General features: G+C 48.8%; 9 protein-coding genes, 1 long non-coding RNA gene and 2 pseudogenes across 20 annotated transcripts; 8 read left to right on the forward strand and 4 right to left on the reverse strand.

The window, feature by feature from the left end:
• The first annotated feature begins 2,555 nt into the window (after positions 1–2,555).
• On the forward strand, positions 2,556–6,847 carry LOC129543498 (BOLA class I histocompatibility antigen, alpha chain BL3-7-like). Its single transcript, XM_055406628.2, has 8 exons — positions 2,556–2,692; positions 2,924–3,268; positions 3,537–3,812; positions 4,941–5,216; positions 5,333–5,437; positions 6,172–6,204; positions 6,352–6,399; positions 6,547–6,847. The coding sequence occupies exons 1-7, from the start codon at positions 2,620–2,622 to the stop codon at positions 6,366–6,368; spliced, it is 1,125 nt and encodes a 374-aa protein (XP_055262603.2). The 5' UTR covers positions 2,556–2,619; the 3' UTR covers positions 6,369–6,399; positions 6,547–6,847.
• A 1,954-nt stretch (positions 6,848–8,801) lies between these two features.
• LOC129543337 (tetraspanin-3 pseudogene) lies at positions 8,802–10,736 on the reverse strand (annotated as a pseudogene).
• Positions 10,737–21,119: 10,383 nt separating this feature from the next.
• LOC129543176 (interferon-induced transmembrane protein 1 pseudogene) lies at positions 21,120–28,061 on the forward strand (annotated as a pseudogene). Of its 2 annotated transcripts, XR_016036007.1 has the most exons (3): positions 21,120–22,597; positions 23,257–23,354; positions 27,413–28,061. The product of XR_016036007.1 is annotated as an interferon-induced transmembrane protein 1 pseudogene, transcript variant X2 (transcript). The 2 variants fall into 2 exon arrangements; XR_016036006.1 differs by lacking the exons at positions 21,120–22,597; positions 23,257–23,354 and adding an exon at positions 24,540–25,997.
• A 378-nt stretch (positions 28,062–28,439) lies between these two features.
• Positions 28,440–32,556, forward strand: LOC129543175 (BOLA class I histocompatibility antigen, alpha chain BL3-7-like). 3 transcript variants are annotated; one of them, XM_088831421.1, is made up of 8 exons: positions 28,440–28,596; positions 28,896–29,165; positions 29,363–29,638; positions 30,928–31,203; positions 31,322–31,426; positions 31,861–31,900; positions 32,032–32,082; positions 32,246–32,556. In XM_088831421.1, the coding sequence occupies exons 1-7, from the start codon at positions 28,524–28,526 to the stop codon at positions 32,039–32,041; spliced, it is 1,050 nt and encodes a 349-aa protein (XP_088687547.1). In that variant the 5' UTR covers positions 28,440–28,523; the 3' UTR covers positions 32,042–32,082; positions 32,246–32,556. The 3 variants fall into 3 exon arrangements, with proteins under 3 accessions (XP_088687547.1, XP_055262111.2, XP_055262110.2); XM_055406136.2 differs by having other exon boundaries at positions 28,509–28,596; positions 31,861–31,893; positions 32,035–32,082; XM_055406135.2 differs by lacking the exon at positions 32,246–32,556 and having other exon boundaries at positions 28,509–28,596; positions 31,861–31,893; positions 32,035–32,171.
• A 7,528-nt stretch (positions 32,557–40,084) lies between these two features.
• Positions 40,085–56,826, reverse strand: LOC129543173 (MHC class I polypeptide-related sequence B-like). Its single transcript, XM_055406133.2, has 8 exons — positions 56,806–56,826; positions 52,943–53,052; positions 52,470–52,510; positions 44,988–45,248; positions 44,453–44,740; positions 43,595–43,873; positions 43,347–43,475; positions 40,085–41,136 (listed from the first exon to the last, which is right to left on the reverse strand). Exons 1-8 carry the CDS (start codon positions 56,824–56,826, stop codon positions 41,120–41,122), a joined length of 1,146 nt encoding a protein of 381 aa, XP_055262108.2. The 3' UTR covers positions 40,085–41,119.
• Positions 56,827–75,470: 18,644 nt separating this feature from the next.
• Positions 75,471–81,513, forward strand: POU5F1 (POU class 5 homeobox 1). 2 transcript variants are annotated; one of them, XM_088831094.1, is made up of 6 exons: positions 75,471–75,875; positions 78,605–78,725; positions 79,032–79,162; positions 79,487–79,645; positions 79,742–79,949; positions 81,238–81,513. In XM_088831094.1, the coding sequence occupies exons 1-6, from the start codon at positions 75,471–75,473 to the stop codon at positions 81,360–81,362; spliced, it is 1,149 nt and encodes a 382-aa protein (XP_088687220.1). In that variant the 3' UTR covers positions 81,363–81,513. The 2 variants fall into 2 exon arrangements, with proteins under 2 accessions (XP_088687220.1, XP_055262810.1); XM_055406835.2 differs by lacking the exon at positions 81,238–81,513 and having other exon boundaries at positions 79,742–80,039.
• On the reverse strand, positions 81,372–85,143 carry TCF19 (transcription factor 19). The gene is made up of 4 exons (XM_055406772.2): positions 84,919–85,143; positions 83,920–84,483; positions 82,343–82,898; positions 81,372–82,102 (listed from the first exon to the last, which is right to left on the reverse strand). Exons 2-4 carry the CDS (start codon positions 84,155–84,157, stop codon positions 81,862–81,864), a joined length of 1,035 nt encoding a protein of 344 aa, XP_055262747.2. The 5' UTR covers positions 84,158–84,483; positions 84,919–85,143; the 3' UTR covers positions 81,372–81,861.
• A 224-nt stretch (positions 85,144–85,367) lies between these two features.
• Positions 85,368–97,058, forward strand: CCHCR1 (coiled-coil alpha-helical rod protein 1). Of its 6 annotated transcripts, none has more exons than XM_055406770.2 (18): positions 85,368–85,489; positions 86,536–86,602; positions 86,681–86,894; positions 88,497–88,800; positions 91,093–91,256; positions 91,372–91,507; positions 91,693–91,803; positions 92,006–92,155; positions 92,628–92,738; positions 92,823–92,929; positions 94,209–94,321; positions 94,487–94,532; positions 94,692–94,828; positions 94,961–95,149; positions 95,246–95,347; positions 96,183–96,334; positions 96,444–96,615; positions 96,819–97,058. In XM_055406770.2, the coding sequence occupies exons 2-18, from the start codon at positions 86,587–86,589 to the stop codon at positions 96,926–96,928; spliced, it is 2,334 nt and encodes a 777-aa protein (XP_055262745.1). In that variant the 5' UTR covers positions 85,368–85,489; positions 86,536–86,586; the 3' UTR covers positions 96,929–97,058. The 6 variants fall into 6 exon arrangements, with proteins under 6 accessions (XP_055262745.1, XP_055262746.1, XP_055262744.1 ...); XM_055406771.2 differs by having other exon boundaries at positions 85,370–85,489; positions 86,470–86,602; positions 96,486–96,615; XM_055406769.2 differs by having other exon boundaries at positions 85,371–85,489; positions 86,470–86,602.
• On the reverse strand, positions 87,365–88,622 carry LOC148774147 (uncharacterized). The gene is made up of 2 exons (XR_016036016.1): positions 88,485–88,622; positions 87,365–87,784 (listed from the first exon to the last, which is right to left on the reverse strand). It is a non-coding gene; the product is annotated as an uncharacterized LOC148774147 (long non-coding RNA).
• A 1,971-nt stretch (positions 97,059–99,029) lies between the features above and the next one.
• PSORS1C2 (psoriasis susceptibility 1 candidate 2) lies at positions 99,030–100,549 on the forward strand. The gene is made up of 2 exons (XM_055407123.2): positions 99,030–99,166; positions 99,816–100,549. The coding sequence occupies exons 1-2, from the start codon at positions 99,115–99,117 to the stop codon at positions 100,169–100,171; spliced, it is 408 nt and encodes a 135-aa protein (XP_055263098.2). The 5' UTR covers positions 99,030–99,114; the 3' UTR covers positions 100,172–100,549.
• Positions 100,550–114,173: 13,624 nt separating this feature from the next.
• Positions 114,174–118,740, forward strand: CDSN (corneodesmosin). Its single transcript, XM_055407121.2, has 2 exons — positions 114,174–114,309; positions 116,335–118,740. Exons 1-2 carry the CDS (start codon positions 114,225–114,227, stop codon positions 117,975–117,977), a joined length of 1,728 nt encoding a protein of 575 aa, XP_055263096.2. The 5' UTR covers positions 114,174–114,224; the 3' UTR covers positions 117,978–118,740.
• A 3,157-nt stretch (positions 118,741–121,897) lies between these two features.
• Positions 121,898–123,215, forward strand: C23H6orf15 (chromosome 23 C6orf15 homolog). The gene is made up of 2 exons (XM_055406738.2): positions 121,898–121,979; positions 122,214–123,215. The coding sequence occupies exons 1-2, from the start codon at positions 121,901–121,903 to the stop codon at positions 123,032–123,034; spliced, it is 900 nt and encodes a 299-aa protein (XP_055262713.2). The 5' UTR covers positions 121,898–121,900; the 3' UTR covers positions 123,035–123,215.
• The last annotated feature ends 14,947 nt before the right edge of the window (positions 123,216–138,162 follow it).

The raw sequence follows: 138,162 nt of genomic DNA on the forward strand, positions 1-138,162 counted from the left end.
GGCTCAGTTGTGCAACACACAAAACATTTTCTCCACTGGAATGAATTTATGAACTCTCACATATACTAGTTGAACAACATAAAATCTTTCCTAATTTTTCTACCTTTTAAAATTTTCTAATCTGTATATGATGCCATCAGATTTTAATACAATCAGGTGTGTTTAGTTCATTTGTTCAACAATGATTAATTTAGAAGCCCAATTTAGTGCTCTGCTGCTGCTGCTGCTAAGTCACTTCAGTCGTGTCCGACTCTGTGTGACCCCATAGACGGAAGCCCACAAGGCTCTCCCGTCCCTGAGATTCTCCAGGCAAAAATACTGGAGTGGGTTGCCATTTCCTTCTCTAATGTGTGAAAGTGAAAAGTGAAAGTGAAGTCGCTCAGTCGCATCCGACCCTTAGCGACCCCATGGACTTCAGCCCACCAGGCTCCTCCATCCATGGGATTTTCTAGGCAAGAGTACTGGAGTGGCTTGCCATTGCCTTCTCCGAATTTAGTGCTCACTATGTACCAAACATAGCTTTATATGCTGGGGGTACAGCTTTAACCAAAACAACTTTAACACAAAGCCCCTGTGCTCATGTGACTTACATTCTAGAAGGTTTCCAAGAGTGAGATGGAGCCACTGGAATATTAAAAAATGTCTGAAATGACACTCCTGACCACTGTGGGGAGAATAGTCCATGGGTAGCAGGTGAGGTGGTGGCTCTTGGGCCATGATTCAGGGATGAGAAGTTGGTGGAGACTAAGGGGGATGAGGGATATGAGAAACAGAGAGAAGGGCTAGAGAAGGAAGAGGTGTGGAAAAGAAGCAGATGTAAAGAATTCTAAAGCAGTGACACTCTCAGATTTAAATACGTTGTTACATTGATTTGATTAACAGGTATTCTTTGCATCTTGTATTTGCTCTGTTCTGTGAGGCTGCCTAAAAACCAAATGTCTCCTTATGTCAATCAGGTTAAAGAAAATAATACCAAGTGGCCAATGAAATGTGCACATCGCTTAGGTGTGGATCACATAGACGATGCAGGAGCGTTCATGAAGGGCACTTTGATTGCACGGAACACTTGCAGCTTTGAGGGGATTAAAGTTTGTACACTCTGGTTGAAATATAATATGTTAATAATATTTCTTATTTTCTGTATTCTTGATGCTCTGCCATTTGTGGTCTGGATAACTGGGGAAAGACTTGTGCTATAGAGCTGACCAATTCTCAGAGACAGCAAAGGGCTTTCCCAGGAGCAGCCTTTGTAAACTAGACAATCCAGAGTCCATATCTGGAACCACCTCTACTATAGCAGAGCCTGGCGGGCTACAGTCTATGGGGTCGCAAAGAGTTGGACGTGACTGAGTGCGAACACACACACATGCACACTTCTATCAGGTCTTACAGTCCAGGAAGCAATATTCCTCTGCTCTCATTAACCAGGGCCAGGTACCAGGCACCTAGAGATAGGCGCTGTTTCCCAGAACCTGCCAATGACCTTATTCAAACCAGCCAATCAATCCTAAGATGTTTCTCCAGCCCTCCTTTGCTTTCCCTCAGCCCTGAGGAAAATGCCATGAAAGTTCTGAGCCATGCTTTCTCCTTCTCCTTGACCTTCTGGCCAACCTTGGTGCTTCCCCCTGCAGCCCTGTGTGGTGTGCCATGCCCCCTTCTCTCTAAAAGTGTAATTAGTAAAAAATCTTCTTTCAATGGTTAAGCCTCTCCTGTCATCACCTAGTCACTGTAGTAAATTACTGCCTAGGCACAGGTCTTATGCAGGAAGAAACTGTGCTTCCATGTGCTTTTCTGTAGTAACCATGTACTGAGACTCCTACAGGAAAACTCGGGGCTATGGAACAGGTAATTTTAAAGTATAAAAGCCTGGAGCCACAGTTTGGGAAAGTGAAGTTACAAACTTTGGTTATTGCAGAGGTGTTTAGACACATTCACACGGGAAGGGTAAAATCATTACTTTTACAGATTAGATGCTCAATCATTCAGGGGACGTTGGGATTATGGTTAACAAGCAAACAGGAAACTGATCTCTATAGGAATCTCTACATATACAACTGCTCCTAGTTTAATGAGCATACCATTGTTTCTTCACCAGCTTTCCCAAGACCAAGTTGCTCTCTGGCACCCTATTCCTTGGAAGTTTGTTTTTCCTAGGAGAGTGCCTGAGGGATGAGTGAATAGGGACGCAAGTCAGGGAGAGGGAACTGGGGAAGGGAAGACGAAGGGGCTGAGCCCAGCCTGGGGGTTTCTCCTTGGTTTTCTCAAACAGTCCCAAAGCCAGGGAGACTGTTTGACAAAGGGCTCTGGGTGCAGCCTCGAGGAGAAGGGCGGGGCACAAAGTCCCAGGTGCCCTGGGTGTGGCGCTCAAGGTCTCAGGTTCTAGGGGCGGGGGTTGGCGTCTGGGACACTGACGCTAAGCCCTGAGGATTCCCCATCTCCCTTCCCACAGTTTCACTTCTCTCTCTCGCAACCCGTGTCAGGTCCTTCTTCCTGGACAACTATGACGCTGCTCCAGGTCTCAGTCTATTGGTTTCTAGAGAAGCCAATCAGCGCCACCGCGGTTCCCTGTTATGAAGTTCTCAGACTAGTCCGAACTCACATTCGCCCCAAATCCCAAGAATGCGGGTCACCGAGCCGCGAACCCTTCTCCTTCTGCTCTCGGGGTCCCTGGCCCTGACCGATACCTGGGCGGGTGAGTGCGGGGTCGAGACGAAATAGCCTCTGCAGGAGAAGCCAGGGGATCGCCTGTCTGGGGCGAAGGACAGCCGGGGAAAACGCGTTTCTATGGCCCCGAGACCAGACCCACTACCTCGCCCCCGTCCCGTCCTGACCCTCCCTGTCCCTTCCGAGCCTCCAGCCCTCTCCTCTCACCACTCGAGTCACCCACCGGCCCTCTTCCGTCTCGCCCCCTCGTCCCCTACAGGTCACATTCACCTCGGACATGGGGACCCGCGCCCGAAGGAGCGTCGGGCCGCGTGGCAGCCCCTCCCGGCCCCAGGGGTCCACTCCTTGAGGTACTTCCATATTTTGGTATCGCGTCCTGGCCTCGCGAGCGACCTTTATCAATCTGTCGGTTACTTGGACGACACGCAGTTCGTAAGATACAACAGCGACACCGCGAATCCGAGGGTGGAGCCGCGGGCGCCGTGGATGGAGCAGGAGGGGCCGGAGTACTGGGACTGGCAAACCGACATAGCCAAAGAACATTCGCAGGCTTCGCGGTCGAACCTGCAAGTCATCGTTGGCAACCACAACCACAGCGAGTTGGGTGAGTCTCAAGCCCTGCATTTCGCTGCGATGAGCCGGGGTCCCCCTGAATTCCCGGGTCCGAGGTTTCGCCCCGAGGTCAGGAGATCCTCCGACCTCTCTTCGGTCTGGGAAGAGTCCACTAGGAACTAGGATTGACAGGGATTGCGTTTTCAATTTAGGAGAAAAACGGGCTCTGAGCAATCACCGCGCGTGAGTCTGGAGCCGGAGGGCCAGGAGGAGCGCTGGGCGGGGCTAAGTGGGCGGCGCTAACCGCGGGGGCGGGGCAGAATCGCACAGCTTCCTCTGGATGTCTGGCTGCGATGTCGGGTCGGACGGCAGCATCATCCGAGGGTACGAGCACTTCGCCTACGACGGCGAGGATTACATCACGCTGAACGAGGACTTGCGCTCCTGGTCCGCGGCGGGCACGGTGGCTCAGATCATCCGGCGCAAGTGGGAGGTTGAGGGAGCAGCGGAAAAGTACCGGGCATACCTGGAGACCGAGTGCGTGAACTGGCTCAGCAAATACCTGGAGAAGGGGAAGGAGACGCTGCTGCGCGCAGGTACCAGGGGCCCCGGGCTCTCCCAGATCTCACCTCAGGTTGGGGCTGTACCTCCAACTAGCCCAACCTAAAGGGGAGAAGCATAGGCTTGACACTAGAATTCTTCCCCCTCTCCCCCACCACTTGGATCCTTAGAGTAAGGCTTACAGATTCTTACTCAGTGTCTGAAATGACACTCCTGACCACTGTGGAGAGAATAGTCTATGGGTGGCAGGTGAGGTGGTGGTTCTTGTGCCACGATTCAGGGATGAGAAGTTGGTGGAGACTAAGGTGGATGAGGGATGTGAGAGACAGAGAGAAGGGCTAGAGAAGCAAGGGGTGTGGAAAAGAAGCAGAGGTAAAGAAGTCTAAGCAGTGACACTCTCAGATTTAAATACGGTGTTACATTGATTTGCTTAACAGGTATTCTTTGTATCTTGTTTTTGCTGTGTTCTGTGAGGCTGCCTGAAAACCAAATGTCCTCAGGACAATTAAAGGATTCTGTCTCTCTGGATGTGAAGGTCTCTGAAATAATTTATTAGCAGATTTCTTTGACTTTGGCCTAAGTCTAGACTTCCCTGGTGGCTCAGATGGTAAAGCGTCTGGCTACAATGTGGGAGACCGGGTTCGATCCCTGTGTGGGGAAGATCTCCTGGAGAAGGAAATGGCAACCCACTCCAGTATTCTTGCCCGGAATATCCCATGGACAGAGGAGCCTGGAGGGCTACAATCCGTGGAGTCGCAAAGAGTCTCTGAAATAATTTATTAGCAGATTTCTTTGACTTTGGCCTAAGTCTTAGTGCTTTACTCTCTCACCTTTTTCTCTGCCCCATGCCTTCTTCACTGGCCACCTGACTCCAGATTTTTTGAGTCAACTCGGTCTTCACCTAGGTCAGGACCAGAAGTCTGTATTGTCTCACTCAGAGACCTGGAGCCTCCTACCCTGGGCTGTCTTATCCTGTTTCTAGAACTTCTCAAAGCATAAGAAGTTCTCCCATATCCTGGGGTCCAGGCTCACGTCTGGCTTTTGCACTCTCACCTCTCACACCATTTATTCCCTCCATTCTCAGAATGGTCACAGAAATGCCCCCTCATGTGGTCTGTTAGAGTTAATACAAAGTTCCTAAATTTTCTCACTTTTCTCCTCAGTTCCTCCGAAGACCCATGTGACCCGACACCCCATCTCTGACCGTGAGGTCACCCTGAGGTGCTGGGCCCTGGGCTTCTACCGGGCGGAGATCTCACTGACCTGGCAGCGTGATGGGGAGGACCAGACCCAAGACATGGAGCTTGTGGAGACCAGGCCTTCAGGGGATGGAACCTTCCAGAAGTGGGCAGCCCTGGTGGTGCCTTCTGGAGAGGAGCAGAGATACACATGTCATGTACAGCACGAAGGGCTTCTGGAGCCCCTCACCCTCAGATGGGGTAAGGAGCAGGGTGGGGTGGAGCTTCCTCTCAGATAAAGCAGGAGCCCTTCAGTACTCAGTTCAGCAAGGTTAGGGCTCAAGCCTGAGGTCAGGGCTCTTCCCTTTCCTCCACAGAACCTCCTCAGCCCTCCTTCCTCACCATGGGCATGATTGTTGGCCTGGTTCTCCTCGTGTTGGCAGTGGTGGCTGGAGCTGTGATCTGGAGGAAGAAACCCTCAGGTAGGGAGGGAGAGGAGTGAAATCTGAGTTTTCTTGTGCCCCCAGGGGGTTTCAAGACAGAAAATGTCCAGTCTCTTGCCTCAGTGCTGGGAGGCACCATCTACATGCACGTACTTACCCAGTCTGAGGTCCTGTTTCTAACACTCTTTTTAAAAAATACTTCATTTATTTATGGCTGTGTTGGGTCTTTGTTACTGCGCAGGCTTTTCTTTAGTTGCAGTGAGTCGTTGTCTGTGGGCTTCTCGTTGCGATGGCTTTTTTTGTTGTGGAGCACTGGCTCTAGGGCGTGTGGGCTCAGTAGTTGCAGCTCCTGCGTTCCAGAGCACAGGCTCAAGAGTTGTGGCTCAGGGACTCGGTTGCTTCACAGCATATGGGATCTTCCTGGACCAGGGATCAAATCTGTGTCTCCCGCATTGGCAGGCGAATTCTTTATCACTGAGCCACCAGGGAAGCCCTCTAACACTCTTTTGAAAAGCATGTGTGTAAAAGAGGATTACATTCTCACTTTGATGATTTCCCTAATGGGGATCTGATTTCCAGCAGCTAAGTATAGACATCCAGAAGGGGATTGGTACACTTCCCATAAACCCTCTTTCCTTATGTTTCCCAATCCTGCCCTGGATCTGCATTCACAGTTCTGGAAACTTCCCTGGGATTCAGGACTAAGGGATTCCTATAGAACCTCATGACTCTGCCTCCCCCCAGGCCTCTCACATGATGTCTTTTACCCACAGATGGAGATGTAAGGAGCTATACTCAGACTGCAAGTAAGTATGGACAGGTGTGTGTGGGGGTGAACTCTGAGACCCTTGAGATAGTGTAAATGGGAACCCCCTGGGGAGGTTCACCCACCCTGTGTTGTCTCCTTTAGTCTTAACTCCTGTGGGCTCTGACCAAGTTCTGTTCTATCCCAGGAGAAGACAGTATCTGAGGCCCTACTGTATCTCTCATGGCTCCTAAAGGTGAGACTCAGGAGGGCCTGAAGTGGGACAGGAGTTGGGTTATGGGGATGCTCTGGATTTGAACATTTTGAGTAGTGCAAGTTTGTTTAGAGTGTCCCTACGTATGATGACTGACCTGAATTTATTCTTGATTATTTTCTTCTATAGTGTGAGACTGATGGCTTGCGTGGAACTGAGTGAAGAAAGCTGTGTTCACGCTCCCACTCTCTGACTTCAGGACCCAGACTTCTCTTTTCGTGGAGGTGTCTGACTGTGTCTGTGTTCCTGTACTCTAATGTGAGAAAGGGGGGGGCTGACCCACCCCTGCCCACAGTGGCCTCCATTTCTTCCCCCGCCGTTGTGTGATGGTATCGTAGGTGTCCGTATATCATCGAATTATTTATTTACATATGTGCAGTTCTTTGTTGTATATCAGTGCTGCCTCAATAAACCTGTGTAAAAAATATCATTTTGAAAAACATATTTTTGAAAGTGGCTGAGTGGTTCCTAATTTAGCCATTGCCTTTTGAGATCATATGTTAGATTGACAAAGTCCTTGTAATTTTTATGTATTTTATTTTTAAAGTAAATGATTCACTCTACTCTGATCAGATATAATGTTAATTTTGAACTTCCTTGTGGTCCAGTGGTTAAGACTCTGTGCTTCCACTGCAGGGGGCATGGGTTCCATCCCTGGTCCGGGAAGTTCCACCTGCTGCAGTGTGCCCCCACCCGCAAAAAAAAAAAAAAAAGATATAATGTTAACTTGAAATCTTAGTTTGAGTAGTTGAACTTTCAGCTAATTATGGGCAATTCTATCTGATAGAAGCTGTGTGTGTACAGTGAAGCTTAGAGAATATCAACAAAAAATGAATGACGATCTTCAGTTCTTAAATTACAAACAAAAAGGAAAGTCTATAAATCACAATTCTTTCTTTTATGCTAAATCAGCTCAAGATAGAAAAATTGACACCTGGGTGTGGTTTCCGTGTGTGTGTGGTTTTACCTCCTCTTTATAAATAGAAGGAAGCACAATTAATGGATTGTATAAGCATATGTTTAGTTTTGTAAGAAACCGCCAAACTCTCTTCCAAAGTGACTATCATTTTGCATTCCCATCAGCAATGAATGAGATTTCTTTATTCTCCGTATTTTATTGGCACTTGGTGTTTCAGCATCTGCTTTTTGGCTGTCCAAATAGGTATGTTGTAGTACTCTTTTGTTGTTTTAATTTGCACTTTTCTGATGACATATGGTGTGGAGCATCTCTTCATGTACTGTTCTGCCATCTGTGTCTTCTTTCATAAGGTATCAGTTAAGGTCATGGCCCATTTTTTCACCACATTTTTTCTTATTGTTGCACTTCAAGTTCTTTGTATATTTTGGATAACAGTGCTTTGTCAGTTATGTATTTTGTAGGTATTTTCTCCTAGTCTGTGGCTTGTCTTTTCATTCTCTTAAGCATTGCTAGATTTAGTATTTATATGTATAATTTAAAAATACAGTAGTACAGCAAAACTATTTATAAAATACCTCTTCAATAGAAAACTGTACATAGAAAGTTTTCTCACTTTATATCAAATCTGTAATTGGAAAAGTACTTTTATTTCATGTATGAATACAAATTTGATACTATTTTTCTATACTCATAGAGAACAGTGATAAATGTGTTCTTCATATAATTCAGATATTTGATTAGTTTCCCAGTATAAGAAAATGTTACCCCTGAAGTAAGTTTCAATAACAATATTTTTGTTGAAATAGGGTTTGTTCCAAAGGTAGTAATAACCACAAAGCTGAGAATTCCCTGGCTGTCCAGTGGTTAGCTATTTGAGCTCTCACTGCTGAGGGCCTGGGTTCAATCCCTGGTTGGGGAATTAAAATCCAACAAGCCACCTAGGGTGGCCGAATAACAACAACAAAAAAGCTTTTTTTTTTTTTTTTGAGGGTAATACAGAGTTTATTGAATTAGATTTTTCTAGTTACAACTGAGATCACATTTACATACTATTTTGCTAGTCTACATGGGTACATTATTTCTAACTCACAAAAATTGTTTTTAAACAGTAATGCATACATTATACTCCTTGGGCTTCCCAGGTGGCTCAGTAGTAAATAATGCACCTGCCAATCCAAGAAACACAGGAGACAGTTCAATGCCTGGGTCGGGAAGATCTCCTGGAGGAGGAAATGGCAACCCACTGCTCACTGGGAAAATCCCAAGGACAGAGAAGCCTGGTGGGCTACAGTCCATGGGATCACAAAGAATTGGACAAACTTAGTGACTGAGCAGACACACACATAAAGCCAGCTTTGCTTAAAAACTGCTAGTTTCAAAGAGCAGTCTGATTTTGAAGATGAACCAACACACACAACATATGATTCTAAAATCTATTTTAGCCATTTTGTAAGATAGCCATTGAGCTAGTTACTGGCCTGTAGTATATATTTTTTAAAAGGACACTGATGAGGGGCACCATCTGGTATAATAATAACTTTTACCAAACAGCTGATTGCCTGTCAAAAACCTCTGGCCAAGAGTGCTCCCCTGTGAAGACTGAAGGACCCGGTGATACTTCGGCAGCAGGTCCCTTACAGCTTGATGGTGACAAAAGCAGGTCCATGTCTGCCTTTAATTCTACCACACTAAGCAACTCGCAAACAGTTCTGAGATTAGAACATTTACCGGCGTACTTACACACTCACTGACATGGAGAGTCCGCTAGAGCAGAGGAAAAGTCATAGGTGGGTAGGTAGGAAGGTGGACACAGGAAGAGCCAAGCTGCTCTGTCCAGCACCTGTGTGTGTGCCTATGCTTTAAGTAAATGAACTCAGGAGGCCAATAGCAATGGATTTGCTCAATTCACCTTCCAAATCAGAACATGACTAAAAAGCTCAGGTGAGTTTTCTATGTGCATAGGTTCTGCCGGTGATGAGGAGCTTGTAAGCAGGCTTTCTACTCCTTCTGCACAACAGGATGCAGGCACAGAGCCCGCCCAGTAGCTGGAGACCTGCAGATGTAACTGCCCATAGATAACATGCCTCATGATTTCCGGTGGCTTCTTCACAACTTCCGGTAGCCTTACACCCCTAGGCATAGAGGTCAAAGGGGTGGGCCAGACTGCCATGACAGCTGCTGGCGGTCTCCCTGCACTAGCTAAGAGGGACACTCTGATTTTTGGTTTCTTTGAATCAGTCTGTATTTTCCCAGTGAGAAGAGTTGTGAATGCGACAATAGGACAGCTGTCTCGGAACATAATAGCCCAGCTAGCAGCACAGGATTGGTTCCACCGTAGGTCTATATTTTCCAAATGCTGCGATCAACCTCATTTTCCACCTTCGCTCTGTAAACATATCCCCAAACCACTACAACAACTTCTGTGACAAAAACCTAAGAGTAGGATGATGACAAATGTGGCAGGTCTACAGCAGCTTTTCTGGATGGTGGCATAGGAGCCAATCAGCCCGGTAATGCAGAGCCGGGCTCCTACAGCTACGATCAGCAGAGCATGGAGGAGAGGGTAGACATCTTCAAAGAAGTGGCCATACTGGTTGTAAGGGATGAAGACATATGCTCCCACACCAGAAGATGAGGTTGAGAAACACCAATGTGGTCTTGGAGTAGGTGATGCCACATTGGCCTTTCTCACTGATGGGACACGCTCACTGACCCAGGTTGCTCTGGTGTCAGTGCCTCCCTGCTGGGAACTGCCCAGCCTGCATGGGAAGGCGGGGCCCTCCTCCACCCAATCTTCCTCCTAATCTCTCACTCCAAGCCCCAGCCAAAGGTCTGTTAACAATGATGGCTGGACTGAATTTTTAAAAAGCAATAGCAGACCCTTTGTTTCATTTTTCTAATGCTGCCCTGTCCACATGAAACTGTTTATATTTAAATCTATTAAAATTAAATAAAATTTAGAATTCAGTTCCTCCATCAAACTGGCCATATTTCAAATGCTCGAAAGTCCCATGTGGTCAGTAGCTACCATAATCAAAGTGTAGATCTAGAACATTTCTATCATTACAGAAGGAATTTCTGGACAGCAGCAGACCAGTGGTTTCTTCTTTCATAGGCAGAATCTTGAGCATAGTTACAGGATGATGACAATGCGGAGTTCCAATTCCTGTTCATGGACTCTTTTCTGATGAGTGAGTGTCCATCTCCTGTTTGAGTACAGGTTAATTATTCCAACTAGACAGAAATAGTTAATATTACTTTTAACAGTTTTGCATTGTAAATTGCAACCAAAAGAGAGTTATGTAAAATATATTTGGATTTACTTTAAGTGAAAAAAAATTTTGAGTTTTTTTTACATATCATATTTATTTATATACATCTATTTCCAGGTGTACCACATGGTGATCCAAAATTTTTATAATGTATAATCCATTTTGGAGAAGGAAATGGCAACCCAATCCTGTATTCTTGCCTGAGAAATCCCATGGGCAGAGGAGCCTGATGGACTGCAGGCCAAGGGGTCACAGAAGAGTGTGACATGACATAGCAAATAAACAACAACATGCATCATTTAAAGTTGTTACCAAGTATTTGTTAAATTTTCTTTGTGGCACAATACACCCTTGTTGCTTATTTAGTACTTCTTATTCCCCTACTCCCATCTTACCCCTTCCCATTTCTCTCTCCAAATTACTAGTTTGTTTCTGTATCTGGGAGTCTGTTTCTGTTTTGTTATATTCATTTGTTCATTTTGTTTTTTAGATTTTATGTGTAAGTGATAACATATAGTATTTGTCTTTCTCTGACTTATTGCACTAAGCATAATACCCTCCAGGTCCATCCATGTTGTTGTAAATGCAAAATATCATCCTTTTTAATGGCAGAATAGAATTCCACTCCTCTTTGCAGAATATGCTTCCACATATTAGGAACTTAGATTGCTTCCGTATCTTAGCAATTGTAAACAGTGATGCTATGAACATTGGGGTGCATGCATCTTTTTGAGTTAGTGCTTTCATTTTCTTTGATACATACCCAGGTGTGGAATTGCTGGGTCATATGGTAATTCTATTTTTAGTTTCTTGAGGAAATTCCACCACTGTTTTTCATAGTGGCTGTACTAATTTACATTCCCATCAACAGCGTACAAGGGTTCCTTTTTCTCCACATCCTCACCAACATTTGTTATTTGTAGATGTTTAAAAAATACACCCATTTTATATTTATTTATTTGTTCATGCTATGTGGCATGCAGTATCCTAGTTCCCCAACCAGGGATAGAGCCCATGTCCTGCCCCCCTCACACACTGGGAGGGCAGAGTCTTGACCACTGGACAGCCAGGGAAGTCCATAGCTGTAGACTTTTTGGAGATAGTTATTTTGACAGATACGCAGTGATAGCTCATTGTGTTTTGATTTGCATTTCTCTGATGACTAGCGATGTTGAGCATGTGCTGTTGGCCATCTGTAAGTCTCCTTTGGAAAAATATTTATGTTGGTTTTCTGACCATTTTTTAAGTGGATTGTTTGTTTCTTTGATATTGAATTGTATGAGCTATTTATATATTTTGTATATTAACCCTTTATCAGTCATATCATTTGTAAATATTTTCTCCCATTCAGTAGGTTGTCTTTTTATTTTGTCGACAGTTTCATTTGCTCTGCAAAAATTTATGAGTTTTGGGAGTTCCCTGGTTGTCCAGTGGTTAGGACTCAGTGCTTTCACTGTGTGGTCCCAGGTTTGATCCCTGGTCAGGGAACTAAGAGCCCACAAGCCACACAGCATGACTAAAAAAAAAAAAAAAAAGCTTTTGAGAGTTTAATTAAGTCCCACTTGGTTATTTTTGTTTTTGTTTCCTTTACCTTAGGAGACAGATCCATGAAAATATTTCTATGATTTATGTCAGAACATGTTCTGCCTATGTTCTCTCCTAGGAGTTTTATGGTTTCAGGTTTTACATCATTTCAGTTCAGTTCAGTTGCTCAGTTGTGTCCGACTCTTTGCAACTCCATGGACTGCAGCACGCCAGGCTTCCCTGTCCTTCACTGTTGCCTGAAGTTTGCTCAAACTCATGTCCATTGAGTCGGTGATACCATCCAACTATTTAATCCTCTGTCATCCCCTTTTCCTCCTGCCTTCAATCTTTCCCAGCATCAGGGTCTTTTCCAAGGAGTCAGTTATTCGCATCAGGTGACCAAATTATTGGAGTTTCAGCTTCAGCATCAGTCCTTCCAATGAATATTTAGGCTGATGTCCTCTTGGATTGACTGGTTGGATCTCATTGCAGTCCAAGGGACTCTCAAGAGTCTTCTCCAACACCACAGTTCAAAAGCATCAACACTTCGGCGCTCAACTTTCTTTATAGTCCAACTCTCACATCCGTACATGACTACTGGAAGAACCATAGCTTTGACTAGAGGAACCTCTGTTTGCAAAGTAATGTCTCTGCTTTTTAATATGCTGTTTAGGTTGGTCATAGTTTTTCTTCCAAGGAGCAAGTGTCTTTTAATTTCATGGCTTCAGTCACCATCTGTTGTGATTTTGGAGCCCAAGAAAATAAAGTCTGTCACTGTTTCCATTGTTTCCCCATCTATTTGCCATGAAGAGATGGGACCAGATGCCATGATCTTAGTTTTCTGCATGTTGAGTTTTAAGCCAGCTTCTTCACTCTCCTCTTTCACGTTCATTAAGAGGCTCTTTAGTTCTTCTTCCCTTTCTGCTATAAGGGTGGTATCATCTGTATATGTGAGGTTATTGATATTTCTCCCGGCAATCTTGATTCCACCTTGTGCTTGATCCAGCCTGGCACTTCGCATGATGTACTCTGCATATTAGTTAAATAAGCAGGATGACAATATACAGCCTTGACGTACTCCTTTCCCAATTTGGAACCAGTCCATTGTTCCATGTCCGGTTCTAACTGTTGCTTCTTGGCCTGCATACAGATTTCTCACGAGGCAGGTAAAGTGGTCTGGTATTCCCATCTCTTGAAGAATTTTCAACAGTTTGTTGTTATCTACACAGTCAAAGGCTTTGGTGTAATCAATAAAGCAGAAATAGATGTTTTTCTGGAATTCTCTTGCTTTTTCTCTGATCCAACGGATGTTGGCAATTTGATCTCTGGTTCCTCTGCCTTTCCTAAATTCAGTTTGAACATCTGGAAGTTCATGGTTCACTTACTATTGAAGCCTGATTTGGAGAATTTTGAGCATTACTTTCCTAGCATGTGAGATGAGTGCAATTTTGCTGTAGTTTGAAAATTCTTTGGCATTGCCCTTCTTTGGATTGGAATGAAATCTGACGTTTTCCAGTCCTGTGGCCACTGCTGAGTTTTCCAAATTTTCTGACATATTGAGTGCAGCACTTTCACAGCATCATCTTCTAGGATTTGAAATAACTCAACTGGAATTCCATCACCTCTACTAACTTTGTTTATAGTGATGCTTCCTAAGGCCCACTTGACTTCACATTCCAGGATGTCTGGCTCTAGGTGAGTGATCACACCATCGTGGTTATCTGGGTCATGAAGATCTTTTTTGTATAGTTCTTCTGTGTATTCTTGCCACCTCTTCCTAATATCTTTGGTCCATATAATTTCTGTCTTTTATTGTGCCCATCTTTGCATGAAATATTCCTTTAGTATCTCTAATTTTCTTGAAGAGATCTCTAGTCTTTCCCATTCTATTATTTTCCTCTATTTCTTTGCATTGATTACTGAGAAAAGCTTCCTTATCGCTCCATGGTATTATCTGGAACTCTGCATTCAAATAGGTATATCTTTCCTTTTTTCCTTTGCCTTTAGCTTTTTTTCTTTTCTCAGCTATTTGTAGGCCTCCTCAGACAACCATTTTGCCATTTTGCATTTCTTTTTCTTGGGGATGGTCTTAATCACTGCCTCCTGTACAAAGTCATGAACCTCAGTCCATAGTTCTTCAGGCACTCTATCTGATCTAATTCCTTGAATCTATTTGTCACTTGCACTGTATAATCATAAGGGATTTAATTTAGGTCATACCCGAATGGTCTAGTGCTTTTCCCTACTTTCTTCAATTTAAGTCTGAATTTGGCAATAAGGAGTTCATTATCTGAGCCACAGTCAGCTCCCAGTCTTGTTTTTGCTGACTGTATAGAGCTTCTTCATCTTTGGCTGCAAAGAATATAATCAATCTGATCTCGGTATTGACCATCTGGTGATGTCCATGTGTAGTGTCTTCTTTTGTGTTGTTGGAAAAGGGTGTTTGCTATGACCAGTGCATTCTCTTGGCAAAACTCTATTAGCCTTTGCCCTGGTTCATTCTGTACTCCAAGGCCAAATTTGTCTGTTACTCCAGATATCTCTTGACTTCCTACTTTTACATTCCAGTCCACTGTGATGAAAAGGACATCTTTTTTGGATGTTAGTTCTAGAAGGTCTTACAGGTCTTCATAGAACCGTTCAGCTTCTTCAGCATTACTGGTCGGGGCATAGACTTGGATTACTGTGATATTGAATGGTTTGCCTTGGAAACGAACAGAGATCATTCTATCTTTTTTGAGATTGCACCCATGTACTGCATTTCAGACTCTTTTGTTGACTATGAGGGCTACTCCATTTCGTCTAAGGGATTCTTGTCCACAGTAGTAGATATAATAGTCATCTGAATTAAATTTGCCCATTCCAGTCCATTTTAGTTCACTGTTTCCTAAAATGTCGATGTTCACTCTTGCCATCTCTTGTTTGACCAGTTCTAATTCATGGAGCTAACATTCCAGGTTCCTATGCAGTATTGCTCTTTACAACATCAGACTTTACTTCCATCACCAGATGCATCCACAGTTGGGCGTTGTTTTCACTTTGGCTCCATCTCTTTATTCTTTCTGGAGTTATTTCTCCACTCTTCTCCAGTAGCATTTTGGGCACCTACCGACCTGGGGATTTCATCTCTCAGTGTCATATCTTTTTGCCTTTTCATACTGTTCATGGGGTTCTCAAGGCAAGAATACTGAAGTGGTTTGCCATTCACTTTCTCCAGTGGACCACATTTTGTCAGAACTCTCCACCACAATCCGTCCTTCTTGGGTGGCCCTACACAGCATGGCTTATAGTTTCATTGAGTTAGACAAAGCTGTGGTCCATGTGATCAGTTTGGACTGATCAGTTTGACATCATTTAGGTCTTTATTTTGAGATTATTTTTGTGTATGATATGAGGAAATTTTTTATCTCATTCTTTTACATGTAGCTGTCAGTTTTCCCATCACCACTTATTGAAGAGACCATCTATTTTCCATTGTATATTCTTGCTCCCTTCGTTGTAGATTAACTGACTAGATGGCACAAAAACAGACATACAGAGCAGCGCAACAGAAGACAGGGCCAGAAACAAACACACACCTCTAGTCCCAGAACTGCTGTTGTACTGTTGCTGGTGAATGCGGCTGGTTCCTGCTGATTGGTTTGTGAGGCTGGTCGTGAGGCTGGTGTCAGCTGGCTAGTGGGTGGTGCTGGGCCCAGAGTATCCTGGGGCTGGTGCCTGCCCACTGAGGAGTGGAGCTTGGTCCAGGGGTCTCTGGCTGCAGGGCCCTGGGAGTCTTGGGTCGAGTGCCTGTGCCAGTCTGTGGGGTGCATCCTGGGCCCTTTGGTGGAGGGCCATGTTCAAGGGAGGTTGTGGGCTCAGGGAGTTTTAAGGCAGCCTGCCTGGGAACTCACATCCCCTCATTCTCACCAACCCTCCCCCCGCCCCATAATGATCCATATGAGGTCTGTGAGCGTTGCACTGCCCTGGCCCAGCTCCTGGTGGAGCAAAACTTCCCAGTCATTTCCATCCACTGGGGGATGCCCCAGGAGGAGAGGTGCGTCAGAGACGGGCAAGATGTTTTGTGTCCTTGGGAGGAAGAGGTCAAAAAGAGGCCTTTCAACGTTTTTCTACTTTCCTTCCTCACAAAAGCATTCTCAGTATCAACAGTTAAAGATTTTAAGCAATGAATTCTTGTGGCTACCAACCTTTCCTCTGTGAGCAGAGGGGAATTGAAAAACAGAGGAAATTCCCTGATGGTCCAGTGGTTAGGACTCCATGTTTTTACTTCAGGGGTCAGAGGTTTGAGCCCTGGCTAGGGAAATAAGATCCCACAAATTTCGCTTAGCATACCAAAAAAAAAAAAAAAATGCAGGGGGAGGGTGGTGGGAAAAGAGAGAGAGAGAAAGCTATCCCTGGTGCCTCTTTTTTTTTTTGATAAAGATACCAGACCTATCCAGGAGTTGGTGATAGATAGGGAAGCCTGGCGTGCTGCAATCCATGGGGTCACAAAGAGTCGGACACAACTGAGCAACTGAACTGAATGGAACTGGATCTATCATAATGCCCCAGATCTATCATTTTGGGGCAATCTTTACCATCTTATTTAGCCTCAATTACCTCCTTAAGATTGCAGCCATGAAATTAAAAGACGCTTACTCCTTGGAAGGAAAGTTATGACCAACCTTGATAGTATATTAAAAAGCAGAGACATTACTTTGCCAACAAAGGTCCGTCTAGTCAAGGCTATGGTTTTTCCCGTGGTCATGTATGGATGTGAGAGTTGGACTGTGAAGAAAGCTGATCGCCAAAGAATTGATGCTTTTGAACTGTGGTGTTGGAGAATACTCTTGAGAGTCCCTTGCACTTCAAGGAGATCCAACCAGTCCATTCTAAAGGAGATCGATCCTGGGTGTTCATTGGAAGGACTGATGCTAAAGCTGAAACTGCAATACTTTGGCCACCTCATGCGACGAGTTGACTCACTGGAAAAGAATCTGATGCTAGGAAAGGTTGGGGGCGGGAGGAGAAGGGGACGACAAAGAATGAGATGGCTGGATGGCATCACCAACTCGATGGACATGAGTTTGAGTGAACTCCGGGAGTTGGTGATGGACAGGGAGGCCTGGTGTGCTATGATTCATGGGGTCACGGAGAGTCGGACACGACTGAGAGACTGAACTGAACTGAACTGAACTGAACCTCCTTAAGGGTCCCATCTTCAAATTCAGTCTCATTGGTCTTAAGTATTCAGCATGAGAATTTGGTTGGGAGGGATGTAATTAAGTCCAGCAACAGAAGTGTTGATTTGATTTCCAGAGGCCCAGACTCATTAGGTGTGAAGATGTGGGTCACACTCCTAGGTAAGGTACAAGGGCTGGGGCTTCTGTGCTCTGAAATCCACGGCAGCATTTGTGCAGAGGCTCAGCTTCCCTGGTGGCTCAGATGGTAAAGAATCCGCCTGCCATGCAGGAGATGTGGGTTTGATCCCTGGGTTGGGAAGATCCCCTGGAGAAGAGAATGGCAACCCACTCTAGTGTTCTTGCCTGGAGAACTCCACAGACGGAGGAGCCTGGTGGGCTACAGTCCATGGGATCACAAAGAGTCAGACATGACTGAGCGGCTAACACTTTCATTTCACTTCACCTGCTCCCCATGGGTTGTTCTCAGATAGTAATTGGTCTCAGCAGGAACACCAGTAGGGGCTCATTCCTGGGAGACATGGGGCTCCTCAGATGACCAGCTGTGACTTGAGGACTCCCTCTGGCCTTGTTTAACTCTGGTCAGATTGTATGATGGTCTTGGAGAGTCCAGTAAACCTCTCCTTCTGTCCGTCACTTGGGATCAGAGTTGCATCTTGGTCTGCGAGCTCTCATCTTTACTGATGCCCTCTCCATATTCTCTGACAAGGGTTTAATAAAATTCTGCTGATCTTAATCCCATTTTGGCAATTGTTTCTTCTCCTTTTTAAAAATATTTATTTGACTTCTTTGGGTCTTAGCTGCAGCACTCAGGATCTTTTGCTGCAGTGTGCAGACTCTCTAGTTGCGGTGTGCAGGCTTAGTTGCTCCACTGCATGCGGGATCTTAGTTCCCTGACCAGGGATCCAACCTCGTTTCCTGCATTGCAAGGTGGATTCTTAACCACTGGACCATCAGGGAAGTCCCAGCACTTGTTTCCTGGAGGTCTGGGACTAACAAAATAATTCCCACCTGTATACCAATACCAATATACTTATTCCATTTTGTAAAATCCTTCTTTTTTTCCAACTTCTCCTATCAGTGTTTGCACCATTTTTCTTGTTTTGTGTTATCTCTTTGAAGTAATAAATGATTTTTTCGAAAAAATTGAAGTATAGTTAATTTACAATGTTGTGTTACTTTCAAGTATACAGCAAAGTGATTCAGTAAATACATATATATATATATATTCTTTTTCAGAGTCTTCTCTATTGTGGGTTATCACAAGATATTGAATATAGTTCCTTGTGCTATAAACTAGATCCTTGTTTTTTGCTTATTTTATACATAGTAGTTTTTAACCTGTTTTATATGTAGTAGTGAGTATATTTTCATCCCAAACTCTTAATTTATATCTCCCCTCATCTTTCTCCTTTGGTAACCTGAAGTTCCTTTTCTATGTCTATGAGTCTATTTCTGTTTTGTAAATAAACTCATTTATCTCATTTTTTCTAAGATTCCACATATAAGTGATATTGTATGATATTTGTCTTTCTCTAACTGTAGATATTTATTGTTTCAAGCTACTAAGTTTTAGAAGTAATTTGATACACAGTAGTTTGATAACTAACAAAGCTCTAGTAAGTCTCTATTATTCTGTAGGTATTGCCTAAATTTGTTTTATTTCCTTGCAATTTGAAAATGTTATTTATACGCATTTCAAATTTCTCTCTTCTTCTTTCATTTTTTATTTTCTTTTTTCTGCTTACTCCCTTCCTTTCTTCCTTCCCTCCTCTCCTCCTTCCTTTATTCTTGCTTTTGGATATTTCAAACATATAAAAAATACTATGTAGGTATACTAAAAGGAAGCACTATTTGTATATACTAAAAATATAATGCCAAGATATATGGACTAAAAGCAAAATAAAAGAAGTAGCTAGTTGTCTGAAAAGAACCTAGTTGATTGTGCAAACAAGGAAGTAACTAACTCTTACTTCCTTCCCTTAAGCTGAGTTTGTTTGATTTTCAGAACAAACACATCAGCTACATGAACACTTACACATTTCTAATAAAAGCTTAAGTTGGTACTAGCACTTTTTTGGTTGTTGTTTCATTTTGTTTAATTGTAATATAGTTGATTTATAATGATGTGTTCGGTAGTAGCACTTTGGAAATCAAAATAGCACTATTTAGTATGGTTAAAGTGTATATACAATCTACTCTAGTATTTGACTTTAAAAATCCTGGAAAAATATTTAATTTTAATTTTGGTTTTAGCACATACATGAAAGCTTTGATGTCCCTCCCTTCCAAAGATGAAGCTTAATTTTTTTTCTTCTGAGTGTGGGCTACACTTAATGGCTCACTTCTACCTGAGAGAGTAAGACTGATGCAGTGGTGTGTGACTTTGAGTCTAGGACATAAAACTCACTTCAGCTCCCATCTTTGTTGCTCTCGCTCACTCAGATCACTTGTTCTGGAGAAAGTCAACTGATATGTTATAAGCACGCTGGTGGGGCTAGTGGTACAGAATCTGCCTGCCAATGCAGGAGATGCAAGAGACACGAGTTCGATCCCTGGGTCAGAAAGATCCTCTGGAGTAGGAAATGGCAACCCACTCCAGTATCCTTGGCTGGAAAATTCCACAGGCAGAGGAGGGTGGCGGGCTACAGTCCATGTAGCCGTGGGGCCACAGAGTTGGACACGACTGAGTACTAAGCACAAACACAGGGAACATGTTATAAGCAGCCCTATGGAAAGGTCCATGTGGCTAGAAACTGAGGCCCTATTCCAACAGCCTGCAGGCCCAGCCAAGCCATCAGATGATGCAACCCTGGCTGACTGTTCCCTTTCAAGAGACCCAGAACCAGGGATCTTCTGGGAGATGGTATATGTTTGTTGTTTTGAGTAGCTGGTTTTTTAATAATTTATTATGCAGCAATAGGCAACTGATACAGTGTCTCAGGAGGAAAACAAATTATTGTACTTTAATTTTTGTTTGCTCTAAATTTCTCTAAATGTCTACTCAGGTCCAAGATGTATTGAAAGAGCATTGGATGGGAACTTGCAGACTTGGATTTTGCTTGAACTATGTTAACTGGGCAAGTTAACATAGTCAGCTCCACAGTTCTCTGCTTGTTTCCTGTAAATGGTGGGTTAGATTATGACCCTGCAGGTCTCTTCTGTACCAGCTGTCTCAGATTCTGAGCACATGTTCCTGAGCAGAGTCACAAGGCACAGCATTCATGTAAGAGGACACCCCGCTCAGTACACTCATCCTTCAGGTGCTGAGATGCAAACAGCTCAACACCAACAAACACCAAATTTGTGCTGAGAAAATTCTTGAATGGATTTCAGAAATAAATACAAGTAATTCTGGGGTTCCTTTCTTGGTGACTCAGCAGTAAATAATCCGCCTACCAAGGCAGGAGACTCAGGTTTGATCTCTGGGTCCCTGGAGATGGGAATGGTAATCCTCTCCCTCTCTCTCCTCTTGTATCCCTCTAGCCACCACAGCAGACAAGGCTTGAGCATCAGGTATGTACCAGACACCGTTCTGAGCACTTCATATATCAACTCAGCCAACCCTCACCACACCCCTAAAATGTCACCGTTCCATTCCATTCAGTCGCTCAGTCGTGTCCGACTCTTTGCAACCCCGTGGACTGTAGCCTACCAGGCTTCTCCGTCCATGGGATTCTCCAGGCAAGAATACTGGAGTGGTTTACCATTTCCTTCTCCAGGGGATCTTCCCGACCCAGGGATCGAACCCGGGTCTCCCACATTGGGGGCAGATGCTTTAACCTCTGAGCTACCAGGGAAGTCACACATTATATTAAGTCCCAATCATGTCTCCTCAGGCTCCTCTGGCTGTGACAGTCCCTCTCATTTCTCTTGTGTTCGATGACCTTGATCCTTTTGAGAACTCCTCAGGGATATTGTAGAATATCTCTCTCTTTGAGTTGGGCTTTTGGGAAGAAGACCACAGAGGTGAGTGACATTCTCCACACATCAAGGGTGTATACTTGTCCACTCAACTATCACTAATACGTTCACCTCATCACCTGGCTAAGGTACAATTCCCAGGTTTCTCTTTGTGAACTTTTTATTTTTGGTTCCCCACTTTCCATACTGTAACCTTTAGAAGGAAGTCACCATGTGCAGCCCACACTGAAGGGGGGATCTGCTGTAAACACTGATGTGCAAGGGTTTGTCTAAATATAAGTTTTCAAATGAGTTGGGGAAACACTAGATGAACTAGTAGACTGGATGGAGAGCCACTGTGTATGTCATTACTCTCTTGTGTGCAGGGAAACGATACTTTTGAAAAACGACCTGAAAACTCCTTGTACTTGTAAAACCCTTGACTGATCATCTTCAGATTACATGTTAGGATACGCATTCTCTGCTCCAGGACCCATCGTATTTTGACTGAGTTGTTCTGCCATAGAATGCGCTGGATTCTGCCCACTGCAAATAGCTGAAGTGAAGTGAAGTCGCTCAGTCGTGTCTGACTCTTTGCGATCCCATGGACTGTAGTCTACCAGGCTTCTCTGTCCATGGGATTTTCCAGGCAAGAGTACTGGAGTGGGTTGCCATTTCCTTCTCCAGGGGATCTTCCTGACCCAGGGATCGAACCCAGGTCTCCTGCATTGCAGGCAGATGCTTTACCCTCTGAGCCACCAGGGAAGCCTTGCCATGTAATACACAAAGACCATATTAAAAGCATCAAAGAGGTGATGATGTTCTAATAAATGATGACACCCTAAAAAGAAGGGAAAGAACCTGCTTGGCCTCCACAGAGAATTCAGTCCTGAGAAGAGAAGATAAGGCTGTGTGAGTTTACTCCCCAGAGCCCAAGAATGGAGCCCAGCAGGTTCAGCTCTGTGTCCCCAGCTCTTCACTTTTCTACCTACCTGCCTTCCTTCTTAAAAATTTAGAGAAACCTTTATAATTCTGATTATGATGTATATGTGTAATGTATGATATATGATTTAATGTATATTCATGGTAAAACAAGTAATAAAGTGTTGAAAGTGATAAATGACAAAGTAAAAAGAACTGTAATCCTCATGTTGGAAATATTTTGTTCCATTGTGTTTGCTTTTTTGTTTCTTATGATTCCTCCTGCTGTTGGAAGTAGAGGAAGTGTTGTGAGAGGTTGTGATGGGCCAGATCTGAAAGGACACACACCAGGTCCTCTCCTGCTCCATTGGCAGTGACATGGTCCTGTGACTACAAAGGAGGCTGGGAAGTCTTCCGCATGTGTCCCCAAGAGGGCAGAACAATTAAAGTTGTCAGCAACAGTGAGTATTCGTTTCAATTTATTTAGGTTACAAATGTTTAGGGACTGTTTACCACACACCAAGCTCTGTGCAAAGAAAGGCCTGAGAACGGATTGAGCAGCATCTTGGTCGGAGAGAAGCTCTGAATCCACAGAAGGAGAAAAGACATGGTGGGAAGTGCCTGCCATCCCAGGAGAAAAGGATAATGAGAACATCTTCTGGAAGTTCATACAGTGATTCTAGACTGGAAGGTGCCTGGAGACGATAGGATTTGGACTCTATTTTCAAAGAACAGGATACTGGTCGGAGAAGCTGGAACAGGAGCTTGGAAGCAGGGCCTTTAAGTACAGGGTGTCATAAGAAATAGTACAATATTGAATTCATTAAATCTGTACACTCTAAAGTTATGAATGGTCGGAACAACTACTCATACTAAATGAAAAAGAGTCGAGTAAGATAAGGTAATCCAGGTAATCCAATTTTTTTGAAAGCTATATAAATCCAGTTGAAATCATAGATATGATGAGTGATAGTCTTCATTTTCTAAAGTATTTTCTTGTTAATATAAACAGAAATGTGCCATAAACTGTTTTGCTTGGATAGACTAACTTCTCTCCAGCAGACCACAGAGCTGGGATATAGATAAGTGAACTCAGCACGTTTCCACCCTCTCTCTGCAGTTCCCCTGAGGCAGAGACCTCCTGTCTAGTCTCCCCTGTGGAACCAGTGCTTGACCCAGTGGCTCAATCAACCAACACTCCCCCAAACACTACACTTGGTAAGTGGCCTCTCGTGTCCTAGTCAAGACAGTAACTTCCTCTAGAAGGTACCTCCAAAACACTGAAACTTACAGAATTTGGTTTGCTCTAACAGCAGGACTGTGATGGTGGCAAGTGGAATATGGGCTTCTTTTGCTAATTTGTCAAGGAGCACTGCAGCACTCATACCATTCCTCACATCGCCCCCTAGAGGACAGTGTATTGCTGCTTATGACGAACACACTGCCCCATTCCCTAGCTGTCCTCTCCAATTAGCCTTAATCAGAGTTTTGTAAACGTGGAGGATTTCTTTAAGGTACATCAATTTGCCTTTCTTCTTCTATTTTTTTTTTTTATCCTTCAATTAAAAAAAAACATTTTTTTTATTTTCAGAAGGATATATGCAAAAAAAGAAAAACAACAACTTAATGTGTGAGGGAACTGAGTTTTAGACAAAGTGAACCCAGACCTTCCTTTATGAATAATTTGTTTCAGATCTCAAATTTATTTATTTATTTATTTTTTTTAGTCTTAGAAGATTAACTTTAATCATAGATTCAGAAAGCAGTGAAAATGCCTGCAGTTCAGTTCATTCCCTCAGTCATGTCCGACTCTTTGCGACCCCATGAACCACAGCATGCCAGGCCTCCCTGTTCATCACCAACTGCCAGAGTTTACCCAAACTCATGTCCATTGAGTCGGTGATGCCATCCAACCATCTCATCCTCTGTCTTCCCCTTTTCCTCCTGCCTTCAATCTTCCCCAGCATCAGGGTCTTTTCCAATGAGTCAGCTTTTAGCATCAGGTGGCCAAAGTATTGGAGTTTCAGCTTCAACATCAGTCCTTCCAATGAACACCCAGGACTGATCTCCTTTAGGTTGGATCTCCTTGCAGTCCAAGGGACTCTCAAGAGTCTTCTCCAGCACCACAGTTCAAAAGCATCAATTCTTCGGCGATCAGCTTTCTTCACACATCCATACATGACCACGGGAAAAACCATAGCCTTAACTAGACGGACCTTTGTTGACAAAGTAATGTCTCTGTTTTTTATTTATTTATTTTTTTTGGATTTTTTTTTGGTAATTAATTTATTTTTTATTGGAGGCAAATTATTTTACAATATTATATTGGTTGGTTTTGCCATACACTGACATGAATTCGCCCCGGGTTTACATAAGTTCCCCCTCCTGAAACCCCCTCCCACCTCCCTCCTCCCTTTATCCTCCCTCTGGGTCATCCCCGCATGCCAGCCCCAAGCATCCTATAACATGCATTGACCCTGAACTAGTGATTCGTTTCACATATGACAACATACGTGTTTCAATGCCATTCTCCCAAATCATCCCACCCTCACCCTCTCCCATAGAGTCCCAAAGACTGTTCTATACATCTGTGTCTCTTTTGCTGTCTCGTATACTGCCTTTCTTCTTTAATCTCTCTTGGAAACTGTTGAAAGTCCACTACAGGTAACAAATATAAGGTATGTCCCTGACATAAGTTGTCTCTGTGACACACAGACATGTAAAATTATGTGTCCAGTCCCTCATTGTGTCCACCTCCGTCCTGTCTCTCTATCCATCTGTAAACAGCTATTTGTGTAAAACAGCTCTTGACAGCCTATGTAATAGACTAGAGATGTTTTTCAATCATGTTTCCCCTGCTTTGTGATATGAATCTTTGGGTGCCAAGTGATCTGTTCAGAAGACAATGGGAATGTCCCTGACACCTTAGGAGACCACGTGAAGGTGGGCAGTAGATCTCAGTGGAGTCAGGCAAAGGGGGAGATCTGCTGAGCAGAGCCAAGGTCCATACTGTCTCCTGTCCCCAAAGCACAAAGTCTGCCTTCCTGGGGGAACTTTGCTAAAATCCTGTATATTCTAAGAAACATCAGGGTGAGAATAATGAGCAATGATTGTAATAATTGTGAGAGAGAGATGAGGTGATGATTTTAATTACCTGGTTTGTTCTCTGCCAACAACAGCATACACCGTATTCCATTATAACCAGTGCTCAGCCATGTGAGAGCATTGATGTTCAGTGTATGACAGGCCCCCAGACCAGCACTGGGCAAAGTAGTCACGCCAATACAGCTGAATGAACACATTTAGGATCAGGACCTGACAGATTTGAAATCAGGACTCTCCTGGAGCTGTCCTGACAGGAGGACATCATAAATCAGCTGCCACCTCTCCTGCCAGGCCCAGGACACCGGAGAGTCTTCCCATAGCATCCCTCAGTCAGGTCCCGCCTGGTTTCAGGTATTCCCCAGATTAAATCTCTCCACCTGCTCTAACTTCTCATGCTCACTTTGGTCTCCTTGATTGTCCTACTGTGTGTTCTCCACTCTAGGGATATGGGGGCATCTCTAATTCCCTTGGGGAACTAATAAATACCAGATCCAATGGAGCTAAAGCTTAAATATGGGCTTTAATTGCCTGCCAATAATTACAAGGACAAGTAAAGTTCTACATGGCTCTGTCTTAATGATGCTGCTTTTCTTGAACAATGAATGGTAAACCTGATGGCGTAAAATAGGTATGTGCTTTCTTTGAAGTGAGCATGCTTGGTGAATGTCACACTTTCTCTGATGATGCTCTGAAAGACCTGATCCACTGCAAGAGAACAGAAGCAAAGCATGCCATGTTATAATGCGATACAGAATGGTACGATAATTCTAAAACCTGCTTTTATTCACTTGTGCTAGAGTAATTTAAAAAAAGTGTGAATAGTGGTCTGTCAAACTTCTCATGCTTAGATGGAATTCAGAAGATGGTGTTCTAATATTAACATGTATCTTGCACAAATATTGTTATGTTGCATTTCTTATTGCAAAAACGAGCTGCTTCCCTAAGGAAAATCAACTTTACGGTCACATCTCAAAATGCTAATAAATAGTTATTTTTCTCAAAAAACTAAAGTATCTTCTATGATGACATGGGAAGTATATATTAACAGCTTCTGCTACATTCCAAAGTCCTGTGACTCAAGGAAAATAATCTGTATGAGCTGAACTACCCTCTCTTGCGTGGAATACAGTCTTCACTTGAAAGAGTGAATGACACTGGAAGATTTATGTAACTTAGCGAAACAATGTATTACTTACAAAAAATCTTATATTAGTATAAGAGATTCAATATGAAAAAAAGCCTTAGGGATTTTGATGTAACAGAACAGTAAATAGTCAGTGATAATTTCAGGTCCACTTTGAAAATAACCTTTAAGAACCTACCAGTTCTGTAGTTTTAGATTTGTATCAAAGATGAACTTACATAATTACCTGAAAAGGTTATTAAAAATACTACTCCTACATATGTGTGGTGGTGGTGGTGTAGTCGCTAGGTCATGTCCGACTCTTGCGACCCCATGGACTGTAACCTGCCAGGCTTCTCTGACCATGGGATTCTCCAGGCAAGAATACTGGAGTGTGTTGCCATTTCCTTCTCCAACATATGTGTGGGCCTTTTTATTATCATAGATTTCAATCAAAACAACGGATTCAATGTAGAAGCAAACGTGAAAATCCAGTGGTTTTCTAATGAGATGGCAAGAAAGGGAATTGCAAAAATATAAAAATGTAAAAAAATGTAGACAGCATATTAAAAAGCAGAGACATCACTTTGCCAACAAAGGTCCATCTAGTCAAGGCTATGGTTTTTCCAGTAGTCATGTATGGATGTGAGAGCTGGACTATAAAAAATGCTGAATGCCAAAGAATTGATGCTTTTGAACTGTGGTGTTGGAGAAGACTCTTAAGTCCCAAAATAAATCAGTCCTTAATATTCATTGGAAGGACTGTTACTGAAACTGAAACTCCAATACTTTGGCCACCTGATGCAAAGAACTGACTCATTGGGAAAGACCCTGATGCTGGGAAAGATTGAAGGCAGGAGAAGGCGATGACAGAGGATGAGATGGTAGGAGGGCATCACCGACTGGATGGACATGAGTTTGAGCAAGGTCCGGAAGTTGGTGATGGACAGGGAAGCCTGGAGTGCTGTAGTCCACGGGGTCACAAAGAGTCGGACACTACTGAGTGACCGAACTGAACTGAACTGAAAAAGCTTCTGTTGCCCAAAAGCCAGGAAACAGAAATTCAGAGAAATCGAAACTCCTGAGTAAAGAAAGAGGCCCCTGAATGTGTGCTGGCATCTGGACTGCAGTTGCTCCATCCCCACCATGAACCACACATCCCAGCCCTTATGCACTGGGGCATGGTGCAGTGCCCCCAGCCTATGAGATGCTCAAGGAGGAGCATGAGGTGGCCGTGCTGGGGGGTCCCCAGAGCCAGGCCCCCGTGACAACCACAGTGATCAACGTCTGCAGTGAGACCTCTGTGCCCGACCACATCGTCTGGTCCCTGTTCAACACCATCTTCATGAACTGGTGCTGCCTGGGCTTCGTGGCATTCACCTACTCTGTGAAGTCTAGGGACCAAAAGATGATTGGTGACATCACTGAGGCCCGGAGCTATGCCTCCACCGCCAAGTGCCTGAACATCTCCGCCCTGGTCCTGGGCCTCCTCCTGATTACTGTTCTCATCATCATTGTGTCCACCGGCTCCCTGATGATTGTTTTAGTAGTTTTGGAGCTCATACAGAACTATGGAGGCCACTAGTCCCTGCCCACAGCCCGAGGCAGTCACCCCTTTTTCCTGCAGCCTATACAGGCATCTGTCCACCATGAAATAAAATGAAGCATTTGTAAAAAAAAAACAAACAAAACCTTCACTGTTCTCACTACCATGTTTGTTTTGGGAAATAACTTATTTTTCATATTAAATGCATGGGTTATTAATATTATTCTAAACAAATTAATTAAAGAATTCAAACTTTATTATTTCTACCATGGAAAATGTCGATTGGACTCAGGCAGACAGTGTGACAAGGAGCTATCGGTGTAGGAGGGGAGGGATCAGGGCAAAGCCCCCGGAGGGCGAGGCTCTCAGGGTCTCAGGGTCAAGGGCGGTGTCTGGGACGGGGACGCTACCTCTTGGGGATTCCCGTCTTGCCTTTCTTTCACTTTCTCTCTCACCACCTGTTTCGGGCCCTCCTGCCCGGACACTCGTGACGCGGCCCCAGTTCTCACTCCCATTGGGTGTTCGGTTTCTAGTTGCCAATAGTCGTCCCCGCGGTTCCAGGTTACGAAGTCTCTGTCCACCCGCCGGACTCTTTTCTTCCCGGACCCCCGGGATGCGGGTCCTGGGGCCGTGGACCCTCCTCCTGCTGCTGCCGGGTGCGCTATTCCTGACCGAGACCTGGGCGGGTGAGTGCGGGGTCGGGAGGGAACGGCCTCTGTGGGGAGGGGCGAGGGGACAGCCCGGGGGTCGGGGGTTCGGGACCCCCAGGGAAGGGGCGACCCGACCAGACCCGCCCCCTCCGCCAGGTCCCGGCCTGTCCCTCCCTTGCTTCCCGCCCCCTGCTTTCGCCCCCCAAGGCCTGGTCCTTCTCCGACCATTTCCGTATCACGAGCTCCTCTCCCCTCCCCCGCTCCCTGCCCGGTCACCTCGGACCCGGGACCCGCGCCGGCAGGAGGGTCCAGATCTCACCCCTCCGCGCCCCCAGGCTCCCACTCCCTGAGGTACTTCTACACCGCCATGTCCCGGCCCGGCCTCGGGGAGCCCCGCTTCATCTCCGTCGGCTACGTGGACGACACGCAGTTCGTGCGGTTCGACAGCGACGCCCCGGATCCGAGGATAGAACCGCGGGCGCCGTGGATGGAGCAGGAGGGGCGGGAGTATTGGGAAGAGGAGACGCAGAGAACCAAGGACACCGCACAATTTTTCCGAGTGAGCCTGAACACCCTGCGCGGCTACTACAACCAGAGCGAGGCCGGTGAGCGACGCGGGCCCGGGTCCAGGTCACGACCCCCATCCCCAGGGCCCGGCGGGGTCGCCCCGACACTGCGGGTCCGAGGGTCACCCCGACACTGCGGGACACTCTCGGCCCCCGCCCGGGAGGAGCCGGCGGGGCTTGACGCGGTTTCATTTTCAGTTTGGGTTTAATCACCGCGTGTGGTCCGGGCGGGTCAGGGTCTCACACAGTCCAGGAGATGTACGGCTGCGACGTGGGGCCGGACGGGCGCCTCCTCCGCGGGTATGACCAGTTCGGCTACGACGGCAGAGACTACCTCGCCCTGAATGAGGACCTGCGCTCCTGGACCGCGGCCGACACGGCGGCTCGGATCACCAAGCACCATGCTGAGGGGGCAGGTGATGCGGCGCGTGTGAGGAACTACCTGGAGGGCCGGTGCGTGGACTGGCTCCGCAGATACCTGGAGGCCGGGAAGGACACGCTGCTGCGCGCAGGTACGAGGGGCGCGGGGCCGCCCTGATCTCCCGTCGGGCTGGAGCTGGCTTCCCACGAGGAGCGGAAAATGGGATCCCTGTGGGAACAGCGCCGCAACTACCTGTCAGGAGAGGGAGGAATTCGCCCAGGTTTTCATATTCTGTACAAGACGGTGACTCGCCAGTGGCCCCACTTGTTATTTAGTCACTCAGTCGTGTCCGACTCTTTGCGACCCCATAGACTGCAGCACGCCAGGCTTTCCTGTCCATCACCAACTCCGGGAGCTAAGCTCAAACCCATGTCCATTGTGTCTGGTGATGCCATCCAAAAATTTCACCCTCTGTCATTCCCTTTTCCTCCTACCTTCAATCTTTCCCAGCCTCAGGGTCTTTTCAAATGAGTCAGCTCTTTGCATCAGGTGGCCAAAGTATTGGAGTCTCAGCTTCAGCATCAGTCTTTCCAATGAATATTCAGGGTTGATTTCCTTTAGAATTGACTAGTTTGAACTCCTTGCTGTCCAAGGGACTCTCAAGAGTATTCTCCAACACCACAGATCAAAAGCATCAATTCTTCAGCACTCAGCCTTCTTTATGGTACAACTCTCACATCCATACATGTCTACTAGAAAATACATAGCTTTGACAATATGAACCTTTGTCACCAAAGTGACGTCTCTGCTTTTTGATATGCTGTCTAGGTTTGTCATAACTTTTCTTCAAGGAGCAAATGTCTTTTAATTTCGTGGCTACAGTCACTGTCCACAGTGATCTTGGAATCCAAGAAAATAGAGTCTGTCACTGTTTACATTGTTTCCCTGTCTATTTGCCATGAAGTGATGGGGCTGGATGCCATGATCTTAGTTCTCTGAAGGACAATTAAGGAATCCAGTGTCTTTGACTAAGAAGCAGTAAACCATCCCTGAAAAAGTTGGTCAGTGCTGCCCTTTGACCCTGGCCACCATCTTATGAACCATGACTTTGTCTCTCAAGTCTTGTTCTCACCCTGAGAACATCTTAGGAGCCCTGACTCCAGCTTTTCTAAGTCATTCAGCCTCTTCCCACATCAGGACCATTACTCTGTATTCTGCCTCTTACACGGAGCCTCCTCCCTTAGCTGTCAGCCTGACTCCAGAACTTTCCAAGGATTCGGAGCTGTTCCCAGACCCTGGAGTCCAGGCAGATGTCTGGTGTTTGTGCTTCTTCTTTTCAAACCCACTCTCCTGCTTATTCTCAGGATGGTCACCTGATGCTGCTTCCAGTGGCCCATGGAGGTGACACAAAATGTGAGTTTTCTGATTCTTCTTCCTCAGTCGCTCCAAAGACACATGTGGCCCATCACCCCATCTCTGACCGTGAGGTCATCTTGAGATGCTGGGCCCTGGGCTTCTATCCAAATGAGATCTCACTGACCTGGCAGCGTGACGGGGAGGACCAGACCCAGGACATGGAGCTTGTGGAGACCAGGCCTTCAGGGGATGGAACCTTCCAGAAGTGGGCAGCCCTGGTGGTGCCTTCTGGAGAGGCGCAGAGATACACATGCCATGTGCAGCACGAGGGGCTTCAGGAGCCCCTCACCCTGAGATGGGGTAAGGAGGGAGATGGGGCTGGAGCTTCCTCTCAGATAAAGTGGGAGCTCTTCAGGACTCAGTTCAGCAAGGGCAGGACTCAAGCCTGAGGTCAGGGCCCCTTCACTTTCCTCCATAGAACCTCCTCAGCCCTCCTTCCTCACCATGGGCATCATTGTTGGCCTGGTTCTCCTCGTGGTGGCTGTGGTGGCTGGAGCTGTGATTTGGAGGAAGAAGCGCTCAGGTAGGGAAGGGAGGGAGGGACCTGAGTTTTCTTGTCTCACTGGGCGAGTTTCTAGCCCAGGTGGAAGTTTGCCTGCCTCGTTACTGTAAACTACCCTCCACATACTTGTGGAATCTGAGCTGATGCTAAGACTAACTAACCCTTTTGTGAAGTACATGTGAAAATGAAAGACAAATTTTTCATCTTCATAATTCCAGTTGGGGGCCTGTTTCTCAGCATTTGAAGGTGAGAAGGGAATGTGCCTGCTGAGGACAGACCTCCAGGAGGGCAGTGGTCCAGCCCCCCGTGTCTCCTTCTTTCAGGTTCCTGAGCCTGTCCTGGATTTTTGGTCGCAGTTCTGAAACGTTCTTTGTCGTCCAGGACTAGGGAGCTCCTCTAGGGTCTCATGACTCAGTCTTCTCCATGGTCTCTCACATGATATTTTCTTCTCACAGGTGAAAAAGGAGGGGGCTGGACCCAGACTGCAAGTAAGTACAGAGTGGGTATGATTCCTGAGACCCTTGTGAGGGTGCAGACAGGAGGCCATGGGGGACTCACCCTCCTCAAAGTGCCTTCTCTAGTTTCTCTCCTGTGGGTTCTGACCACATCCTGGTCTTGTTCTCCCCCAGGCAGTGACAGTGACCAGGGCTCTGATGTGCCTCTCACGGATCCTAAAGGTGAGACCCTAGGGCATCTAGATTGGGAGAGGAGTTGGGGCAGAGGGGACACACTGGGTGGTGGGGATCTTTGAGTGGGACATATGAGCATGTGGGGGGCTGTGGAGAATGTGAGCCCTTACATGACCGACCTGAACTTGTTCCTGATTCTTTTCTCTCACAGTGTGAGACCCCTGCCTTGTGGGGACTGTGTGATGCTCGGTCCCACTTTGTGACGTCAGATCCCCGGACCCCTCTTTCTGCAGCTGCATCTGAATGTGTCTGTGCTCCTATTAGCATAAAGTGAGGAGGTGGGGAGACTGGTCACCCCTGCCCACCGTGCCCCCTCCCACCCTGACCTGTGTTCTCCTCTCTCATGGACATTCCTGTTCCAGCAGAGACAGAGCTGGACCCTCTCCATCACTGTCTTTGCTTCTCATGTGCTGAGTAATGATATCTTATTTTCCTATTGGAAATAAAATCTATATTGAATTACTTTTTTCTAATACCTGCCAAGAGAGTTTGCTGGGAAAGTAAAATAGAAAATTCCTTCAGTTTAAGAGAGAAAATGAACAGAAGCACCTGGAACCTTTCAGAATGGTGTTGATTGCTGTGCTCAGTCTGTTGCAGGAGGGACAGGAGGAGACTCTGAGGAGCTGAGTGTGGTCAGAGCCTGTGTCCAGTCAGTGCTCAGTGCATCGTGAGCTTTCGTGTGGTCACTCCTGGGCTGGGTCATATTCTCAGCCCCTTTGTCCCTATCCCTTCAGTCAATTCTTGTCCCACCAAGATCTGTGTTCACAGGGACTCAGAAGTCACCTGGGCCTTGTTCTGTCTCTAGGATGGTGGGCAGCGAGGACTTCCTGTCACCATATAGCCTAGGCTCAGCCTAGGTCCTGCCCCCAGGCCTTTTTTGTGTATATGGGTTTATATTTTGCTTATTTATGGTTTTTCTGAATAGTGACTGTTTTTCCCTCGTGCTTAGAGTTCTGTTATTCTGCTCTGTGTGTCCCCCGTCTCTGACAGAGGCAGGAATCGTCACCAAAGTCCTCATAGAGGATTCTCATTGCTACCAAGAGAGAAACTGTCCTCTCATTCAGCTCTAGCCAGCCTTCTCAGGCTGTTTCCTGGATTCTTCTTTGCATCCTTTCTGCACCTTTGTTTAAGGTACCAAATTCTGGCGTTATGATAGAGGAGGGACCCAATAGTTTCCAGTCTTAATTCTTGCTGGATTTCTATCTTCTCTGCAGCCTGTCATCTCTTCCAATCCAAACTCCTGCATTTATAAAGCAGTGCCTAATAGTCACAGCAGGTTGGAATATGGGACCTATCAGCCTGGGATCATCTTTTCTGAAGAGAAGATATCATTATGCGTAGAGTGCAGACTGGTCGGTGTGGGAGGGAGGGGTGATCAGCTCTTGTGGGGAAAGCACAGGCAGCACTGATGTCAGTGTGAATGGTTGTTGTGCTGTAGCTGCCACGAGAGAGCGAGTGGTCTGAGTTCACATCAATGAAGATAGAATACAGAGGCGTCTACACCGATCATTCCTTCAGCTGGTATTTGTTGTGTGCCAGATAGACGATGCTCTGTTTTTGCATCTGTGAAACCTCAGTGAACTAACAACAGACACACTTTGTTGGCCTTGTGCCCTATGTTCTGGTGAGGGGGCAGAATGAGCCTAATAAGTGAGGGAAGTGTCTGCCTAGAGATTGGCAAGTGCTCTGAGGAAGGTGACCAGAGTATAAGTGTGTGGGTACAGGGAATGTGGCTGTTGAACTAGGGTGGTCAGTGTAGGCCTTGTTGAGGAGATGATATTTGAGTAAAGATATGAAGGACATGAAAGAATGTCCACAAGCATGTCTGGGGGGAGTTCTCTCCAGGCAGAGGAGCCTCCAGTGCAAATGCAGGAGGGCAGGAGAGTGTCTGTGTTCAAGGGAGAGCCAGGAAGCAGCTATGGCTGGAGGAGCGAAGAATTGAGATGAGATCCAGTGTCTGACCAGATCATGTGGGCCTCCAGCATATTAGAAGGTGTCTGATGCCCGTGAAAGATGTGGACTCATAAGATGGTTTGAATAGAAGATGACCTGGTGTGACTGCTCCCTGGAAGCATCAATCTAACTGCTGTGCAGAATTAGGAGGTGAAGGATGAGCGATGCGGTGGAGGAGCCTGTAGGATTAGTGCTGGTGCTCCCCTGGACCCTCATTAAATCTAGACAGTCGGGAGTAGAGCCTGAGAATCTGCATTTGTAATAAGGTTGGTGCTGATGCTGCTGGTCTTCAGATCACACTTTTAGTAGCAAGAACATAGGTAGACCAGGATTCCCACATGCTGTGTATCTGCCTCATACACAGAGGTTGTTAAATAAGCAGTCCCTTGGTCTTGTCCTAATACTCTGAGAAGGTGGTTCTGGGGAGAGGCTGAGCATTTTGTTAGAAGCCCCACAAGCAATTCTGATGATCAGCCTATTTGGGAACCCCTGAGGTATATGAGAGCGAGTGGCCAGAGAAGGGTCTTAAATCCACGTTTAAAAGCATTTTTTTTCCTTCAGAAAGAAAAGGGGATACTTATATTGTCAATTATGAGGTGTGATGTTGAGAAATAATGTAGTTCTTACTCCACCTGAAGACTTAGGCAGTGGTTCACAGTCCAGCGTAATGAAATCCTTGCTCTCTGAAACTATTCTCCAGGTTGAGTTCTCCTCACTTATTCTTGGAGCTAACAATGGGATCCAAATTAAGTTAGACGTTCAGTACTATATACACATGGCTCCACGGGAACAGGATCCACAGTGTCCACTCTAGGCCAGGTCCCACAAAGGAACTTTCGCCCCTGCTGGGGCACAGTGTCACTGCTCACACAGTGAGCCCCTCATGCTGGGCGTGGACCCCACGCTGAGGACGGCTGTCACTGAGGCTCCTGACAACTGGGGGTGGTGTGACTCCCACTCTCGACACCCTTGTCAGATGCATCGTGCATAGTTCCAGCTTCTCTGTGTCACAACGTCCTGAGTAGAGTCTGACATGTGGTCACCTGAGTGGTGGGACCTCAGCATCATGCTGTGTGCTCTGGCAAGAATATTTGGGAGAGTGGGTTTTCTTCTTTAATGGAGGAAGGTGGTCTCTGCCTCCTAGCAAGACTCTTTCAGTGTGGAATTCTCCTAATCTGGAAATGCTCCTAATCAGGTGAGGGGGAGAGAGGGATGGAAAAGAATGTCAAATTTCGATTGTTAGAGCAAAGATCTGGGACTGAAACTTGACCTGGTACATTGCAGGCACTCGGGTTTGGCTGAAAGAACAAGTGACTAATAAATGCCATCCAGGGTAGAGATCTGCTTGCTTACTTGTTTGGTTTTGTTTTCATTGGAGTGTAATTGATTTATCATGCTATGTCACTTTCTGCTGTACAATACAGTGAATCAGCTCTAAATATATTCAGTCTTTTTTAGATTTCCCTGGTGGCTCAGACGGTAAAGCGTCTGCCTGCAATGCAGAAGACCCTGGTTCGATCTGTCAGGCGAGTGTATGTTCCTCAGTTCTTGTCTCGTCACAACAATGATTTGGGGCGACAGACATTAAAGCCCTCGGTGCGTCACAGTTCCCGGGTCTTGAACAAACCATGTCATAGCTCTTAGACAAATCCGTGTTACAGCTCTATTTTATTTAGAAGATAGCAGGAGAATCCATCCTCGAAGAAGAGAAGAGAGTGGAGGAGCGCACCAGCGCGCACGGTGGGGGCGGAGGGGGGTAGAGAGAGAGAAAGAATGCAGGCATGCAGCTTAGTCAGGAGTGCTGTTCTACCTGCAGCCTTCACTCCAGTCCTCAGACCTTCCTTTGTTCTATTTTCACAGGCTTTTCCCTTCCTTGTCTTTTGGCCACTGCCATTTTGGACTCCTTTTCCCTGTTCTACCTACCTAACAGATCCCTGGGTCGGGAAGATTCCTTGGAGAAGGAAATGGCAACCCACTCCAGTACTTGTGCCTGGAAAATCCCATGGACTGAGGAGCCTGGTAGATTACAGTCCATGAGGTCACAAAGACTCGGACACGAGTGAGTGACTTCATTTTCCCCATGTACGCCATGTGCTGGGTAGAGTTCCCTGTGCTATGCAGTATCCACAGCACTTTAAAGTGCTGCCCAGATGGTGGTGGAGGGAGATCCTAGGAGGATGGCTCTGCTTCAGATGCAGAAGAATCCAGACCAGGTGGGAACACATCAGAAGGGTCCAGGACGACATTTCCAAAAAAGGGAAAACTGATGGAATATCCACAGTATCCACACTTCTTGAAAGAGTCATGCAAATAGGAATCATTAGAGCTGAATTCATGAGAGCTTCATAAAACAGAATCAGCGAACACAAAGGCAACTGTTAACTCAGGGAGAACAAGAAGTTGTGAAGAAAGTGAGAGGCAATAGAGTTTACACATGAGTGTGTCAGCTAAAGTTGGCACTTGCTGAGGGCATCTGCCATCTGCCTCTCCAGAGATTGAATCCTGGGCTGCTTCAGCTGTTACCTTCGACACACCCTGAGGAAGTGCAGGGCAGAGAATGAGGCCCTTTGTGCTCCAGGGAAGCTAGTGGAATGGGTCTTTGGAGAGATTATTTTCAAGAACTGATTTTGTATCTGTTTCTGTTGTTCAGTCGCTAGGTCGTGTCTGACTCTTCGCGACCCTATGGACTGCAGCATGCCAGGCTTCTCTGTCCTACGCTATTTCCCGGAGTTTGCTCAAGGTCATGTCCATTGGCTTGGTGATGCTATCTAATCATCTCATCCTCTGTCCCCACCTTCTCCTTTTGTGTTCTATCTTTCCCAGCATCAGGGTCTTTTCCAATGAGTCGGCTCTTCTCATCTGGTGGCCAAGGTATCAGAGTTTTTCGCTTTAGCATCAGTCCTTCCCATGAATACTCAGGGTTGATTTCCTTTAGGATTGACTGGTTTGATCCCCTTGCTGTCCAAGGGACTCTCAAGAGTCTTATCCAGAACCACAATTTGAAAGCATCAATTCTTTGGCCCTCAGGTTTCTTCGTGGTCCAACTCTCATATTTGTACTACCAAGGTCCTTCTAGTCAAGGCTATGGTTTTTCCCGTGGTCATGTATGGATGTGAGAGTTGGACTGTGAAGAAAGCTGATCGCTGAAGAATTTATGCTTTTGAACTGTTATGCTGGAGAAGACTCTTGAGAGTCCCTTGGACTGCAAGGAGATCCAACCAGTCCATTCTAGAGGAGATCAGTCCTGGGTGTTCATTGGAAGGACTGATGCTAAAGCTGAAACTCCAATACTTTGGCCACCTCATGCGACGAGTTGACTCACTGGAAAAGACTCTGATGCTGGGAGGGATTGGGGGTGGGAGGAGACAGGGACGACAGAGAATGAGATGGCTGGATGGCATCACCGGCTCGATGGATATGAGTTTGAGTGAACTCCGGGAGTTGGTGATGGACAGGGAGGCCTGGCGTGCTATGATTCATGGGGTCGCAAAGAGTCGGACACGACTGAGCGACTGAACTGAACTGGAAAAATCATAGCTATGACAATATGGTTCTTTGCTGGCAAAGTGATGTCTTTGCTTTTTAATACACTGTCAAAGTTGGTCATAGTTTCCCCTCCAAGGAGCAAGTGTCTTTTAATTTCATGCCTGCAGTCTGTCCGCAGTGATTTTGGAGCCCAAGAAAATAAAATCTGTCACTGCTTCCATTTTTTCCCCTTCTATTTGCCTTGAAGTGATGGGACTGGATGCCATGATCTTAGTTTTTTAAATGTTGAGTTTTAAGCCAGCTTTTTCACTCTCCTCTTTCACACTCATCAAGAGGCTCTTTAGTTCTTCACTTTTTGCCATTAAAGTAGTATCATCTCCTTATCGGAGGTTGTTGATATTTCTCCTGGCAATCTTGATTCCAACTGGTGATTCATCTAGCCGGGCATTTTGGTTGATGTATTTTGCATATAAGTTAAATAAGCAGGGTGACAATGCGCAGCCTTATTATACTCCTTTACCAATTTTAAACCAGTCCGTAGTTCCGTGTCTGGTTCTGCCTGTTGCTTCTTGACCTGCATACAGGTTTTCAGGAGACAAGTAAGGTAGTATGGTATTCCCATCTCTTTAAGATTACTCCACAGTTTGTTGTGATCCACACAGTCAAAGGCTTTAGTGTAGTCAATGAAACAGAAGTAGATGTTTCTCTGGAATTCCGTTGCTTTCTCTGTGATCCGACAAATGCTGGCAATTTGATCTCTGGTTCCTCTGCCTTTTCTAAAGCCAGCTTGTACATTTGGAAGTTCTCAGTTCACATACTGCTGACGCCTAGCTTGAAGGATTTTGAGCATATTTTGCTAGCATGTGAAATGAGTACAATAGTACAGTAGTTTCAACATTCTTTGGCATTTCCCTTCTTAGGGATTGGAATGAAAAGTTACCTTTTCCAGTCCTTTGGCTCGCTTTACTTCCTCGTATGTAGAAAAGCATTAAATCCTTTCATGGTGAGATCAGCTCCTTGTGACTAGCAGAAAACCTTTGGAAGGTTGATTGCACTTAACTCCCCCCTTCACCAAAGTCGTATATACTGACCTTCCCTCCCTACCTCTTTGGAGCTGTTTCTCAGAGCTATCTGAGGTGCTGTCTCCCAGGCTGCAGTCCTCATTTTGCCCCAAATAAAACTTAACTCACAAGTCTTAAGTTGAGCATCTTTTTAGTTGACAAGTGTATTAGTCAGGGAAAAGAAAAAGCTGAATGAACTAAGTATGATCGATATATAAATAAAGTGGGAAACTGAAGGAATGGGAAGAGTGAAAGAAAGCAGTGACTATGAACTATTGCATCAGCCACTGTGTGATGTGACAGACAGTGGCTGTGACAGAAAAATCAAGCAGCGGTTCTAATAAGGCATTGTGTTTAGAGATTTGGAAATAAAAGCCAAAAGAATCATCTAAAAATTATTCAAAGTGGTCACCAATGGGAAAGCAGAAATTGAGAAGAATCAGGATTATACTAAGAGTCTGTATCATGAGAAATCATGCACAGATATTTGACTTCTCAATGTACAGACAATTGTGGCTTTGATTAAATAATCACAGAAGAAAATGAATGAGGATGAAAGTTTATGCTTAATGAAAGCTGAGTACAACAAATGACGCTTGAGAGTTTGCTAAAATGCAAGAATGGAACGCGAATGGAAACATGCACGCACAACTGCGTGAATGACATTAACCTTGAATAAAACCATGAAAGAATATATCATCCCATTCGGATAAACAGATATGGAATGGGTTCTCTATTCCCATTACCTTGCCGTGCATCGTGTGCACCCGTCAGGGAGGGAACAGGCCCTGATTAGGGAGAACCCTTTGTCACCCTCTTGCTTCCAGTCGGGTCCTGCTGCAGAAAGTGCTCCTGTCACCTGTCTCGAGTCTGTGGGAGGTGCCCCTTAGAACACGCGTGCCACAAATGCTTTACCTGGGTGGGGCTAAGGTTGTTCTGACCAAGGAGAGCACCGCTCACTTTTGTGCCCCCAGACCACAAGTCCGGAACGACTGAGGGTCTGCTGGAGAAGTCTCACCTCCCATCTGCCCTGTGGAAATCAGTCTGAGCTGATGGAGGAAGATGCTGCTGCTTGACTGATGCCTCCACGTTCTGGGCTCCTTTACTCTCTCAGTTCAGGACACTCATCCCCAACAGTCACAGCTCCCTAGAAGCAGACTGTCCCATATTCCTCCTAATCAGAAGCCCCCAAGCCCTGTCCTTTCCCCTCCTCCGATTCGCCCTTCAGCTCTGCTTCATCACATGAGGGTGACAACTGTTCAGGGGCGATTCCCCCCCAGGGTCAGCCAGTGAACACTGGCCCCAGGTGTCCCACTGCATTATCCCCCAGCCCTTTATGCTGAACCTGCCAGACAATGGGAGCTGGAGGGAGAGAGAGGTGGGGATTATTAGAGCCTCCTCAAGGCTGAGATAAAACTTTCCTTTTCCCCAGAATCTTACACACTGTTCCTTCCCAGCACGTGAAACAAAATGCAATCCAGATGTATATATTTAAAGAACAGTTAAAAGTTTTAATATGAAATTATACAGATGTTGCAGGCATGAAGTAATGCATCTATGACTGTGACAAGGGTGAAGGGACCCTTAGATTTCCAGAAGTCTGCTAGTAGTCATCTCAGGAGAAGCCATAATAAGGAAACTGGCAGATAAAGCTTATTGGTAATAATTTATTGTCCATGTGCTCTATTATAAAAAGCAAAAGTAATATTAGTACTACTGTGGTGCAGCTGCAACCACCTCAATTATATTAACAGTTTTAATCATCCCAACCATAACCGGAAATAAACACTAGTTTTCTCATTTCATAGATGAAGAAATGGAAACCTCAAGAAGGAATGTGTTATACGGTAAATCAACTACCTTCAGAAATAATAATAATAAAACAAAAAATACATCTATATGGAATCTAGAAAAATGGTACTGAGGAACCTATTTACAGGGCAGGAATAGAGACGCAGATGTGGAGAATGGACTTGTGAGGGAAGGAGAGGGTGGGACGAATTGAGAGTAGCGTTGAAACATACACATTACCATGTGTAAAAAGCTCGTGGGATAAACAGATATGGAATGGGTTCTCTGTCCCCATTACCTTGCTGTGCATCGTGTGCACCAGGCAGGGACAGAACAGGCCCTGCCTAGGTACTCAGCCTGCTGCTCAGCGACCTAGAGCTGTGGGATGGGGAAGGTGGAGGGAAGTTCCAGAGGGAGGAGATACATGTATACTTATGGCTGATTCACACTGCTGTATGGCAGAAACCAGTACAACACTGTAATGCAAATATTCTCCAGTTAAAAATAAAATATAAAATAAAAATAATTTAAGAATAATAAGATAAATAACAGAACACACATAAAAGAAAAAGTGCTATTAAAACCAGAACTAGGAACTAAATTCAGGCCTCCTGGCTGCAAATTTTAAGCTTCCCCTGTTAAACTGACGGAGCCGGAGTCTGACACAAGAACCGAAATTCTGGGTGTGTTGAGGTCATTATGATCAGTTGCTCCGTCGTGCATTGATCCGGGTCTTATAGGCTAATAGGCTCTGGGGAAAAAGAAAAACCAATAAATAACTGACCAACTGCTTACAGAATAATGCTTTTCATTCCCTTAGAGATTCTCCTTCAGTTGCTTCAAAGTCAGATTCTGCCTTCCTCTGAGGGAAGAACACACCTGTCATTTTCTCGCCTCCTTTTTCCCAGCTCTTGCTGAACTCCTCCCCTGACTCCATCAACATCATCACCTGTCCCTGCTGCCACCACCCTCCACGACAGGGACAGAAGTCACAGGACACAAGGACAAGATCCAGGAGTGAAAACCCAAGGCCTTTCTGCCTTGAACCCAGATCTATTCTCTAATGCAATGCAAGACTCCCTCATAGACAGGACCCAGCTCCACGTTCCTCCAGCCCGGGAGTGGACACACACACAACTCCTTTCTCTCCTAAGTTCTCGGGCTCCTCACCCACACAAGCACCTGCTCCACCACTTGGTTCCACCTCAACCCTGACTTCCACCTCCTGCAGCCCCCCTCCCACCCGTCCCCAGCCCTGAGCCAGCAGCTCTGAACTAGAAAGCCCATCTGGAGGCCCAGGGGACAACAGCCCCGTCTAGAAACACTGGGCTGCCATGGACTCTCCACCTGACTGGACTCTGGAGCACCCCTGGCCTCACCCCAACCCTCACTCTCCACCCAGGCTCCTAGGCTGCACTTGGCCTTTCCTGCTCCTTCCTGGGAATCCCAGCTCCACTCCAAGTACTGGGCTGGGCTGAGGCAGAGAAGGTCCTTCTGCCTTGCTCAGCCAGGGAGTCAACCAGGACCCGCCCTCACTACCTGCAGGGGATCTGCTTTTCAATGTGGATTGGGGTTCTTGAGAATTTCCCCAGAATGAGACTGTACCTGGCCTCCTCTGCACCCTGGGACTGCCATCCCACCCTTCACCTCCCAGTGAGAGGGCCCCATTTGAACTCCTGTTTCATTCAATATGCATGTAAATCCTATTAAGGTTTGCCACTTGAAATCATAAACAATTTTATTGAACATTAAAAAATTCAAAAGTGATTTTGAGAAATCAGCACATGATTTTCACAGTTTTCCCAGTAAATGCCCCAATACATTCAAGACAACCACTTACGCCCCAGAGGAACCAGAACTCATGTTCCCCAGATAAGAGCAGCAGAAACTACAGATCTGCTGGGTCCCTGCTCTGGGTGCTACATGGACAGAGTCTGCTGCTGTGAGAACTAACCATCCCTGTACGCTCAGGCCGAAGGCCAACTGATGAGAGAATGAGGTTTGGGGATAAGAAACCATGCCCCCAACAAGGCAACTGACACAGAAGAGGTGGCCTCGACACAAGGAGCCAAGGCTCTGCCACCTTTTTACTGCTCCACATTCTGCCTTTGCTCTTTGCCACACACAAAGCTCTGCTTCTCTTTTCTTCTCCCCTCAACCCACTTGATTATGGGGAAGTAGTCAAAGAGCCCGTCCCTTCCTCCAAATCTACAAGGCAGTGACCACCATGAGCAAGGGAACTGACTCAGGGAGGCAGGGTGAGGCCACAGAGCGCAGACCCAGTGTCCTGCCCTAAAGAGCCCTTGGACTGTGTCCCAAGGGGTTAGATAGGAAAAACCTGGAGATAGGATAAACTCAGTGACCCCAGTTGCCTGAGGACTGACTGGTCTCCTCTCCTTAAATGGTCAAGGGATATCTACTAGTCCTCCGTATTATGGGGAAGGAGAGCCTGGCTAGCATGGGGGCACCTGATGGGAACTTAAGAAAGGTGCACGCTGGGAGTGATCCAGCAGAAACTCAACTCAGAAGATAGTTCATGGAGGAGGAATTTGAGAGGTTGCAAGACATCTCTAAGTGGGGGTTGGCAAGCGGACATCACCGGCAGGGCTCTGACCATCCACTGACCCCTAGTTTGAGCCTTATGATTCTTTCACTTGGATTCTTAATAATGGCTGAAAACCCGGGGGGAGAAATGCAGACAGGCGCTTAGATCATCACCTTTCCTCTGAATTCCTCGTCAGTTTTTATCCCCTCCTCACCAGGTACAGACACTTTATGAAGGTTCTCTCTGATTCCTAGATCACCTAGACCCTCCCGACCAGCACATAATCCAACACATGCTCCCCAGACAAGCCCCGGTGAGCCTAACAGAAAACAGAGAGAGCTGAGAACAGGGCAGGGAGCTGAAATCCTCATCGCTGCTGAATCTTATGCAGAGTACCCGCTGCCCAGATTTCTTACCTGGCCTCCCTGTAGCTGACACTGTCTTCCTCTTCTTAATATAACAATAGACACTAAATCCAATGATAAAAACAACAGCAACAGGAACGCTCACAATCCACCATGATCTCTGGTGCACCAGGGTCTTTCCTGAAAAGGGACCTTATTATATACAACCCGGGTACCCCAGAGCCACAGCCTGCTCTCCCTGACCCTGGCCTCTGACCCTCCCAGGGTCACAACCCCCTCCAGGCTCACCCCAGTCTCACCCAAGGGTGCGAGGTGTGCACTGTGATTCCCGCTGTGTTCCACAAGGCACTTGACCCGCTGCTCCTCTCCTTGGGGAATTTTTATGGTTTCCCAGGCGTAGTAGGTCCCGTTCCCATCAGGCAGGACATCCCCAGACTCCAGGGCATCCCGGCTCATGGGTTCCTCATCCCGAAACCAGGCCACTGAGATATTCCGGGGAAAGAAGCCAAAAGCCCTGCACGTGAGGTGGACCATGCCCTCCGAGTCCTGGCTGCGGGTCACATTCACGGCTGGTGGCACTGTGGGGAGAAAGCACAGAGCCAGTGAGGCCCGCGGCCAAGCCCTGCTCCCCCGAAAGAAGACGGAGCGCACAGGGCTGTTCCTCCTCACTGTTCACCTCTGGCTGAGCCCTCATCCTCCCAGGCCTGCTCCAAGTTCTGCACCCTGGGCCCCAAGTCCTCTGGCGGGGAAAGGGAGGGGTGGGATGGGCCTCACTCTCTTGGATCCACTGTTGATGCTGAGGAGGGGGCTCTGAAGGGGGGCTCCTGAGGACTAGAGGGAATTTTCTGGATCAGGCAGGCTGGGAGCCAGAGGCCCACCCCCATCTAAGGGCCTCCTCTGCTGCCTGACACCCACCTCCCCTTGTACAGTTTCTGTCAAAGTACCCGCTGCTCCCCTGGACGATTGTCAGAGGGGCAGTTCATTCCCCCCGCCCAGCCACCCATCTTTCTACAGTGGATTTAACAGAAGAGGAAACCCCACAACACCATGCCAACAGAGCATATACGCGCCCAGAGGACAGGGAGGCTCTCCGTGGGCAAGTCGGATGGGAGGCTTTAAGATCAGGGCAGAGGAAGGGCCTGGCCCAGGGTCAGTACCTGTCCTCTCCATGAAGCCTGTCCAGGAGTCCAGGTAGCCCCACAGTCTTCCACAAAGTTCTCCTTGCACGTGGGCCCGGTAATGCTTGCTTAGAAAGCCGTCTGTGTCCCAAGACTTCTCCATTTCCATGGCCAAGGTCCGAGCCCAGGACTGGGGCAGGGCACATCCGTGGGCCTCCGGATAACAGGAGAGGAGGAGCTCCCCATTGAAGTGGAGAAGCCGGAAGCCCCGGGGGTGGCTGTCTTCACGGATCTCACAGCCCACGGTCTCCTGGAGGGAATGTAAGCCTGCCCCATCCCCACCCCCCGAGCAGTGACTCCTCTGGTCCCCAGGGCCTCCGTCCTCCCACCCAAGTGAGAAGGTCCAGATAGAGCGCTCCCCCCTGCTCCCCTCCATGTCTTCCCTGTGCTGCTGAACTCACAGCCCCACTTCCTCACCCCGACCCCCAAATTCAGAGGAAAGAGGCCCATGCTCTGGGCCGCAGGCCTTCCGGGAAAATGGCCCACAGCACTCTTGCCCCCTCTGCACTCTCACCTCCTTTCTCCTCCTGCAGGGACAGGATTTCTGCTAGAAGTTTTCTGAGCTCCTTCCAGGTCTCATTCAAGTCCTTGGACTCTGTCTCCCACGTCTCTGCTCCCAGCTTTTCAGCCCACCGTCCCCAGGGCTCTGCCTTGCCTTTTGTGTGATCATAGTGCAGGAAGGTCTGATGATCCAAATATCCCTCAGCAAAAAACCTGGATTGCACAAAACCATCCTGGGAGAGCACCGTGATATTGTAACAAAGACTGTGGAATCCTGGGGAAGGATAAACCGCAGATGAAGCTGCTTTCTGGAAACAAGTGCACATCAGATGTTTAACAGACAAGGCCTGTGTCCTGACCTGCTCCAGGTGCTGAGGATGCAGAACATGTATACAAGGGACCAGAATGAGGATTTCCATATGGGAAAAATGGGAAAGAGAAGGAGGGAGAGGGGAATCGAGGAGTGGAGGGAGAGGGTGGAGATGGACACACATGTAGGACAAGTGCCAGGACAGGGAGGCACCAGCTCCCTAAGGGTCCAGACAGGAGGGCAAGGGGAGAGGCAGGAAGAGCAGGGTGAGGGTGAGGTGGAGTCAGAGGGAGGGAAGGGCAGTGTCAGACCCAGGACCAGAGGGATCCCTGGTCAGAGGGGGGTTAGACGAGATGGAGACTGAGGGCTGCTGCCCCTGGTGCAGGCTCATCATGGACAAGGCGGGCTCCAGGGAGGGTGAGGCAGGAGGCAGAGGGGCCTGAGGGGTTGGGCTGTGGCCCCAAGAGAGATGAAGGTGGGCCAGTAACCTGGGGGAGGTGAAGGAGTGGGTCTGGGCCCAGAGTGCAGAGAGGCATGGTGAGGCCCCAGGTGGGGAGGTGGCTGCACCTGCCAGTGTCCCCTGGGAGAGGAGTCAGTGCCATGTACACAAGAGTCATGGAGAATTAAAATATCGGAGGGGCAAGGGAAGATAGAACTTAAAGCCAAGTGCACACTGGGAAGCACCTACATGGTGGGAAGGGTTGGAGGGAGTGAGGTCACACCTCCACAGAGGGTCAGGGTCAGGCTTCCAGCAAGCAGGGGGTGGGGGCCTGGGAGAAGACTCCCTGTAGGAAAGGCCTGCTGGCCAAGTGGCATAAACAAGGATTTGGGATACAAGATTGAGATAGTGAGAGCCCACTGGGGTCGTGGAACCAAAGAGAGGGTGATGAAGGCTAAGGAGGTGGGCAGTGGACCAAGGGCAGTATTCCTACTGTGGGGGAAGGGAAGAGACTGCAGAGGAGATGTGGTGAGGGCCTGGGATTGAGGGGCAAGGGATGAGCATGGCTCAGGGGTGACCCCCCCTTGGCTTAAGGTAAAGACAGAAGAGGAGGGGTGCCCTGGGTGAGGGAGAGTGAGTGTAAGGTGGAGATTCTGGGCACCAAGGGATCTGTGATTGATGAGAACTTGGTGAGGGCCCAAGGCACTCGGACAAGGGTGGGAGCAGGGCAAGGTGCCATGGGGGGAGCTGCAGAGGGACCAGGGCAAGTGGAGTCCAGCATCTGTGGCCTGGAGAGTGGAGGATTCCAGAGGGTGAGGTTTAGGATGCAGGAGTGGGGGAGGGGCCGTGTTTGGTGAAACGCCCCCCTTGGACGAGGGCCAAAAGCAGGTGCCTGTACGGAGGTGGAGGGAGGTAGGAGGATGGGTGTCAAGTGGCGGACAGGTCCTCCCCCAGGGGCTGGGCACTGTGCTCAAGGCCCAGGGATCATTGGCAAGAGAGCTCCCCCTGGTAATGGAAATAGGGCAGTGAGGGTGGAGCGGAAAATCCATGGGTAAAAGTTATCCCAAGAAAAGTAAGGTTAGTGAAAGCTGAGGGGAGGTAGAAGCCTTGCAGGTGACCGATCCTCACAGGAAAAGACCCATGAGGGGAGGGGAGGGACCTGTAGTGGGAAAAGGGATGAGGGTGGGGACGCCCTAGGAAGAGATCAGAGATTGGTAGAGAGGAGGGGGTAGCAGAGAGGGGAGGGGGCAGCATGGAGCGGGGAGGGCAAATCCTGAGGGGCCAGCAAGGGAGGAGGTAAGGAGAGATTCGGTTGTGGGACCACAGGCACAGCGGAAAATTAGAGTTCACGTTAGTGGGGGAGGGGGGAATAAAGGGGGAGGGAAGGGAGACCACGGAAATCGCAGGAAGAATCCTTTGGTCCCAAAGCCCTCAGCCCTAACCTCCATCAGTGATTCAGGAGCCGCCACAGTGCCCATAGCAGTAGGAAGAGTGTGGATCGAGCTTGCCCCTTCCCAGAGGCCCTGGTCACTAGGAAAAAGGCCCTAACTCTCGGGGCTGAGGACCCCTGAGCGCCGCCAACCTGGAAACTCCTTGTTTCCAGCGGCCAGAAATGCGAAGAGACGGCAGAGCTAAGAATAGGAGAGGACAGGTTTCAGGGGCCTAAGAGGGCGCCCCACAGACGGCTAAGAAGTGATCGCCTGAGCCTGGGACCTGGAAGAAACCTCGAGGCCATTCAGGAGAGCCACGGGGCGGGGTGGGGACCAGGCTGCCTTGTCAATCAGGGGAATCTGAGGACTGGGACATGTGATGAGGAAACCGGGGAGGGCAGGTGGGGCAGGGAGAGCAGAGGCTAGGAACTGGAAAGAGACTGAAAAGCGGTTTGCAGTGCTCGCCACACGCCGTGAGAAGTTCCCGGTCGCTCCTCGACCTTACACGCCCCGCCCCCCACCTTCCTCCCACCCCCCAACTCCTCTATTCCCCCAGCCCCCGCGGCAATTGAGACGGTCCCCGCGACGCTCACCGAATCCCATCGAATACTAACCACCCGGACCCCTGAAACCACCCCGGGCTCCGTCCGGACTGAGACCCATTCAATGAACCCCACTCACCGGCGGCGGTACCCAGGAGCCCAAAATAGGCAGCGCCGTCTAGAAACAGCCAGACAAGAGACAGCCCCATGGCCCAGATCTTGTCTCCCTGCCAGAGGCTCCTTGTCTCCCTGCCAGAGGCTCCGGGACCGAAGGAAAGTTGGCGCAACCGAGGAACCGAGGCGGCTAACTGAGCTTTACTGAGGCCGGGCCCGCGAATATATTGGCCCCGGCCCCGCCCCGCCCCGCCCCGCCCCGCCCCGGCCCCGCCCCGCCCCCGCCGCTTGGTTAGCAGGTCTCTTTCCGCTCCTCAGTTTAGTTCAGTTCAGTCGCTCAGTCGTGCCCGACTCTTTGTGACCCCATGGACGGCGGCACGCCAGGCCTCCCTGTCCCTCACCAATTCCCGGAGTTTACCCAAATTCATGTCCATTGAGTCGGTGATGCCATCCAACCATCTCATCCTCTGTCGTCCCCTTCCCCTCCTGCCCCCAATCCCTCCCAGCATCAGAGTCTTTTCAAATGAGTCAGCTCTCAGCTTCAATATCAGTCCTTCCAACCCAGGACTGATCTCCTTTAGAATGGACTGGTTGGATGTCCTTCTAGTGCAAGGGTCTCTCAAGAGTCTTCTTCAACACCACAGTTCAAAAGCATCAATTCTTCTTCAGCGCTCAGCTTTCTTTATAGTCCAATTCTCACATCCATTAGTGACTACTGGAAAAATCATAGCCTTGAGTAGACAGACCTTTGTTGGCAAAGTAATGTCTCTGCTTTTTAATATGCTGTCTAGGTTGGTCATAACTTTCCTTCCAAGGAGTAAGCGTCTTTTAATTTCATGGCTGCAGTCACCATCTGCAGTGATTTTAAAAGCCTATATGCAGAGTACATCATGAGGAACGCTGGGCTGGAAGAAGCACAAGCTGGAATCAAGATTGCTGGGAGAAATATCAATAACCTCAGATATGCAGATGACACCACTCTTATGGCAGAAAGTGAAGAGGAACTAAAAAGCCTCTTGATGAAAGTGAAAGAGGAGAGTGAAAAGTTGGCTTGAAGCTCAACATTCAGAAAACTAAGATCATGGCATCTGGTCCCATCACTTCATGGGAAATAGATGGGGAAACAGTGTCAGACTTCATTTTTTGGGGCTCCAAAATCACTGTGGATGCTGATTGCAGCCATGAAATTAAAAGACGCTTACTCCTTGGAAGGAAAGTTATGACCAACCTTGATAATATATTAAAAAGCAGAGACATTACTTTGCCAACAAAGGTCTGTCTAGTCAAGGCTATGGTTTTTCCCGTGGTCATGTATGGATGTGAGAGTTGGACTGTGAAGAAAGCTGATCGCCGAAGAATTGATGCTTTTGAACTGTGGTGTTGGAGAAAACTCTTGAGAGTCCCTTGTACTGCAAGGAGATCCAACCAGTCCATTCTAAAGGAGATCAGTCCTGGGTGTTCATGGGAAGGACTGATGCTAAAGCTGAAGCTCCACTACTTTGGCCACCTCATGTGACGAGTTGACTCACTGGAAAAGACTCTGATGCTGGAAGGGATTGGGGTCAGGAGGAGAAGGGGATGAAAGGGAATGAGATGGCTAGATGGCATCACCGACTCGATGGAGGTGGGTTTGAGTGAACTCCGGGATTTGGTGATGGACAGGGAGGCCTGGCGTGCTATGATTCATGGGGTCGCAAAGAGTCAGACATGACTGAGTGACTGAATTGAACTGAACTGAACTGAAGGCTAGAAAAGCCAGGGAGGTGAGACGGAGGGTGAGCTTTAGAGACACCTCAACGTTTCAGGCCTTTTGGGGCTCTTCCTTTAGACACAACTTCTCTTTCAACATAACCCATCTCCACCTCGCAAAGCAGAATTACTGGCAAAAGTCTACTGAGACCAGCCAGGGTCTTCCTTGGTGGTCCAGTGGTTAAGAATCCGCCTGCCAAAACAGGGGACACGGGTTCCATACCTGGTCTGGGAAGATCCCACATGCCTCGGGGCAACTAAGCTGGCGCACACCAACAGCTCAACCCTTGAGCCACAATCACTGAAGCCAGAGTGCCCTAGAACTCCTGCTCCACAAGGGAAAGTCACCTTAAATGAGAAGCCCGTTCAGCCCAACTAGAGAGTAGCCCTCACCCTCTGCAAGGAAAGAAAGTCCCAGCCAACAAGGAACAGACCAGGCACCACAAGGAAGAATCACTGCAGCTGAGAAAGCAAACAAAAAGTCTACTGAGACCAGATTTGCAGATTTCAGCAACTCTGCCTCTCAGAAGTCACTAACCCAGATGAATGACTCAGAGTCCAAACCCTTCTCTCTCTCTTCTTTCATTAAAAAAAAAAAAAATTTAATCGGAGGACACCTGCTTTACAATGATTGGTTTCTGCTGTACAACAACATGAATCAGCCATAAATATACATATATCCCCTCCCTCCAACTCCTTCTCCCCCTCCGATTGATGCTATGTGTCCTCTGGTGGCCTCATCCTATAGTATCTGCATTCTCCCAAGGAGACTCTTGGTTCAACCCCTGGGGAATCACAGATTCAGTGAGATGACTCCCCATGATCCACTCCAACACCAGCCTCTCCAGATTCCCTTTTCAACCTGCCTCAGTACGTCTGCACCTCTGGGCCCATCCTCCCTTCAAACCCAACAGTTCTACAAGCAAACTCCGCACACCAGCCTCTTTAAGCATCACCAGCATGGTCCCTTCTGATCCCCTTTCCCCTGCCTCTCATGGACTCACAGTCAGCTCCTCCAACCCCTTTTCAATCCCACAGCAGCTACCTTAGTCCAAGCTTTTATCTACCTCAGCCTAGAGAATTGCAAAGGCTTCCTAAACACAGGTCTGTCCCCAGTTACGACCATAATGCCCCAAGCCATCTACAGCTGCCCCACCTGCAGAATTAATACACAATGTCTCTACTCCATCATTAAGTGGCAGCTGCCACAACCAGCTAGATGCACCATTTTACATTTCTCTGTGACATCAGGATGTTACTGCTTACACATCACTCTCCTATGGGTTACTCTCCTCTGCCTTCCAGCCCATTAGAACAACAGATCCTAAAAGAGCATCCCAATTAGATCGTGGTAAGGGTGGCACAACCTTGGGATTATACTAAAAACTACCTGTTTGCTTTAAAAGGGTGAATTAAGTGATATATGAACTATATTTCAAAAATAACAATAATGCCATCCTGAAAGTCTTCTTCTACTGAAAGCTGTGCTTTATCCCCAAAGCACATCTTTTGGTCTTTGGAATATGTACACCATGGTCCTCAAACTTGACTGCTTATAGAACCACCTGGAGAGTTTTTACTGTCTGTATCTCTAGGCCATGGCCAAAACCAAATGAATTAGTATCCCTTGGGTTGGACCTAGGCTTCCTATTCTTTAAAGCCCCCTCAGTGATTCCAGTTTTAGAATAACTGGTCTAGCCCTTGTTGAAACCTCCCTGATGGAACCAAGTGTGCCCTGCCTTGAACCCCATCTGACCATTTTATACATCCCCCCCATTAGACAATGAGTCACTTTGGGATCAGGAACTGTGTTCATTTCATGTTTGTGTCCCTGCAAATGCTTTTTAAAAGTTGTACTCTGCCTTTCATTACTAACCATGCCACGAAGATCTTTTATGCAGTACTTTTGCTGTGGACCCAAATGTCATCCCTCAGAAAGTTTTAACATTCCTTAGCTTTCACATCATTTTTGTTAATTACTTTGGCCATCATAATTTATTTAGGAGGTCAGAGGTTGGGTCCTGTCCCATCCCAGAGATTCTTTTTCACTGCACAAGTGAAAGGAGGCGTAAAGTGGATGGAGTCTGCCTCCCAGTGAAGGGAACACGGGCTCCATCCTTGGTCTGGGAAGATTCCACACGCCCAGGAGCAACTGAGCCCCTGTACCACAACTGGGCTTCCCTGGTGGCTCAGACAGTAAAGCGTCTGCTGTAATGCAGGAGACCCGGGTTCAATCCCTGGGTCAGGAAGATCCCCTGGAGAAGGAAATGGCAACCCACTCCAGTACTCTTGCCTGGAAAATTCCATGGATGGAGGAGCCTGGTAGACTACAGTCCATGGGGTCCCAAAGAGTCGGACACGACTGAGCAACTTCACTGGTTCACCACAACTACTGAACGCCCCCTGCCCGCTCTAGACCGGCTCCCGGCAACTAGAGAAGCGCCCTGTGCAGCAGCAAAGACTCAGAGCAACCAAAAAGAAAGAAATAAACGAGTAGTGAAGGTATAGACAGGCAGATGGAAGCCAGCTCTCCTGACAGCTAGACAAGCCCTTTCCTCCAAGTCACTCTTCTTTCCAAGACTGGCTGCTCCAGCAAACTGGTTCATTTAGGCGAAGCCTCTCCCTCTCCCCCCAGAGACTTTTAATACTAACCTTAACATGCTACGTTTGTTTCCCAGAATTTCGGGATGATTGCAATGAGAGATAATGCCAACTACTCTCCGTGGGAAGTAGGACTCCAGATTTGGGGGGCTCTTCTGGATTTAGCCGTGGCTGCCCCCTCCCCCATCACACGTCGGAGCTAGTCCGCTGTACCAAGCGCTTTTCCTCCGCCCACCCGGCCTCCAGACTCCTCTGCTTTGCTCTATAAACTACTTTTTCTCCATTCTTCCTTTTGTACCCCTGGACTCACCGGCACTCGGGCTTCTTTCTCTCCGCTGATCTCTGGTACCACTACAGGGTCGGGAAAGGAAACAGAAAACAACCCAAGTGTTGGGAGTTTACATAATCCAGGGCGGAGCTCGGCGAACCCTCAGAAGATCACCCCTCCCCTCGAACTCTGGCTTAAAAGGAAAAAACGCTGTTCCTGGATTTAAAAAAAAAAGCAGAATGAAGGAATTTATGGGCAGGTTGGGAGAGGAATGAGCTGCATTTAGGTTTCTGGTTCTCAAACTGCTCAACGATTAACATCCGCAGGCTGCAGGCTCTGAAAACACAGATCTGCCCAGGTCCGCGGAAATTCCCAGTCGTAGGTCCGAAGGGAGATCCCGGAACCCGACTTATTTCAAGCACCCTCAGGGTCGATTCTGAATAGGGAGATGCTTTTCCGAGCCCCCGAGCCCACGGGGCCGTTCTTGAATTCTAGGATCCAAGAACATTCCCTACCGCCTCGCGTCGCCTCCGGAAGGAAAGTGCCCGCCGCGGAACTGGCCTTCGAATCCCGTCCGCCCACCCCATAGGAAAGCAAAAACTGAGGATCCAGGAAAACATACACACTAGACCCAGTGTGACTTTCTTCAAAGACCGGGGTGACTTCCTGAAATGATACAATAGCTGCAGAGCCTTGCAGATGCTGGCAAAATGCCAGAGTGAACTCTTGACTTGGGCTTTGATCCTTGGCCAGTTCCAGATGAGTGATGTGTGCTTGGAAATGGAGGAAATGAAAACGGGGAAACTTGAAAATGAGTGGAAAAGGAAGGAGAGAAGGGGGAAAGGGTTGAAGAAGAAAAAGATAAGAGAAAGGGAGAAAAAAGCTACAGGGGAGATGGATTTTTAACAGTGTAATTGTATGATTTCTAACATATTTATTCTTTATCTAGATCTGTCTTTTATGCAAAGTTTGCCATAACTGTTTGATCTCTCTCTGAATGTATGAGTAGAAGGCTGTTTTTGTTACTGCCCAACCACTGGGGAGTAAATTGCCCAGTCTCTCCCTCCAGATGCGCAAGGCATAGCTCTCAGCAAAAAGACAAGGTGTCTTATTTCTTTTGTTTACCTAACCAAAAGACTCATTCCAAAGATTTTAAAAATCAACTTTGAAAGTACATACTTTACATAAAACACCTATTTGAAACATATAGCTGATTGAGTTTTGGCCATTTACATGCCCATGTACATTACCACGATGAAGATGTAGAACTATTATTTAGTCGCTAAGTTGTGTGTAGCTCTTTGTGACCCCATGGACAGTAGCCTACCAGGTTCCTCTGTTCATGAGATTTTCCAGACAAGAATACTGGAGTGGGTTACCGTTTCCTTCTCCAGGGGATCTTCCCAAACCATGGATCGAACCTAGGTCTCCTGCATTGGGAGTGGGTTCTTCACCACTGAACCACCAGAAAAGTCCCAGAGCCACCTAGGGTGGGTGTCAAATTCCCTCAAAAAAATATCGTTAAGAGAAAATCTTTGTGACACTTTAAGCCCACACAAATGCTCAAACAGAACCAACACCAGAAAACGAAAATCCTAGTTCAGATGAGATCTCTGAAGTTGGCTGTAATTCTTTGTGGGACATGTTAGGTAGAAAGGATAACTCTATTTAGGGCTATAGCTCAGTAGCCCTTACATCCTGGGAGCCTCAGAAAGGACCCTGTATCTTCAGCTGCCCACAGTTGTTCATTCCTGGGGCAAAAGCAGAATCTCCTTGAATTCCTGAGGATTTTACATTTACTCAGTATAAATGGACACTGTGGATGTTGATTTCATCTTTGAATATTTTGGAATTAATTTGCTTTGACTCTAAACAAGAACTGGAAACAGGAAGCCAGGAACTGATCTTGAACCCCCACCCATGCCTTATGCAATAATGCTAAGTTTTTGAGCCAATGAAATCCATGGTTAGATAAACAATAAGTTCTCCTTTTCAACACATTTCAAATATCCCAGCCTGCCTAGTAATGTTCTAACTTGAACCCCAGACTTAACATTTAAAATTTATATTTTTGTTGGCACTGATTTTTATTTTAAAAAAGTGTTTATTTATTTATTTTTGGCTGTGCTGGGTCTTCGTTGCTGCATGGGCTTTTCTCCAGTTGTGGTGAGTGGGGGCTACTTTCTAATGGCAGTGCACAAGCCACTCATTGCTGTAGATTTTCTTGCTGCAGGGCACAGGTTCCAGGACACACGGGCTTCAATATTTGCTGGCACATGGGCTCAGTAGTTGAGGCTCCTAGGCTGTAGAGCATAGGCTCAATAGATGTGGTGCATGGACCTGTTTCCCTGCGGCATGTGGGATCTTCCCAGATCCAGGATCAAACCCGTGTCTCCTGTACTGGAAAGCTGATTCCTTACCACTGAACCACCAGGGAAGCCCTGATTTTTAAATAATTCCTGTATTTTACAATGAGTTTGTTGCAGTAAGCTGTTGCAGCCTGGCAGAGCAGAGACCAGAACCTGCCCCATGACTCAAGGATACGGCAAACTTTGCCCTCGTGATTGTCCTAGTAAGCATGCCAAATGGCGGGACGTGCTCTCTGCTCCCCGTCACTGCCTACCCCTGTGTCTGTCCCCATGGAAACAAAATAAGATGTTCCTGATCAACCGCAGAGCCTTAATTTGACTCTTTATGGTGCGCTAATCAAACTCCCCAGTATAGCTATTCCCTGATGATCTGATGTGACTTTTGCCAATAAAAGTGCAGGCTGAAAGGAGCCATTTTGTCTTCCTGCCATGGAGAGCAGGAGGGCACCCTGATTCCCTGATTGCCAAATTATATGTGTCTGTCTTTTCATTATGCGCTCGCCCCCATTACAGGTCTTTCTCACCCCCTGTGCTGGACGGGGCAGTAAGCCATCTGAAATTACCTGTAAAGTTAAGTGACTAGATGTGTAGTTCTTCATTGACTTTCTGCTAACATTGTCTTTAAAATGTATCAACACTGAAATCCAGTCAGTTCTCACACCTCTACTGCTTCCATCCGAGAACCATCCTCTCCTCAGTAGTAAAAGGCTAGTCTTCCAAGTGGGCTCCCTGCCCTGCTGTCTATTACCCACATAACAGAAGACAAGATCCTTTTTCTTTTCTTTTTCTTTTTTAATAAATGGCATCTTCCTTTTTATTTATTTATTTGGCTGCACCGGGTCTTCTTTACCACTAGTGGGATCTTTCACAGCAGGAGGGCTTCTCTGTAGCTGTGGCTGCAGGCTCAGTAGTTGCTGCCTGTGGGATCTTAGTTTCCTGACCAGGGAGAGTTCCCTGCATTGGAAGGCAGATTTTTAACTACTGGACTGCCAGGGAATGATCTTTTAAATGACGACATGATCTTTTTAAGCTGTGAATTAGAGCATGTCCTCACCACCACATCCCAGACACACTGCAGTGTCTGCCCCTCTTAGAATGAACTCCCAATGCAAACTAGTACAGCCACTATGGAGAACAGTGTGGAGATTCCTCAGAAAACTGGAAATAGAACTGCCATATGATCCAGCGATCGCACTCCTGGGCATACACACCGAGGAAACCAGAATTGAAAGAGACACATGTACTCCAATGTTCATTGCAGCACTGTTTATAATAGCCAGGACATGGAAGCAACCTAGATGTCCATCTGCAGACGAATGGATAAGAAAGCTTTGGTACATATACACAATGGAGTATTTCTCAGCCATCAAAAAGAATGCATTTGAATCAGTTTTAATGAGGTGGATGAAATTGGAGCCAATTATACAGAGTGAAGTAAGCCAGAAAGAAGAACATCAATACTGTATATTAACGCATATATATGGAATTTAGAAAAATGGTAACCTGAACCCTGTATAAGAGACTGCAAAAGAGACATAGGCATTTAGAACAGTCTTTGGGACTCTGTGGGAGAGGGTGAAGGTGGAATGATTGGGGAGAATGGAATTGTAGCATGTATATTATCATAAGTGACCAGTCCAGGTTCGACGCATAAATTTTCCTCTGTTCATTTCTTTGCATTTGTGCTTTTTTAATAAAAATACTTTTAACTGTAAAGAAAAAAAAATTATAAAAAATAAATAAATAAATAAATTTTGAGAAAGTCACACACACACAAAAAAATAAAATAAAATAATTAAAAAAAAAAAAAAAAAGAATGAACTCCCAGCCCCTCACCACTGCCTACAAGCCCCTCATGACAGGGCTCCTCTGGCCACCCTAGCCTCAGTCCACCACTCTCAGCCCAGTTCCTTCGTCTATGCACACGGGCCTCTAACACTGCTCTGTCCTGCCCAGGGCTCCTGGCCCTGCTGTGACTCCCCAAATGCACCCCTTCTCCAGAAACTCACTTGGTTGGTTCCCCCTTCCATTCAGATCTCTGGTCCAGTGGCCCAAGGTCAAGGCCTCAGAAATGCGGTGTCTAACAAACCCTGAATTATTAGCCCTGCCATCACCACTACCAATCTTCTGGTCCAGTCATAATTTTCTCCAGAGCACTTCTCAGTGATATCAGAATATTTGTTTTGGTCATCTGTATCATTGAAACATATATTCTGTAAAATAAGAACCTTGGGGCTTCCATGATGATCCAGTAGATAGGAATCCATTTGCCAATGCAGAGGACATGGGTTTCATCCCTGGTCTGGGAAGATTCCTCAGGCAATGGAGAAACTAAGGCTTGTGCCACAGCCACTGAGCCTGAGTGCTGCAACTACTGAAGCCTGTGCACCTAGAGCCTGTGCTCGCAGCAACAGAAGCCCCTACTTGCTGCCACCAGAGAAAGTCTGCTCACAGCAACAAAGACCCAGCACAACCATAAACGAACATGTGCTGGGCTTAGTTGCTCAGCTGTGTCCCATTCTTTGTGACCCCATGGACTGTGGCCAGCTAGGTTCCTCTGTCCATGGGGATTCTCCAGGCAAGAATGCTAGAGTGGGTTGCCATGCCCTCCTCCAGGGGATCTTCCCAACCCAGGGATCAAACCCAGGTTTCCTGCATTGCTGTTAGTATAGGTATAAATAGTAGCCTGCCTCAGGGAACCCTGTCCCTCCTCCTTCTGACCCTTAGACTAAAGTGCCTTTGTTTATATCACAGGGAGATAAACTGAGCCTGCCCATCTGTGAGGGACTGTGACATTCTTGGGTTCTTTGTGTGGGAAATGACACCACTTGTCGTGGGGCAGGGGGCGGGGGTGGGGGCAGGAATCACGGATAACTGTGGCATCTTTGTTTATTGATATGGCAGGAGATATTCCATTTCATACCACCTCTGAAATGGCTGTAAGGAAGCAAAACTAACAACCCCACCTGCCTGAGGATTGCCATTCTAAGAGATATTTGCAAGATTTAAGTAGTCTTTTACTTTGTTTCCTCACAGCACCCCCATCTCTGATCCATAAAAGAACCTGGCATCCAGGCCTCAACAAGATGGTTATTTAGAGACATTAGTCTGCCATCTTCTTGGTCAGTCAGCTCTCCAAATAAAGTCGGATTCCTTGCCTTAACACCTTGTCCCTTGGATTTATTAGCCTATTGTGTGGCGAGCAGAGAGAGTTTGGACTCAGTTGCAGCAGTACACACTGGAAATGGTAGGGTGGGTTCAAGCCAAACAGCACAGTAAGAAAGATTTGAGACAGGCCCAGAGGGGCGGGCTGACCAGGGAGGGGTAAACTTTTGGTAAAGGTAAAATTCAGAAAGAGAAGGAAAATACAGGGTATGGAGAGATGCCTCAGAGAAGAAAGAGCTGAGCAAGTTGGACCAACGCAGGGCATACAGGGCATGCCATACACGATATGTCAGAGTGAGCAAGCATAATCCATCAGGGTGAACTAACATGACAGGTGGGGTACAGCAGAGAAGATTGAAAAAGAAAAACCTGTATACTGCTGAGAAGGACAGAGTATAAAAACATACTCGAAAGGTAAGTGTCATGTGGCTTACAGCAAGGTACAACCATACCTGACAGAGAACAGAAAGGCTAAATAAATACAGAAATGATGAGACACAGAAGGCTTGGGTAAGGTGAGATGGATCCCACAATGAAACTAACAAGAATCTGTTCCCATTAACTCACTAACAAGAATTATGTGGAATATAGTTGTGATTGATGTGGGTTTTCAATATTGGTAGCATATATTAAGCAGGTCCCAATACTGATTATCCCAAATTCTCAGGGTCCTACATCAAGGTGTTCATCAACATGTTACCAATCACAGAATTCGATTCTGTCATTGGTCGTTAAACCTGCACAGTTTTTAAAATTATTAAAAAAGAAAAAATAGGAACCTTGTCTATTTGTCACCACTTGTATCTCTCGAATCTGGAACAGTCCCAGTACATAGTAGGGGTTCAATAAATATGGCTTGACCGTAAGCTGGCACAGTGCTTTCAAAAAGCAATCTGAAAACATGTAGGCTGCCAGTGTGCTCAGTCGCTTCAGTTTTGTCTGACTCTTTTTGACCCTATTGACTGTCGCCTGCCAGGCTTCTCTGTCCATGGGATTCTCCAGGCAAGAACACTGGAGTGGGTTGCCACACCCTCCTCCAGGGGATCTTTCTGATCCAGGGATTGAACCTGCATTTCCTGTGTCTCCCGCATTGCAGGTAGACTCTTTACTCACTGAACTACCTGGGAAGCCCCGAAAACATGTATGCCAAGCCTTAAAAATATTCATGCAAAACTTTCCTGGTAATCCAGTGGTTAAGATTCCATCTTGTAATCCAGGCGACCCCGTTCAGTCCCTGGTCCAGGAAGTAGGATCCCACATGCGGGCACAGTTAAGCCAGTGCCCCACAAGTACTGAGCCCTAGAGCTCCTGGACCCACCCACAACTAGAGAGTCAGGGTGCCACAACAAAAGATCCGGCCACAACTGAGACCTGATGCAGCCAAAAAAAAGATGCTCATGTTCTTTGACCCAGTAATTTTTACTCAAGAAATCCATGATTTAAAAATAAAATACAGAATAATGTTTAGGTATGCAAATTGTATTAAAAATTTTTTTTGGCCATGCCAGGTGGCTTAGCAGTATCTCAGTTCCCCAACCAGGGATTGAACTTGGCCTCTGCAGTGAAAGCTCTGAATCCCAACTAGATCACAGAGGAACACCCTCAGGATAAGAATATTAATCAAGGAATTCCCTGGTGGTCCAGTGGTTAAGACTAGGCACTCTCACTGCTGTGTCCTGAGTTCAGTCCCCGGTTGGGGAACTGAGATTCTGCAAGCCATGAGGGCAACCAAAAATAAAAAATAAATTAATCAAACTTTATTTGTAAAGGTAGAAAAAAGATACAGAAGAGTGGGTATATTCTTTTTTTTTTGGAAATAGTATACAGTTGGTAAAGCAGTTTTTAAGGAGAGTTTATAATATATAAGTTATTTATTGATTATAATAAAGTTTTCAAAAATAAGATTCAAAATAATTCATAATGTATAACTACAGCTATGCAGTCCTGTATAAACATGCAAATACACGGGAAGCAGTTTGTACAACTGAGAGTAGCTAAGAAGTGACAATCTGCCAAAGAGCTCACCATGTCCCTCCCCGTGGAGACATTAGATGGTTTCACACCTTTCTGCTTTTATATATTTTTTTGTGATTGAGCAAAGTTTACTTTTTAAATATAATTATTTATTTAGTTAGTTAGTTAGTTAGCCAATTATTTTGTCTGTGCTGGGTCTTCATTGCTCAACGGGCTTTCTCTAGTTGCGGCAAGCTGGGGCTACTCTCTACTTGTGGTGCATGGGCTTCTCATTGCGGTGGCTTCTCCATGTGGAGCAGGGCTCTAGGGTGAGCAGGCTTCAGTAGTTGTGGCACAGGTGCTCAGTGGTTTCAGGCGTGCGGTGCCAGGGTGGGTCAGGTGTCGTCTGTTCTATACCTCATAGCTCCATTCTGAATTAGAAACCCAACTAGACTCATAAACCCTTGCTCTTCCTGCAAGAAAGTGGTTCTAGTGTGGTTCTCAAAGTGCAGACCCAAAACAGGCTACACTGGCATCACCTAGGATGCAGTTTTCAGGACCTACCCCTGACCTACTGATGAGAACTCCAGGGGTGGCGGCCCAGGGCTTTGCATTTTAACAATCCCTCCAGCAGAATTTTCCTGTTCAAATCAAGCCCCGCCCTGCCCACTCCTCATCTCAGTATTTAGAAACTGTGATTCTTGAGCAGTCAGATGTTGGGGGCATACTTTCTTGCCAGGAAAGAAACTGGCAAACTCGCTGTCAGGTTAGTCTGAGTCATGCCCTGTCCTAGGCAAAGGAATGCATGTCCTGGATTATGAGTCATGTTCATCGTCCTGGGTGTCCATTGGGTTCCTGCTGCTGCTAAGTCACTTCAGTTGTGTCCGACTCTGTGTGACCTCATAGACGGCAGCCCACCAGGCTCCCCCATCCCTGGGATTCTCCAGGCAAGAACACTGGAGTTAACCCATTTCCTTCTCCAATGCATGAAAGTGAAAAGTGAAAGTGAAGTCGCTCAGTTGTGTCCGACTCTTAGTGACCCCATGGACTGCAGCCTACCAGGCTCCTCTGTCCATGAGATTGTCCAGGCAAGAGTACTGGAGTGGAGTGCCATCACCTTCTCCGTCCATCATCCCCAGTTCCTGCTAAAAGCAGTGGCCATCACATAGTAGATATTTAGTACATGTTCGCCAAATTGAGAAGGAACTGAAACTCGAAACTCCCAAGAATGGCTGGGAGATTTTCCATGTCCTTCTGTTGGAACACAGAGCTCACTGAGGTTTGCTTTTGATATCTTCTCGCCTGTCTTCTCTCATCAGGCATTTCCATCCCTTCCCAAAGTCCATCTAGAATAAAATACCAACTTTCAGGACTGCCTTCCAGATCAGCCAAGTCCAAATCCCCAAGTAACTTCTGTCCTGGATCCACATGCTAACTACAACCCTGAGGGTAGTTTCACTGAAATTTAGATTACCAATTGGGATGAGTCATGGGGTGGAGTGGGGGTAGGGGGTTGTGGGTTGGCCTTAATATTAGGGAAGCTATCTTTGCATTTTTTAAAGAAAAGCCTGCTTGACATGGAAGGAAGAGAGAGAAAATATAGTTTTAGTATGTGCAGGTGTCTTCAGGTGAAAAACTGTAGACACCTCCAAGAACGCTAGGACCCACACTCCATGGCTGAATGACTCACTCATCTGTCACCCGGGGGTGGTGCTGGGGTGGGCTTCCCAGGAAGTCCAGAGTCGTCTAAGTTTCAAGGCCAACATTTTCTGGGAATCCAAGCCACACATTTAGTATCTCAGGGACTCAGATTCTCAAGCTGTGAAAATGAAAGGATCCATTCTACTCTCTCAGGTGTGGTGAGATTAAAATTATGTAACAATCAGTAATCAATAATTGATGGTAAGATCTTATGAGTGAGTGAAAATCTCTCAGTCATGTCCAACACTTTGGGACCCCATGGACTATAGCCCCCCAGGCTCCTCTGACCATAGAATTCTTCAGGCAAGAATACTGGAGTGGTTTGTGCCATTTCATTCTCCAGAGAATCATCCTGACACAGAGATCAAACAAAGGTCTCCTGCATTGTAGGCAGATTCTTAACCATCTGAGCCACCAGGGAAGCCCAATAATAGATGGCATTCTTAGTGTTGCCTTCATTGCTCAGCTGACTCACAAATCCAAGAATGGATCACGGATTGTGGAGGAAGAGTTCAATTCTTTCCCCTGGAGGGTCATCAGTAGGGATTTCTGCCCCATGATGTCAGAGGAGAGATGTTTCAAGGTGAGCTGGGAAAGGAGAGTTGAATTTTTTCATTAAAATTTCATTTTTGCATGTTTTGATACATCATAATAAGTATTTTATCCCATTAAAAAGTCAGGGGCTTCCTTAGTGGCTCAGTGGTAAAGAATCTGCCTGCTGATGCAGGAGACAGGGGTTTGGTCTCTAATCCAGGATGATTCCACATGCCTTGGAGCAACTAAGCCCATGCAACACAATTACTGAGCCTGTGCTCTAGAGCCCAGTGACCCAGAGTTTGATTGCCTTGGGGTCACAGGAGCAGCAAACAGCCAGGAAGGGACCAGATGTGGAGATCGGAGAGGGTGCCCCGGAAGCCGAGCTCGACACTCAGCACCTGGAGCTGTTGCAGCTCCACAGACTGGCTCCTGCACCCTCAGGTCCTTCCTTACCCCTCGGGACACTGAATTCCAGGCCTTCCTCTTACTCTACCACAAATGTTTGGGCCTCTGATGACAGAGGAGCTCTGATCACACTTTCTGAGGTGACACACACGGGCAAACTTATAGGTTAACAGAATGGGCTAATAATGAGGGCCCTGAAAGTGTTGACAAATGACTTCAGTCAGGTGTCCTAGGAGAAACACCGAAGAGTCACGTTGGTCTAGGAGTGTGACTCTCGCTTCGGGTGTGAGAGGTCCTGGGTTCAAATCCTGATCGAGCTCACATCCTTTTGGGCTTCCCTGATGGCTCAGAGGGTAAAAAATCTGCCTGCAATGCAGGAGACCTAGGTTTGATCCCTGGGTTGGGAAGATCCCCTGAAGAAGGACATGGAAACCCACTCCAGTATCCCTGCCTGGAGAATCCCCCATGAAAGGAGGAGCCTGGCAGGCTACAGTCCATGGATCCCAAAGAGTTGGACATTACTGAGTGACTAAGCACACAAGAGAAACACCAAAGTGATTTATCTAATTTTTGAGACTTTGACATGGACGCTAGAGGGCGATCTGAGATTGCTGAAACTACAAGTGTTGGTCCAACAACCAGAAGAATGCTTTGTAGGTTGGGCGAACATGCTCAGTCATGTTCCACCATTTGTGACCCCAGGCTGCCAGGCTCCTCTGTCTATGGGATTTCCCAGGCAAGAATATTGGATTGGGTTGCCATTTCCTCCTCCAGGGGATCTTCCTAACCCAGGGATTGAACCGGGGTCTCCTACATTGGCAGGAGGATTCTTTATCACTGAGCCACCTGGGTAACTCCTAGATTGGGCTTTTCTGCTTAAATCAAAAATTTGTCAAAAAAAAAAATTGTCAAATAGTATTAAATACATTTTTAAAGTGGGAATTGCCTGGCAGTCCAGTGGTTAAGGGGCTTCTCTGGTGGCTCAGAAGGTAAATAATCTGCATACAGTGCAGGAGACTCACGTTTGATACTTGGGTCGGGTATGGCTACCCACTCCAGTATTCTTACCTGGAGAATTCTATGGACAGAGGAGCCTGGCAGGCTACAGTCCTTGGGGTCGCAAAGAGTCTGACACGAATGAGTGACTGTCACTTTCACTTTCACCAGTGGTTAAGACTTGGCGTTTTCACTGCTGTGGGCTGGTAAGGATCTCTGGTCTGGGAACTAAGATGCCACAAGTCACACAGCTAGGCCAAAAGAATAAAAATAAAATAGCCAATTTCCTTGACCAAACAACTTTCATATGTTGATTAATTGTGCCCTTATTTTACCTTTTAATGAATGAAAGACAGATATGTAAAGAAAGAAAATGCAACTAAAAGAAAAACAACATACTCAATTAAAATGGTAGTAATAATTCAAGGAATAATGTATCTATTTTCATACCTTAATCTATTTTTCTTCCAGTTTTATTGAGATATAATTGACATACAGCAGTACTGTCCATATTTAAGATGTAGAGCATGCTGATTTGACTTACATACTTTATGAAATGATTATCAGAGAATGATATAATTTTGAGACATTACAAAACCTTAATGAAGGTAAAAATTCTTCAAGTTATTTTTTAAGTTTTTTCAGTTCCATTTTTCTCCTTTGGAATTATCTTTTACTTTATATTCTGATTTGGTTCAAAATTCAAATGCTTCAAAAAGGCTAGGAGTCTCTTTCACTCTTGTCCCATTCCTAACAGGCAACCACCGATCGAATTTCTTGTTTATTCCTCCAAAGACATTTCATGCATATGCAAGCAAACAGAATCTATACATATATATTCTTTTCCCTTTCATATAGATTTAATATATGCTTTCCTGCAACTTGCTTTTTTACGTTTAACAAGAAATCATGAATATACATATCAAGAGCTTCCTATGTCTTCATTTTCATTTTTGTTCTTTTTTGTTTGTTTTGGGCTGCACCAGGAGGCATGTGGAATCTTAGCTCCCCCACCAAGGATCCAACTAATAACCTCTGCAATGGAAGCAGAGAGTCTTAACTCCTGGATCTCCAAGGAAGTCCTTTTATTTATTTATTTTAATTTCTTATTTTATTTATAGATATGCAGTGTTTCTTAACCAGTTCCCTACTTGTAGGCATCTGGAGTTTTTTCTTTTAAAGTGAATACAACAACATATAATTTTGAATACAGTAATTTTGCAGATATGCCAGTATGTTTTTGGATATACACCTAGAAGTGGTACTGCTGGTGTATGCGGTTTAAAAACTTGGACAGAGATTGTCATATGCCCTTTGAGAAAACATTACGAGTTTGCAATCCCATCTGTAATATATTTGAGTACCTGTTTTGGTATGGTTATTTTTTAAACTATGAGAATATGTGTGTGTATGTGTGCTTCAGTTCAGTTAAGTTCAGTTCAGTCGCTCAGTCGTGTCTGACTCTTTGCGACCCCATGAATCACAGCACGCCAAGCCTCCCTGTCCATCACCAACTCCCGGAGTTCACTCAAACTCATGTCCATCGAGTCGGTGATGCCATCCAGCTAGCTGAGTCCAATTCTTTGAGACCCCTTGAACTGTAGCTGGCTGGGCTCCTCTGTCCATGGAATTCTCCTGGCAAGAGTACTAGACTGGGTTACCATTTCCTCCTCCAGGGGATCTTCCGGACCCAGGGATCGAACACTGGTCTCCTGCATCTCCTGCATTGGCAGGTGGATTCTTTACCACTGAACCACCTGGGAAGCCCATGAAAATATGCAGGGATACATATTTGGAAGCCATCTGTGTATAGATGATATTTAAAATCCTGGGACTGGATAGAACTAGAGCAATTAGTAAGTTAGTAAGAACAGAATAAGAAGCCCAGGAAAACTCTTAAACATGCCAAAATTTACAGAAAAAGGAGCCAGCAAAGGAGATAGAGAAGGAACAGCCAGTGTGGTAAGAAGAAAGCTAGAACACTATGTCATAGCTTTAAGGGTGCATGGGGTGGGGGTGGGGAGTTGGATCATAAATATAAATTCATACAATCACTCTGGAGAACAATTTGGCATCTCATGGTAAAGACGTGCAATAATTAAACTCCTACAAGCCTATGGTTTTTCCCCTGGTCATGTATGGATGTGAGAATTGGACTGTGAAGAAAGCTGATCGCCGAAGAATTGATGCTTTTGAACTGTGGTGTTGGAGAAGACTCTTGAAAGTCCCTTGTACCACCAGGAGATCCAACTAGTCCATTCTAAGGGAGATCAATCCTGGGTGTTCATTGGAAGGACTGATGCTAAAGCTGAAGCTGCAATACTTTGGCCACCTCATGTGACGAGTTGACTCACTGGAAAAGACTCTGATGCTGGGAAAGGTTGGGGGCGGGAGAAGGGGACGACAGAGAATGAGATGGCTGGATGGCATCACTGACCCTGTGGACATGAGTTTGAGTGAACTCCGGGAGTTGGTGATGGACAGGGAGGCCTGGCGTGCTGTGATTCATGGGGTCGCGGAGAGTCGGACACGACTGAGCAACTGAACTGAACTGAACTGAACAGACATATTCTAGCGTGACACACAGGGACCAAGGAGACAAAAGTTCACTGCAGGCAGCAGGTCTGCGATAAAAAACAAAGTCAATGAAAAGTAAAAAGAGACAAATTGTAGCATATTTATACCATTCCTCAGGTGGCTCAGTGGTAAAGAATCTGCCTGCCAATGCAGGAGACACAGGAAACAAGGGTTCCATCCCTGGATTGGGAAGATCCCCTGGAGGAGGAAACGGCAACCTACTTCAGTGTTTTTGCCTGGAGAATCCAATGGACAGAGGAGCCTAGCCGGCTACAGTCTATGGGGTCGAAAAGACATGACTGAGGGACTGAACGTGCATTCATACCATGGCTATTATCCAGCAATGAAAACAAATGAACTATTCGCATAAGCATGGTTCATCTCATATACAATGTTAACTAAAAAAGTAGGCTACAGAATGACAGATTAACAAGAAACAATTTACAGAGTCTTTCTACACAGGGTCTGGGCTGCGACATGCAAGATCTTTTTAGTTGCAACAGGCAAACTCTCAGCTGACAAGCATTGGGAGAGCAGAGTTTTAGTCACTGGACCACCAGGAAATTCCCCAGAGTCTTAAAACATGCCACACAAAAGGATTTAGTAAATCCTTTTTACCAAAAGTCCTTAAGTAAGATAAAAGCATACATCAAATTCAAGACACACACACGTCCCAGGCCATCCTGGCTAGGAAAATGTTAACTGAAACATGAATATCAAAACCACAAATGAAGACTATCTGTGTAAGTTTCTACTGTTTACTATGTATATCACATATAGCAAGTAATATTAAAATGTTGCAAATTGACAAACCTGGTGACTCTATAAAACTTTCTTATAATTCTTTCTCTATTCTATTCTTCCAACTAGAATTACTTTGTAAAACATTTGTGGAGTAAATCCAGAAGAACTGAACAAAATAAAGGGAAGAGTTGCCAAATGTGCGGAAGGCTGATGAGAGGTAAAGAAAGATGAGGACATAGATGTCGCCACTAGAATTAACAACACTTTGTTAGTGACCTTGACCAGAAGGACTTCCTTGAGGAATGTGAGCAGAAACCAAATGAAGTGACGGAAACCAAGAAAGAAGGATGAAGTAAGGACCACAGGCACAAACAGGCCTTGGGTGTCAAACTCTGGGGGTGGGTGGGGCAGGCAGGACTGGGAGGCAGGGTTGGATTCTGAGCATTCTTTGGATCCAGAGCCTAGAGAAAGGGAATTAACATTTATTTAGCTCTTTCCACAATCTTCAGAGAGATCTTCTGAAATAGGTTTTACAAACTGAAGAATGAATTCCTCCAATAGCTCCTGGGTCCCTCAGAGAAATGAAGTACTTTGGCCTGGTTTCTGAATACAAAGACAATAATGTGAAGTTCCTGGGGGCTAGCTAGAAACTCACACTCTGGGCCATTTTTCTCAATAATATGTGAAAAATCAGTAGATTTTGCTTACCTGAAGCATTAAAAAAAAAGGTGGGGGGGTCTTTGTTAGAATGTTTGCAGTACGAGTATCTGACAAAGGATTTGTATTCAGAGTATATAAACAACTTCTATGACTTGATAATAAAAAGACAAACAACAACACAAATGAGTAAAACACTTAAATAGGGATTTTGCAAATGTAAGTATAGTGAACACTTGAGTGAATCTATTGATGATTTTTAACAAATACATGCAGTTGTGTCATCCACAGCCCTTTTCACAATATAGAATATTCCCCCCCAAAAAAAGAAAAGAAGAAAAAATAAAAAAAAGAGAAAAGAAAAGACTGTTGCCTTCACCCTAGAACATTCTCTTTGCTCCCTTTCATTTTCACTGATCTGATAACTATTACCATAGAGTCATTTTGTCTGTGTTAAAACTTCATACAAAGGCACTCACAGAGTATGGCCTTCTCTGTGTCTGGCTTATAATAAAGATATATGAATTGAAATTTGTATGTGAAAAGTTCTCAGAAAAAAAATAAGTCTGGGGAAAATACAAAGTCAAAACTTAGAAATCACTGGCTTCCCCTGTAGCTCAGTGAGTAAAGAATCTGCTTGCAATGTGGGTTGGGAAGATCCCCTGGAGAAGGAAATGGCAACACATTCCAGTTGTTCTTGCCTGGGGAATCCCATGGACAGAGGAGCCTGACGGCCTACAGTCCATGGGGTCACAAGAGTCAGACACAACTTAGCGACTAAACCACCACCACCCACCCATCAGAAAAGCTAAAAGTCAAATGTTGGCAAAAATGTGAAATAACCTGAACTCTTATCCATTGCCTATAGGAATATAAAACAACCACTTTGGAAATTAAGTTATGGATCTTTAAAGAAAATAAAACAACAAAGACTTTATGGCCAATATTTACATTCCTTGTTATTTACTCAAGAAAAATGAAGATTATGTCCCTGAAAACCATATATAATAATGTTCTTAGTTGCTTTATTTCTAGTAGCCAAAAACTGGGAATACCCTCAAATGTCCAGAAATCGTGGTCCAGTCTGCAAAGGAATGTGCTATGCTGTGCTCAGTCGCTTCAGTTATATCCATCTCTGAGTGACCCTATGGACTGTAGCGCGCCAGACAAAGAATACTGGAGTAGGTTGCCATGCCCTCCTCCAAAGGATCTTCCCATCCCAGGGATCAAACCCATGTCTCTTAGGTATCCCGCATTGGCAGGCAGGTTCTTTACCGCTAGTGTCACCTGGGAAGCCCAGCAAGGGAATACTACTCAGCAATTAAAGTTAAGAACTACTCATGCATGTACAACATGGATCCAATATCTATGGATCACAGAGAGATTATGCCAAATGCAAAAAGCCAGACACAGAGAAGCGTATACTCTGTGAGTGCATTTGTATGACGTTTTAAAACAGGCAAAATGACTGTGGTGATAGTCACTAGATCAGTGAAAATGAAAGGGCGCAAAGGGAATGTTCACCATTCTATAGAATGGTGAAGGCAGCGTTCTATATTTTGATAGGGCTCTGGATGACACAGCTGCGTGTATTTGTTAAAAATTGTCAATAGATTCACTGAAGTGTTCTATTCATAAATACATAAATCATACCTCAATTTAAATGTGTTTGCAATAAAAAAAATTGTTTCTGTTTTGTTTTGGCTGTGTTGCGAGGCATGCCTGCCGTTTCCTAATTTCCCAAATCAAGCCCAACCCTGGCAGTGAAACAAGGAATCCCAAACACTGGATCTCCAGGGAATTCCCTACCAGGAATTCAAGATTACTGTCTCCTTTAATCTTCACAGTGTTCCTGTGAAGAGGAACTTTCCATTTCAGAGATCTATACCTGAGATTCCAAGGTTTAAATAATCAGTCTACAACATTGCCCAGGAGAAAACCTGGATGGGTACCCAGGACTCCTCCCTCCAAGCCTGCCCTGTTTCCATGATCTCATCTCAGGACCCCAAAGAAGGAGGAAGACTTTGAACGGGTGGTGAGACTGGGGATAATGAAGCAGCTTCATATGCACCGAAAGAGTGGAGAAGCCTCCTCTCTCCCCTCCCCATCCCCTCCAAGGAACGAAACTCACCCGCTCTGGCTCACCCGGCACCCCTCTCTCTACAATGGCTAGAACTGGGAAGGAAGGAAGAAGAAATTGCTTTTGCATTTTGTGGGTCCTTCTCCTCTTGGGGTCTCTGCCTTTCCACCTTTTATGCCCCACACGGGCCCGTCCACTTCACGACTGAGTATCTACTGAATGCCAAGAGCTGTGCTTGTCTCTGGGGGTAAGCAAAGGAGTAAGACAGCTCCTGCTCTCAAAGAGTTTACTGTCTAGGGGGAATGAAAACACTAGAGAAGGCTGCAGTAATCTTCTGTGTTCAAACTGGGTGCCATCCCCACCATTGGAGGGGGGGTGCTTAGTATCTTCAGTCGTGTCTGACTCTTCGCAACCCATAGACTGTAGCCTACAAGGCTCTTCTGTCCATGGGATTCTCCAGGCAAGAATACAGGAGTGGGTTGCCAGGCCCTCCTGCAGGGGATCTTACTGACCCAGGGATGGAACCAGAGACTCTTATTTCTCCTGCACTGGCAGGCAGGTTCTTTACCACTAGTGCCACCAGGGAGGACAGGGACAATTCAGGGAAGGTCACCTGGATAGAGCTGACACAGAGGGTATGACAGGTTCCAGAACTCTACTGGAATTCAAGTCTGGACACAGGTCAATGATGTCTTTCTGGCTGAATTCTTTTCAGGCTTCCTGAGAGATGAGCAAGCTCATTCCAGAACAAGGAAGACAGGTGGGGTGAAGAGACCATTACCCAAGGACATAGGCCCAGGTCACTTCTACTAGTTACCACTGCCTCCCCACACTTCACACTTCTAGGGCCAACCTTCTTCCAAACCTCTCAAAGCCCTTGACTACATTCTGTGGTGTTCAGCATGGGTACCATGACCTTAGCCAGCTGCAGAACCAAACTACTGAGGAACAAAGTAGCACTGATCCTGGCTGAATTACTAGGGGAGGTGAAGTCCCTTTGAGGCAGAGATAAACTTGGCAGTTCAGCCTCATTAAAAGCTTTAATTATAATTCCAAATGGTCTACAGACCCATGAAAGATCACTCAACTGATTAGCCATAACATCTACAGCTGATAAAGACACAGGGGCAGGGGTGTTCTTTAAAATGGAAACTTTGGAGACTGGAGACAGTTTCCTTGATTGTAAACATAATCTGACAATGTAAACAAAAATACCTACCACCCTCTGACCCAGCAATCTATTGTGGGAAATATCTCCTATAGAAATATCATGTTAACATTTAAGTATGTTTATTGTAGATTTATTTGTAGTGTTGAACTGGAAACAGATCGAAAGACTAGATAAATTGTGATATACCCATATTATAGACTGATATGCAGTTATTAAAAAGAGGAGTTTAATCTATATATACAGAGGGACAGTTATGAATTGCAGACACTTATAACAGTAGGTTCATAATATTAATGAACTCAAGTTCAATTTTCGGGTCTAAAAGATCCCCTAGAGAAGGAAGTGGCAACCTGCTCCAGTATTCTTGCCTGGAAAAGTCCATGGACAGAGAAACCTGGTGGGCTACAGGCCACAAGGTCAGAGACCACTGAGCGACTGAACACATGAACAGTATTAGCCTATTTCTGTAAGAACAAAAAAAAAACCCCTCAGATATGTGGACATCTGCTTGCATGTCATTAAAGAAACATTTGGAGGGATACAGTGCAGACTTAATGCAGTTAGGTCCTGGTGGTGCTAACAGAATATATTTGTTACCTTTGCTTTTCAACTTCTCCTGGCTTCCCCTTCCTCTTCCTCTCACCTCTCCATCTCCCGGCAGACTATAAGCAGAGAGCTGACTCCTAGATTTGAGGTAACACTATCTGGTTTTGGAAAAAGAAGATTTCAGTTTGCAGACCTCACAGGAGAGGTCATAGGGTCAGTTGTGGAGAAGAAGGGGGTTGGTCTACTGTGAGCAGTGGAATATGAGTAAATTGAGATACAGGGAGATATTTTCCCAAACTGGACAAAGCCTGAACCCTTCTGTCTTCAGCCCTCCTTCTTTCCCTTTCTTCTTTCTGCCTTGACAGAAGCCAGAAGTCAAAATAAGTGGTTTGCTACCCTGGTTTAGAGCAAGTCACCATTGGTCCCCATGAGCCGTTTCAGCTAGTTTTCCCAACCAGTGAGGGATGACTGGGCTGACAGCAGGAAGGCCACCATCACACCTTTAGGCAACCTTGCCAGGCCAGCCACACTTGGCAGGGAGTGGTGGCCCTCACCTGCCCTCCCTGGGTCACGCTCTATAACCAGATACTTGGATTTGTCTTTGTGCAGGTTCTAGACATTGCACTCATAATAAAGGGTTACGTGGAGAGTTTGTTAGCCCAGTTTTAAATTCGTTTGGAGGACTTGTGTTTTAACGACTCCCTGCCTGGAGAATCCCAGGGACAGGGGAGCCTGGTGGGCTTCCGTCTATGGGGTCACACAGAGTCAGACACGACTGAAGTGACTTAGCAGCAGCAGCAGCAGCAAGACCCAAGAAGACTTCCCTGCAGTTCAAATGGTGAAGAATCTGCCAGCAATGCAGGAGACCAGAGTTCGATCCCTGGGTGGAGAAGAACCCCTGGAGAAGGGAACAGCAATCCACTCCAGTATCCTTGCCTGGAGAATTCCATGGACAGAGAAGCCTAGGGTTATAGTTGGTGGAGTCGCAAAGAGTCAGACACGATTGAGTGACTCACACACACACAAAGACCCAAGAAGGGCTTCCCAGGTGGCGCTAGTGGTTAAGAACCTGCCTACCAATGCAGGAGACTTGAGTTTGATCCCTGGGTTGGGAAGATAGCCTGGGGGAGGGCATCACAACCCAGTCCAGTATTCTTGCCTGGAGAATCCCATGGACAGAGGAGCCTGGCAGGCTACAGTCCATGGGGTCGCAGAGTCGGACACAACTGAAGCAATGGAGCGTGCACCATGCATGCACAAGACCCAAGAGAGTGGAGGAGCCAGGTCTGATGACTCCATTGGCTTGCAGTCTCTTCTGGGCCTGCAGAGACCTGGCCTGGGCAGAAGTGAAACTGCCTACCCTTCAGGTTTAACGGGAGGGTGGGGAGGGGAGGAGAGGGTGCCTCAGCCTTGCCAGCCTCAGCACCCCAGGACAGGGCTGGAAAGAACTGCAGACAAACTTAACTTTCCACTAAGGTTCTGGGTCAGACTCCAGGCAAGCACAGGACTGATCTGGCTCAGATGTCTGCCTACCAGCCAACCAGGCACCCAGGCACCCTCCCCTCCCGCCTCTCCCTCTGGAATGGGACTCTTGCCAAGAAACATACTACTAGAGCAATCAGATTACTGATTGTAATCTCAAAAGGGTATGTTGAGTGGGGGGAAAGGCAGAGGTGTTTTAGGGGCTGCTGGGAAGACAGCGGTGCAAGGGCCACATGCGGAGAAGGGATTTGGGGAGCCTAGAGGGTGGTGAGTAGGCAAGGAGCACTGCTGTAGATTTCCTAGGTCTGCCCCTCCCCCTCCTCTGGGAGGCTGTCTTCTTGGCAGACAGCAGATAGATGCATGACAAAGGGGCCCTGATGGCTCTGTCTTGGGGGTTGGGGAGATGGCTGGGGAGGGGCCCCTCCTGGTCCAAAGCACATCTCCCCACCCCCACCAGGTCCCTTAATCTATCAGTTTTTTTGGCAGTTAGTGGCTTAGAGGAAAATATAGCTCCAGTTTCACTGCCCTGTAGATCTTTCATCAGACCTATGGGAAGTCTTGAAATGCACGCATATATTAGTTGCCCAAAAAGTACTCACAGATGGGCTGCAACAAGGGCTATGTGACACGAGTTTAAGAGAGAGGGAAAAAAAAAAAAAAACCAAACAGGCTCAAAGGATTCCCAGATACGACCAAGGTGAAGACGGCAGGCCACAGTCAAGAGGACCCCCAGCACCTCAGAAGGCAGATGCTGAGCAAACAGGCTCAGACAGGGCAGGGATGAAGAGATGTCTAAGTCGACAGAGGTCCATGTTCCAGGCTCTGGATTCTGGCCTTCCAAGGTGTATGGAGCTCTGGTCCACAGCCTTTCCGGAGTCCCCCCAATTCACCTCCAGGTCTTCATTCGGGGCAAGTTTGGGGAGCAGACAGACAAACATCATTCCCAGCAGACAGGCAATCTGAAAGCTATTCTCTTGCAAACAGAGAATAAGCACTAAGCCTGCAGTGTGAGCCCTCAGGACCAGCCCAGACCCTGTGGGAGAGCTTAGGGCAGGCTTCCTGTACCTCCACCCCAAGTCGCCCTCCACCTCTTCCTCATCTTTTTGCCAGCTCCCCTAAACAAAGGCCTGGGGGGCTGGGGGAGGGGTAGAAGATGAGGCTGGATGCCTGCGTCCTCTAGAGGGGGACAGGATACCTAGGCCCCAGTGGGCGGCCCTGTCTGAGGCTCACAGTCTTTGAGGGGTTGGGGGGTTGCTGCAGGAGCTCTTTTAGCTGCTCTGAGGGGGATTCTTGGGAGGGGATTGGGACTGGGGGTTGGGGGGCAGGAAGCTGTCCCCAGGGGAGCCATCCAGGCCCATTCAAGGGTTGAGCACTTGTTTAGGGTTAGAACTGCCCCCTCTGGGGACCAGGATTGTCCAGCCAAGGCCATTGTCCGGGCCCCTTCCCCCAGTCCCTCCCAAGCCCCTTTGAACCTGAAGTCAGATATTTTTTTTCTCCCCTTCTCCCTCCTAGGCTTTCCCCACCCAGGGCCTAGGGCTGGAGGTCTGGGCTGGTAGGAGGGGGAGGGAGAAACTTCAACTGTGGTTCTAGATATTTGGGTCTCTGAAGAAGGGGGCAAGGAACTTGATGCGCGGGACCCACAGTGGGGGACCCGTGGTGTGGTGTGTCCAATCCCTCTGGCTGGACAAAGGTAGGGAGACTCAGGCCTAGTCAGTCCAGAGCCCAGCCCCTAGAAGGGAAAGTAGGGTTTCCATCCCTTGGTCCGGTAGGTGAGGGGCCTCTGGAGTCAGGAAAGTTGGGGATGGAATGAAAGCTGGTCTGGAGCCTGCCCCTGGTGATGGGATGGATTTTAGCAGGCTGGGCAGAGAGGTGCCAGGCATCACAGTTTTGAAAAGTGAAAGTGTTCATCATGTCCGACTCTTTGACCCACGGATTGTAGCCTGCCGAGTTCCTCTGTCCATGGGATTTCCCAGGCAAGCATGCTGGAGTGGGTTGCCATTTTTCTTCAGGAGATCTTCCCAACCCAGGGATACAACCAGGGTCTCTGGCATTGCAGGCAGATTCTTTACCATCTGAGCAACCAGGGAAACGAATCTGGCCAGTTGTCTAAATGGGAACTGCCTAGGTTCCTGGACTGGGATGCTGGAAGACAATGGGGAAGGAGCCTGTTAAGAATTGAGGGGTAGCCCCAGCGGGACTTGACACATACAGCATAAATGTTTGAGGAGTTGAGAGAGTGGCTGGGCTCGGGTGAGGAGATGGTGCCAGGGTGTCTGGAGAGGGGTCCTGAAGAACAGGGGGTATGGAAGGGACCCCTCACCCCTGGTCTGTGTGAGCGTGGGGAGGGCTGGGCGGCCTGTTGGAGCTGGAAGTGAAGGCCGGCATGGGGTCCTGCACCGAAAGCCTAGGAGTCTGGGGCCTGGAGAGGCGCCTGGGTGGAGATCCCTGGCTTTCCCCTTCCAGACACCACCGCCACCAGCAGGCAAACACCCTCCGCCTCAGTTTCTCCCACCCCCACCGTCCCTTCCCCCCACCCATCCAGGGGGCGGGGCCAGAGGTCAAGGCTAGTGGGTGGGATTGGGGAGGGAGAGAGGTGTTGAGCAGTCTCTAGGAGATCCCTCGTTTTCCTAGGCCCCCGGCTCGGGGTGCCTTCCTTCCCCATGGCGGGACACCTCGCTTCTGACTTCGCCTTCTCGCCCCCGCCGGGCGGTGGAGGCGATGGGCCGGGAGGGCCAGAGCCGGGCTGGGTTGATCCTCGGACCTGGATGAGCTTCCAAGGGCCTCCCGGTGGGTCGGGGATCGGGCCGGGGGTTGTGCCCGGCGCCGAGGTGTGGGGGCTTCCCCCGTGCCCCCCGCCCTATGACTTGTGCGGAGGGATGGCCTACTGTGCGCCGCAGGTTGGAGTGGGGCCGGTGCCCCCAGGAGGCCTGGAGACCCCTCAGCCCGAGGGCGAGGCGGGAGCCGGGGTGGAGAGCAACTCCGAGGGGGCCTCCCCGGACCCCTGCGCCGCCCCCGCAGGCGCCGCGAAGCTGGACAAGGAGAAGCTGGAGCCGAACCCTGAGGAGGCGAGTGAGCTGCTGGGGACGGGGGGCCGGTGACCGCGCGGGCCGGGGGCGGCCACGCGAGGGGAGGTGGTCGGGGACCCAGGAAGGGAGCGGGCGGAGGCGGCTCCCCGGGCCAGGGGCCGGTGTGTGGCGGCTGCAGGCCGCTCTGAGCTGGAGCCAGGTGGGAACCAGGGGCCGGAATTTAAGAGAGAACCGCAGGTGAGGGCAGGGCGGCCTGGGGCAGTCGGAAGCCGGCCTTGCTTCCCCCCTCGGCCCTTGTCAAATAGGTCCTTCCACTTCCTAGGTCTGACCTGGGTCGGGTCACTCATTACCAGCCGGCACCAGACCTAGCTTGGGGTCTGAGCCCCTTCTACCCGGATCCCTTCTGGGAAATTTGCGCCTTATCAGACCTGGATCTCGGGCCTTAGGGTTAAATGTGGCCTGAGGGTGAAAACAGTGCTTATCCCAGGGTTATTGTTCCTGAGAGTCTAGGGTGTGACTGGTTTCTGATAGAAGCTCCTGTTTGGGCTGTGTGGATGTGTGGAGTCTAGGTTTTCCTTCCATCAAGTTTAGGGCTTGTCTTCCCTTGACCTCTGCCTTGCGCCCAAGGAGCCACGGTCAGGCAGAGCGCACACCCTGACACCCCCTTATAAGAAAGCTGGAACACCAATTTCAGCCGTAATTATGGAAGCAGCAAACAGGGGGAGGAAAGGGGAACAAGTCATCTGCAGGCCATTCCTCAAATGGAGGGTTTGCTGAGGGATTGAAGTCTTCTGCATCTAACCCGCTGGGGACTATTAAGGATGTATCTTCTAGTCTGAGGAAGAGACAAGTGCGAGCAATTAGAGATCAAGTACTAAGCCTTTAGACCTCTCTGGAGGAGGTGTGATTGGTTTCAGCTGACCAAGTAGCTCTAGACTCTTTGCTGGAGGCGACTGCTGAGCCTTGAATAATAATGGCTGCCAATTGTGGTCCATTTCCTAAGTGCCTGGCTGTGGGCTCAGTTTCTACATCATTATCTCATTAACTGGCACAAAATCTCCTAGGGAGGTATTATTAGCCTGTTTCACGGGTCTTAACTGCTAAGTGGTGAAGCTAGAATTTGAACAGGGGTTTATCTTCAGATCCCCAAAATATGATTCAGAAAAGCTGAGATGGGAAGAACTGACATTTACAGGTTTGGGACATTGGTTGAGCAGAAGTTGGCCTATTTTGAGTTTGACGGGACTGACGTCCCATCAAATAGTGAGTTGGCCACAGTTCATTCATGCTTTTCTATTATGGAAAAGCTCAAATGAACTTTTTGGCCAACCCAATACTTCTTTAGGTTTCTAGGACTGCACAGGGGCCTGGCTACTCTTCTCCATCTTCTGGCTACTGGACTGCATTGGAGAGGCTCCATTCATCCACCTTTGCTCTGTCTACCTTTCCTTTCATCCACTGTCAAGGCTCAAATGTCTTGTAGACACAGTCACCACAAGTGCAGTCTCCTTCTGGGATGGCTCCCTGCACTGCCCCATCCCTGTCCATTACCCAGAAACTCAAGGCTCAAATTAGTCATCCTCATTCCTTTCACATCCTTACATCCAGTCCTTTGGAAATGCTGTGATCTTTACCTTGGATAGACATCCTGAATGGATCACTTGGAGCCATCCTGGTCCCAGTCGCCATCATTTATGCCGGGATTGCTGCAGTTGCCTCCTTACTCTGTGGTCAGTACATCAATTGGAGTAATCAAGAGTAATCAAGAATCATTTCATAAAACCCTTCATAAAACCCTTCAGCGACTTTCCATTTCTCTGAGTAAAACTTAGTCATGGTGGCAGCTGTGGGATCTGCCCTGCTCGCTTCTCTGATCGCATCAGCTCCTCTTCCCTTTCCTCAGTCCTCTCGCCCTCCTCCGGCCATGCTAGCTTTGTTAGTGGCCTTGCTGCTGACTTTGCTACTGCCCACCTCGGCCTTTCCACTTGACTCCTTCCTTCTGCTCAAACGTGACCTCTGACTGTCTTACTCAAAATTGTCCCCTTCCCCATAATTCTCTACTCTGCTTTACTTTTATGCATAGCACTTCTAACCTACTGAATAAGAATGATTTCATCACAATGAAAGCTCCATGGGGCCAAAGAAGTTTCTGTCTACTTTATGTAGCCACTGGCTTACAGAAGGTGCTTAATAAATCTGTGGAATTTGTTAACGAGGATGCTTTTATATTGCAAGAAAATAAATGAAAATATTTTATTTAAAAATAAGGGATGATCAGGTTTTTAAAAAATTGAACGCTAACTATATACAAAACCCTTCATTCATACCTCATGTGACACCTGTTTGGTAGTGTGCACGCATTTGTCAATGTGCATATCTTGTGGTTATCTGTGGTTATGTGCCTATCTGGAGAGAATCAGAAACATGGTGCTCTGTATTTCTCTAGAGGCAAAACTTCCTCAAACTGGGGTTAATAACTAGAGTAGAAAGCTTTTGTGAGTACTAAAGAACTAAAAGGCAGGAGCCCCCTTCCTAACCTGACATGTGTCCTCATTGAGGTTAGGGCTTCTTTTTCCATTATTGAATGGTGTTCTGCATCTGTGGATGTGTTGCTTTCTGGGCTAGATAACATTTGTGTTATTTCTGGTTGTTAGCTGGGCAGCCTAGAGGCAGAGATGCTCTCGCATACCTTGGGGCCCAAAAGGAAGAGGCGGTGAGGTGGATTGCTGTTATATGTTCTTACATATCCTCTACCTTTTAAAATGCAGTCCCAGGACATCAAAGCTCTTCAGAAAGACCTTGAACAATTTGCCAAGCTCCTAAAGCAGAAGAGGATCACCCTAGGATATACCCAGGCCGATGTGGGGCTCACCCTGGGGGTTCTCTTTGGTGAGTCTCCTGTAGCATGTTTTGACCCACAAAACATAGGGACTACATCTGCCCTGGAACGAACATCCCTGAATTGGGGCCTGTCCTCCCCACCAAGGGAGTGTGGGGGAGGGTGTTGCTACCCTCTTTATGGGTGAGGGTGGGGTAGCGGGGGGAGATACTCGACTTGGACTTTTGAGTTCTCTGGGAAGAGTAACCGGTGTGGGGTCTTGGAAGGGTGGGAACAGGTGGCGAGGCCTGTGTGGTCTTGGGGCAAAGGGGCCCTACCTGCTACCTCACTTTACTTCTTCCAACCCACCTCCCCAGGAAAGGTGTTCAGCCAAACGACTATCTGCCGTTTTGAGGCTTTGCAGCTCAGTTTCAAGAACATGTGTAAGCTGCGGCCCCTGCTGCAGAAGTGGGTGGAGGAAGCTGACAACAACGAGAATCTGCAGGAGGTGAGGGTGGGAGGGATGCACAGAGACGGCCCTATCTAAGTCTGATTTCCACTGCTTTCATCTCTGGCTGGCAGCGTGCCTTCTGGGAGCCAGTGGCCCTCAGTGGCATGAAGTGTGATTCCTCTGTTCTGCTGAGAGAAGGCCCAGGGTCACTTGTCTAAACCTATCTTTCCAGGATCTTTTTCATACCTCCTGGCCCTGGTGACAACTGGCTGGTGCTCCTGAACAGTTGGCTCTTGAGTCATTGTCCCCCTGATACTGGGCCTTAGCAGGTTTGGGGCTTGCCCGTCCATTTCTTTCCTTGTCTCCTCCCCACCTGCCCAGATATGCAAGGCAGAGACCCTTGTGCAGGCCCGGAAGAGAAAGCGGACGAGTATCGAGAACCGAGTGAGAGGCAACCTGGAGAGCATGTTCCTGCAGTGCCCGAAGCCCACCCTGCAGCAAATTAGCCACATCGCCCAGCAGCTCGGGCTGGAGAAGGACGTGAGTGCACCTCTCCCTGTCCCCGTGTGCGCCTCCCCAGTCACACCTCCCATATCTCATGACCAAATGCCCCTCTCCCGTGTCCTCCACTCCCAGGTGGTCCGAGTGTGGTTCTGCAACCGTCGCCAGAAGGGCAAACGATCAAGCAGTGACTACTCCCAGCGAGAGGATTTTGAGGCTGCTGGGTCTCCTTTCGCAGGGGGACCCGTATCCTTTCCTCTGGCGCCAGGGCCCCATTTTGGTACCCCAGGCTACGGGGGCCCTCACTTCACTACGCTGTACTCTTCGGTCCCATTCCCTGAGGGTGAGGCCTTTCCCTCGGTGTCTGTCACCGCTCTGGGCTCTCCTATGCATTCAAACTGAGGTGCCTGCTCACCCCAGGAATGGGGGGCAGAGGAAGGGGAGAGCTAGGGAGAGAACCCTGGGGTTTGTACCAGGGCTTTGGGATTAAGTTTTTCATTCACTAAGAAAGGAATTGGGAACACAATGGGTGTGGGGGCAGGGAGTTTGGGGAAACTGGTTGGAGGGAAGGTGAAGTTCAGTGATGCTCTTGACTTTAATCCCCACATCACTCATCACTTTGTTCTTAAATAAAGAAGCCTGGGACCTAGTAGGTGGATATTTTTGTCTTTGGTTTATCCTCTAGTTAATGAAGAGTGGATAGGATATTTAATAGTGGGTATTAACAGCTCTCTGACCCAAAAGACCCCTAAACGAAGGTTGCTGTTTACACTGCGCAGTCACAATGTCAGTGGGAGGTGTAGGGTTGGATCCCAAATTTATATGGATAGGACTCTTTGTAAGTGTGAGCTAGTTCTTAGGAGCCTGTGACTTGGGGTCCTGCGGAAATTAGAGATGAACACCTTTGCCCAAAGATGCAGTTATTGCATAGTCTGTCCCCTATTAGGATCTGTTTCTTTTTTTTTTTTGCTTTCCCCCATCCTACTCTGTAGTCCTCAGTGGCTTTGTGCTAAGAAATCAAGCCTTTACTCATTTCTTCTGTATATCACCCCAACCAGAAACTCCACTTTGTGCTTTCTTGATACTGGGTCCATTTGGTTTTCACTTAAGGTTTTCACCTTGTCTGTGACTCACCTACCACTACATACACTTTAGTCCTGACTTTGCCATTTCCTAACTGGGGCTTTTGCTCTGGAGCCTTTCCTTGATCCGTAAAAAAACTTGGGTTGGTAAGTCTAAGTAGAGGAGGAAGGGGATGGACATGCAGGTTGCAATAGGATAGGTCAAGACAGGACTTTCCTAGTGAGAACTATAGAAACACTGCTGACAGTGTGCTGACTTGGTGTGCGACTCAGAAGAGACTCAATATAGCCTATGTGGGTTATAACAATACTGGACCAGGTTGGCATCTGCATTAGCTCGTGTCTCAGGTTTTCTCTTCTTGGTAGTACTGATGAAACTTGTAGAAGTTCCACCACCCTCATGAATTTGATCAAATCCAAATGACATTTTAATGGCAGTGGATGTTTTCCTTTAAAGTAGCAACTGTAATTACCTAGATTCCCTTTTTCCTGTTTTCCTCTGCTCCATCTGCTTGTTTCTTCCTGTAAGTATCTGAATTAATTTTCCAGACTTTAACCAACTCCATTCTCTCAAGAACTGGAAAGCAAGGAGTATCAGACCCACACAAAGAGTAAATACCTTAGAGCGTATGAAGCTGCTCATTCTTTATTTGGAAATGGAAGCAAAGCTCTGAAAAGTCAGGTCACAGTCATCGTGGTCAGCAGCAGGACCACCCACAATGTAAGGAAGTTTGGGGTCTGTGCTCTAGGTTTTCCCAGAGATGCCTTAGGTGATACCTTCAGAAACATTAAGAACTTGCTTTTTCAAGGCTGGGGCTTATAACTTCCCAGGCATGACCTCTACAATTGATGGGTGCTCTTGACCACAGACATTCTAGTGTCCATGACATGTCACAAGGACAGCTTGTGACAGTGGGAATTTCCAGCTCACTGGTAACTTCCTGGAGGCAGCAATATCTTTGGCAAGAAGCATCTCTTCTGTCACCTTGGCCACGATGCCCCACTCCAGGCCTTGAATTGATAATCCACAGGAGTGGACCCTTCTCCTGTAGTCATTCCCTCCTGGAGAGGCAAGGAGAGAAGAGGGCAGCTCTTAGGTCCCATTGGCACCCTCGGTGTCCACCCCTGGCCTGGAGGTGCCGGCTCTGTCCTCTGGTGCTTTGGCGGTGGGCCTTAGGTCTGGATGCCTGCACGACAGCCCGGGCACCGGAAGTCGGCCTCCCTGGCAGCCTGAATGCTGCAACCAACACAGGCCACGTGGAACCAGATGTCACAGCCATCACACTGAACCCAGGCCACTGTCTCTTCTTGGGGTAGGCAGCAACAAGGGGCTGCACAGGGCTCCCCACCCCCAACTGCATGGGGAGCCCTGGGGTTGCTCAGTGGGTGCTTCCGAGGACGCCCGCGTCGATTTCTGAAGAAAGGGACACAAGAGCCAAGGTCACTAGAAGCCTGGAACTTACCCCTGGATAACTGCAGAGGGAACCCATAAAGATTCACTAGACTAATGGTGAATCGGGCTAGCACAGCTAACCCAGATCTTGTCATCACAACAGGTGTTCCACCTCCCATCCCCACCACCCAAGCAGATAGGTACATCTCAGCCTAGGGCTCTAAAAGAACCAAAGGGTGAAATAAAGCCAAGTTCACTTACCCACTGGGTGTCAGTGGGGTTTTCTCTACACGGAGTTTCTTCCTAGGCTCCGTCGGGACTGGTGAGGGGCTCTTGGGAGCCTCTCTCTCATCATCCAGTTCTTCCAACACTCGGTGAGCCGACTTCCTCCGGTTTCTTGGGGGTGGGGCAGAAGGGGCAGTCCCCACTTCCCCGGTGGGAATGGGAACTGGTGGGCTCTGTGGCCCACCCCCACTCCGTGAGAAGGTGAGGGGCTGGGAGTGGAGCTTGCTGAGGCTGCCAATGGAGTTGAGGATCAGCGTTGCTTTGGGGGCTGGGGAGAGGGTGCTGAGGGGGCGCTGTGGAGCCCCCTGGGAGGGCAGCATGGGCTGGAAACCAACCCCGGTTCCCTCTTCTCCCCTAGACCGTGGGGTGGTAATGGCAGCAAAATCTTGAGGTTTGACTCGGACTTGCTGAAACAAGTAGAACTCTGAAGGGCTGCTTCCTGGGGGCCCTTCAGGGCCAAAGGTCAGAAGGTCACCATCACTCAACTCCAGCCTGTGACCCCTTGGGAGTTGGACATTATTGACCAAAGTCCCTGTTGATTATGGGGCACCAGACAGATACAGAGAACGACAAAAACAAATGACCGGTCAGAAGTGGAGAAATCTGGTCCTGTCTGGTTTTCTGGGGAATATGAGGAAGAACATATGCATGTCATGAAATCCTCACATTCTAAGTCCCTCAGTAGTAGATGTCATCAGATAAGAAACTCCCTGTGAGCTAAGAATGAATTTTTTTTTTTTCTTATGCTCTCCCTCAAGGCACATGGGATGAACTTCCCTCAATCCACTGAGGTCTGGGTCTCAGAGATGCTCACTCTCAGCTCCAACTCAGCACTTATCAGCATAGCTCAGACTATCTGGGTTCAAATCCAAATTCCACCATTTACCTGCCATGTGACCCTGGACAAGTCAGCCTCTTTATGCTTCATTTTCTTTGTAAAATGGGGCATTTGTGCTCACCTATATTTAACGCACATAAAACAGTTCTTAGCTCATAATAGTAAACAGGAAATGAATGTTGGCCAATTGAAGTTATCCAATCCCCACAACACTCCCCACTAGCAAAGACCTAGAGAGGTGAAGTGGCAGGCCTGAGTGATGTTACCAGGGGCCAACAGCAGAACTCATGTAAACCCAGGCCTTCTGAGGCTGCCTAACTGCCTCCAAGTCAGGGAATAAGGCACATGTCCAGATAATTAAAACATAATTCAACATATATCACAACTGCCTTAAGGCAAGAACAAGTGTCTAAACAATCTGGAAACTGAAGTCTAAGCTTGCCCCCTCACCGCCCATCATGGTCTCAGAACAACCCCACTGTGATGCTCCAGGCCGTGGATCTACCTCCCACTCCCTCTATGAGCTAAATGGGATCAGCCCCACAAAGCTTCTGACACTGCACATTTCTGGTGGAAAGACAGAAGTCTGCATGACAACCGTCCATCCAACCTGATGGGGAGTTTGGGAGGCCAGCAGAGTCCCTGTGGAGTCTTAATTCATTCCAGCCCAGAACCGCGACTCCCCCGGCATAAGGCTGCCCTGCTCACTCCTCACCTTGGCTGCTGTGGTTCTCCAGGCTGACCCTCCAGTCATCACCCTGGCGCTCCGCATGCAGCTCTGCGTGGACCCCAGAGATGAAGCCTGGCTCGTGCTGTGGTCGCAAGGTCACATCACAGAGATCGGCCCTGCAGCCCAAGCGGTAGGTGCAGCCAGCCCCACTGGGGGGGTGGAAGGTGTGGAGATCGACACCCTTGCCGACCCCTATGCGCAGCAGCTGGAAGCAGGGCAGCATGGGCGGGGCCCCCTTGGCACCACCTCTTCATTTCAGGAATCCATCACCTTGTCCACACCCTGGGCCGTACACAGCTGGCCTAAATTCACTTTCCGTCTGATGCAAACTTGAGCTATCCTTTGTGCAATTTCGACTTTGAGCACACTCCCTGAGTAGGGCAAATTCAGGGTGCAGGGAGCCTAGGATGCGATGTAAAACTGGCTGTCAACAGCTTTGCAACTGAAAAAATTTGGTGAAAGTTCCAGTGTAGTGCAAAGTAGAAGGCGTCCTGTGGCACGAAGTTGAATCGGATCCTCAGGCTGCAAAATATTCCAGGAGCCTTCAATCTGTGCAAGTCAACAATACATTAGGCAGTTTCTAGGGAAATTCGAACAGTAGGTGTGGGGGGGGCGGGGGAGGGGTGCTGCTTCTGTGTAATAGACTAACTTGTCACTTCAGGGTAATTTGGAGAAGAGAAGCTTCTTCCTGTCAAACCTGCTTTTCCTAATAGAATAACCTGCTAGCTCACGCTTCACTCTTCTAACCAATCCCTCATTCATAACTAGCTAGCTTGAACCCCATTGGGAATTGTACTCAGTCACCCCTCAAAGGCAGTGCAAACGGGGCACTAGCTCAGTGGAGGGGGGCTCCAACAAAGTGGAGCTAAACCCCTGCTTTCTGGTTTCTCCAGGTGGGATAAAAACAGAGGAAAGGGCTTCCCAGGATGATTCAAGACAAATCCAGCCTTTTCCCTCCCCGCCCCAGCCCGGATTCGTATCTACCGCGCTGTGCAGTCTCGGAATGGTTCCCTCTCCAGGCAATGCCAGCCTGTGCCGCAGCCCCGGACCTCTCGGGATCCGGCCGGGGTTGGTGCTCCTGCGGCTGTTTGACAGCGAAGAAGCCAGGGCCAGGAGGGGCGCGGCCTTCGCGCGCGGGCATCGCCGACCCCGCCTTTGGAATTCCCGGGTCCGGACTTCGAGCGGAGCGAGAGAGGCCCCCGAGCCGTTTCTGATTGGTCATCTCGTTTGCCCGCCTTCTCTCCATTGGGCGACGCGCTGGGATCCCCCGCCTTCCGCTTTTTCTGATTAGTTCACAAGTTTTCCCGGGTTCCTGGAGTTGGGAGGAGCCGCCAGGGCGCGGAGATGCCCCCGACGCCTTAATTGGGCCTGGCTTTAGACACGACTGAGCCTGCGTGCGCCTCTTCCCCGCCTCCTTCCGGAGTGGTAACCCTGCAGGCTTTAGAGCGTCCCGCCAACCTGCCCGCTTTGCGCAGGCGCGGTCAGGGACCCAGGCCGCGACTTGGAGCTAGGTGTAGGGGGTGTGGCCAAAGGGCTGTGGGGTCTCTCGCGCTGGGTAAGGGGCATTCGGGAAGAGTCAGTTGGGGGCGGGAAGGGCTGAGAGGGGGTTCGGGGTGGGTTCAGGGGTCCACAGGGCGGAGAGGTGTAAGGGCAGGGTAAAGGAAGAAATGAGGTGGTCAGAACAGGCTTAGAGCTCAGCGTCCAGGAGGGCGAAGACTCAGGAGGATCTGGGAAAGAGGAGGGAGGGAGAGCAGGCTACTGAGACATGAGAGGGTGAGGGGCCAGCATATTTCCTTCAGGATAAAAGCAAATAGTGATGTAGGGAGGGATAGGGATCCCAGATTGGGAGAGAAATAGATGAATTCGGGTGGGAGGGTGCGGAGGTCTTGACAAGACCTCTCTCTGCTCTAGGACTCTGGAGAGGCAGGTGGGAGACAGGAATGGAAGTTTTGAAGGAACGATAGAGAGAAACTGAGTGGAAAGTTGCTGGCACGGTTTGGATGAGATGTCCGACACTAGCTGGCTTTTCTGCTAAGGAGTCTAAGCTGCCTGGATTCCCCCAGGGGTTCTGGGGAGGCATCCTGTGCTCCATGTGGCCACATTCATCAGGGGCCAGGCCTTGGGCCAGCGCTTTGATAGGGAAGGACCCGGGAGTCATGGCTTGGTGGTGTCTGGATGGGCTTCCCCAAGGCCTTGGTGAGCCATGGAGAGAACTCTGGAGACTGGGCTCACGGCCCCTGCATCGCATACCTCATTTGTCACCTCCATCCAGGAACTGCAGAGACCATAGAAACTTAAGGAGGAGGGTAAAGGCACTGTCCTGAATTCTAAAAGTATGAGTAAAACTTCACAGCCCCTCAGCCTGTCTCAGTAAATTCTCTCCACCTCATGGCTGTTGCCATAGTCTGTCAGGAACCAGACTGAGACAAGCAAGGGATCTTGGGATACTTCCTGCTTCTTTTGGAAAGTAGGATAAGAAGAGCTATTGTTTGATAGACTTGGCTGTTATTTAAGGATTATGACTTATTATTGTAGGGGCTCTCTCTTTGGAAGGAGGCCTGAAAATTGAATTGGAGTGTCCTTGTTTCTCCTGTTGTTCAGGGGGGCATAGATGGCTGTACACCGACTCTAGAGACTTCAAATAATGTGGAGATGTTTCGACCTTCAGGTCAGTGGGACCTGGCATGGGGACTGGTGATTGTGTCTCCCTAGAGAACTGAGTATCTTTGTCCTTATGATTCTTTAGGTTCCACTGGGCTGATTCCCCCATCCCACTTCCAAGTTCGGCCCCTTCCAACACTGCCAAGAATGGCTCCCACATGGGCCTCAGACACTCCCCTGGTCCAGCGCCCAACCCATCAAGATGTCTTAGAGAGGCGGCCAGACAACCAGAGACCTCAAGTGACCATGTGGGAACAGGAAGTTTCTGGCAAAGGGCAGGAACCAGAGTGGAGAGGCAGGTATGGATCTAATGTTACTGTTCTCTTGGACTTGCTTGCCAGTGACCCTTCTTCACTGCAATAGAGTCTTTACCCTATTTCGACCCTTAGTTCCATAGTTTGTTCTTTTTTTTTTTTTATAAGCAATTGTTGGTGTCTACAATGCATAAGTAATAGCAGTGTGCGTAATGGCAAGCCACTCCAGTACTCTTGCCTAGAAAATCCCATGGACAGAGGAGCCTGATAGGCTGCAGTCCATGGGATTGCTACGAGTCAGACATGACTGAGCGACTTCACTTTCACTTTTCACTTTCACACATTGGAGAAGGAAATGGCAACCCACTCCAGTGTTCTTGCCTGGAGAATCCCAGGGACGGGGGAGCCTGGTGGGCTGCCGTCTATCGGGTCACACAGAGTTGGACACGACTGAAGTGACTTAGCAGCAGCAGCAGCAGATGCTAGGGACAAAGATAACAAAAATAAATAAGAGATCCTTATATCAAAGAATTTAAAATCCTAAGAGAAGAAGTTGGTTGACCCCCAGCTGATTGCACAAAGCATAGTATAAGGCAGGCTGAAGAAGTGTCGGCTGGATATACAGACTGCGCACTGTAGTAGTATGAGTTCATGTGGTGGAGCTGGTCATGCTTTCTGTCAGTGTGTTGTCTATGAAAATTCTTTTTCTTGATGTTTCATGTGAGTCTTTTCCCAAATGTACTGGAACATCCCTCTGCCATTTTGTTCTTGAGCAGGATTGCAGTTGGGTCTACTTTGGACCTTGTCAAAGGGAAGGAAGCAGGATGATGAAAGGGGAGTGTGAGAGCGTCAGGAGATGGAGACTCTCTGTGGCTTGTTTGGCTACCCCCTAAGGGTCCTTTGTCCAGTCACTTAATTTCTGTAGGCTCCAGATCCTGTAAAAAAGTGTTGGAGAGTCCAGTGGTTAGGATTCCAAGCTTTCACTGAGTAGGACATGGGTTCAGTCTCTGCTTTGGGAACTAAGATCCCACAAGCTGCACGGCACAGCCGAAAAAAAAAATTTTAAAGTGCTGTGGTTCTGGGCCTCAGTGAGGGAACTGTGTCAAGAATCATCTTATAAGCTGGTTTCAGCTCTCTAGAGGTTGGGACTTTGTGATTTATTGAGGTGCTGCCCTCTCAGACTTCTCATGCAGGATATCTAATAGTTAAATAATCTTAACTGGCGCCTGACCTTGCTATACTGATACTAGAAGCCATCGCCTCTCTTTGTACCTCCATCAGACTTTTCCCTGCCCTTAAGTCAGAATTCAGCAGTCTCAGTGTCCTTCGGACTTCTCCAGTTCAGAATGTGTAGCCTAATGATGTGCACATGTGATGGTTAACATATCTGCCTGTATTTTGCCTTCGAGAGAGGTTATGGTCCATGAACTCAGCTAGCTTTTCAGGTCCTGTGGACCCAGATATGCTTAGTAGGGCTGCCTTGAATGATGATGGTGACGGAATGCAGAGATCCCCACGGCCCAACTTCATTCCCTGCTATCTCTCCACATAGGAGTAGAGGGATCCTCTCCTCCAGTCTCCATTTATGCCTTGGCCGCTCTCACCACCAGACTAACCTGTTTCACCTATGCTAACCTGTCTCTGAAGGTCTGTGGAGCTGGCAGGGTCGCAGGCCCTGAGCCAGCAGGCTGAGCTGATCTCTCGGCAGCTGCGAGAGCTGCGGCGGCTGGAGGAAGAGGTCCGAGTGCTACGGGAGACCTCGCTGCAGCAGAAGCTGAGGCTGGAGGCTCAGGCCGTGGAGCTGGAGGCACTTGCACGGGCGGAGAAGGCTGGCCGCACTGAGGCTGAGGGCCTGCGTGCCGCCCTGGCTGGGGCCGAGGTTGTCCGGAAGAACCTAGAAGAAGGGAGCCAGCGGGAGCTGGAGGAGGTTCAGAGGCTGCACCAAGAACAGGTAAATGTGCGTGTGGGGAAGGCTTGGCTGCCCAGTGGGGAGCTGGGTGGGAGCTCCCCAGCAAAGAGCAGGCTTTGCGGGAAAGAGTGATGAGGTATTTGGTGAAGGTAAAAAATACAGGTGACCTGGAAAGAGGGAGAACTTGGGTGTGTTGGTCTTACTCAGATTACCATTTTCCACTCAGGTGACCTCCCATCACCTGAATCCCTGCTTCTTCTTCCAGGGGGAAGTAGTTTGTCTTCCTACTTTACTCCAGGTACCCAGTTCATCTGGGAGCATTGGGAAGGGGAGTGAGGGGTGTGGGAAGGGTCCTGAGGTGAACTGGGAAGGGGAGATTATTCAGTCAGCAGGCATGTATCCGTGCTTCCTCTTTGCCATTCCTGAGACAAGAGTTGGGACACTGGGGTGAGCAAATCAGTCAACTCCCTGTCCTCGTGGGTGGAGCTGACAACCCAGTGGAAGACACACATATTCAGTGCCTTATTTAACTATAAGTAATTAACTGTGATCGGGAGAAGCACTGTGAAGGAGGACAAAGGAGCCCCACTGGTCTAGGGGCTGGGGAAGGCCACCCAACCAGTCGATGTGTTTGGAAATGGAACCATAAAGATACTGAAAGAAAATGAGGGTGAATTCCTTTGTGACTTGGGAATGGGAAAGACTTTCTACCTATGAATCAATCCAGAGCCATTAAAGAAAAGATTGATATATATTGACTTTATAATACCAAACTTAGGAATGATAAAGTAGAATCAGAGGGTAAATCATGGGCTTCCCTGGTCGCTCAGCTGGTAAAGAATCCACCTGGAATGCGAGAGACCTGGGTTTGATCCCTGGGTTGGGAAGATCCCCTGGAGAAGGAAATGGCAACCCACTCCAGTATTCTTGCCTGGGAAATCCCATGGGCAGAGGAACCCGACGCTACAGTCCATGGGGTCACAAAGCATCAGACACGACTTAGCAACTAAACAACAACAAAAGGGTGAATGATAAACTGGGGGAGAATATTTCCAGGTCATACCACAATGAAAAGTTAATAGCCCTACTTTGTAATGTGTGCCTAGAAATTGATAAAGGAAAGGCAGCAATCCAGTCGAAAAATGGACCAAGGAGATCGTTCAAAAGAAAACTATTTTCAGTTCATGAAAGATACTTAACGACAAGCAGCCGACATTTGTGTTAAATCAGAGTTGGCTGGTGGGTAGGCTTGTGGGGAGGCGATGGGGCTGGTGCATGCAGATGTGCATAAGGAGGAGCCCAGAGAGGCTTGAGCACAGGCGACAAGATGGGCTCTGGGGCTGTGCTGGCGTGTGAGGCCCTGGACCCATTCACCTTTATACTTTACCTTAAGAGCAGTGGGCAGCAACTGAAAGGTTTCGACAAGGAAATGACATGATCAGATTTGTATTTTATATGTAGAAGTTTTGTGATTCATGTCCAGAAAGCTCACAGTGACTGTGGTATGGAGATAGGGCTAGAGGTGGGCAGGCCGGAAGTGAGGGCAGCCACTTCCACTCCTTCACCCGCCACAGCATGACTCCTTCAGCGTATCTGACACCTTTACCACTGCTGGCGGTGCTGTGAGAAAGGGACAAGCTCCCTGCCTTCCTGGGGCTTCCTTCTGGATGGCAGAAGTAGATAGTAAGCAGGTGCAGAAGCAGGATCATTTTGTAATGATAAGTGCAGGAAGGGCACGAACAGATGACAGGACCGGGCGGGTGGTGGGTGGGGAGTTGCGGCCCCAGGAGGCGATGTCATGGAGATCTGAGGAGCTGGGGGAAACAGGCCTCTGGGTAGACTCTGAGGTGGGAAGGAGCAGACTTGTTGGGGGGGTGGACGATGAGAGAGCACTGTGGCTGCAGCAGAGTGGGCAGTGGAGAGACAGGAAGTGAGCTCAGAAGCCAAGACATGACACAGGCTTCACAGACCCAGGGAAGAAGCTGGTCTAAACGCTGCGGGAAGCCACTGGAGGATTCTGAGACCGGTCAAGTGATTGTTGCCATTGTCCAGGCCAGAGACGAGGTGGTTTACCTTAGGCTGGTGCCGCTGGATATGGAGAGAAGTGACAGTGTTCTGGGGGGAGACCTGACAGGAACTGCTGATGGACTGGAGGGTGATGGGAAGTGAAGCGCCAAGGATGGTCTCTGGTTTGCCGTGTGCAGTTAGATGATTTCTCGGGTGATTGTCCAGGGTCATAGAAAGTGGGAGTGAAGGCCAAGGTTAAAGTGGGGGCAGATTTGGAAAGCCCAGATTTGGGCCAGCCGGCCCCGCTGAGCCCTCTCTTCTCTGCAGCTCTCCTCGCTGAACCTGGCTCACCAGGAGGCCCTTGCCAGCTGGACAAGCAAAGCTGGGGGACTGGAGAAGTCTCTGAATAATCTGGAAACCCTGCGGTCAGGGGAAACCAAGGAGCTGGCCGCGGCCCAGAGGGAGGCCGAGCTGCTGCGGAAGCAGCTGAGGTGAGGTCAGGGGGGTGGGCGACCCAGGGAGGAAATGGCAGTTGGTGGGTTGGTGGGGAAAGTGGGTCTCCAGGGTGGCCCTCTGATGGCTACTCCGCTCCCACCCCAACCCTAGCAAGACCCAAGAGGACTTGGAGACGCAGGTGACCTTGGTTGAGACCCTGAGGAGGTATGTGGGGGAGCAGGTCCCTCCGGAGGTCCGCAGCCAGGCATGGGATTCAGAGCGACAGGAGCTTCTAGAAACTGTTCAGGTGAGAGAGTGCCCGGCCTGGGACGGAACAGGAGGGCTCAAGTCCTGGGCAAGGGCCCCTGGAGAAGAACACAGTCCCCGGGAGAAAAGGCAGTGCCATCGAGGGGTGCACAGGTTGGGCACCACCCGAGGGCCACTGGCAGACCTGACTGAGGTGGCTGCCCTCTCTCCCCACCCCGCCCGCAGCACCTGCAGGAGGACCGGAACAGCTTGCACACCACCGCCGAGCTGCTGCAGGTGCGCGTGCAGAGCCTCACGCATATCCTCTGCATGCAGGAGGAGGAGCTGGCCCGGAAGGTAGGCCCCTGGCCCAGGCCCCTCGGCCCTGTGCGCGGGAGGGGTTGGTGTGCCACTCCCAGGACGTGCTGACATCTTTCTTCCCTTGAACACCTCTCTTTGCTGTGGCTCCTGATGCCAGGGCAAGGTAGGAGAAACCAGACCCACCTCCTTCCTCTGCTCCCCCAGGAGCCCACACTCTCCCTGCTTCCTCTGTCCGCAGGTTCAGCCTTCAGACTGCCTGGAGCCCGAGTTCACCAAGAAGTGCCAGTCCCTGTTGAAGCGCTGGCGGGAGAAGGTGTTTGCCCTCATGGTGCAGCTGAAGGCCCAGGAGCTGGAGCACAGAGAATGTGTGGAGCAACTGAAGGGACAGGTTGCCTGGAGCCCACTTCCTCCCATGCTCTCTCCCAGCTCCTTGCGGAAGGGATGGCGTTTATTCACCAGATACTTGGGTGGCTCCCCTGTGCTGGCTGCACAGCCCTGAGCAAAGGTCCACAAAGACTTGCTCTCATGAGGCTTACACTTTGTGAGGTGGGCCGGCTTAGGTAGGGTGGTCGGGGATGGCCTCTTCCAGGAGGTAACAGAGTTCTAGGACCAGTGGGTGGCATGGGCCGAGGCTATGGGTCCTTTTGGGCAGGTCACAGGGCAATTCCTCAAGGTGTGGGCACATGGAACCTGCTTTTGGAAGGAAACCTGGACTCAGACTCCATTCTCAAGAACTGGGCTTCTTGTCTCCCAGCGTGGCCGCCTTTCAGAGACCTCTGCACCTGCCCCTCCCTTCCCAATGCTTCCCCACTCCCACCTTACAGCTTTCTGTTCTGGACCTGCCTCCTCTCCTTCCCCAGGTGACAGAACTCCAGGAAAGAGTGGAAACCCAGTGCCAGGAGCAGGCCATCCTGCAGCGCTCTCTGCAGGACAAAGCTGCCGAGGTGGAGGTGGAGCGGATGGGTGCCAAGGTCAGCGTCTGAGACGGGCAGAGGCTGAGGGAGGGTAGGGAGACCCCAGACAGGGTACCCCTTTCTTTACCTCATCCTTCCTAGGCCCTGCAGATGGAGCTGAGCCGCACTCAGGAGGCCTGGCGCCGGAGGAAGGAGCAGACGTTCCCAGCGGAGGAGCAGCTGAGGCTTGTGGCCAATGCTGTCAGCAGGTATCGGGGGTGGAGGGTGGGTGGAATAGCGTTCCCGCTTCCCCAGCTTCCTGGGCATCTTGAGGTTTAAGAGCCTCGGGCAAGCGGTGCTGGAAGGCTGGTTGTCTGGCGGAAGCAGGGCTGGATGTATCTAGCCCTGTAAAAGTCTGTGTGTGTTTTTTATGGGGCACCCCCCCACCCCACCTTGCCACATTCTCATCAGGGTGACTTGTTATGACTCCTGCCCACTGCATGTTTGGCTGAGATGAGGTTAACTTCCTCATGCGGTTAATAACAGCTTGAGCTAAACAGAGGACCTGGTAGGGGATGTAAGAGATGCGGGTTCGATCCCTGGGTCGGGAGGATACCCTGGAGGAGGGCACGGCAACCTGCTCCAGTGTTCTTGCCTAGAGAATTCCTTGGACAGAGGAGCCTGATGGGCTACAGTGCATGGGGTTGCAAAGAGTCAGACATGACTAAAGCAACTTAGCACAGCACAGGAGGATCTCCACCTTCAGAACTGTTCAAAGATGGGGTGTATAGACGCTTGATCTTTCTTTAAAATTTTGCAGGCATGCCCTGTTGAGTTGGGAAAAAATGTAACCTATTTTTTTTTTCTTTTAAAGTTGAACACCCACAGGCATACCTTGTTTTATTGTACTTTACTTTATCATTCACAGATATTGCATTTTTTGCAAGCTGAAGGTTTGTGGCAACTCTGTGTCAAGCAAGTCTATTGGCACTATTTTTCCCCCAACAGCGTTCTTTTCAAATTAATGCTGTTTTTAAATGTTTAGTTATTTCTTAAGACATAGTGCTATTGCACACTTAATGGACTGCAGTATGGGATACGCATAACTTTTAGAAGCACTGGGAAACCAGAAAATCTATTCGACTTTTGCTTTGCTGTATTTGCTTTGGTGCAACGGTCTGGAACTAAACCCACAGTATATCTGAGGTCTGCCTCTACTTGCTTACTGGATGTTCCATCTGTTAATAAAGTGTATGCCAGTTTCCTTTTTAATCAGTGGCAAGCCTGTCTCTCATACCAACTTCCTAGGTGTTTCCTTCACAGCTATTGTAGAACCTTTAGAAACTAGACTGCTGAGGAGAAGCGCAGGTTTCTTTGCACAGGTAACAACCCATCCTCGGCTTTGGATGTCGGCTTCAGCTTCTCTTCCCCTTGGGCTGATCGCCCTTCCCTACTTTCTCCATGTATGTAGCAGCACAGGATAGAGGGGTCGAGTCCTTTGGGAAATGAGGTGGGATTGAGGGTTTGGTGACCTCGTGTCCTCTCCAGCTTTCAGACCTGGCTCCAGGGCACCATGGCCGAGGTGGAGCGCGCCGTAGCCCGACTGCCCAGTCTCAGCAGCCGAGTCAGCTACGCTGTCCGCAAGGTCCACACCATTCAGGGTGGGTAGGACGACTGCCAGCCGTGCCCTGCCCCTGCCCCTGCCCCACCAGCTCTCTCATCCTCCACCTACCCTCCTGCCTTCTCCCCGGTCTCAGCATCTCCTTACGCCCGTTTCCCCTCCTCTCTGCAAACGCACCGCTCATGCTCTTGCCTTTCCTCCCCAGGCCTGATGGCTCGAAAAGTGGCCCTTGCTCAGCTGCGTCAGGAGAGGTAAAGTCTGGGCCACTCTAGATTTACTGGGGGGCAGGAGTGGGACTTTAGGGTGTTAGTTGCTGGGACCCAAAAAACACGAGGATGGAGGAAGGATAAGGGCTTAGGGGTCAGGCAGCTGGGTGATTTCCCCCATCTCTGTTTCCCTTCCTGTCTCAGCTGCCCGCCACCCCCACCAACCACAGACATGAGCCTCGAGTTGGAGCAGCTGCGGGAGGAGCGGAACCGTCTGGACGCAGAACTGCAGCTGAGCGCCCACATCATCCAGCAGGAGGTGGGCCGGGCCCGGGAGCAAGGTATGCCTGGTGCTTGCAAGTCAGTGAGCACGAGCTGGGGGCCGAGTCAGGGGGCCTCAGGGAGGAAGAGGAGGAGGGAAGAGCTGGGGTCTAGGGCAGGGGGGAGCCTGAGTGGGCATCTCCTCTTCCCAGGGGAGGCGGAGCGGCAGAAGCTGAGTGAGGTGGCCCAGCAGCTGGAGCAGGAGCTGCAGCGCACGCAGGAGTCCCTGGCCAGTCTGGGGCTGCAGCTGGAGACAGCTCGCCAGGGCCAGCAGGAGAGCACAGCAGAGGCTGCCAGCCTCCGGAAGGAACTGACCCAGCAGCAGGAGATCTACGGGCAAGGTGTGCAGGAGCGGACAAGGGCAGTCCCGGGGTCAGGGAGCGGTGGGAACCATGAGCCCAGGCTCCCCTGACACCCTGTGTGCACCTCCACCCCAGCACTGCAGGAGAAGGTAGCTGAAGTGGAAGGTCGGCTGCGGGAACAGCTCTCAGAATCAGAAAGGAGACTGAACGAGGCTCGCAGGGAACACACCAAGGCTGGTGAGAGTGGCTGGGATGCACGAGGGCTTCCAAGAAGGAGGAGGTATTGAGGCATGAGATTATTGTCGAAACTATTTTGAAAGCTTTTTCTGTTTGAAGTGTGCAAGTCATGAAGTTATCAAGGAAGAAGAATTCTCAAGTGGTAAACACACCTGTATAGCCAGTGCCCAGATCAAACAATAGCACTTGACCAGCCCCAGATCCCCTCAGCTTCTCCCAGTCACCCCCCTCCACAGAGGCAACCTGACATACCAACAATTACCCCCAATTCTTATTGGGAAGAATTTCAAACACTTAGCCAAGTTAAAAGAATCATGAAATGGATACTCATCTGCCTTCTCCCGTTAGAGCAGCAGTTTATAACCTTTGATCACATTTCCTGTCTGTCTGTATATTTACACATATTGATATATATATACATTTTGAGGGGTAGTTATTGAGAGTAAGTTGCAAACAACCTGAATACTCAGCTGCATCTCCCACAAGGAGAATATTTTCCTATGTAACCTCAATACCATGGTCAGACTTTAAGAAAATGAACTTGAATTGCACAAAATCTGATATCCAGTCCCTATTCAGATTTCCCCTCCAGCCCTCCAGGAAGCTTCAGGGATGGGGGAGGTACTTTGGGTTCATAGATTCACAAGATTCTAGAGCATAAACCACCCCTCCGTCTGTACAGAAGAGACTGAATGCCACAAAGTGTCTGTGGCTCCCTGAGTTACAGAGCTGGGGACCCAGTGTGCCCGCCTGTCCTTCTAGGCTTGTGTTCTCTGTGCCTCGCAGCCTCTGGGCTGCCAACACCCATCCCCTCTGTGACCTGGCTTTCCTGCAGTGGTCTCCCTACGCCAGATCCAGCGCAAAGCCACCCGGGAAAAGGAGCGGAACCAGGAGCTCCGGCGCCTGCAGGATGAGGCCCGGAAGGAGGAGGGGCAGCGGCTGACCCAGCGCCTGAAGGAGCTGGAGAGGGACAAGAACCTCATGCTGGTAGGAGGCGGAGAGGCTGGGCCCTTCTTGGGCTGGTTGGGGAACAGAGTTGTGGAGAGGGGAGGGGGCCCTGCCTGGGCTCGGTGGCGTTTAACCCTCTCCTTCCCAGGCCACCTTGCAGCAGGAGGGTCTCCTCTCCCGTTACAAGCAGCAGCGACTGTTGGCAGTTCTTCCTTCCCCATCGGATAAGGGCATACCTGTGGAGCCCAGCCCGAAGCCCTCAGAGTCTTCAGCACCCACACCCCCGGCAGCGGCCCTCTGCACCAAGGAGTCCATCAAAGGTAAGGGTCGGAGGGCAGGGGGACCCTGGGAACCTTTCCTCCAGACACTCTGCAGGGCTTGAGCCTTGTTCTCTGTGACCCTGGAGGCCCACAGCCTGCCTTGGGCCAAGAGCTCTCTCCCTTCTAACCCTCCCACATCTGGTAGCAGCCCTGTTCCTTGGCACTGTGACTGTGACAGCCTTGTCCACCTCCTGTCCCTCCAGGATCCCTTTCTGTCTTGCTCGACGACCTGCAGGGCCTGAGTGAGGCCATTTCCAAAGAGGAAGCCATTTGTGAAGGGGACAGCCAGACCTCTTCTTCAGTCTGCCTCTGACCAGCTGTGAGGACCAGGGGGATGAGGATGGAAGGGGAATGGGTCGGGAAGGGGACTTCCTCCAGCCGCCGTCGGGGACACCAGCCGCCAAGATGTCATGAATTCTCCCGTGGCTCAATAAAGATGACAACAGTAGGAGTCATGGTTTGGACAGTTCTCTTTGGGAATATAAGGAAATTTTCTCCCTTAGCCGCTCCTGTCCAGGAAATGTGAGAACCAGTCCCTCATACAGCTGTTTCTCTAGATGGTTCCTCTTTCAAAACCCCTTTCCTAGGCTGCCCGGGAGGTTTTTGGAGAGGTTCCAGGTTTTGTTTTATTCTTAACTTTTGTTTTAAAACTACCTCTGGAAAATGGTCAGGGCAAGGGCACGAGGCAGATAAAACATTCACGTGCTCAGCAGGAATCACAGAGCCAGGCAGCGTCCTGCCTTGGAGGGGGGGGGGCCCTGGTGGGTTTGATTGACGGGTGGGTCCCTGCTCCCGAGATACTTTCCTTCTGGTGGGAGACAGACGACGAGCAGGTACCTACATGAACAAACGAGTATTTCAAACAAGTGCTGTGAAGACGAAAAAATGACAGTGACAGAAACTAGCTGTGTGGGGAGGGGAGGCTTTAGATGAGGGGACAGGCAGGGCTTCTCTCAGGAGGGATGTGCTGCCGAGGCCGGAGTGAGGTAAGGAGCAGGCTGTGCAGCCACCTGGGAGAAGCACGAGGACGGATAGGTCCTGAGGCTGGAGGGAGCCCAAGGGAGGGTGCCGCAGGGAGAGGCCAGGCCTGGTGGAGCTTGGGTTTTACTCTAAGTCAATAAAAAGCCCTTGGAGGGACGTTCTTGGTGGTCTAGTGGCTAAGACCCCACACTCCCAACGCAGGGGGCCCGGGTTCGATCCCTGGTCAGGGAACTAGATTTCTTCATGCCACAAAAGATCCTGTATGCCACAACTCAGACCTGGTCCAGCCAAATTAAAGTAAATAAATTGACAGCCCTTGGAATACTTTTTAAACTGACAAGAGCCACATAGTTTGACTTACATATTTAAGAGACCTATCAACTGGCTGTGGAGGACGGGTTTGGGGGCACGGGATGAGGAAAGAGGAATGAAGTCTGAAAAATTGAGCCGCAGGGGACAGTGGTATTCCTGACCAGTGGGGAGCAGACCAGGTTGTGGAGGAGGTGAGTTCAGTTTTGGACATTTGCTTCTAAGCGGCTCGTGAGACACGCTCACAGAGGAGTCCTTGCTGTGGAAAAGTTCAAGGGACATCTCTGAGCGACTCAGACCAGACAGACTGATGTCTGAAGGATGAGGGGAGAGAAAGGGGTGCAGAGAGTTCCCACCAAGGACCAGGGGAAGGGCGGTGAGGATTCTAGAGGGAAGCGGAAGAGGCTCAGGTGCCAGAGGGAGCTGACGCAGCTTCTTCCAGAGCCTCTGGGTGTGACTGGAACCAGCCCTGGGGTGGGGAGAAGGAATCAGGATGTCTTGTACTTCCTCCTTCACCTGCAGTCAGCCCAGGTGGCTCCTGCATGAAATTCCTCATGTGTCACTACTTGGGAGGCCCCCTTCGAGCCTGGAGAAGGTGTATGCTGGGGAGTGCAAATTCCAGGAAGAACTGAACCCCAAGAGAGGGTTACCCTGGGGTGGGTGGAGGAGGCTCGGTGTACCAGCTGAGATGGCCCTGGCTGTGTCCCAGGTGTTCGAGAGAGCACCCCCGCCCATCCTCTCCCTCCTTGTCCCCCCAGTTGCCCGCCCTCTGCCCCGCATCCTGCCTCTCAGCCCCTGTAATTACACTGCTTCCCCACGCATGCTTGCTCCCATTCCTTGGCTTCCAGGGACCTCGAGGGATGAGAGGTTGAAGTCCCTGTTATTAGGATTTGCTGCAGGGTGTGTATGAAGGGGGACATGAAAACAAGGGTGGGGTGACCAAGGTCTAGGTCATCGATAAAGCCTGGGTGGCTGGGTCCTGAGCTGGGGGACTGAAATGAGGGACGCTACATCAGTGGTTACACATCAGCCATGGCCTTCCAAACGGGTTTGACCAGTCAGGTTTGGATGCAATTCCTTGTGTGACAGGGCTGGCCCCTCCCCAGAGATCAGCCTCCACCACTCCCTCCTACCCTATAAAGTCTCTTAGGGTTTCCAGGCTCCCAGATTCAGCTGACCCCTCACTTTGGGGGCCAGGAGATAGCCAAGATGCTCAACTGGAAACTCCTGGGGATCTTGGTCCTTTGCCTGTTTGCTGGAGGTGAGCTGGGAACAGAGGCCTGGAGTGTGATTTGGGGTGATGGGGGACAGTCAGGATGAGGCGAGGCTGGGATGGATGCGTAAGGACAGGGAGATTCTGGGAGATCCTGGGAGATGCATGTGAGGGGCAGAGTTAAGGGGATGGAGGTGATGTGAGTAGGTGCATTTTAGCACAGAATGAACATTTTGCTGGTTTGGCTTTAGCTCCATGTGGCGATTTAGGTTAGCATTCAGGTGTGCAGGCAAGTGTTCATCAGAGCTGGGGTCTCTGTTAAGGGGGAGAAGGTCATTGTAGAGACGGGATCTGGGTGCCACATGGGGCCAGGGTGTAGACAGTTTGGGGACCTCAGACATGTATAGGGGTCCTGCCAGTGGGGTGTCCCAAACAGGGTTGGATGGAGCTTATGTGGGGAAGGGAGGTCATGTCAGTTTAAAGTCGGTCCAGTCAGTAGTTCAGGACAGGGTTTCATGTCATTTTAAGATCGTGTTGGTATTCTGCGAATGCGTGGAGAGTTACTTTTGAGTTTTGTTTGTAGGATCAGCTCAGGCTGTGTATGGTCCATCGCAGAGAGGCGAAACTCCTGGGGTCCTAGGGCCTGGGAGAGGGGGGACCCTCACAACCTCTTACCTTCCTCCTTCCTCCTCTACAGGCATCTCAGGCAGTGGAGACCCCGCTTCCCCCTCATCCAGAGAGAGCTCAGAGGAGGAGGGCCCTCCACCATTGCCTCAGGGTCCCCCAATCCCTGGTGACCCCTGGCCAGGGGCACCCCCTCTCTTTGAGGATCCTCCACCTCCAGGCCCCAGTCGTCCCTGGAGAGACCTGCCTGATTCTGGAGTCTGGCCTCCTGAACCCCCTAGAACTGATCCCCCTCAACCTCCTCGGCCTGACGACCCCTGGCCCGCAGGACCCCAGCCTCCAGAAAACCCCTGGCCACCTGCCCCTGAGGTGGACCACGGATCTCACGAGGAGCCAGACCTTGACCCACCCAGGGAGGAGTACAGATAACGGGGCCCCCAGAGGCATCCTGGATCTCTGCTCTCAAACCCGTCTCTACCCTTCTGATTCTGCTTGAATTCTCCCCAATTTAGCTTAACTCCTTAATTCCTTCCCTCATTCCTTCAGTTTTATTTTGAAGATGTTGTCCATATTTTCTGTCCCCTCTTGAGATCGATATTTAAGCCCCACTTTCCCTCTCCTTTTTTCTCTGACAGCAGAACATCCCTACCTCCACCTCCCACCTCCTCTTCCCCACCCCTGGAACTCAGGGGCAGGGCTGGCAGCACTGTGTTCTCTCTGCTGCCACCTGGTGGCCAACCACTGGGAACAGTCAGGAGCTGATAGTGCTTCCATGAAATGGAAAAATAAAAAACCATGTTTTCTTAATTTTGACTCTAGGCTGCTTCTTTGCCAATGAGCAGGTCTTTGAATGTTCAGATGCACTTGTCACAGCCACAAACCTACAGAGACCTGGAAGTCATCTGAGTTCCTGTCTTGCCCATCTGCATAAGGATGGGGACTCAGCGGGAGGAAGGTTGGAAATGCAACTCTCAAGAGTTACAAGGAAATTCAGACCCATTCTGAGATCCCTATTTTGGAGAATGAGAAACCAAGTTAAGTCTCTCTTTAATTAGTTGATGGTTTGCCTACTCTGAGTGAACATGATAACTCTCCATGGGCTTTCATGGGGAGGACCAGGTTTTAAGGGGGATCAGTTTCCACAAACATATGTGTTCCTTCCTAAAATTAATCTTGAGAACTGTGTTTTCCACCTGCCTCTATTAACTGTTCTCCCACTAGACAGAGGAAGGCTGAGCTCTCTCACCCACTGAACTGGACCACGGTGCTCTTTCTGGAGCTGGTAAATGAAGTCAATGGAAAACAAGAATCAGCCCTTTCCATCTCATTAAGAGATGTGTTTTCAGTAAAACTTACTTTTTTGTTTAATCACTGTCAATATTTGTTCAGTTCAGTTCAGTTGCTGAGTCATGTCCGACTGTTTGCAACCCCATGGACTGCAGCAAGCCAACTCCCAGAGCTTGCTCAAACTCATGTCCATCGAATCGATGATGCCATCCAGCCATCTCATCCTCTGTCATCCCCTTCTCCTCCTGCCTTCAATCTTTTTCAGTATCAGGGTCTTTTCCAATGAGTCAGTTCTTCACATCATGTGGCCAAAGTACCAGAGTTTCAGCTTCAGCATCAGTCCTTCCAATGAATATTCAGGACTGATTTCCTTTATGATTGACTGGTTTGATCTCCTTGCTGTCCAAGGGACTCTCAAGAGTCTTCTCCAACACCACAGTTCAAAAGCATCAATTCTTTGGCCCTCAGTTTTCTTTACAGTCCAACTCTCGCATTCATACATGACTACTGGAAAAACCATGGCTTTGACTAGATGGACCTTTGTCAGCAGAGTAATGTCTCTGCTTTTTAATATGCTGTCTAGGTTGGTCATAGCTTTTCTTCCAAGGAGGAAGAGTCTTTTAATTTCATAAAAATTGTTGTAGTTTTGATCAATTGCATCTTTTAATAATTATAATTTTAAATCCAGGACAGAGTAATTGTTTTTCATACTTATAGTCTTATGGTCACACAAAGTAAATTTAAATTTATGTACATATTTTTGTTAGAGATATACAATAAAAGACTCTCCAAAAACACACTAAAATACAAAAGAAAGTGATGCAATGGAGAAAAAATATTTCATTAGGATAAAACTATAGGGGAAATGAAATGGAAAGAGGAACTAAAAACAAAGATAAATGAGATACATTTGCTGACTGGCTAATGGATTTGTTCACTTATTAAAAGGGTGTTAATGAACATGAAAGGGCAATGTGTTATATTCCCTCCACTAGATTTAAAAGAATGATATGAAAAAAAAAGAATGATATGACTTTTTAAATATATAAATACTTACAATTTCTCAGAAAGTGTGCCATTTCAAGTATTTAAACTTAAGATTAAAAATGTTAGTTGTTGACTTTAAAATGTGTAAAGGGTCCATAGTTTCTCCAAATTCTTTCAGAGTGTATCTGAGCAGGAAAGCTGGAAGGGGTGGGGCCTAGAGATCCCAATGGCCTAGGGTCAATCAAGTGGCTGGCTGGGTGGGATTGAAGAGGGGCTAAAAGAAATGAGGGTTTCCTGACTTTAAAATCCACCCCTTAGAACTCAGTTTGCTTATGTGATAACTCCCATCAAAGCCTACATGTGATCGGTTTGAAAAAACAAAAACAACAAAAGACCATCTAAATTGAGAGTTTGGAAATAATCTTAAAACTGGTAAGAACAGTAGAGGTTGAGTGTGTAATTTAATAAGCTTCAAAGTAGACTAGATTCAACCCATTCAATCATTATCTCATACTCTCAATATATCCTCCAATGTTAGGTGCCACAGGGTAATACAAAGAATAAAAATATACAGTTTCCACTCTCAGGAAGCCAAAATTAGGTCAGGGGAGACAGAATCTACATGCAAAGTTAAATAACAATGTCACAGCCTGTAAGGGTGCACTAACTTCATACTTACATGAGTAAACATCACAGTAAAAGCCTTGGCAGTAAACGCCATGAGTTCAGAAGAGTCGCCCTGGAGCAGCTGGAGTAGTCAGGGGAGGCTTCCAGGAGGAGGCCCCGAGCGGGGCGCGGCAGGAAGGCCTGGTGCCAGAAGGGAGCACCCGCCAGGAAGGGGTGGACGCGGATGGCCCGCGCAGCAGCAGGCGCGGAAGCTCGGCCTCGCAGCCCCACGGCCACTCGCTCCCGGACCGCCCTGAGCCGTGTGCGTGCTCTTTCCGGGGCCTGGAATAGTCCTCTCCCCGCCCAGCGGCGTTTATCTTCCGCGACGCCTCTTCAGCGCTGCTCGCCACCCTCACCCGCTAAACTATGCGGTGCAGGTGTGCCTGGAACGGATCCCAGGGGGCAGTGTTTATTGCCATCTCCCCTCCCCTCCCAGGCTCTGAGACCCTTGGGCAGAGACTGTTCCGCGCATTTCTTCTCGGCCCATTTTGGTGCCTACTGCCAGGGTGCTATCACTGTCAGCAGCCCACCTATGCCTGGAAAACTTTCTCCCCTCCATCATTCGCTCTCCCACCCCGCAGCCCTTAATGGATGACAGACAAACACAGGAGTGTCAGTACTCTAGTCTTCTGAGCCCAGAAGACTTCTGCCCTCCGTGAGACTTTTCTTGGTTCCACGCGGTTGCTTGGCCTTCTTCCCTTCCTGGTCCCACTTTCCCACTCCCTTTCCCTTACCCCCACCCTTATAACTTTGCTTTTTTTTTTTTTCTGGCTGAGCAGCCAGTCCTGTGGGATCTTATTTCCCCCATCTAGGATGGAACCTAGCAAGGGGATCCAACCAGTCCATCCTAAAAGAAATCAGTCCTGAATATTCATTGGAAGGACTGATGCTGAAGCTGAAACTCCAATACTCTGGCCGCCTGATGCGAAGAACCGAGTCATTGGAAAAGCCCCTGATGCTGGGAAAGATTGAAGGCAGGAGGAGAATGGGACGACAAAGGATGAGATGGTTGGATGGCCTCACCGACTCGATGGACATGAGTTTGAACAAGCTGCGGGAATTGGTGATGGTCAGGGAAGCCTGACATGCTGCAGTCATGGGATTGCAAAGAGTCGAACCTGTGCCCCTAACAGTGAAATCGGGGAGTCTTAACTACTGGACCGCCAGGAAGTCCCCATAACTGTTTAGTAAATCCCTTTTACTTGAATTTTTGTTTTAGGATTTGCTTCTGGGACATCCCACCTGAGACACTAAGTAAGGTTTGCTACAAATCTTTGCAGCTACTTTTTACTGCGCATGTGCGATAGGGGCAGTGTTGCCCGAGGCTACAGATCAAGCTCTCACTTAATTTGCACAATAACCCTTATTGTTATCACCGTTTCTCAGAAGAGAGAAACAAAGGCCCAGAGAGGTACAGTGACTCATGCAAGGTCACAGGGTGGTGGTTGAAGGCGGGCGGAGGTTAGGAGAAATGGCAAAACTGGGATCTGAACTGAGGTCTGTCCTGATTTTAACTACATTATCCCATCTCTTTAGTCATCTGTCTAACTCCCTGGGACTGCATGAACACTTAATATATTGTATTAGTCAGGGTTCTCCACAGAAACAAAACCATTAGAATACACATGTTAAGTGAAAGTTGCTTAGCTGTGTCTGACTCTTTGTGACCCCATGGACTGTAGCCAGCCAGGTTCCTCTGTCTATGGAATTCTCCAGGCAAGAATACGGGAGTGGACTGCCATGTCCTTCTCCAGAGGATCTTCCCAACACAGGGATCTTCCCTGGGGGACTGAACTCACGTCTCCTGCAACGTGGAGATTTACTATAGGAATTGTCTCTTCAGATTATGAAGGCTGAGAATGCCCATGATCCGCTGGAGAACCAGGAGAGCCAATGGAGCAATTTAATCCCAGTCCAAAGGCCTGACAATCAGGTAAGCCAATGGTTTTAAGTCCCAGTATGAGTGCAGAGGCCCAAGAATCAAGGGGTTGATGGGGGCAAATCCCAGTCTGAGTCCAAAGACCAAGAACCAGATGCCTGAGGGCAGGAGAAGATGGGAGTCCAGCTCAGAGAGCAGAGTTGCCCTTCCTCCTCCTTTTTGTTCTATTCTGCCCTCAGATGGATGCCCACCCACACTGATGAGGGCAATCTTCTTTACTCAGTCTACTGACTCAAATGCTAATGTCTTCCAGAAACACCCTCACAGATACACCTGAACTGTAAGGTTTCATTAGGTCTCTGGGCATTCTTTAGCCCAGTCAAAAAAATTTTTTTTCAAATATATTAATTTAGCTGCTGGGTCTTAGTTGCATCCCATGTGGGATCTAGTTCCCCGACCAGGGATTGAACCTGGAGCTCCTGTGTTGGGAGTGCAGAGTCTTAGCCACTGGACCACTGAGGAAGTCCCCTGGCCTAGTCAAACTGACACATAAAATTATATCATCACATACATGTTTTATGAATGGCTGAATTCATTAGTGGAGAGCAGATGAAATGGTGAGTGTGTGTGTATATATAAATATAAATATAAATATATATATATAATTTTTCTCCCCTGGCTGGCTGCACCATGTGGCTTATGGGATCTCAGTTCCTCAACCAGGAATTGAGCCCAGCCGTGGCAGTGAAAGCTCAGAATCCTAACCATAGGCCACCAGGGAACTGCCAGAGTGAAGGGTTTATAGCCTAGAGAGGAGGGCGAAGTTGTGGGACAGATAGGTTGAGGGGGATTAGAGACGGTCTCGGTGCCTGGCTCAGGAGCTCATATCTGAAAGCCTTTCTCCTCGGATAGAGCTGTGTTCTTTGTAGGGAGACGCACATACCTGGCTGGTGGAGGGTGGCAGGGAGGTACGGAATGGAAGGGAAGAAGGAAGTCTGGACCCCTCAAACTGACTCTCAGCAACTTCCCAAGCCAGGGTAGTGAAGTTCGTTGGGAATGGAAAGAGAAAAACATTCTTAAAACAGAGAAAGTGAGTGGAAAAACCAAGTCCCTGAAAAGGATCTCAGGCTCTTTCCATCATTTCCACATATTGGTTTCCATGTCTTTCTCACCTTGTTAAGTGTGAGCTTCTTGAGGGCAAGGATTGTGTCTGATCTGTCTTTGTATGCCTTACCTTTCTCCTAGTTCTGGGCCCACGAGGAGTTCAATAAAGCAAATCATTAGCCCCATTTCGCAGCCCCTCTGCTGCTGACAGAGGTAGCTCACCTTCCAAGACAACACACGAGCTAAAGTCATCACTGGACGTAGGCTCCAAACCAATTCTTCCTAATTTGACCCAACAGGTGGATGAGTGGGAGAATGAAGGGAAAGCCAGAAGTAATTGGGGACTGTAATTCCTGTTACTAGGCAGCATATATTGTCACCTAAAAATGCTGTGTTTATTAGCTGGGAGGAGGCCTGAGTGGGACTGGATGGTATGGGATATTAACACAGGGGAACCCATTGTGCCAGCTTATCCATTCAAATTAGACAATGCTGCTTCTTCCCCACCTGCCTTGGCTGACCTCACCTAGGAGTGAATGCAGTGGGGACACTATTACATCTTATGTCAACATGGAGTCATAGAACTGAATAATAGAATAGGATCAGAAAATCAGAGAACAATGGCTCAGTACCTTGGACATGGCAGGTAGTCAGTAAATGCTTAGCCAATGAGAGAAAACAAACTAGAACTGGTATCATGGTATAATCTAATTATAGAAGTTGAGTTACCTTGAGAAAGCATTGGGCACAGCTCTCAGCCTTTGGGCAGACAAATGATGTCTTTGGACTAGACAGGAGAAATCGCTGTGTGCTCTTCTTTGAAGATCTCTAAACCATTCATTTATTTATCCATTTGCCCATATAAGTTCAGTTCAGTCGCTCAGTCGTGTCCGACTCTTTGCAACCCCATGAACCGCAGCACGCCAGGCCTCCCTGTCCATCACCAACTCCCAGAGTCCACCCAAACCCACGTCCATTGAGTTGGTGATGCCATCCAACCATCTCATCCTCTGTCGTCCTCTTCTCCTGCTCTCAATTTTTCCCAGCATCAGGGTCTTTTCAAACGAGTCCTATAATAGTTATTTATTGAGCATGTACTGCGTGAGGTGCTAGGTAATGGTGACCATCCCAAGAAGTTTCAGTCTTCCCTGCCTTCAAGGAGCTCTGTGTCTCAAGAGGAAACTAAGATGTAAATCATGACAATAAAATGTGATAAAAGTTAAATTAATAAGGTACGAACCCAGGAGGGAAGTCCTAACTCCTCTGCCAATTTCATGTTTCACTCATTTGATTGAAGACTTGTTTGGGTATAGTTCTCCAGGTAGCTCAGTGTAAAGAATCCACGTGCCAATGCAGGAGACACAGAAGATGTGGGTTCAATCCCTGAGTTGGGAAGATCCCCTGGAGGAGGAAATGGCAACCAGCTCCAGTATTCTTGCCTGGAGAATCCCCATGGACAGAGGAGTCTGGTGGGCTACATTCCAAGGGCCGCAAAGAGTTGGACCCAACTAAGCACATTCCTCCTCCTCTTAAGCTCTCTTGCTGTACATTTTATCCCTTTAGTCTTTAATTAAATGCCCACCAGGTGTCTGGCTCAAATAACTTGTTAGAAAGAAAGAAAGAAAGTAAAGGCACTCAGTCATGTCCGACTCTTTTCAACCCCATGAACTGTAGCCTACCAGGCTCCTGTGTCCATGGGATTTTCCGGGCAAGGGTACTGGAGTGGGTTGTCATTTCCTTCTCCAGGAGATCTTCCCAACCCAGGGATCGAACCCAGGTCTCCTGCCTTGCAATAACTTGTTGAATTGAACCAAATCCACCTCCAAAGCTTTTTCCAGCTAATACCCTTCTCTTTTATGGCATAACCTCAACTCCTGTGATGGAGGTAAAACAGGATAGTGTAGTGGTGAGAGCATTGTGTGTGATCTGATTCGTTGCTCCTATTCTGCCATCTGATCTCTGCGTGGCACTTGGATGCAACTTTAGGGGATTCCTTTCCTAATCTGCAAATTTCCATGCAATGCTGAGAGCCTCAATTCCTCCTTTGTGGTGTTCCATAATCTGCCACTGGAGGGCAGCATAGAGACTCCTCCAAGGTATTTCCCTCCAGAGTCTGTCTTGCTCTTACTTGAACATAACCACTCCCCCGGCCTCTGCCAGGCCCCACTAATGCCCTCTTAGTCGCCAAGGTGAGTCCTTTAAGGTGAGTCAGGCACATGAGGTGAAATGAGGTGGGCACCGGGGCCCTCAGGAAAATTCAGGCCAGGATGCTTGCCCTAGGGATCCACACATTCATTATCTATTTCTCTCATTATGAACTGAGTTTCCTCCATGAGCCAGGCAGCGCTCTGGAGCTATGGAAACAGTGGGGAGTCAGAAAAGAGGGTCCTGCCCTCACAAGGCTTACCTTCTCGTGGAGGGAAGTGAACAATGAGCAGATGCAGCAAATCATGTCCTGAGAAGAGCTATGGAGAAAAAGAAGGCAGAGGAAAGACAGAGAATGATGGTCCCTGAGTGTGGGGAGGGGGATGGGGGAATACAGTTTTAAACAGAAAAGTCAGAGAGGGCTTCTGAGGAGGTGGCAGCCCGCACAGGACCGAATGAAATGAGAGACACTGCCAGGTCGTGTAAATATCCGGGGAGAAGAGGAAAAACCAGCTTGGTGCTAAGTATAGGCTGCAGCATCAGGATTCCAGCTAAAGTCCCCAGCTTCTGGTAGTAGCCGTCATCTTAACACCCTGAGCTTGTGTCTGCAGCTGCAAAGGATAAACAATAATCTTTGTCTCCTAGGAGCATTGAGAGAATTAAGATAAATCCAGCCCGTGCAGATATTGGTGACTGGACACGGGATGCCAGCCTCTCCAGTGGGATTCTGTGTTGCCTACTGTGTTAACCTGCACGTGCGGGTGATGCTTCAGGCTCCAGAGACACACTGCGGGGTAAGAGATGCTCCCTGCCCGAGAGGAGCTCTCAGTGTGAGAGACTGAGACCAGCGGGAAGAAGGAGGGAAGAGCAGCCCCTGCAGATCCCACCCGGAAACTCGAAGGGCCACACCCTGCCTAGACGTCCCTCTGACACAATCCTTCAGCCTCACCCAAATACACACTCAGGTTGCACCCCGGTCCCCTCTCTCACCCTCTCCTGCTGGATTCGGAGGGAGCTGGGTCTCTAATTCTGGGTGACCAATAACAATAAAACGCATGAATGGCAACAGTGGAAAGAATGACTATTTAATAGCTGAGCGTAACGAGTGGATGATGAGCCCTGGTTTCCCTAGCGCTTGCTCCACAGAACAGAGAAGAGGAAAAATATTGTTGTTACTCCGAGAGCTAATCACAGCCTCCACATTCACCTCCTCACAAGACAGGAGGGCCAGTGGCCAAATCAGATGTGGCTTAAACAGAGCTGTGAAGTCTCGGACTCAAGGGGCATGACCATCACTCAGCTGATTCCCTGATTCATGCAGGAGGGCAGGAGGAGGAGGGGGAAAGAGTGGGGCTGGGGGGACAGATAGCCTGGTGGGCAGAGCGCCCACCTGCCAAGTTCTTCCTCCATGGGATTCACTGGCTGAAGTCCTGGCTCTGACCCCAGCCCTCACTCCCGTCCCTGCTCTGGTACCCAGGTCTCTTGGATTGTGTCAGTGGAGCTGCCAGGAGGGTGAGAGCAGGGCCAAGAAGAGCAAACGAGGATGCCGACGTGGTGACCAGGCCAAGTTCCAGGAGATCAGTCTTGATGGAGAGAATGATGGGCCAGGTTGCCAAGGGGAGAAGAAGGGAGGGTGTGGCTGAGTAGGGACCACATCGCGAAATATATATATATATATAATATTTATTTGGCTGCATCTGATCTTAGCTGTGGCATTCGAACTCTTAGTTACCGCATGTGGGATCTAGTTCCCTGACCAGGGATTGAACCTGGTCCTCCTGCATTGGAAGTGAGCCGTCTTAGCCCCTGGACCACTGAGGAATTCCCCCATGGAATGTATTTTGAAGATCCCTCTCCAGAGCAGTGATTCTCACATTACGTAGGGGTGAGCTCCCCTGAGTCACCTAAGGGATTTTCTGACACAGCACTGCCTACCCCACCCCAGCATCAGATGAATCCTGTTCAGGGGGAAATCCCAGGACTTCCTCCTCAGGGCCACGTGAGCTCTGCTGTCTGTTAATGGAAGTGTGCTGCGTCCCGCAGAAGAAAAAACTCATCCAGGGGAGAGAAGAGAGGCTCAAGGGGGCGAGTCACTCACGAGGAATGAGGGCGGGACGGACAGGCCCACAAGAGAGCAGGGCTGAGTGGCTGTGCGTCAGAGCCAAGTTCAAGTCCTACACAGGTGGAGGAAGGGTGTTGGAGAAGCAGAGGGCAGGTGGAGGAACATGCTTTTGGAGCAAAGGAGGGGAGAACCCACAGGCCCTGGAGCCCAGAGTGGCCCTGCTGGCCTCTCCACCTCTCCCTGACATGGAATAACCTCCTCTTTCAGGCTTTTTCTCTTCCTATCTAAAAAAAATATATATTTATTTATTTGATCTCTGTTGCGGCACTCAAGCTTCTTAGTTGCGGCATGTGGGATCTAGTTCCCTGACCAGGGATCGAACCTGGGCCTCCTGTATCAGGAACACAGAGTCTTAGCCAAAGGACCACCAGGAAAGTCCCCTATTTTTTTTTTTCTCACCCCTTTTCCTCCTCAAGTGTAAACCTTAACTCTACTGAGGACCGCTGCATGGAACACTCATTCTAGAACTGCTGTCCTGACTTTCAGGCCCATGGGTGAAATGCAGAGAAGAAAAGGTCGAGTGGGAGGGACTTCCTCACTCAGGATTTAACTTCTGAGACTTTGACAACAGAGGAATTTGCACATATTCTTACAGGGTTTAAGGATCCGCTAAAGCCTGTCCATGGACCATTGCCATTAATTTATGGCACAGGGTCAGCTGCATGAAGAAGTGAGACCTGTGTGGACTGGATTTGAGTCCTTTCCAAACTCTTTTGCTTATGATCAGCTGGATTGGGGAAATAATTTAAACTCAGTTTTGTCATCTGTGAAATGGGGGAGAAAAAACACTCATCCACAGGGCTGTTGTGAGGATTAAACATCAGAGCAGGTGTTGGGTATGTGGGACCATGTCGGGCCCACAGTCGGCAATCAGGAAACCGTGGCTCTCTGCTCCAAACCTCCTCTCCCCGAATGTTCCCACTCAGACCCCTCAGTCCCCGCGCCTCCACTAACCTGGTTGTGGTCACCGCCCTGCAGGTCCACACAGTCCATTCCTCCTGCTATTCTTCTGTGGCCACGCTTCCCACACCAACCCAAGCCAGCGCACCTCCTCAATATTCTTTCAGCACTGCCAGGGCCCCGAGTCTGAGCCACCTGCTCCCTCTCTCCTCATCATTCCTCAAGGGCCAGGGAAAGTCCTGCCACCTCCTCGAAGCCAGGTGCCTGCCCCCTTTCTCCAGGCCAGCCTTCCTCCTAGGCTGTGAGTTCGCAGCTGGACCGCAGCTCCTCAAGGGCAAGGACGGGTCATCATCCCCCACCCGCATTGCAGTTTAGGACGGTGGACACTGAACCCGCGCCCCGTGTAGGACACGACAGCACAGGGGAGCCCGGGGAGGCTTGGAGTGGATGCAGCCTGCCTTCTTCAGATACAGGGCAGGGGCCCGACGGGTGGCACGCGCTTTAAGCTTGACCTTGTCTGGTGGGGGGTTGTCCCCTGCCTTCCACACTCTTTCACTCCCTGCCTCCACTGGGCAGGGCACTTGCTGGCAGGTGAGGGGTAGACTCAGCGGCTGGGGAACACAGCAGATCCACCTATGCCACGTGGGCTTCGTCTCACTGGTCAGTGTCCTGAGGTGGCCCTGGCTTGGGCAGTCCCTCAGTCTTGGCCCTGCCCTGCCCTCCTGGGTGCCATCAGTTTCAGATTTTTGCTGCCTGAGCTGAGAGAGGGGTTAATGGGGAGACCCGGGGACACAGCAGAGTAAACCACGTTGGGGCTGATTTCAGTAAGAAACAAGGGGCTCAGAGAGCCCACGTGTGGCAGGCGGTGGAGGGATGGGGCAGACGTGGGTGCGCGGTGGGGTGGGAGCGTGGAAGGACAGCAGTCGGGAGGAGGAATGTAGCCACACCACTGTGCCGTGTGGGTGGCTGGAGATCTGGCGAGAGGCCCAGAGAGACTGTGCCTCCTTCAGCCCCAGCCCCGCCAAGGTCAGGAGGGACGGGAGGGAAAAACAGGACAAACATCACCACCTCTGTTTGCGCTGGGAAAGAATAACCCACAGAGCCCGCTGTTCCTCCTCTCGCCACCCACGAGCCTCCTCTTCTCTCTCGGCCGCTCCCCTCTCTGCTCCCAGGGCCCCCTCCCTCCTTGCTTGCTGGAACTGGAGCCAGCGGGGCCTGAGAGTCTAGGAAGGAGCAGCATTTTAAATAGCACCCCTGTGTGCAATGTCTGCTGCCCTGTGGGAGGGGAAGGGGGCGGAGAGGAGACTCCTCGAGGTCAGCTGGAATGGAGAAGTCCCGGGGCTGTGGGTGAGCCCAGCCTAGTCGCCTTCCCCCGGTGGACACAGACAGGACACAGGCATCATTTAAAATACTCCCATTTTGCAGATGGGCATATTGAAATTCAGAGAGGTTGGGTGAGTTGCCCAAAGCTGGGAGGTCAGCTGGGACTTGAACCCAGGTCATCCTGATTCTGAAACCAGTGGGTTTTTTTTCCCCTCCCCACTGCATCAACCCTCATCAGGGACTGCTATCTTGCTACCCCCACAGACCCCGTCCCTTCCACTCTCATTTTGGGTACTGGCGGACACTCAAGGGCTAGATTCAATGACTGTAGCCACTAGGCACAGGTAGCTATTTACATTTAAATTGAGATTAAAAATTCAGGGGTTGGGAAAAAAAAAAAGATTAAAAATTCAGGGCCACCTTAGTGGTAAGGAAGCACCCGCCAATGCAGAAGACTCAGGTTCCATCCCTGGGCAGGGAAGATCCCACGTGTGGCAGAGCAACTAAGCCCATGTGCCCTAGAGCCCGTGCTCCGCAACAAGAGAAACCATTGCAGGGAGAAGCCCATGCGCTGCAACTAGAGAAAGCCCGCACAGCAGCAAAGGCCCAGCTTAGCTATCAGTGAATAAATCTTTAAGACAAAAGATTCGGTCCCTCCAGTCACAGTAGCCCCATTTCACATGCTCAGTGACCGCAACGTGGCGAGTAGCTACCATTTTGGACAGCATAGAGTCAGAACTATTCCATGGTCGCAGAAGATTCTGTAGACAGTGCCAGGCTGGGTCAGGACCAGGGCAGGAGACAGAGAAAAGGACAGGGGAGCCCGGGGCTCCGGGGGAACGGCTGCCTCTGTGAGGAGACCGGGTAGTATGGGACTGAGAGTCCAGGCGAGGGGGCAGGGAGAGGGCTGGGTGGGCTTGGGAAGGAGGCAGAGAACCTGACCCGACTCCCAGGCCCCTCCCTCCGATACTGATACTGTGGGCAATACCAGTGAGCAATTAATTGCCTGGGGTGGGGCCAGGGTTAAAGGCAGAGGGTGGGGAAGACAGGGGAGAGGGACCACCCCTCTCTTAGCAGACCTCGGAGCTCTGCTCCTCCAGGCCTGTCCTTCATCCTCAGGGACTCGGGAGTCCGCTGACTCTCCTTTGTCCTACCCAGGATCCTACCCAGGCCCAAGCAAGATGCTTCCTGTTCGCTCATTCAGGCCGGGCAGCCAGTTAATGGGCAGCAGGGCCACCACCTTCCCAATTAGTCTTATTAGCCTCTTGCTCACCCACTGGAGTCAGGGTCACCCCTGAAGGAGGGGCTGTGAGTGGCCTGTGAGTAACCGAGGCCCAGCTATGACAGGGGTCCCCAGCCCAGGCCGGTCCCCAGGCTGAGGCCCTGGAGTCCAGCGCCCACGTGCTGTCCCTGGAGCCCCAGATCAGGGGGCTGGTTTTGGAGTGCAGACTCCAAAGGCCCACTCAGTGATGGAACACAGAATAGGAGTGTGACAGGCATGGGACCTGGGCTGTGACAGCAGGAGGTGGGGAGGGAGGAGGAGAGCGGAAGCTGAGTGATGGGTCCCCAGGAAAGGGACGGATCCAGGAGCTGTGGATGGGATCCCAGGTGGGGTAGGGGCTGCAGCCGGTACCTGAGGGCAAGTTGAAATGCCCACATCCTTGCATAGAGAGAGGATGGGGTGTCAGACACTCCAATACTGGGGAAGGCAGGAGAGTGAGGGAGCCAGGTGACTGGGCCCCGTGGTGAGAGTGGCCGCCCCGGAGTGGGCGGCCGCTGGGGCAGAGCGCCTGGTTCCGGGTTAGGCAACAAGGAGCTGGAGCCGGCAGGCCAGCTGGCCCCTTGGCCACGGCACACTCCACACACTGCAGCTGGCCCTGCTGCTGAGTAGGCAGATGCTCATACTGATTGCTTTAGCTCCTCCCGGCCACACCAACTTCCCCCAGGCACCTACCTCTCCGCCCCCCTCCCCTCCTCACAGTGACTCCTGCCCTGAGAATGTCCTGCCCTGGCATAAAGGCCCTGGGTGTCCAGGAGCTGCTGTCAGTCAGGAGGCCACACGGTCCAAGATGGGCTCTTCACGAGCATCCCAGATAGGGTGTGTGGGAGGGCAAGTGGTGCTGGCTTTGCTGCTGGCTGGTCTCCTCCTGCAAGGTAGGAGGTTGGGGCCCTGGGAGCGGGGAGAGTGGGGAGGGGAGGGGGATTCAGGCGCGCAGACAACCAGTCAGGGAAGGCTGGAGGGAGCCCTGCGGGGTGAGAGTCCAGGAGAGGACCCAGAGAGTGGGGATTGAGGCTGGGGCTCTGGAACCGGATGCTTGAGTCTAGAGGCTGCTCCTCACTGCCTTGGCACCTCAGGCAAGCTACTTAAACTTTCTGAGCCTCCCTTTCTGACAGTTTAAAAATGAGCTTAATGCTAACACCTCGTTCTAGTTTCTCTATGAGTCTCTAATTAAATAATGCATGTGACACTGCTGTGGAAATTCTAGATGGTTATATGTTGATGGATGTTGCTGTAATTATATTATTATTGGGGTGCTAGAAGATGAAGATTGGATATTTAGTAGTCACAATAATTGCTACCATTCATAGAGGCCCTTTTATATGCCAGACACTATTAGCACTATATTTATTTTTAATTTTTTAACCATGCTGCGAGGCCTGTGGGATCCTAATTCCCCGATCAGGGATCAAACCTGTGCCCCCTGCATTGGGAGCACAGCAGTCTTAACCACTGAACCACAAGGGAAGTTGCATGTACTAGCACCTTAAGTACATTAGCTTTTTTAATCAGTAGAACGGTGTGAGAGATTTGTTATTCCCACTCTGCAAAGGAGGACACAGAGGTTGGACAGTTGAGGAATCTGGCTCAAGATCACAAACTAGAAGGCAGTTAAGCCGGGCTCCAAGCCCCAGGCTGGGGAACTCTGGGGCCTGTACTGGGTGACCACAGCTGTGAGGCCTGGGGGAGCAGAGGAGGAGAGTGGGGTGCTGGCTGATTGGTGCAGCAGAGTGGAGGGGCTGCAGGCAGAGCCAGGGGTTGGTGTGAAGGTGGACGTGTTGAATTTCTTTTTTAGGAGAGAATGGGGACCGCACGGATTGTGGAGACCTGGTTTTTGGTGGGGGTTGAAGGAGGAGTAATAAATCATGGATAATGCTGTCTTTGTAAAGCAGCTTCTAATAGATGATCACATCCAGTGGTCACAGTAACGCTGTGAGGTAGGCAGGGCAGATCTGGCCTCTGCAAATGTATAAGCTGAAGCACGTGGCTCTGGGACAGGAGGGGGTCGAGGAGGGCAGCAGAGGAAGGATGGTGGGGAGGGTGAGCCGGGGTGAGGAACGAAGGGTCAGTTCAGGAAAGACACAAACGCAGGAGCAGTCAGATGTGGGCCTGGCAGCAGGCAGGTCTGCCTTACTGATGAAGGTCAGAGGCCTGGGGAGGGTTTCGTTCCGTGTCCCTGGGCTGGGCTCGGGGTACAGTGTCCTGTCGCTGCGCCGATACCAGCAGATTCTGAAACAACAGTGCGTGACCCTGTGTCCTGGCCCCCGCCCAGGCCTCCTGGCCTGGCATGCTGAGATGGGAAGCAGGATTTCTATCCTGTGCCCGAGCCTGGCCTTTTGAGGGAAGCGGGTGACTGAATCATGGTCCTCACGTGTCCTGTCCCTTACTGCAGTCCCTCTGCCTTTCTCCTGTTTCTCTTTTCCCTGTTCTCTTGTTTCCTTTCCCTGTTGGCCCGCGTCCCTTTGGCTATTTTCCCTCGCTTCTCAGGCCTCCGTCATTCTGTCTTTCTTCTCCTCCTTCTCTTGGAACCGAGCTCTCTCCCACCTCTCAGAGCCTCACTCTCCCCCACTCTGTCTCTTTGGTGTTCTGGTGTTTAGACCTGTTCGTTCCTGCCACTTCTTCATTCCTTCATCTTCCTCTGAGGCCTCCCGCTTTGGAGTCTCATATTCTTTTTCTCTGGTCGATCTCCCGCTTCCCTCCTGCCTCTTCTTCCAGAATAAGCCGCCATCTCATTTTCCTTCAGCTGTGAAAGCCACTTCTCTCTGCCTTTTCCACCCCAGACTCTCTCCCTGGGCTCCTCTTGGGAGAGATCAGAGTGTCAGATGCCTGAAGTGGGTCTGGGAGGGGAGGGAGAAAGTCCAGCCACTCTGGCCCTAACTAACCACTGCTTTCCTCACCAGGGACCTTGGCCAAGAGCATCGGGACCTTCTTAGACCCCTGCAAGGATCCCACACGTATCACCTCCCCCAATGACCCCTGTCTCCTGGGGAAGGGGGGCTCCAGCAGCTCCAGTGGTGGTTCCAGCGGCAGCTCCAGTGGTGGTTCCAGCGGCAGCTCCAGTGGCTCCAGTGGCAGTTCCAGCAGCTCCAGTGGTGTTTCCAGTGGCTTGAGTGGTCGCCCCAGTGGTGGCCCCAGTGGCGGCCCCAGTGGATCCACTGTTGTTTCCAGTGGCTCCAGTGGTGGCTCCAGTGGCTCCAGTGGCATTTCCAGTGGCTTGAGTAGTGGTTCCAGCGGCAGCTCCAGTGGTGGTTCCAGTGGCTTGAGTGGTCGCCCCAGTGGTGGCCCCAGCAGCGGCTCCAGTGGTGTCTCCAGCAGTGGCTCCAGCAGTGGTTCCCCCGGATCCATTGTTGCCCATGGTGGTGCTTCTGGATCTTCGTTATTTAAGCCAGGAACAGGGTATTCCCAGATAAGCTACTCCTCTGGATCAAGCTCTACTCTACAAGGTGCCTCGAGCTCCCTCCAGTCAGGAAGCATCAGTTCCCAGTCAGGAGGAGGCTTGAGCTCGTCTGGTTCCCAAACCTCCTGGATGTCCAGCAGCGGGGGCCAGAAGGTCAGCTCCAAGCTGCGGCCCTGTGGTCCTGACATCCCTGACTCTCCCTGCAGTGGGGGGCCTGTCGTCTCACAGTCTGGCTCCTACATCTCCAGCTCCCACTCCGTGTCCGGGGGTCAGAGGCCAGTAGTGGTGGTGGTGGAGCAGCATGGCTCTGGTGGCCCTGGTGGCCCCGGAGTGGGTCAAAGGGTCCCCTGCCTCAATGGAGGCCCTCCAGGCAAGCCCTGCCCCCCCATCACCTCTGTGGACCAATATGGCAGCTATGAGGTGGTGGGTGGCTCCTCCAACAGCTACCTGGTCCCAGGCATGACCTACAGTGGGGGCAAAATCTACCCAGTGGGCTACTTCACCAAAGAGGGCCCCATCAAAGGCTCTCCAGGGGTGCCCTCCTTTGCTGCCGGGCCCCCCGTCTCTGAGGGCAAGTACTTCTCCGGCAACCCCATCATCCCCAGCCGCAGCTCTTCTAGCTCCAATATCTACCAGTCCGGAACTTCCTCAACTGTGGTGTTCCAGCCAGTGGGCTCTGGTGGGGTCCAGCCCTGTGTGGTCGGCTCCCTGGGCTCTAAGGGGCCCTGCTCCCTCTCCAGCTCTGGAGTCTCCAGCGGTTCCAGTGTTTCCAGCAGTTCTGGCTCATCTTTCCATCCCTGCGGTGGTGTTTCTCAGGGGCCCTGCTCCCCATCAGGCACTGGCTCCCTCGGCGGCAGCTCTAGTTCCCTATCTGGTGGCAAAATCATCGTTCAGCCCTGTGGCAGCAAGTCCAGCGCTCCTGGTCACCCTTGCATTTCTGTCTCCTCCTCGACACTGAGTGGGGGTCCAGATGGTTCTCCCCAACCTGACCCCTCAGCTGGTGCCAAGCCCTGTGGTCCCGGCAACTCTGGAAAGATCCCTTGTCGCTCCATCCGGGACATTCTAGCCCAGGTGAAGCCTCTGGGGCCCCAGCTAGCTGACCCTGAAGTTTTCCTACCCCAGGAAGATCTACCTAACAGTTCATAAAGCAGGTTGTGCCTCCACACGTGTGCAGACACACACACACACACTCCATCTCCCACGTGGGAGAAGCTCAGGGGTAGTCCAGGCATGGGGGGCTCAATTTCCCTCCTCCCTCCCAAGAGAGCTGCCCCTACTTCCTCCATCGCCCCAATGTGGCGGACTCTCCCTTCTCACCTCTTCTTTCTTTACCTCCCCAAACTGTAGGCTCCAAATCCCTCTCCTCATTCTCTCCTCTTCTACTGCAGTGCCCCCCGCCAACCAGATTCCCACTCTCCAGAATTTCCTGCCATTTCTTTGAGATGGTATAGTCTACTGGCTAACCCTACCCATTCAGATTCTTACCTGGGAACCCCCCGAAATCTCCTAGAGCAACGGTGATGCCTGGACAAGTCATCCCCTCTGCACCCTCATCCCTGCCTTGCCAAATAAAGCACAAACCAAACGATTATTTGAAAACAATGACCATTTTTCACTGATCTCATTCTACCACCTGGTCAACCAGCGAGATATGCTACTGGGTTCCCACACTCCCGGTTCCACCCCCACCCTCCCTTATAGAGCTCACCGCGCCCTTTGTGAGTTCCCAAACACGCCTCCTGTCTCTCAGTCTCCAGCTCGGTCCCCCTCCCTGGTTGCCACTTCCCTCAGCACTCAGATGCTTCGTGCTCTGTGTCGGGGAGGTACCAGGCTCTCTGCGGAGACTGGGACAGCCTCCCTGCTCTCACTGGGTCCAGCACAGATGTTTCAATAAACTGTGAGAACTAGATTAGATTCTTTGCCTTCTTGGTGTCCAGGGTCTCCTCTTAGGACCTGGGTGATGCTCTCCTATGCCTCTAAAGGTCCTGTGTCCCCCACTTTCGTTTGTAAATCGGCCCTGGTATTTCTTATGTCTTACATCTCCTCCCACAAAGGAGGAAAACGATAAATATTTATTGAACCGAAAGCAGGAGGCCAAGCAACCTTGGTCTCCCAGATCCTTCCTCCCACGTCTCTTCTCTCTCATTCCCCAGGAAATCCATTCTTTCCACCATCCATTCATCCAAGAGTCCTCCCCTCTCCTTACGAGGAGCCCTAATGATTTCTTCCCTGCCCCACACCTGGCTCCTTCTCCTCTACCTTTAGTTGGCCTCATCTTTCAGACGCCATGCTCTATGGGTGTGCTGAGCATCGATTTCCTGGGTTTCTGGGACACCTGGAGCCTTGGGAAGGCTGGAATACAGCAGCCCGGACCAGATTCCTGGGGACTGAGTAGGAGCCCAGGCGGGTGTTGTTTTGGGAGCTGTGGGTGGAGAGAGTAAAAGACGGAGAGGACAGGAGCATGACGGGTGTGCAGCCCACACGGTGACTCACTGGCCTACACTGACATGCCCCAGCCATGGCAGGCCACAGCCAGCAGTGTTCTTTCCACCTTCACTCTCCTGCTGCCTCTGCTGTGGGTCTAGAGTGAGAGCTGGAGAGCTGAGAGGGGAGTGCTACAGTGTAGGGGAGGTGGCCTCCCCCAGAGAAGACCAAGATTGTGGAGAACGTACCGAGGGCCATGTGACTATGTCCTGGAGACAGCAGGGGAGATGCCAAGGCTGAGGCAGCTCTCACACCCCAAGGAGAGGATGGTGGGCTGTGCTTATCCCTACAGGAAGGGCCTCACCCCAAAGCTCAGGGCACCTCCCAGAGCCTCTGCTTGGCTGCAAAGGAACTGACCCCTGCCCTAGGAGCCACTTCATTCTCTCCTGTTGGGATGGTATTCAGTTCATTTCAGTCACTGAGTCATGTCTGACTCCTTTCGACCCCATGGGCTGCAGCACGCCAGGCCTCCCTGTCCATCACCAACTCCTGGAGTTTACTCAAATTCATGTCCATTGAGTCTGGGATGGTGTTAGCTGGCCCCAAATTTTGGACTGTTGTTGAGATTCCTGAACCAGCAGAAAAATATTGATCAGAAGTGACTGGGAGCAGTGAGCCAACCTGCAGGGTTGACTGAAGACAGAGGAGGGTTCCAGAACAGTCCTGTCTGTGTTATCACTGTGGAGTTGCCCTTGGTTACTATTCCTGGACTGCAGCCAATGACAGGAGTCAAGACCCTCAGAGGCTCCGTGGACCACCACAGTGGGAGGGCTGCATCCTCTCACCTGGACCTCTAGTTTCTGGTGTGATCCAGGTCAAAAAGTTTTGTAAAACTGATGGATGTCACCCCAAAAGGCCGCTGTCCTGTACCCACTGGCCAGATCTGCATCTTTTATTTTTTTTTAATTTTTATTGGAATATAGTTCCTAGTTAAAAAAATTAAGCATTATTAATATTTACATTAGGCTATTCAGGTTTTGGGCTTCCCTGGTGGCTCAGTGGTAAAGAATCCTTCTGAAAATGCAGGCACCTCAAGTTCAATGTGTGGAAGATTGGGAAGATACCCTGGAGAAGGAAGTGGCAACCCACTCCAGTATTCTTCCCTGGAGAATCCCATGGACAGAGGAGCCTGGTGGGCTACAGTCCATAGGGTCACAGAGTCAGACACTATTTAGTGACTAAACAACAACAACAAATAGTTGACTTACAATGCTGTCCACCGGCCAGATCTGGAAAGAAGCTCTTCCAGGAGTCAGCCAGCAGGGCCTGGGGATGAGGATGAAATGGTAAAGTCTAGCAGCTAATATTTAGACTTCCTGCAACAAGGGAAGCCTAGTCTGGGTGTGTCCTGGAAGCAAGCAGTAGAGTAACAAAGGCATTTAGACACTTTTTATTGTAAAAATATCAAGCAGATTTAAGAGTAGACAAAATAGTTAATGAACCCCTAGGTTCTCATCTCTCAGCCTTAACAATGATCAACTCCTGGCTACTTGACAAGAGCGTATCAATGCCCTTCTTCTACTTAGCTGGAAATATCTTGTGTCTTTCTCAAGTATCGCCTGTATTCTGTGGACTTATTTGACCATCTAAGGTAGGCAGAATGGTGCCCTCCCCATCATCTAAGATGTCCATGTCCTGATACCTGAAAACTAGGGTATGTGAGGTTACATAGCAAAGGGAAATTGTTTGCAGGTGGAATTAAGGTTGTTAGTCAGGTGACCTTGAAATAGGAAGATTATCTGGGATTACTTGGGTGGGTCCAATGTAATCATCAGGGTTTTTAAAGAAGGAAGAAGAGGAGGTCAGACTGACGCAGTATGAGACGATCCTGCTACTTTTGGCTTTGAACATGGAGGAAGTGGACCACGAGCCAAGGAGTCCGGGTGGCCTCTAGGAGCTGGGAGATGCAGGGAAATGGATTCTCCCCTGGGGGCCTCCAGAAAGGCTCTACCTGGACTTCTGATCTTCACAATTTTAAGATAGTAAATTTGTGTTGTAAGACATTCAGTTTGTGGTTACTTGTTATAGCAGCTGCAGGAAGCCAATATACCACCATCTTTTAAGGATGGGAACGAGGTCTATTTCCCAAGACACAGGGTCTCATCTAGGAGCAGCCCTTCAGATGGGGGCCACTTCTGTACCGCAGAAGCTCCTGCAATTTGAGGTCACGATGATGGAGCTTTGGGGATGCACGAGAAAGGGGTGCTGGAAGGGATAATCTGGATCCCAAACAGAAAGAGAACCAAGTGTTTCTATTGCTGAGAAGTGAAGAGATGGAGACCCCAAGGGTGAAGGTCCTCACGTGCTTGGTGTAGGGAACCAGGAAGAGTAGGGCTGGCAACCAGCGAAGAGCCACGAGCCTGAACACCTGGATTCGGAAGGGGTGGGGAGCTTGAGGAAAAGAGCAGGGTGGGAACACCTAGCTTCCCTGGGTCATTCAAGTGGCACCTGTTGCCACAGAATGAATTAGAAATGAGGGTGGAATGTGGGGATTTATTGTCTCCATAACCACTGGCTCAGCCTGTTTCTGGTGTCCCCCGCCCCACTGACAGGATAAAGGGCTGGATGTCTAGGGGCTGAGGGAGATGCAGAGCAAGATGCAGGGCCGCGTGGTGGGGAAGCAGGCTCCTCTAGGGCTGCTCCTGGTCTGTCTTCATCTCCCAGGTAGAGAGGCTGTGCCGCTCCTCGGGCAGGAGTGGACTGGGGGGGCCTTGGGGGAATTGGGATTGAGGGAAGGGGTAAAGGTGGGCGGCTGTACTCTTGGGTCCCTGAGGAGGTAAGAGCTGGCTCAGGGGAAGTGAACGGACTTGAAACAGAGGGGCTCAGGGAATCAGGGAGGAGAGGACATTGGGACCAAACATCTGGTCCACTGGCTGCCTCGTCTTCCCCTTCCCCCAGGCCTCCTTGCCCGGAGCATCGGTGTGATGGAGGAGAAAGTTCCCCGAGACTTGGGGATCAGCTTGCCTCTGCTGGGACCACCTCCCTTGACCGGCCCCTCCAATGCCGAGCATCCTCAGCCCAAACCAGCCCCTGGGCCTAATGATTTGGCCAGGGCTGCTCTGAAGCCCAATCTTTCTCCACCGCATGGCTCTCAACCTGTAGGAGGTTCTGGGGTGCAGGGGTGGCCCCCCTCTGGGGGGCTGCTGTCCATGGACTCCTGGCCCTCGGAAGACCCTTGGCCGATGCTGGCAACTGCGGTCGAGGATCACGTTGGGGAAGTGCTGCCTGGAGAACTGTCTTACCTTTCTAGGGTGGCTGCCCTCCCTGTGGGCAGCAGGCCTTGGCCTGCAGGGCCCTCTGCACACCCTGGAGACCCCTCACCCGAGTCCTCACTCTTCCACCAGGACTCTGAGTCTAGACGGCCACTCCGTCCTAATGTGCTGGGCTCCCCGGGAGACATCCTTGCCCGATCCCCACTCTGGGCTCTCATCAACAGAATACGACGGCCACTTCTGCCTGGTCACCCCTGGGGGACCCTGAATCCCAGTGCTTCCTGGGGAGGTGGAGGTCCTGGCACTGGGTGGGGAACAAGGCCCATGCCATACCCTGTGGGGATCTGGGGTAACACTCATCAATACCCAAGCACCAGCTGGGGGAATATCCCTCTATACCCAGGTATTAATCAATTTCCTCCCAGACGTCTCCATCCTCCTGGCTCTTCTTGGAGCATCCCAGCTGGCTTCCCCAATCCTCAAAACCTTGGGTCACAGTGGAGTTAGGAGGGTGACAGAGCGGGGAAAACCCTAGTTAGAAGTCAGAGGAGGAAGTCCGGCTCCCTCCCCTTGCAGCATGAGCTAAATCAAGATCCCATCCGTTTTTTTCTAACATCATCCCCACTATCACTGCCTCCCTGCTCTCTGTACGCTGATCTCCAATAAAACACAGCACTTACTGAATCCACTCCTTCTTGGTGTCTTTGTTTCTGGGTGCAAACTGGAGTTTTGTCCATCCCCATTTCCTAGTCATCTCCATGTCCCCCCAGGGTCCTACTGATGCTCTCTTTCTATCCCCATCTTTTGCAAAAGATCAAAGCCCAGGTGTCTGAGGGTAGGGCCTCGTGGTCTCACCTGGGCCAGGTGGGAGAGCTGGCTCCAATGTCCTGGACTCTGAAAGGGGGAGGAGGGGCAGCAGGACAACTGAGATGGCACCTGTGGCAGGAGGGAAGGATGAGGTCCAAATGGGGAGTGAAAGCCCTTTCATTCAGAGACACAGAGGGTCAGAGAAAGTCATTTAGTCTGCATTTGTCTTTCTTCCCAGAAAGTCACGGTTCTTGGAAGTGAAGGAGGCACTGATCTCCTCCCTTACATGCATCACTTGGTACATTGTGCCCCAAAGAATCACGGGCTTAGGGCATTTGCTGAACAAAGGGCAGAACTCTATGGAGGAAGAAAGGGAGAAGGGACAGGAATAGAGAAACTTGGAGCCAACAATCCCGCCTGCGGCTGCGTTTGATGCTTTTATCCCCACTGATGACATGGCCTCTTCTTTCAGTCCCACCGCCCTCCCTCTGATTTTCCCAGGAGCTCTGCATCCTTGTATGGGAGTTGGAGTGTGGTGATAAAGGCTCACTCTAAGGAAGTGCACTCACTCTAAGGAAGTCAACAGAAGTTGGTGGGGGTGATGAGGTTTCTAGAAGGTGCAATCCCTGGTGTCCACCATGTCTTCCCATCACTAACCACACAACCCTCTATCACATCAACCTCTTCCGTCAATCCTTTCCCACCCTGGACTCTCAGTTTCTCCCAGTGCTGGGGCAGGCGATTCTGGTTCTGATTTCAGCACCTGTCTCTTCCATAAGCCCAAGTTCAGTATCTCGGGCTCGGTCTCATTTCTCTCTGTCCCTCTTTTTGACTGCCTCCTCACTAAGTCACTTCTATTTGCACTTTTCTTTACTTTTTGGTTACACCATGGCTTGACTGATCTTAGTTCCCCAACAAAGAGATCCACACCTCTTGTACTGGAAGCACAGAGTCTTAACCACTGGACTGTTAGGGATTTTTAAACTCTGCGTCAGCACTCCCCTCCTCTGTTCCCCACAAGCTCGGCCGGAAAGGGGCTTTGCTTGGTTCACTGAGGACCTGCCAGCACCATGGACAGCGTCTGGGCCGCGGTCAGCGCTCAGTACTGAGTCAACCCTCTCTCTGGCTCCCGTTTTCTCTCTTATCCCACTTGATTCCTGAGCCATAAGCCTGCAGGCAGACTCCCAGGTGCTGCCCGTCCAATGACATCTGGACTGCTACCGTGTGCTTCCCAGAGCCTCACTGACATCTCCCCAGCAAAGCCTTTCTCAGTCAGGAATGCCCTGCACATTCCATTCTTGAACCTTCATTAACAACTCTGAGGAAGGTGTTGTAAGTAAGATAAAGCAACTGAGGCTCAGAGAGATTAAGCAATTTACACAAGGTGACACAGCTAGCATGTGACAGAGTCAGTGACCCAGACCAAATATTTCTCATTATCTGTCCAGGGAGTGTTCAGGTATAATATGCAATTAACAAAAACCCATCTAATTTTTATTGAGTACCTGCTATGTGCCAGACTCCGGATGAGGTGCTTTCACAATACCCTTCCAGCTACTCCCCAAAACAATTCCACTGGGTAGGTACTGCTGGCCCATTATACAGGTGGAGATACTGACGCCCAGATAGGGAAGTGAGCCAAGGCTGACAGGCTAACATAGAGCCTAGAAAGTGGACTTTGTCCACTACTCGGTGCTGATGGAGGGTCCTGGGTAGCTGTAGTCAGCTTTGTTGGACTGGTCTTTGCTTTAAGGTTGTTTTGCTTTAAGTTGTTGCTATTTCAAATAGTGGGATTGGTCAGTAATCTGTATAATAAATGTCCTGAGGTTTGCAGTGAGAGCTGCTGCTCATGTACTGATTTGTATGCTTCTTGTTGTTGTTCAGTTGTTGAATCGTGTCTGACTCTTTGCGACCCTATGGACTGCAGCACGCCAGGTTTCCCTGTCCTTTCCCAGAGTTCACTCAAACTCAAGTCCATTGAGTCAGTGAGGTCATTCAACCATCTCATCCTCTGTCATCCCCTTCTCCTCCTGCCTTCAATCTTTGCCAGAATCAGGGTCTTTTCCAATGAGTCAGTTCTTTGCATCAGGTGGCCAAAGTATTGAAGTTTCAGCTTCAACATCAGTCCTTCCAGTGAATATTCAGGGTTGATTTCCTTTAGGATGGACTCGTTTGATCTCCTTATAGTTCAAGGGACTCTTAAGTGTCTTCTACAGCATCACAGTTCAAAAGCATCGACTCTTTGGCACTCAGTCTTCTTTATGGTCCAACTCTTATATACATACATGCCTACTAGGAAAACCATAGCTTTGACTATGTGGACTTTTGTCAGGAAAGTGATGTCTCTGCTTTTTAATATGCTGTCTAGGTTTGTCAGAGCTTTTCTTCCCTGAATTACAAGACAGAGTCTTAACCACTGGACCACCAGGGAAGTTCCATTATACTTCTGAAGTGAAAGTGAAAGTTGCTCAGTCGTGTCTGACTCTTTGCAACCCCATGGACTGTACAGTCCATGGAATTCTCCAGGCCAGAATACTGGAGTGGGTAGCCTTTCCCTTCTCCAGGGGATCTTCCCAACCCAAGGATCGAACTCAGGTCTCCTGCATTGCAGGTGGATTCTTTACCAGCTGAGCCACAGGGGAAGCTGATTACACTTCTACTAGTGGTTAACTGGTGGAAGTGGTGACTGGAGTAAAGTCATTTCTTCTGCCCCAGGAGGGAAGGTCCCATAATAGAGTGTGCTTGTCTGGAAGCTGGAAGACGAGGTTCGCCTTCCATGTGCCTGGACGGCTCTCTCAGCTGTGTCAGTTTAGCTGATCACTTGCCTCTGCAGACCTTGGTTTGCTCATCTGTAAAATGGGATGAAAGCAGATGTCCAATCTACTTCACAAGGTTGTTATGAAGTTTAAGATAATAATAAAGTAGATTAGAGACTGGAAAATGGAGCAATGGTGAAGATTAGAATGCAGGATGTTGTCTCAGTTCAGGAGGTCCTGCTGGCATCACAGGGAAGGCAGTGTCTATAGTTGACATCATAATTGATTGTTGAGTGTGGTATGATGCTTCCCCCTGGGAATTACACCCAAGAGAATTATCCCAAGATCAAGCAGGAAGACTCGGCTTCTACTTGAACTATTTCATTCCTTGAACTGTTCTCTTAGATGTTTTTCACTTATGCACTTTCGGGTGGTCGTAATAATGGCATCAATTTATACCATGAACAAAACCTGTTACAGGGTCATCTTACTTCTCACAGCAATTCTAGGATACACTTACTCTGATTATTTATATTTTACAGGAGAAGAAACTGAGGCTCAGGAAGGTTAGGTAACTTACCAAAGGTCACAGCCAGTGAGGGGGAAACTTAGGAATGGTACCATTTGGAAATAGCAAGGAAAGGCAGGCAAACTGCACAGAGCAGATGAAAGCGGGATTCTCCAGCTCCCCTGGCTTAATCACCACCTGGAATCCTTCCTTCGACAAGCTCAGCTTCACCCATTTTCATGTCATCTGTAGACCAGCAGCCAGGCTAGTGGTTTTATCTCTCCCTCAAGACCAAATGTTTCCTATGTTCCTCTCATTCCACTGGAAAGATGTCCCATATTGCTTATTTATACCTCTTTATTTCTTTCTTCCTACCTCCCTTCCTTCCTTTCCATATTTTGGGGTACTTCCGGGATCTTAGTTCCCCGACCAGGGATTGAACCTGTGCCCTTCGCAGTAAAAGTGCTGAGTCCTAAGCACTGGACCCCCAGGGAACTCCCTCTACCCCTTGCTAGGTTGGCTTTCCCTTTTTGCTGTCAGGAAACTGGTGAACACATCCAGAAGACACTCTTATGAACCCAGATTGTCACACCTGAGAGTGAGCACACCAGCCCTCAGGAAGACTGGCCACATGCCAAGGCTTCTAGTTCTGTCCACTCACAGAATATCCTGGTCAAGGAGGTCTGTACAGGGACTTCCCTGGTGGTCCAGTGGCTAAAACTGGGGCTCCCAATGCAGAGGGCCCGGGTTTGATCCCTGGTCAGGGAACTAGATACCGCGTGCCACAACTAAGAGTTTGTATGCTGCAGCTAAAGATCCTGTATGTCACAACCAAGATTGCAGATCCAGTGTGCTGCAACTAAGATAAGTTGCAGCCAAATAAATAAATATTTTAAAAAAACACAATTCACTCTAACCTCTAAAAAAAAAAAAAGGATTTCTCTGAGTGGAGAAGGGACTGATGGAGAGTAAATGTGAGTGAGCCAAGGGAGAGATTTTGAAGATGGAGAAGCTTCAGTCATATGAAAAATGGGTGCAGAAAAGGGCTTGAGATTTGTGGGCTGCTGACTCCAGCTGGAGAAGTCACCTGGAGAGGAAATGACTCCTCAGATGCCTCCTCGGGGCCTGGCACAGTGCATGTTTCATGCACAGGGAGGTGCTTTTGCTTAATTATCAAATTTGTTTCCTGTTTGTGCCCTTCTTTCTCACAGGGGGATCCTCATGGCCTCTGGCCTGGGTGGTTCCAGCCATCTCCTGATCAGCCTCTTACACACAGGCCTCGTCTCCTCCAGCCCATCCTAAGTCAGCTGGAGCTGGGGAGAGCAGAGAACCGGGAGGTATGGTTTAAAAGGTATAGGCTTTCAGACTTTCAAGATAAAAAGAGTTACGGTGATGGATGGTGGTGACAGCTCCACAACAATGTAAATATTTTTAATATTACTTAACTGTACAGTTAAAATGGTTAAGATGGTGCATTTTATGTTATGTGTATTTTATAATAGTAAAACTTTGAAAAAGTCAGCTCTAGTCAGGCCACTCCCCTGCTCAAGTATCAGCCAGCTGCAGAGACCAGAACCTACACTGAAGGTCATCACCACGTGGCCAACTGCCCCTCTGACTTCCTCTGCTCCTCACCCTCATTCCTGGCCCTGCTCTCTGCCAGGGCAGACACTACTGGGGGAACTCAGAAAGGCTTTAGAACTGATGAATGCATGTAAGCAAGCAAACACCTGGCTCCCTGCCCTGTGCCCCTGCCCGGATCCCAGCCTTCAAGCCCCTGGCCATTCTGTACCCTTACTCCTGTCACCCACCCCTCTTCTCAGTGAAAATGAGGAAAGAAAAAAAAAAATGATACCCAGGAAAAAAAGAGAGACATACAGCTAGATCTCTTTCAAGTAGTATATTCATGGAGAAAGTTCTGTCAGGATGTTATTCAGCGGTTACTCCCTGCTAGTGGAAGCTGAGCTTTGTAACCATAGACACTGTTCGAACTTTTCAAGGAGCAAATGCAGACAGTACTAGGTTTACAATGAAAACAAAGAAACCAAACCAACAAACAGGCCAACGCATCTGTAAATGACTCCTGGTTCAAGAAGTCTTTCCTGACCCCTCACTGAACTTTCCTGCCTTGCGCTTTTTTTGAGACATTGAATCATTATGCTTATGACAGCTGTAACTAATGGGCCAGGTACTAAACTCTCCAAACCTCTGTTTCCTAATCTGTATAAGGGGGACAGTCAGTTCCCATGTGATAGAATTGTTGAGATGACTCAAGCAAATAACTGCTTGTTAAATGCTGACCAGAGCATCTGCCAGAATAAGAACTTAATAAATCTTTGGTTGTTTTTACTATTTTTTTAAAAAAAATTATTTATTTACTTTTATTTTTTGGCTATGTTGGGTCTTTGTTGCTGCATGTAGGCTTTCTAAACTTGCAGCGAGCATGGACTACTTTTCATTGCAGTGCTAAGGCTTCTCATTGCAGTGACTCTTGTTATAGTGCGCAGGCTCAGTAGCTGTGGCTCAGGGGCTTAGTTGCTCCACAGCATGCGGGATCTACCCAGATCAGGGATTAAACCTGTGTCCCCTGCATTGGCAGATGGATTCTTAACCACTGGACCACCAGGAAAGTCCTGCTCTTACTATTATTATAATTTATTCTAATTCCAAACAACCTTCCAATGTAGGCATTATCAACATTATAAATGATGAAAATAAGGCTCAGAGAGGTTTGGTAACTTGCCTAAAGTCACACAGCTAATAAAGGCCTTCCTTTACTAGTTAGATGGAAGTTCATCACCCATGAGTGAAAGTTGTGGCAAATTTGCACAGTACATGAGAGACACCATCTGGGGAAGGAATTGTAGAGGTGCTAAGGAAGTTTCAGTTCAGTTCAGTCGCTCAGTTGTGTCCGACTCTTTGCGACCCCATGAATCACAGCACGCCAGGCCTCCCTGTCCATCACCAACTCCCGGAGTTCACTCAAACTTATGTCCATCAAGTCGGTGATGCCATCCAGCCATCTCATTCTCTGTTGTCCCCTTTTCCTCCCGCCCCCAATCTTTCCCAGCATCAGAGTCTTTTCCATCAGAGTCAACTCATCACATGAGGTGGCCAAAGTATTGGAGTTTCAGCTTTAGCATCAGTCCTTCCAATGAACACCCAGGATTGATCTCCTTTAGAAAGGACTGGTTGGATCTCCTTGCAGTCCAAGGAATAACTAAATCCAAACAAAGGAAACATGCCTGGCTGGAGACTAAAACTCAGGAAGAAAAAATTGATTTCAGGATACTGGACTCTATCAGAAGAAAAAAATGTGGCTGCAGAAAAGGGTGAACTTCACAGGATCCAGGAAAGGGAGACCCAGGGGATACAAATTGTGAGTTGTTTAATTGCTCCCTGTAGGGAGACAGGCTTGTTCTGGCCATGAGTATTCTTTCTGTTGTAACCTACTGTTAATCACACCAAATGGCTGTGATGTCAAGTGTATAATAGCACTGAACTAACATTCATGCTCTACGTATCAAAAGATGGGTGGAGAGAACTTCTTATGTCAGGTTGATGAAGAATTCATGATTACACTAGAATCTCTCGATGGGTTAAGCTGGACCAACAGCAGAGGCACGTGGATTGCATTATTCTGAGCGACTCTGGCTAAACGTGGTACCACCGGTTGTCACAGGGACACTGGGAGAAATTAATAAATCCTGTGAAACTTGTATTCATGATAAAGATGTGGCTGGGATTTTGTTCACTTTATTCCACCACTTCTGTGGGGACCCCTTATCCCAGGAAAAGAAATAGCTGTGATCTCCTGGGAGACTCTGGTCTCTTTTTAGTTTACAGACATTGGGTGCCAGGTAATGACTGTGTTTCCCTCTTTGAACTGGCTGCTAGAGAGCTCAGTTACAAATTTGTAGTTTTCCTTCCATCATGATGTACTATATTAACCTTACTCTTGGTTTTATCTGATTTTTCTAACTCTTCATTTCCCTGGTTGTAATTTTTATTGTTTAAGCTATTTTAGATTATGTTTAAAACAAGGCCCTCCTCTCGGGGGATCGAACCTTTGTCTCCTGCAGCTCCTGCATTGCAGGCAGATTCTTTACTGTTGAGCTACTGGGGAAGCCCTGTTTAAAACAAGGCTGGTATAAGTGAATACCATGTTTATTCCAGGACTGGTATTTATTGTAACCTGGATGAAATGTTTCCAAAGAACCCACCTCTCTTTACTCTGATTTCTTGGTCACCAAGCAATATTCTGATTGGCAGTCATCTTTTCTCTTCCAGGAATCTTACTACTAGGAAGGCCGCATGCTGGATAGTGGGCAAAAGTATTCCATCTCAGGAGCTAAATGGTCTCTAAACCAGAGATTCAACAATATCTTGCGTGTGTCCCAGTTTCTCTTTGGGTGTGGGGATTATTCTAGAGCTCAGAAGGCAGCTTCCTGAGCAAAAGCATAGTACAACCAGTTCTCTTACTTCATTTTATATAAGGTAAACCCCTCTGTGATGCTTTCCGGGGGAAGACAGAGGAAGGAACCACATTAGGGAGAGACAGAAAGTACTAGGCAGCTTACTATGTGAACAAATTCCTTTTGGTACTAGTAGCTGCTGACCTGGGGCAGGTTAGAGCAGTTAAGTCTTCATTTATAAAATAGAGATAATAAAGTCGCCTCCGAACTTGAAGCTTCCCAGGTGGCGCTAGTGGTAAAGAATCCACCTGCCAGTCGCAGGAGACCAGGAGACGCAGGTTAGATCCCTGAGTTGGGAAGATCCCCTGGAGGAGGAGGTGGCTACTGACTCCAGTATCCTTGCCTGGGAAAAACCCATGGATAGAGGAGCCTGGTGGGCTACCGTCCATGGGTTTGCAAAGAGTTGGATAAGACTGAGCACAATAAACTGTGGAAACTTCTGAAAGAGATGGGAATACCAGACCACCTGACCTGCCTCTTGAGAAACCTGTATGCAGGTCAGGAAGCAACAGTCAGAACTGTACATGGAACAACAGACTGGTTCCAAATAGGAAAAGGAGTACGTCAAGGTTGTATATTGTCACCCTGCTTATTTAACTTATATGCAGAGTACATCATGAGGAACGCTGGGCTGGAAGAAGCACAAGCTGGAATCAAGATTGCTGGGAGAAATATCAATAACCTCAGATATGCAGATGACACCACCCTTACAGCAGAAAGTGAAGAGGAACTCAAAAGCCTCTTGTTCAAAGTGAAAGAGGAGAGTGAAAAGGTTGGCTTGAAGCTCAACACTCAGAAAACTAAGATCATGGCATCTGGTCCCATCACGTCATGGGAAATAGATGGGGAAACAGTGGAAACAGTGTCAGACTTTATTTTTTTGGGCTCCAAAATCACTGCAGATGCTGATTGAAGCCATGAAATTAAGAGACGCTTACTCCTTGGAAGGAAAGTTATGACCAACCTAGATAGTATGTTAAAAAGCAGAGACATTACTTTGCCAACCAAGGTCCATCTAGTCAAGGCTATGGTTTTTCCCGTGGATGTGCGAGTTGGACTGTGAAGAAAGCTGAGCGCCGAAGAATTGATGCTTTTGAACTGTGGTGTTGAAGAAGACTCTTGAGAGTCCCTTGGACTGCAAAGAGATCCAACCAGTCCATTCTAAAGGGGATGAATCCTGGGTGTTCATTGGAAGGACTGATGCTAAAGCTGAAACTCCAATACTTTGGCCACCTCATGCGACGAGTTGACTCACTGGAAAAGATTCTGATGCTGGGAAGGATTGGGGGCGGGAGAGAAGGGGACGACAGAGAATGAGATGGCTGGATGGCATCACCGCCTCTGTGGACATGAGTTTGAGTGAACTCCCGGAGTTGGTGATGGACAGGGAGGCCTGGCGTGCTGTGATTCATGGGGCCGCAAAGAGTCGGACACGACTGAGCCACTGAACTGAACTGAACTGAACTGAGCACCTGAGCACCCAACTTGTATAGATTAAATAAGACAACTCATATAAATCACTTAGCATAGCTGCTACAACTATTGCCATTTCTATCACTGCCAAAACTATAACCATCAATGACGCTCACTACAATTCTACGAACTAGGTTGAGTGAAGCAAAAGTTGCTCAGTTGTGTCGGATTTGCGACCCATGGACTATACAGTCCATGGAATTCTCCAGCCCAAAATACTGGAGTGGGTAGCCTTTCCCTTCGCCAGGAGATCTTCCCAACCCAGGGATCGAACCCAGGTCTCCCTCATTGCAGGCGGCTTCTTAGGAGGTAGGTTAAGATGACTTATCTTTTGAAGACCGGACGGGTGTAGTGCTTGTTCCTGTCACTCCGCAGGCTGCCACTAGAGGGCAGGCTGAGGCAGGGCGTGCGGGAAGGAGCAAGGCCTATGGTTAGCTCTGAAAGCCGGAACAAGCGGCAACCATGGGGAATAGAAGCAATCAGCTCTTATTGAATAAGTGTGAGACCCGGGCTTTTAAAAGTACTAGCCAGGCCTCTGTCTCTTTCTCCCCGTCCCTCTGCTCCTGAAGTCTGTCTGTCCGTCTCAAGGTCTCAGGTGGTCTTTTCTTCTTTTCGGATCACTCAGCTCACAGTGACACCTAAATCCACCCCCTCTCATTCATTCTTCTCTCCATACTCTCTGGGACTTAAGGACTGGGTCTCTTTTACCCTCAGATTTCTTTTGCTCCGATAAATAAATGAGAGACAGGATACCGAATCCCCACTCTGGGGCAACTCAGGTTTCTCCTGTAGGCAAAGCGACAGCAAATAACATGCATCATTCTGTCCTGCAGAGCCTTAGATCCACAAACTCACTTGATTCTACCACCATAATGCTGGTGACGACCCCCGTCTAGAGCCTCGTCCCATCCTGCCTTCCACCCACACGCTCCAAGCCCCATGGGCAGTCCCTACGCGAAGCTTCTGGTAATAGTGCAAGTGTGGGGAAGGCCTCAAGCCCTTCCAAGTGCAAGACAGGCAACATCGAGATTTAGGGAGTTACTGCTAGTATATTCTAAGCACAATTCTAAATGCACCAATAGTTGCTCTTTCAGTCCTGGATTCTACTGGTAAAAATTTCTGCGAATGCATGCTGTTTCACTTTTAAATGTCTCAGGCAACAGAAGGCATCACAGATTCTTCGGAGCCACTGAGAAAGCCCCAGGCTGTCCATTTAGCAAGAGGACATTTCAAGAGGGGACTCCGACTCAAGTGGATTCTGGCCAGTTTTGTCCCCAGACTCCTAACACTGGAGCCCAGTGAGGATCCAGTACAGGAAGTTTGGTTCTGTGAGAAGCACAGGGCAAGGGCCTTTTTCTGTTTCCAGGAGGAACAGCTATTCCTGTGTGTGGCTTGTAAAGATCACATACAGCACAGAGGCCACTGGGTGCTGCAGATGGAAGACGCTGGGCCTCATGAGGAAGGTAAACCCTTTTACTGTTAAACCAGGTACAAACCCAGGGGTGACTGGCTGTATTACTGGCTTATGTGCTAGTACAGAAAAATAAACTGCTCTTGGACTTCCCTGGTGACTCAGACAATAAAGTGTCTGTCTACAATGTGGGAGATCTGGGTTCGATCCCTGGGTCAGGAAGATTCCCTAGAGAAGGAAATGGCAACCTACTCCAGTACTCTTGCCTAGAAAATCCCATGGACGGAGGAGCCTGGTGTCCATGGGGTTGCAAAGAGTCGGACACGACTGAGCAAGCGACTTCACTTCATTTCATTCTCTAAACAGAATTCTAGATGCAGTAACAGTTGCTCTTTCAGTCCTGAATTCTATTGGTAAATTTTTCTGTGAACACACACTATTTCACTTCTAAATGTTTCAGGCAACAGAAGACATCACAGCCTCTCCATCTGCAGAATCTAGAACCCTGAGTGTTGCCCTGAGATTTCACACACCCTCCAGAATCCCCTTCAGATTTCTGAGTGTGACGCAAACGTGATCGGACGTGAAGTTGTACAAATAAAAATGTTCCCGATAAATAAGACTTTCCTTGAGGTTGGCTCTATTATTTGGGCAAATAAAAACTATGTTATTTCCAGAAAAATGAAGCCAGATATATCCATCAGCTATGTTTCTGCTGAAAGGCAGAAATCTAACTCAGGCTTGTCAAAGGGTGAGTCATTGTTTTACTGAACAAACTAAAGAAAAGCCAGTGAAGTTCAGGTACAACTAGAACCAGGGGCTTGAATGCAACTGAGACTCCCCACCTCTTGTTTCCTCTCGTCTCCCACAGGAGCTTCATGGCTCCTCCCTGGGAGAATGAGGGCTCTATCCTGCTTAGATTAAGGCTACCAATGTCTACCACATTGATACAAAGTGGGAAAAGCTATTTTCCTAAAACACAATCATTATCATTCTCTACTTATATCTTTTCTCTCTTTAGTTGCTAAGTCGTGTCCGACTCTTGCGACTTCATGGACTGTAGCCCACCAGACTCCTCTGTCCATGGGATTCTCCAGGTAAGAATCCTGGAGTGGGTTGCCATTTCCTTCTCCAGGGGATCTTCCCGATCCAGGGATCGAACCTGGGTCTCTTGCACTGCAGGCTGATTCTTTACTGACTGAGCTACAAGGGAAGCCCTTATTTCTTGGGATCTATATATTGGAACCTAGGGAAAATAGGCCCTAAATTTTCCTTCCAACAGTAGGACTCTATTCCTAATCTCCTGTTGCTTCAATTGCCTGGAAAACCAAGGAGGTATTAACCTTGAGTTGTACAGGTTCCATTTCTTTTAGTTTCTTCTTTTCACTCTCAGCACCTGACTCTCTTCTTCCTCTACTGCGCCCGCTGGCTCACTCTGCAAATCATCCTCTCAGCCTGCAGATCACCTGCTGTGCTCGGATGCAGGCTCTTGATGTCATCAGTGAATCTGAGAAGCCATGATAATCCTGAGAGCCAAGGAACACTTTTCTGCAGGATTCCAAATGCACGAGATAGAGAGTAGAGGCTTTCTCCCTCTCTTCCAGGAGGTGGCGCCAGAGGACAGGTTTCGCCTTCACTCACTTGCGTTCCCTGCCTGTGAGAGTTGGTACTTTCCACCCCTGCACCTCACTCAGTCCCGGGTCAAGGGTGCGGCTCCTCATTGCTTCTTGTGCCTCCAGAGTCTTTGGCTCCTTGTTGAAGCCAGTGCCGGTGGCATCGCTGCCTGGTAAACCAGGACAGCAGGTCCTTCGCTTGTGTCGGGGATCCTCTGACCCTTGGGGGAATGGGTGAAGGGGGGTGGCGGTAATGGTGCAGGCACCTCTGCCATGTCCTGCGTTGTCAGATTCTCCTTCTCCGGGGGTGGAGAGGCCGAAGTCATGGGCATCTCAGTGGCTGGCGGGTTGGGGCCCCAGGACCCACTTCTGTGGCTGCCTCGTTACCTGGGGCTCTGGGCACCGCTAAGGCTGGAAGGTTGGATTCCCGAGTCACCTTGCTGCTGCTGCTGGAGGTTCTGGGGCTTCCGGCTCCGTGGCCGCAGCGGGAGAACAGGATCGCGGGCTCCCCTCCTGCCCTTCGCTCGGTCCCGCCTCCCCTCTGTGCCCCGTCCACCCACCTGATGCACATTGTGTGGGATTCTCTGCATCCTAGGGTGTCGGGCGGAGGCGCCTCTGTTTTCTTGTGCATGTTCACCAGGTGTGGATGGAAGGGGAGAGACAAACGCAGCTTTTCGCTCCTCCTTCTCTTCAGGTTCCAGTTTTATGTCCAGAATCTGTTGATCCTGTTTAGCTGGAGCCTATAAGGCTCTGGGGAGCCTCCCTGACCTGTGACCCCCAAAGTCCTAGGTCAACATCAAGGCCAGAAATTAGATTTGGGTCCAGAACTGCAGGACCTTTAATGTCAGGTGGGGAGGTAATCGTCACACTGAAGATATCTGGACGCCTTTTCTTTTTATTGTGCATCTTCTTGCTGCTGCCCAAGTGCTGGAACTTTTTCTCTCTAAGCAGAGGCGCTCAGACCTCAGTGGCCTCACCCTGCACTCTCCAGATGCCACTTCCTGGGTCAGCTCACTCTCACACCTCCTGAGAGGCTGTTCTCACCTCCATCTCCCTCCTTAATCCCCTCCACTGCCCTGTTGTTAATGGTGAGCTTCTTTTTAAACTCAGAAAAGAAAAAAGGACCCAGGTGAGAACTCCATCCTCCTCCTCCTGCGCTCCCACCCCTGTGCCTGCATCCTCACCTTCCACAGTGATGATGGTCTGTCCCCTCCTGTCTAAGGCCATCCCTCAGCGTGGGCACAGCATCTGGCTCCATCCTCCCCTGTGCCATCAGTTTCCCAGGCTCTACTGGCTCCTTCAGTCCTGCATACAAACGTGCTGCAATTCCTTCCACTAAAAAAAAAGTCCAACAAAACTAAATAAATATAACAAAGTCCTCCCATAAACATCCATCACTCTGTCCAGTTTCCTTCCAACTGCTGCTCCATATCTAGGACTCCCCTTGCAGAAACAGTTCTCTCACCCACTGGGTTGTCTTTTTATTTTTATCTAATGAATGTATGCACATAATTTTCAAAAGTAAAACTCTTCTGTAAGACTTGATATCTAGACTGATGTCCCTAATCTTCCATGTCACCCCATCTCTTGAATCTCAGAGACAGCTGTTTTAGTTCTTTTGGCTGATTCTCTGACTGTCATCTCAATGCCTCTGAATAGCATGCCCCTTATCATACTCCTTCTCTGTTTTTCAGTTTTATGTATCATTTTTCATTCTGGTTCTTCTTTCACAGACCCCTCTCCTTCAGATATAATTAGAATTTTATTTTCCCTGAAATAAATAATATTTTAGCTTTGTTGTACTTATTTTGACTCATTCCCACCTCTCCCCAGAGTCCTGTCTTCGTGAATGTGAGCACATTTGCCGTTCCACCAACTTCATCTCTTTGCACAGACTCTCCTGCAACCCTCAGCACTGCCCCATGGGGACAGGTTCCCTGCACACCTGGGACAGGGCTGACATGCCGGATCTCCTCATCTCATCCTGGGCAGCCCTCTGCCTCTGGGTTCTGCTCCCCTGTGATCTGTTTATGTTTATCCAGTGAAGGAAAACAACACCAAAAGCTCAGTGTAATATAGACAAGGATTATCTCCAGCGATGGGCAGTTTTGAACAATTACAACCTTAAGGTGATAAACCTCCCTCATAGCTCAGTAGGTAAAGAATCTGCCTGCAATGCAGGAGACCCGGATTCAATCCCTGGGTCGGGAAGATCCCCTGGAGAAGGAAATGGCAGCCGACTCCAGTATTCTTGCCTGGAGAATCTCATGGACAGAGGAGCCTGGCAGGCTACAGTCCATGGGATTGCAAGAATTGGACATGACTTAGTGACTAAACCACAACCACTTAATGTCTGAACATGCTAGTTGTTAAAATATATATTAATGAAATATTCTGTGCATGCCGCATTTTAAGACTCTAATAGTTTCTATGTGAAGATTGCATTTTAATATGTATCAGCCTATGAGTCACACAGTATCCTTTGGGGGAAGAGACTGAAAATTAAGAACACCCTAGATATGCACTATCCAATATGCTAGCTACTAGCCACATATGGCTATTTAAATTAAATAAAATTAAAATAAGCACAGA

This window comes from Moschus berezovskii, chromosome 23 (assembly GCF_049115385.1).
Source record: "Moschus berezovskii isolate FMDL1 chromosome 23, NW_MosBer_1.0, whole genome shotgun sequence".
Classification (NCBI taxonomy): domain Eukaryota; kingdom Metazoa; phylum Chordata; class Mammalia; order Artiodactyla; family Moschidae; genus Moschus; species Moschus berezovskii.

Coding starts and splice junctions, on each gene's coding strand:
- TCF19 (XM_055406772.2), bottom strand. CDS start 84,157: ATGCTGCCCTGCTTCCAGCTGCTGCGCATAGGGGTCGGCAAGGGTGTC. Junction 82,899..83,919: donor GGAGAACCACAGCAGCCAAG/GTGAGGAGTGAG, acceptor CATAATCAACAG/GGACTTTGGTCAATAATGTC. Junction 82,103..82,342: donor ACCCCACTGACACCCAGTGG/GTAAGTGAACTT, acceptor CCCTTTCTTCAG/AAATCGACGCGGGCGTCCTC.
- PSORS1C2 (XM_055407123.2), top strand. CDS start 99,115: ATGCTCAACTGGAAACTCCTGGGGATCTTGGTCCTTTGCCTGTTTGCT. Junction 99,167..99,815: donor CCTTTGCCTGTTTGCTGGAG/GTGAGCTGGGAA, acceptor CCTCCTCTACAG/GCATCTCAGGCAGTGGAGAC.
- LOC129543175 (XM_055406135.2), top strand. CDS start 28,524: ATGCGGGTCCTGGGGCCGTGGACCCTCCTCCTGCTGCTGCCGGGTGCG. Junction 31,204..31,321: donor GCCCCTCACCCTGAGATGGG/GTAAGGAGGGAG, acceptor TTTCCTCCATAG/AACCTCCTCAGCCCTCCTTC. Junction 31,894..32,034: donor GGGCTGGACCCAGACTGCAA/GTAAGTACAGAG, acceptor GTTCTCCCCCAG/GCAGTGACAGTGACCAGGGC.
- LOC129543498 (XM_055406628.2), top strand. CDS start 2,620: ATGCGGGTCACCGAGCCGCGAACCCTTCTCCTTCTGCTCTCGGGGTCC. Junction 2,693..2,923: donor CCTGACCGATACCTGGGCGG/GTGAGTGCGGGG, acceptor CGTCCCCTACAG/GTCACATTCACCTCGGACAT. Junction 5,217..5,332: donor GCCCCTCACCCTCAGATGGG/GTAAGGAGCAGG, acceptor TTTCCTCCACAG/AACCTCCTCAGCCCTCCTTC.
- C23H6orf15 (XM_055406738.2), top strand. CDS start 121,901: ATGCAGAGCAAGATGCAGGGCCGCGTGGTGGGGAAGCAGGCTCCTCTA. Junction 121,980..122,213: donor GGTCTGTCTTCATCTCCCAG/GTAGAGAGGCTG, acceptor CCCTTCCCCCAG/GCCTCCTTGCCCGGAGCATC.
- CCHCR1 (XM_088831092.1), top strand. CDS start 85,935: ATGAGATGTCCGACACTAGCTGGCTTTTCTGCTAAGGAGTCTAAGCTG. Junction 91,804..92,005: donor AGGAGGAGCTGGCCCGGAAG/GTAGGCCCCTGG, acceptor CTCTGTCCGCAG/GTTCAGCCTTCAGACTGCCT. Junction 92,739..92,822: donor TGGAGCGGATGGGTGCCAAG/GTCAGCGTCTGA, acceptor CATCCTTCCTAG/GCCCTGCAGATGGAGCTGAG.
- CDSN (XM_055407121.2), top strand. CDS start 114,225: ATGGGCTCTTCACGAGCATCCCAGATAGGGTGTGTGGGAGGGCAAGTG. Junction 114,310..116,334: donor GGCTGGTCTCCTCCTGCAAG/GTAGGAGGTTGG, acceptor TTTCCTCACCAG/GGACCTTGGCCAAGAGCATC.
- POU5F1 (XM_088831094.1), top strand. CDS start 75,471: ATGGCGGGACACCTCGCTTCTGACTTCGCCTTCTCGCCCCCGCCGGGC. Junction 78,726..79,031: donor CACCCTGGGGGTTCTCTTTG/GTGAGTCTCCTG, acceptor CCACCTCCCCAG/GAAAGGTGTTCAGCCAAACG. Junction 79,163..79,486: donor ACAACGAGAATCTGCAGGAG/GTGAGGGTGGGA, acceptor CCACCTGCCCAG/ATATGCAAGGCAGAGACCCT.
- LOC129543173 (XM_055406133.2), bottom strand. CDS start 56,826: ATGGAAGGGGGAACCAACCAA. Junction 53,053..56,805: donor TGGAAGGGGGAACCAACCAA/GTGAGTTTCTGG, acceptor CACTGGGTCTAG/TGTGTATGTTTTCCTGGATC. Junction 43,476..43,594: donor TGCACACCTCGCACCCTTGG/GTGAGACTGGGG, acceptor GTCCCTTTTCAG/GAAAGACCCTGGTGCACCAG.